This window comes from Lingula anatina, chromosome 3 (genome assembly GCF_051362555.1).
Source record: "Lingula anatina isolate TDL-2025a chromosome 3, LinAna3.0, whole genome shotgun sequence".
In the NCBI taxonomy this organism is placed as follows: Eukaryota; Metazoa; Brachiopoda; class Lingulata; order Lingulida; family Lingulidae; genus Lingula; species Lingula anatina.
Genome location: NC_141769.1, coordinates 280,849 through 402,744, shown reverse-complemented (window position 1 = coordinate 402,744; position 121,896 = coordinate 280,849). Strand labels below are relative to the sequence as shown.

The 121,896-nt window shown below is 37.4% G+C and overlaps 2 protein-coding genes and 4 long non-coding RNA genes across 6 annotated transcripts; 3 read left to right on the top strand and 3 right to left on the bottom strand.

Annotated features, from left to right (window-relative positions):
- Nucleotides 1–888: 888 nt before the first annotated feature.
- Nucleotides 889–2,809, bottom strand: LOC106163888 (uncharacterized). Its single transcript, XR_015333637.1, has 3 exons — nt 2,524–2,809; nt 1,867–1,987; nt 889–1,578 (listed from the first exon to the last, which is right to left on the bottom strand). It is a non-coding gene; the product is annotated as an uncharacterized LOC106163888 (long non-coding RNA).
- A 4,564-nt stretch (nt 2,810–7,373) lies between these two features.
- On the top strand, nt 7,374–14,106 carry LOC147762757 (uncharacterized). The gene is made up of 2 exons (XR_015333480.1): nt 7,374–9,768; nt 10,170–14,106. It is a non-coding gene; the product is annotated as an uncharacterized LOC147762757 (long non-coding RNA).
- LOC147762756 (uncharacterized) lies at nt 11,649–17,397 on the bottom strand. Its single transcript, XR_015333479.1, has 3 exons — nt 17,138–17,397; nt 12,790–12,882; nt 11,649–12,391 (listed from the first exon to the last, which is right to left on the bottom strand). It is a non-coding gene; the product is annotated as an uncharacterized LOC147762756 (long non-coding RNA).
- A 6,443-nt stretch (nt 17,398–23,840) lies between these two features.
- Nucleotides 23,841–109,861, top strand: LOC106169121 (guanylate-binding protein 6-like). Its single transcript, XM_087007682.1, has 14 exons — nt 23,841–23,942; nt 24,542–24,633; nt 25,276–25,384; nt 33,720–34,029; nt 34,362–34,498; nt 35,480–35,600; nt 95,664–95,844; nt 99,778–100,030; nt 100,177–100,331; nt 104,249–104,322; nt 104,800–104,939; nt 106,870–107,174; nt 107,463–107,645; nt 109,763–109,861. The coding sequence occupies exons 2-14, from the start codon at nt 24,550–24,552 to the stop codon at nt 109,859–109,861; spliced, it is 2,151 nt and encodes a 716-aa protein (XP_086863808.1). The 5' UTR covers nt 23,841–23,942; nt 24,542–24,549.
- Nucleotides 56,543–74,284, top strand: LOC147762755 (uncharacterized). Its single transcript, XR_015333635.1, has 2 exons — nt 56,543–56,640; nt 73,828–74,284. It is a non-coding gene; the product is annotated as an uncharacterized LOC147762755 (long non-coding RNA).
- Nucleotides 109,862–109,902: 41 nt separating the features above from the next.
- Nucleotides 109,903–114,667, bottom strand: LOC147762754 (uncharacterized). The gene is made up of 2 exons (XM_087010010.1): nt 114,083–114,667; nt 109,903–110,714 (listed from the first exon to the last, which is right to left on the bottom strand). The coding sequence occupies exons 1-2, from the start codon at nt 114,555–114,557 to the stop codon at nt 110,458–110,460; spliced, it is 732 nt and encodes a 243-aa protein (XP_086866136.1). The 5' UTR covers nt 114,558–114,667; the 3' UTR covers nt 109,903–110,457.
- Between the last annotated feature and the right edge of the window lie 7,229 nt (nt 114,668–121,896).

Below are 121,896 nucleotides of genomic sequence, written 5' to 3'. Positions count from 1 at the left end.
AGTCAGCAGAATGTACCTTTTGTCATTTGTCAAAAGAAACACTGAAACACTTATTTTGGGACTGTGTCCATGTGCAAAATATTTGGACATGTTTGATCAGAAGTTTGAAAAAACATTGCGGACTCACGATAGAAAGAAAACTAGACTATTTTGTACTGGGTACTCTGAATAAGCAATTGCCCGGTATATATCTTGTCATCCTTCTAATGAAAAAATATATTACTCTCTGTAGGTCAAAATTGGAAATCCCAAACTGGAAAAGCATAAAAACATTTATAAAATCATATAGAGATATAGACATGCATTCCAACTATTTACGGACTGAGAAAAAAAGATTAGAAATCACAGAGAAATGGGAAAACGTGAAGCTAATTTTCGAAAATTAAAACATGTGAGGTTTCCCATTCTGTCCATTAAAAATGTAATTTATATTAAGTCTACACTTTGTTTCTCTTTTCTTCACACTAGTATTTTTATATATCCATATATTTATTTTATTACGGCTAAAAAAAAAAGAAGCCTTGTATCTTAGACTTATTAGCCTATTGTCTACCTTTCTGTAAATAGTGGTTGTAAAAAGTAATAGTATACTACATTTTTATTTTTTATACTTTGACAGAAATGGCAAAGTCACAATGATAATACTATGTAGTTGCTCCAAATGTGAGAGGCATGTGTGCGTGTATGGGAGTGAGAGGTTTAGTCAATTATCCTAGTTATCATTTAGTGTATTTTTGGTATATTCTGGAAATAAAAAAAAAATAATAATAATAAAAAGATCATCCCCGGCTGAAAATTCTTGAATATAAATTTGTAATTAAATACATATAAAAGTAAAATGCATAAAAAAAAAAAAAAAAAAAAAAAAAAAAAACTTCAGTATACGAGTATGTTTCAATTTTTTTATTTCCTTAGAATCTTCAGTGGCCAGGTCATTTACCTGCTGGATATGACAATCAGAAAACTAAATCAATTTAAGTTCAAAATTGGGCCGTCTTCCCAGATTGCCACCCTGCCACCCAGTGGTTGATAGATTCCTTGAATAAATGATCATCAAAACTTGGCCCTTATAAAACTGCTGTCAAAATTTTGTTAACTTAAGCATAATATTCCCCAAACGACCTCCAGTCAGATTCAATTCTTTTGAGAGCAATGTATCCTCTCTCCACCTGAGAAGTGGACAGGCTGAACAAGGCAATTTCAATTAGCATTATTGTATGTATTCTAATCTTTGTCTGTTCTCCTAGCCTTGAAACAAATCAGTACACATGTCTTTACTTTTATTCACTATAAACATGCCACCTATGTGCTCTTTAAAGGCAGGCCACTCTCAATGGAAGTCTTTTGGGTCAAAGCCCATCCTGTTTAATACTTGAAGAAAGTATTGTTCCAGAAATTGTCTACTATGAGAAAGGTTTCTAGGGTAAACAATATCCAGGACTCTACAAAACACCATCTCTTGTTCAGTCACACCTGCATCAACAGCACCATCACACAAAATCGTATGGAAATATATTTTTCCTGGTCTTGACTAGAACACCTCTTCCCTTATTGTCAGCTGATATGAAATTCTGGAATCTGTTAAAAATAAATATAATATAATATACGTGTATGTAGAAACAAGACATTTATACATAGCAGATAAAAACTGAAAATTAATGAAAATCCATAGATTAAAAAAAATAAAACTAACCTCATTGTCAGTCTCACACCAGTTGTTTATCAAAGTAATTTCTTACTATACTATATAGTATTAATAATTCCTTGGTCCTACTAGTAATAGGCTAGTTATAAAAATAATGAAGTATTGGCTTATATATATATATATATATATATATATATATATATATATATATATATATATACTTAATTATTTTCTGCTTTGTCTAACTGGTATCTTTTCATCATTTCATGCCATCAAGTCCATTCTCATGCGATAGGTACTGCGTTAGGCAGGGATAGGTATGCTGTCAACATTTCACTAAAACTGAAAAAGCACAATGCATAGGTCATAAATTTAAAGTGCGCATATATTGGTCATAAAGTGTGGCTCTGCCTTGACAAACGATTTTTTTTTAACTTGTTAAATTTGAAGATTTTTTTTAATACCAACAATTTAAGATAAATTGAGTAAAATTGTTTAAAAAATCAGAATATTTAAACTTATAATGTAAAACAACTTTGAAACCTGTCCAAGAAAGACCTTTAGTACACCTGTAATGCCGATTGCGCAATGTGCTAGTTAACAGGTGTGTATAGACACACACACCCTATTTCGAAAAGGTCTAGATACCAACTCCATAAAGGAAATAGAGCGGATAAAGGTACGCTAGTAGGCCTACACATTTTATGTAAACAAAGTACAACTATAACTTTGCAACAAAATATAACATTTCACTGGTACTGAACGTCAACAAGTGCATCTAAACTATGCGAAGGGAGGTTACTCCAAAATCATTTCTATACATTTCGGCGCTTTTATGAAACTTTGTGAATGCAAAAAAAAAAAAAAAAAGGACTCACCTTTTAGTTTGCAAACCCAAAGCTACGTAACTTGAAAGGCAAACGGCAGATTTTTCCATTCTAAAAAAATGTTATGGTCGATCTGCAGCACCTATGTCGTTTTTTCACGTATTATTTTCCATAACAACTCTCACTATGACAGTGACACGTTGTATACTATGAATATACACTTGAAAAAGCTGAACATTCAATTTTTTAACCGAAATGAAAGATTTACGGAGAAAAACGCTCTCGAGACACTTGCTCCGTGCAACGTGACAGTCCCAGTTTCGACTGACCTACATAGTTCGCACTAAATAGGGATTTCACAAAAAAAAGGACGGTTGTACAAATTTTTTATCCTTTTTGGCTCAATTCCAGCATATATAGTTCCATAAGTCGTTATAATATCAATAAAGTAAGTTTGTCCATTTTTTTTTTCTACAATCATTTCATTTTAGGGTACAAAATTACACGATCTGCTTGAGAAAAATGCGTGTGCTAATTTTAGACAACTGATAGGCCTACAAGGCTTTCGTCGAACTGAAATGTTCATTTTACATTGTGCGTTTGCATCAAGTTCTAAATTTTATTTTTTGAAAGCTTCAAGCGGAATAATGAGTTATTCACAGAGATTCATGGATTTATATAACAACTAAGGATTTTTGAAAACATGGCACGAAACACACGTCGCGGACTATTTTGTGCAAGCGCGTAGGTGTTTTTGTAATTATCACCGCTTACGCATTGATATGTAAGATCTGCGGACACACTGCGGCCCTGGCTTTTCCAGGAAGAACCAAAAAAAGAAAGTTGAAACAGTTTCCATATAAGGATATACAACTGGTGTCAAAATCAATGACTCAGGCTTACCCCACTTACTCTTGCAGAAGATAGAGGCCACAACACAAGGAGAACAAGATCAAGAGAAGTTTAAATTCCCCTGCCTTCAATACGGTAAGTAAAAAAAAAGAATGTTGTTTACCAAACAGCCTGTACCAAAATGGACATATATATAAGCACAAAATATGATCAAAATATTCCTAGATATCGTTAAGCATGCAAGCAGGAACATTTACAATATAGTATGAATATAAGAAATCTAATATATTTCTTGGAAGTTTTCAGCCTTAAGCAGCACCCATAGTTAGGTTGCTACATCATTTCTCCTTACTTTATTCTTACAACCTCAAATCATATCTGTGTTAATTACCGCAAGTTTTGGCTTGATAAAAAAGAAAAATAGAGATTCATGAAAGGTATTTAATACCAACAGATGATCCCAGATTGCTATTATTCTGAATCATGAAAAGGGCGATGCTATTCCATTCCATATGCTGACTTATCTGAATAACTAATGTGGTCAGTGTTTGTGAAGATGAAAATACATTTGTTTGCAAGTTTTGAGCAGAAGAATTGGATACTTGTGAATGAAAACTGATTAAGTTCTGACTTCAGTTCATTCCATTACAGGACTATTTTTACTTCTCTTACTATTGTTGCTGTGGAAGTAGTAAAGCAAATTGTTTTCGACCTACTTTTAGGGTATAGCAATGTTATTTCAAAAGGGGATCGGGGAGAAAGTTCTAGAATATCGTGAATTCCCTCAGTTGTTTAGATGTAAATGAGGTAAGCTGTTATTTTTAGTTACCATAGGTAGAAACCAGCGTGTCACATGTCTTGTCAGTTTGAAAGCCGCGTGGGTTACTTGAAGGGTAAACAAACATAGGTTGCTTAGCATTAACAATTTGTTAGACAGTGCGTGTATTGGGTTATAAGGAACATAGAACTCCTTTTTGTACACGGTTGGCTTTATTTTCAGTTTATTCAAAATTGCTCATAGCAGATATCGATAGCCGATAGCCGGTCACTAAAATAAAAAATAAAAATACAATATAATATATTCAAAAGTATAATATAAAACAATGATTCTTATAAATTAAAACAAACCTCTCGTAAATTGCATTATCTTGTGTATATTCTAATAGATTCTGCCTTTCATGAAAACGTCGTAGTCTACGTTGCCGTCTGGCGGTACGGATAGCAAGAAAAGTAGCCGCCATATTGGATACAAAGACAAATGACAGACAACGGTAACTAAGCAACCTTTTTATTTCACTTATTACGCATGCGTACGATGAAACTCTAGAGTTAGCGACTGGTCTGACCAGTCGTTAAATATCCGAGGTAACAACGAGCCAATAACGAGCGAGAGAACTGGCGATTGCTTCGTGAAACGGCACTCATAACTAGCGATAGGCTAACCACCGATCGCTAACTAACTACTGCTTTGTGAAACCGGCCCCAAGGCAACAGAAAAGTTAACGTATTTTAACGTTCTTATTTCTAAATCAAAACGGAATGATGTAGCTTATGAATTTCTCTGTCACTGAAATGCTCCTTTTGTGTTTATTTATGTCATCATTCCATCATGACTGCAGCTGAGAACTCCTCATTTGCCCAATTATACCATTCACGTATTGTTGGCCAGTGACGCAACGGAGCGTTACTCGGGCGTAGTTACGACGATCAGTTTTTGTCTTGGTGCAACGGGCGTAATCAGGGAGAGTAAACCTGGCGCACGGACGCCAGGCGTCGAGGTTTACGACAGTCGTAGCCGAGTAAATTTACGCCCTGTTGGTGCAACCGGGCACTGGTCAAAAAGTCTCATGGTTAGTAAGGGTGAAGAAATTTCTTGAGAATTTAGCATCCCTTCTAATACGAACATAGATTTGATGGCTTTTGGATTGATGTATTCCATTGTTTATTTTAAAGATCCTGTGTTTTTAAAAATTATTTGTAAGTATGAGAACTACTTAACTGTTTCTTTAGGTCTGTTATTTATGGTAAAAGGAGGTGGGCCAAATTTTTCAAGATTTGCACAAACTTTTTGCTTTGCAAAATCGCGCTCATGAATTAAGAAAGAAGCATTTTGCGTTTTACAAAATTTTGGACTGTAAATTTTGGCATTGTGAAAATAGAAATGTATATTTTTATTAAAAGAAAATTGAAAATATAATTTTTTTTACAGAAAGTGGATTTTTTGTATTTTAGAATTGTTACATGTATTATTTCTTACTAACTTAAAAATGTTATGATTTTTTTCAAACAAAAAGCTTTTTTGTCAAATGATTTTGACAAGCAGAATTTTTGTAAAGCAGAATTGTGAGTATATATAAGGATGTTTTAAGTGTTGCATGAGTGACATTTTATTGCTAGAGAGCTATTGAAATGCTATTTTATTCATTTATTTGGAAAGTAAAATAAACACCACAGCAACTTTAACGAATACTTTATCTAAAGACACTAGATATCTAAGGGTTCAGTGGACACTCTGTCTTCTAAATGCAATACTTTATTTTTTGGCCACTGAGGATCTAATAGTTATATATCAATCAATAATTAGATCAGTCCTAGAATATGCATGCCCTGTGTGGGGGTCTGGTCTTACAGCCGAACAATGCGAATGCTTAGAATCTGTTCAAAGGAGAGCTCTTAGAATTATTTACCCATTTTATACTTACAAGGATGCCCTACAGGCTAGTAATCTCACCTCTCTGAGGGAGAGAAGATAAGTTTTATTTAAGAACTATTTTACAAAAATCAAGGATTTTAATAAGTTACACCATCTGTTTAAAGAAAACAATCCAAGAAATCACAGGGTAAGCAACAAAATTTTAATGCCAAGAGTGAAAACGGTTTTAAATAATCCTTTATAATGCACAGTCTTTTAAATTTCTTGTAAAATACTGCTCCAAATTGTCTTATAAGTCTTGTTTTAAAGCTTTGGTCTTTTAGATTATAATATTTAGTTACTTTTAAATACCTTATGATTTTATTTATGATACATTGTAAAACTTCAACCTCTGGGTTGCAATTATGGCAAATAAATTATTATTATTATTATTATTATAAATAACCAAAAGCGTCTTTTTTTGGATATAACAGTGCATGGTGTTATCTAACAGACAAAAATTTAAGACCAACAGTTCATCCCAGATTGCTGTTATTATTAGTCCTGAAAAGGTGGTGCTATTCTTTTTCAAAAATACATCCATTGCCAAGTTTTGAGCTGAAGTTTTGTTTACCTGTACATGTGAATGAAAACATCTCTTATTGAGTTCTGACTTCAGTTCATTCAATTAGAGAAAGTTCTCGAATTTTTTGGTTACTTTTTTGTGACCTTCCTCAGTTGTTAAGATGTAAATTAGCTGAGTTGTTTTTTAGTTACCCTGGGTAGAAACACGCGCGTTGGATGTTTTATCAGTTTGAAAGCCGCGTGGATTACGTAAAGGGTAGACAAACATAGGTTGCTTGGCATGAACAATTTGTTAGGCAGTACGTTTTTCTAATATAATACTTGAATATGATTATTTCAAAGGAATGAAATCGAAGAGACAAAGCCTACAGAACTGTTTTGTATAAGGCAGATTTTTTTAAAAATTACTTGTTTCTCAAATAATTTTTATTTTTGTCAGAGGTGGGAGAGGGGAAAATTAAAAATATTTTTCAAAAAATAGACTTTTGGTCACTCAATTTCAAAATTGCATTTGGTAAATACTGGTTTTAACATAGTATAACAATTATTGGATAAAAACAGCAATTCGTTTTTAATGTTTTATTTGTCTAAATGAATGTCAATTCTACGAATCATTCTTGTAAATTACAAAACAATAAAAAACACAGTTTGCCTTTCTATGCACTCATGATGGCAGTGCACAAAACAGTTTTTTTTTGTCAATCTTGATGCAATATTATGTCGGATTTTTAATGATTAAGTAGAAAATCATCACCAAATTTAAATTATCTACTTCATGTAACATGGCCATCCAAAAAAAATATGGTTTCATGCCCATGTGAGTTCTAAGTCCCACAAAGAAAACACCAATACATGTATGAGAAAAATGAACCTTTCACAAAAACAACATAACTTCCATAAAAAAATCCAATCAGGCTATATTTCAGACCTTTGAATCTTTCAGTAAGTTTGAAAATAATCTTGTTAAATGGTCTTCCTTAAATGGTCACTATGGCACCTGTACTAAGCTAACCAGTCTCTCTCTGCTTATGGGCTTCTATACCATAGCTCCTCTGTCAGTGTCTCTGCTTTGCGTTTTTCAAGATTTTTGGCCTGTACAGCCCGAAAACCAACATTGAAGACTTCCACTACTTGCGAGATGGAATTATACATTGGCTGCCTTGCATTACTTTGGGATTCACTGAAAAAATAATTATTTCAGAAATGTTAACTGAGTTGGATGTGTGCCTTCTGTTAGCTGCAAAAGACAGCAAACATTTGCTTAGCTAGATTGTTGAAAATACGAAAACCAGCAAGGGTAATATGGCCTGTTATGGAACTGTGGTCTTAATTTTTATTGAATCTAAATGGCAGCAACAACTTAACTTATTCATTAGAAAAGGTTCGTTAACAAAATAAATAATGATAAAATTGAATGCCAGGTCACAGGTCCACAGCCAAGGAGTTTTGAACGATTTGAACGAACCATCCTTTTTATCAGGAAAAGGACTGCTCTGGGTCAAAATTGATCTAGGTGCAAGAAGGTTTTATGGTAAATGGTCCACTTTTTCAGAAAAAGGAACAGTAGTAAGGAACCAACGCGACGGTTACCATCGGCGTGTGGACTAATGTGTGGATTGTTTGTTTGTTTGTTTGTGTGTCTGTTTGTTTGTCTGTCTGTCTGTCTGTCTGTTTGTTTGTTTATCTGTTTGTTTTTCTGTCTGTTTTTTATTTTTTGTTTTTGAGGGAGGGGTAACTATGGCTAACAATGCTTTTTTAAAGTCGTATTTATTTTTCATGTGTATTTAAATTTTATGACATAATTTTCTTTGTTTTTGAAAATCTCGTCTGTTTTGATTTTCAGTCTCGTCTCATCTTATTGGTAAAACTGCGCTGGCACTGAAGTTTGCTTCAATAAGCGTGTATACAAACAGTTACGCTTAGACACGCAGTGGACACAGTCCATATTTGATCTCTCAAGTGCTCTTGTACTCAAACAGGCGTATCAAATATGTCTAATGGTGTACACACCAAACAGTTAAGCGCACATGCGGGCTTCCTGTACAGTAAATTTTGGGCAACTACAACTTACAATAGAGCGTGTCAACAGTGAAGCTCACTGAGTTCTGTCTTCCGTATAACTTACAATAGCTTTTGATTGGACAAAGAGCGGTCAGCTAACATGCTGCTTATTTAGCAATAATGAATGGCGATATTTGTTTGTTGACAAGGTAGTTTTACTTACTGAAGGGCTTACAAGCACATATCCATCATCAGAATATATGCTACGCATTTAGACTGTGGGTTATATTTTATAAATAGCAATATTCAGGAGGTAGAAGAAAAATTAATCAACTTGTACAACAGATTATTAACTATTTTTTCTGAACTGGTATCTTGATAGGAATAGCATACCGGCGACGGAGGTTAACCACGGGTATTGCTTTCTGTTTTGAAAGAAATGTAAAAGCACCTTGTATACTGGATCATTCTCGATATGGTTATTATTGTAAATAATAAGGTCAAGGGATTTGTTCCCATATTTGTAATTTTCCGATTCACTATAATCCGTCTCTGTAGCCGACTCGTTGGAAGTTTCACCGCTTTCCAACTCGCTGTCCTTTGACTCTGTGTTTGACATTTCGGTTTGCTCCGATTCTCCACTATTTGCCAATTCTATGCTGTCAGACACATCAGAATCGGTATAGTTTTCGGTATGGCTGCTAGGCATAGATCGATCTTTATAAGATAACGGAGATTCTTCATATTCTGAATCCGACACATACCGTTGTAATAAGGGAGTCCCTATTCCTGTCTGTTTAGGCCTGGCCTAAAATTATGTCTTTTGGGAAACAGCGTTTTTTAAATACGCGTTTGCTTTTGCATGGGTTCTCTTGGTGTTTTACCAAAAAAAAAAAAAAAAAAAAAAAAATTCTTTTAGGCCCTGCCATGGGACGGCCAACCCCACTAGTAATGGTGGGAGGTCGTTTCGGTGAACCTACAGCCCTATATACGACTTGCATTATTCGAAAGGTGCGATATGCGCATGACCGGAATTGTGCACTGCAGGGGTCAAAATAATACCGGAAGCGTTGTTGACAGCGATAGGAACACATGATGGAAGCATAAGACATGCCGACAGGCGATATTAAACAAGCCATTTGAGGCGACAACGATGCCGGAGTTGAAAAGTTGGTTAAAATGTAGGATGCTCACACATCAGGCAAAAAAGAAGAGCTGATAAAAAGGTATGCTACACGATATTTTCTTAAATACAAGACCAAATACAAAACCCTAATGTGGTCATTATGTAATTATGTTCACCTGAGTCTTTTATTGGGGAGATAAATTTGTCACCTGGTTCAAGCAGTTATCTGATACAATCTCTGAGGTGGGCTAGTGCACTGTACAGGTAATTAGTACAAGCTCACTGTCAATATCAGTGCATCTGTCATTTGTTTCTTCTTCATTATCTTTCTGTTGTGTATCCAGGTAGATTTCGGTTAAAAAAATATGACTAGTCATGTCAATTTTCTGTTTTGTCATCAGTCTAATATGTATGTATGTAAATAAATCACTGTTATAGATGTGTTGATGATGACTTTAATAATTATTTTCATGACTATTAAATTTTTTACTTGTTTTATAGGTGAAAACTGTACAGTGATGATAGAGAGAGAAACAAAATATTGGATCCAGATGGCAGAGAAAATTAGAAGTAGACCTACCAGATTGAAGTTTGAATCAAGACAGTGGAGAATGGACCAAGTCCTTGAAGGGAATGCCCAAACCGTTTTTTTTTTAATATTTGCCTATTAATAAAACCAATTCAATATTTCGTTTCACATTTTTATTTTGCATAATAAAACCAATGATGTTGCCTTGGAAATATCTTTCCAAGGTACCTTACGATATTTCTGATTCATGTTTTAAAATGCAATGTTTTAAACATTTTTAGATATGTTCAAGTGCATTGTGATAATAAAAATGAGATATTTGGTAAAAGTGTTCTCTTTTTTGTTATTTGCATAAGTAATATACCATTCAATACCCCTTCACAGTCAGGTTTAAACCTGGTTTTAGTTTTACTCAGGTCTAAGCAATGTCGATAACAATACTCTAAAACCAAAGTAAAACTAAAACCAGCTTTAACCTTGCTGTGAAATCAAACCAAGGAGTTATAACAGAAGGAGATTACACGCAAGCCTTTCTATTGTCCGATGTCTGTTACGGTGGGCGGAGCTAGCTACGGGGGGCCTCCGGTCTCAAGGTTTCGTCCGCGTCGCTCTCCTCAGCTTGGAGATAAATTTCATATGCGTTATTTCGCGTTAGAATTCGAGATCAGTAATGTCAAAGCGCCGCTGTATGCTGACGATTTTTTTCACAGGTAATTATTTGGACGATGTGCTGGAAGGGAACGATATCATAGAAAGCGATTATAAGGTGGTGACTGAGGATGGTCGCCATGAGCTTTTTTTAGTCGGTGATAGATGGCTTTTTATGGCACAACCCGGTGAAAAATCACCAAGGAGAAGTCAAAAGAAAACGTCCCAACTGTGGTTTGTGAAAATGACGTTCAAGTGAACGTCTGTCCTCACTGCCAAAGGACATAATATTAATACATTAACGTTTGGACCCTCCTGCCCTTGGGTCCCATAAACATATACATTGTGACAGTGCCTACGCTTTGTGTCTGGTTTTAAATTTCTTAAAGTATTTTTTCTCTCACTCGGTATAATTTTAATATTATAATGCATTTAATTAAAATTTTAATCCAAGCTTGAGGCAATGCCACGACACGTCAGTTTACTGAATACTCGTTATAAATTTCTTTATCTTGGAAATTTCCCTTTTTTTCAGGATTATTTGACACGTACTAACACTGTTCATATTTGTCGGTAAACAAGTGCACAGTGCTATACATTAAGAATAATTTTTATTCATTCATAAATATATTTATGTACAAAATATATCAGAAATTTTATTATTCACTGAGCTCTTTAAAGTGAAACAAATAAAGATGAGAATATTGAATTTCAAACTATTATTTACTATATTAACTTAAAATATCTTTTAAGTCAACTCTATACTCAAGCACTCTATACTCTATACCCATGAAAGTAGCACCTGTGAGTAAAACCATTTTATTATATCAATAGAAGAACAAAAACAAAAATTTTACACATAAGCAGTAATAAATGAAGTCATAAGAATGATTAAGTTGCTACAGTTTTCCAGTTTTATGCAGTCTATGATGGCATTTTTTTCAACCGTGCAAATAGAAATAATTATATTCTTTTTTATCTGACTTGCTGATACCAGTCTGTGCCAGATACTATTCCACTTACAGGCCAGCAAGGTCTGAGAATCTAATGGGCCGAATGAAAAAAAAATCCTAGAAAATAAAGTGGTTAATTCTTACAAATAGGATAAAAAACATGGGATTTTCAAAAGGTTATTATAGATCAAGACAACACTTAGTAAGAACATTTATAAAATGTAACAGCTGAAAAAATTAACTGGTAAGTAAGCAGTTAGTGACTGCTTTAAAGAAATTTCACTGAAACAGAAATTTCACTGGCAATCAGGTAGACTGTTATACCATGGCACTCAACAATTTATATATAGGTTTTGAAATTTTTTTCCACGTAACAGTAACATAAAATTTATGTCCACTTTTGCAATGTATAGAGTCAGTTAGGTGACTGAAAATATTTTAAAATGTCATAAAGGAGCACTATTAATTTAATGCAATCTCTGTTGCCCAGTCTTATCCAGTTTCTTCTCCAAAAAGGACAACTCAAGTGAGAATTTCTTCAGGGCCTTTTCTTCTGCCTTGCTAATGCCATGCCACTCAGAAAAGAGAGAAACCTGTAGGTTAGAAAAAAAAACAAAAAAAAAAAAACATAATAATAGCATTATGAACTACTAGTATCCATGTAGACATTATGGAATTACGCAGTGAAGTTTAATATGTCTTCATAAACCACATAAATGAACAATTTACAACTAAATTTATATAGAACATCAAGATTCATGATCACAAGCTAATAACCCCAAGAAATTGAAAGAAATTGTACTTATTAGAAGAAATTATTTAAATCCGCCCTGCTTCCTACTCTTCTGACAGGACAAAAAGGGGATTTCAGAGAGGCTGGTTGCTAAAAGGAAAATGCCCAAGGTTGTTGTATTTTGAAAAAAAATTAAAAAGGGTACTGTTGTTAGTGAATGTTTAATGCATCTTAGGCATTATGACAAAAGTAACTTACCCCAGACACACTGACCTCCTTTTTTCATTGACATATTTTAATTTTTTCCAGCCTGACCATAATTCATATATTCAATGCAGCCTTCTCCCATATCTATAATAGAAAAAAAACTTGAGTAGTGTTAAAGGTACATACGAACCGAGCATCGGTGGAGCGTGGATTCCCAGTAACACACGTACATGTAAACCACTTCTACTAGATTCTTAAATGACTCAAATAAATTCGACATGCCAAGGGATAAACTGAATAGATCACTCGATCAGCCATAAAAGACCTTTAGACTGCTCCTTTCTTTAAATTTTTGGTTGTAAATTTAACCTACTTTCGTGACCTACTTTCCTGCCCCATTGACATACAGCTTAGAATGCCAGCAGAAAAATCCCTTCAAACATCATTTTCAGGTAAAATTAAACAATGCCTTTTGGTAATTCTCTTAGTTATACTACTTGAAACTATATGCTGGCATTGGTTGGTTTTTGTGACAAAAAATGACTTTGTATGCATCTTTAAGATATGCATGTCAAATTCATTATCAATTTTGAGAGAATTTCTGTTTCAACACTACAAGATGAAATATTTAATTTCAAGTAATGAATAAACCTTAATAGAGTTCTATTCTTTTGTAACCACCAAGGCAAAGCTTCTTTCTTAAAATGAACTGAAACATCCAAGCTTGCCACCTAACATGCCAAAGTAGTGAAGTATAATTTAAGTAGAGAAGCAAGTACCCCTTAATTATAGAGGTGTCTAACACAATAAGGTGTGTCTTACACACCTTGACTCAAAGAGAGATGTGTAGTGAGATAACAGGTAAAGTAATTGGTGGAGCCTAGGTGAACTTAAAACCTTAAGACTTTAAATTAAGAAGCACCAGGATTCATGTGTGTTCTTTTTTCAAAGGTTTAATATGAATTAAAACATATATATGTAAAAAGAAGACTAAATAAGTTAAAAATAACTATACCAAAGACACTGTGAAGTCAAACTTCCTGTTAGACCGCCATGATGGAAAATGCTGGGTGGAGGCAAAATTTTCCAGTCAAAAAAACTGAGCACTTTACTTTAACAACAAAGTTTCCACTCCAAAGCCACCCACCATGGTGAGAAGAAAAATGATGACCAACTGTCATGATAAGTCTTTTTAGATTTAAACATGAAAAAGGTAAAGGCCAAAAGTACAAAAAGCGGTAAGGCTTTTGGCCGTAACAAGCGTAACACTTTTTGATCGGAACTCATGAAAATTGTCAATTGTCGTATCCAAACTAGACCACGTGTAAAATCGCAAAAAAAAAAAAAAAAAAAAAAAAAAAAAAACAATACTGCTCAAGCAAGTGTGTTGCACACATAACAATTAGTTAAATTTTATGACTGTCATGTGACACAAGTTTCAACAAGGCAGCAAAGCTGTCAAATGTACAGACAAAAACCAGAAAATAAAAACGCAGGAAATAGGATACTGTCAATTCTGATGAACTAATGTATTATGCTTACTGTAACTGCATAGCCAACATCAAATTCTTATTCTGCAAAACATTGGGTTAGGATGAAAGTAAAATGTGTATCAAGCATTAGACTAAGTTCCCATACCTAGATCAATCTAACAGGATCAATCCAACTCCAAGGGCTTTCTCACTAAATTGCTTTCAGTTCGAGAGTCTTAGGATTCTGGCATGCCAGTTTCAGTAGGCGTGACAGACAACTAAGCCACTTACATTGATTGCAATTTAGCGAGAATTCCCATGGAGATAGATCGATCCACAGTTAGCGTGATAGGGTCTGGAAATAGTCCCTAAGGTGTCAGGCTGATAAGAGTTAAACTTTGGAAATGCCAGAATGAGGTACAGTGAAAATTACACACAAAAAAAAATTGCTTAAACTCATTAATATATATATATATATAACAATTATTATTATTTTTTTTTTGGCTGTATGTCTATCCTAAGAATCATTCTTGTAACTTAACAAAATACAGAAAATGTTACAAAGTAAGAGTACAGGGCTCCTGGCAGATGGGAGTGATAAGTCACAACCTGAAAATGCCAGCATAGCACTCTATAAACCTGCATTGCCTCCAAAACAGAAAACAATCACACTGGTTTTCAAACACAAGCTGCGCACTTCTGTCTTATGAAACTTTTCAGTAAGTTTCAGTATCGTAAGTACCATGGTTTTCCCTTAATTGCTATCCTGGCAGCAGTGTCCAAAATAGGGTTTTCTTCAACTTTCATGCAATAAAACATAATACTTAACAGCATAATGACCATCAAATTTTTTATAAAAAAATGTGATTTGGGAAGGTCTTCAAGGCCATGGAAGTTCAGAGTCACACTTTCAAAATGCCAAAATGTAAACGAGATAACTGTACTGAAATGATTTTCTTTCCATTTTCAACACCTTTTTTAAAACAAAATGATCAATAAACTGTCATTTTTAAATGTTCAACTAGGAAAATTGTTGACATAGGAAAAATATCAATAGAACAAATTTCAATGTCCAATTTGCTCCATTTGCAGATGCTGAACATAGTGAATGATTAAATCTGACAAACTGCAATGATGAGTTCCTTTCCATTTATGATACTTTATTACACAATGCACAATATTATAACAGGTTTACCGTCATTTTTATATAATCAACAAACAATATTGTTAAGAAGCAGAAAATGTCAAAGCAACACTTTTACATATCTTATTAGTTCCATAATGAGACTGTTAACATGCCTAAGAATTAAATCTGAAGAAATAACAATTATATACAAAAATACAGAAAATGCACAGCACTTCTGGTGGATGGGAGTAAAAAAATCACATCTTGAAGATGCTAGTGTTTGAAAAATAATTTTTAATTTTTTTTAAATAAAACGTAAAAAAAAATTCCAATAAAGCTGCTATTCAAACTTTTAATCTAGCTGTATTAACTTGATATTAATAACCCCACCAAGTTTGAGAAAAATAAAGCACTGTTATTCATCTATAGCACGTTGGCATAACACATTCTTTTTGTTGTAAATTTATTTGCAATGTTAAACACCATTTATCTGCACAATTATCACCAAATCCTAATTTTGTGACACAGTTAAGAGAGCTAAACCTATGGGACTTTACAGGGAAATCTCAAGGAGTGTTTTATGTAATCTCATTTAATGGCCAATTGAAAATTAATGAGTAGGCAAGTGACTTTATAGACCTTAATTTAATTTGTGATCACCCAAGGGACAATTTTATAGACTGCCATCCATACAGTACCATCATATGGCACAAAGGTGTTGCATACATGCTGAAAAAAGTGAAAAAACAGCATAACTTCCCTAAAAATGACCCGATCATGCTGATTTTCAAACTTGACCTGCGTATTATGAATATTCATCAGTTCTGTAAGTTTGAAACCAAAAGGTAAAATGGTTTTCCACTTATCATGTTATCGGTGCTGCATATATGCTGAAAAAAGTGAAAAACAGCATAACTACCCTAAAAATGACCCGATAATGCTGATTTTCGAACTTGACCTGCGTAATATGAATATTCATTAGTTCTGCAAGTTTCAAGCCAAAAGGTAAAATGATTTTTCACTTATCATGTTATCAGTGTTGCATATATGGTGAAAAAAGTGAAAAACAGCATAACTTCCCTAAAAATGACCCGATCATGCTGATTTTCGAACTTGACCTGCGTATTATGAATATTCATCAGTTCTGTAAGTTTCAAGCCAAAAGGTAAAATGGTTTTCCACTTATCATGTTATCGGTGCTGCATATATGCTGAAAAAAGTGAAAAAACAGCATAAATTCCCTATAAGTGACCCGATCATGCTGATTTTCGAACTTGACCTGCGTATTACGAATATTCATCAGTTCTGTAAGTTTCAAGCCAAAAGAAAAAACAGTTTTCCACTTATCGTGTTATCGGTAAAAGTGCACGGCGACGACGGCGACGGCGACGGCGACGACAGACGCAGATGATGGCTATATGTACAGACACATCTGTGTCTGTACATAAAAAGTAGGAGAAAAATGTCTTTTGGAGTAATTTTTTTTCGAAATATTAACAAGATGGCGGCTTAAGCATCTGCTTGTTATTAGGCTACTGAAAGTGCACCTAAGTTTTATTCTTTACTATTGCCACAAATTACTTAACAATTGCAACTGTATAAAGACCAAACTTTCTCCATCTGATACTATATTTATAGGCACTTGTTATGAGTGGGAAATATTTTTCGTGCAATATTTATTCTCCACACACCACCTCGCGAGATCAACGTGTAGCTGGACACTTACACAGTGAGACCCTACGACTTAAAAGTTGCAATTTATCTTCATATTTCGTGTAGTTATGCATTTAAAAGCACTTACCTGTTTTTTGAAAACCTTGTCCAACGTAATATCATATAAATTCTGTATTTCTCTCATTTTTTAGAAACTTGGGACTCCGTTTCTGTTTCTGTCCTCAAAAATCAACAGACGAAGGCACAGATACTAACAAACGAGATTTAAACGAGAGTAACAATTAAGCGTAACAGAGATAGGCATCCATTGTTCTCTGGGTTCTATTCATTCCGACCAATGAGAGACCGTAATACGGGCTCCGCCCCCACGCGTGTAATCTCCTTCTGTTATAACTCCTTGATCAAACCAAAGTTTCACATGACAGTTTTCATGCCATTTTTTTATACTGAGGTAATGTCAGGGTATAAAAAGTCATGAAAAATTTTAATTCCTCGTAGGTTTCAAGACCGATGTAAAATTTAACCATTTCAGGTTTGTTGTGCATAGACTTTATGCTGAAAGTGTGTTTGTCAACTTCCTCATGTGCTTTGGACAATTGTTCCAGCATTTTATGTACTTTTTCTCTGTCACACTATTTCTTTATGCATCTTTTTTTTTTTTTTTTTTTTTTTTTTGCTCGTTGTAATTCCACTCTTGTTTCCGAAAGTTCAGTTTCTAAAGATCGGATTTTCTGTTCCATACTGAAAACAATATGTTGTTTTTCCTTAACTGTCGTTAAAAGAGCATCTGAGCCTGCATCTGATACAATGCAGTAGGCATCGTGGTCTGTATTTGAGAAGCCATTTTCGTCCTCGCTGTTCAACTTCTCACTTGCCGCCAGGTTCACTAAAATTTGTCTCAGAGTTTTCAACAGTTAAATATCTAATAAATTTTTTCGGGGCTTACAAATCTTCGATTTCTTGAGTGAAAATATAGTTGGTCTCCCACCCAAATACGATTTATTCCCTCCTTCAAAATGAGCAGTACACACACGGTGATGCTTGGCGGGCTCGAACTTACTAAATTTGCCTTCATTTCCAATATTGTCAATCCATATACCTCTCTTTTTTGGGTCCTTGAGAAAAGCATAAAATGAAAAATTTCGATCTCGCTCCGTATTGTTGAAACAAACAGGCAAAAAACACATAGAACCGCCGAGAGGCATTTTATTTCTGTGTACAGAAATGGCGGCAACGCAAGATGGGTCCCACTTTACCCACAATGCATTGCGCTCAATATCGAAAACGAGACGAATAATGCAAGTCGTATATATGGCGGAGGGAGTGTTGAGTGTTGTGTAGGAGTGGTCGTCATATACACTGTTTCAGCCATCATAGGGTTATGGTACTGTCCTTCTTGTGTTTTTTTTTGTCGTTTCCAGTATGACTGTTTCTCGAGGGACAATTCATAATTCAAATCAACCTTTTTCCACAACTTGCGTTGGTCTGCTTCTATTTTATTTGTTATTTTGGTAAACGGTTGCTTCTTATGTTTCTCCTCTTGTAAATACTTTGCAGTCTCTGATTGGTACTCACCATCGTTGTTTTCCTCGAGAAATATACCACAGTCATCTGGAGTGTATTGCTTTAGATCGATGAAGAGGCAGCAATGAGGAGGCGAGGTTGCCTGTTTAAAAACTCGGAGGAATTATTTTACCTCACGGGGATACCTCACGGGGATACATCTGCTGGGCAAGTGTTCTGACCTACAATGTGTCCCTGGGTTTTTTAAAGAGGACAAGATAATGGCAGTTCAAGGAGATGGTTCTCGCTTCCTTCTGTCTGGGAAAAAGGTTTGCGATGATGTGACACTTTGGTAATTAGGTTGCGTATTCTGCTATCAACCACTGCCTTGGCAAATAGATCGTCAAAACTATGACATTGTTCACTTTAGGATCAAAGAAATCGTCATCTTGGATATTGGAAAGAATGCATTGGTGAAACGTAACAAAACCCTTTGAGTGCATTCCCAGAGATTTAGATCGATCCATCCTGATCGACCTAACTCCCTGGGGGTTCATGCTAAATTGCAGTCAGACGAGCGCGCACGACAGATAATTACCCCCTCATAGCTTTTAGTAGGCGGGACAGACGCTTAAGCCGGCTAAGCTGACAGTAATCTAGTGAGACTCCCCACAGGGATAGATGGATCTAAAATCTGTGGGAATGGGGTTTTTGACTCGACCAGCATGACTTCGTATAAATGTTGCCACATATCGTAACACCAACTTATTTTAGGTGTAGGCGGTGAAATCATTGATTGTGCGTGTGCAATCAATCGTTTCACGAAAACCGATTTCCCACTACCCGTCGGACCAGTCACCATGGCAGTAAATAGGGATATGAGTGGTCCAAACACACTACCCGCCTGCAGATAAAGCTGAGCTTTCGCCTGGTGGGCACTCATTACGTGTCTATCCAAGTTGACCTTTCTGGAGAAGGTTTTTGCACACTTTGGACACTTGAGCATCTTTTCAATGAATAAGAAGTGAGGGTGAGGAGTAAGCTATTTATATATGAAAAGAGTTTATATACACCCTCCCTCCTCCTCCTCCTCCCTAACTTCTCCTCCTTCTCCTCCCAAACTCCTCCTCCTCCCTAATTTCTCCTTCTTCTCCTAATTATCCTCCCTTACTCCTCCTCCTCCTCCCTAACTCCTCTCCCTACATTTCATCTACTGTGAATCAGAAGTGTTGGAACGCCCGCTTTACTGTTTGGTGTGTAAACCATTTAGACATAGAAACCTTTGATACGACTGCTTGAGTACAAGGGCATTTGAGCGATCAAATACGGACTGTGTCTTAGCTGAACTGTTTTTATACGCGCTTATCGACTCAACCCAATAACACACTGAAACAAACTTCAGTACAAGCGCACTATAACCTATAGGATGAGACGCGACTGAAAATCAAAACAGACAAGATAAGATAAACAAACAAATGCAAACAGACAGACAAACAAACAAACAGACAAACAAACAAACAATTCATACGTCAATCCACACGCCGATGTTAACCGTCGCGTTGATTCCTTACTCACTCTTTTGAAATTGCTGGCTACGGGCCTGGTTTACCTTAATATCTATATAAGCATTAAAAACTTGGTAGAAAACTGAACTATGAATTCATGTTGACAGGCTCATTATCCAAAGCAAATGATAATTAACAGCTATTACCTGGCTTAAATTAATAAAAAAATATCAAAGACACATTGCTTCAGTATAGAAACATCTGCTGTTGTGAGCGAGCAATTAGCAAACAGCATACGTTTTTGTGAAAGTGCAAAAAAGGACATTTATTTATCAGCATGTCAGTGCCTAAAAATATTCATACTATGACACTCTAGACTGATAAAACGAAAAAAATACTCACATCATTTCTGGAGACTTTCAGAAGTACATTAAAACATGTATTAAAACATCCAATGCGTTCTGTTTTTGGATGCTCTCGGATAATTTAGTTGAGCCTGCCTCTTTTGGTGTCCATTGCCAACTGTTATCTGATTGTACTTAATGTCAATATCTACCACTGTAGTGACCGGCATTCTTACATTCAGTTCAGAACCTATTTTTGCACCTGACGCTACTGGCTTCCTGTTGAAACCTTCCACATGTGACAAGTGTTGCAGTAGATATTTTCATTTCTGACAGTAAGCAGTCAATAAAATTGCCAAAAAAGTCTGTAACAGTGGTCTGAGAGACATTTTTGTATATATCTTTGGTCCTTCTTTCACTATAACACTGAGCCACACGACAGTAGTCATATTCATGCTTAAGTAAACTTTTTCTTGCCATGTTGCATTAATTTGACACATGCAGTGTAAAATATCAGCGAAGCACTTATTGGCTTAAAAACCGGAAGCTGGGGGAAATGAACCAATCGTTTACTTTGTCTTAAATACCCTTCGTTTTGAACTTGAAGGCGGTCATGTGACGCGGGAGTCCCATGAAACGTGTAAGGTTTCTTGTTTCCTATCGAACAGTACGGCCAGTTGGACGTCGGTGAAAAAAATAAAATATTTTTGTTTTCAATTTTATATTTTACTATTTTAGCCATTTTGAGGTCGGCGGAGCTTGAGAAACAAGTTATTTTAAAAACTGCCTAATCCCCAGAAAAATTGTCAGAAAATTTCACCTTGCCCACAATCTTGATGAAATGGTGAGCAGGGTTTTCTGCTGCTGACTGAAAATATATTGTTATTCCATGATAGTTTCAAGTTTCTGATACAATATTTTAATCATGAATTACAAATAGTTTATTTTACTGTCAGTGGGGTGTATTTCACCCCTTTTATGATATCCAAGAGATAATCATAATGTTTACTAGTTATACATGTAGAAAAATAAATAAAACAAAATAACACTGATGATGAATTTCCAAAGTGACTAAAACGTTTCCACAGCTGGACGTTTGTAAGGTTAGACAATGACCTTATTTGCTCAGGTGGGAGCGATATACTAATTTGTACTGATAACAGTCTGACTTTTCCAAGTAGAACCAAAAACAGTTTAAACAGTTTTCAATATATGGATATCCAATAGGTGTTATAATCAACAGTTCAGGCTCACCCCACTTACTCTAGCAGAAGATAGAGACCACGACAGAAAGAGAACAAAAGAAGTTTAAATATCCCTGTCCTCGATTCAATAAATAAAGATAAAAAAATTACATGTACCGAAAAACAAACTTTTTTTTATAAAAAAAACCTGCAACAAAATGGATATATTTTAAGCACAAACATTATATGAGCAGCAAAATGTTTCCAGATATTGTTAATCAAGAAGGCTCATTTACTATCTGTTGTAAAGCAAATCACTTGCACTTTCAGTAGTTGCAGATAACAATTAAAACGGAATCAAAAGAGTAAAAGGATAGAGAGTTATTGAGTGTAAGTTAAGTTTCAAAAAGAGTCAACAAGTGTAGAACATGTTTTTAGTATCAGAAAAAGTTGGAAAAGGTCAAAGTCAGTAACAGTACTGTGATTGGTTAATTCCATAACACATTTTAATTTTGATCATCTATTTATCACATGATAACTGAGTTTTGGATAAGGTCCAAGCATGAGTAATCCAAATAATATTTTAGATATCTTTAGTTGAAAACAAGTCTCTTAGGGATTACCTAATAAGGAAATGTTGCATGGTGACTTGCAACATGCGAATGGAAAATATGCAATCACGCAAAGACAATGGAAAAGAAAACAAGTAAATGCGTGATCACAACGGAAAAATTGAGTATAGTGAGTAGGTGAATAAATGTTCGAAAGCTCCAAACCGCTGTCGTCATTCCTCACTATAACATTTCTATATCCGATATTTCTCTTGGAAGTTTTCAGCCATAAGGAGCACCCATGGTTAGGTTAATATATCATTCCTTCTTACTTTATTCTCACAACCCCAAATCTTATCTGTGTTACCACAAGTGTTGGTATGATAAAAATGAAAAGAAAAAGGTTCACGAAAGAGATTTAAAAACCAATATATCATCCCAGATTGCTATTATTACGAATCCTAAAAATGTTGATGCTATTCCATTCCATTCGCTGACTTTTCTGAATCACTTATATGGTCAAAGTTTGCAAAGATGAAAATAAATGTGTTTGCATTCAGTTATAGGACCATTTTACTACTTATTGTGTTTTGGGGTCTAGTCTTTTTCTTAGAAGTTATTTAATTACTCTATATAGGACTACCTTCCGGACTATTCTTCCCCTAGACCCCATGTCCCAGGAAAGACAATGCACTGATTTGAATTATCCATGTGATGCAATTATATATTTCTTTAATATTTTACAGAAAATAAAAAAGAAGACAGACAATAAAATGTACCGAAGGAGACCAGAATCGATCAGAAATGTGCTGGAAGTGTGATGTCATGTAATGTCAATTGGTGTACTCGAAGATGAGTGGTCATTTTTAGCTGGAGGTGAACGGGAGTAAAGACGTGGAGAAAAGGCAGTTTTTCTAACAACGCGGTAAGATAACAATTTTGCTTTATGTATTTGGGGCAGATAATGATTGTAGAAATAATAGGAGCATGTTATGAAAACGTGTCACGGATTTTAAGGGTGATAAGTCAAGTTAGCTGTAAAATACCATTTAAATGCCTTATGGTTTTTAGCTCAGATAAGAGGCTGTCAGAACGTCACCTTTGTTTTGTCATTTGTCACTGATTATTGCCTGCCCCGGTGTAAAAGGTAAATTAGTGTGATCATATGTGTGGAACATCATGTCAGATGGACATATAAACATCTAAAAATTGTCACAATATTAAAAAAAAAAAAAGATACATCTTTGCACAGCAGTCGTTGATCGGTACGGTTCAGTTGTCAGTTGCGAAATACCCCAGTACATCTTGGTTTTCACAAAATCCTACAAAGACTCTAAAGCATCGCCATTATTGCAGCACATACCATAAACACCTAAAATATTTAGATATGGGCATCACAGATTGCACACATGCAAAAATCCCACATGACAATGATTAATAGCCTCCCGGGTATTCTTTTCCCTTGTCGCTCTTTGCCGCGCTGGCGGTTGATGCAGTATATTTCAAAATAAATCGACTGCAAATTAAGCACGATTTTTCACCCTTAAGTTTTGTGACACGTTTTCATATCATGCTCCTATTATTTCTACAAGTATTCTCTGCCCCAAATGCATAAAGATAAAATGTTATCTTACCGTGTTGTTTGAATAACTGCTTTTTTCTCTAAGCCCACGTCTTCATTCCCATTCACCTCCAGCTAAAAATGACCACTCAGCTAAATACGTCAAGTACATCACTACACGTCACTTCCGGCACAATTCTGATCAATTCTGGTCTCCTCCGGTACCCCTTATTAAAAATATAAGATTCAACAAGCTCAGTAACACGCTTAAACAGACCTGAGAGGTAATGTTCTAAATCATTATTAGCTAGTGATGCAAATTGTGCAAATGTTGCCATCACATGCAATTTTTTCTCCAAACGAATAAATTTTTTTCATTAAGAGGTTGGTTTTATCACAGAACATTAAAATGTTTAGCTAAATGTTCCCGCGCACAGCTGAGATTTAATGTCCATGATAAGCCACTACGAGTGTTTGCACATCAGGTTTTTGGTACATGACCATAAATGAGTATAGAAATAAGCAATTGCAGTATATATTTATTTAACATAAATGATTCAGGAAATAAGAGAGGTAGTAAAAGGAGGGGGAGTGCTGATTAGCAACAGCTCAACACTTTGGGTCAAAAAGGGATACACTATTCAAGATCTTACATTAAAATTCAGAAGAATGATACATTGGGTTGTCAACTTCATAGAAAGAAAATACAGCCACTAAGAAGGAACAGTATAAGTTCAAATTAAATATACCCTGCTTCATTAAATGCACAAAACGTTTTCTCCTCCTCCAATAATTGAATGTCGGCTATCGATTCACAGAATAGAAGGAGAAAAAAGTTTTGGAGCGAAGACAGATGGATTAAAATAATTTCAATATCTTCTAGTATCTACCATGGAGTCCCCAACCGAGAGTGCAAACACCGAGAGAGAATCTTCCGTAGCCTCTCTTGTCGAGAGATTTGAAATGCAGAAAGAGGTAAGAAAAATACTATATACAACCTGATTTTATAAAATTCACATCACATCACATCAGAAGCGAAGAATTTATTTCTCTCAGCTGACAAAATAATAATAATAATAATAATAATAATAATAATAATAATAATAATAATGAGTATAAGGATATTATATATTACAATCATAAGAATTACTTCATTATGATCGCAATCCATTAGGTTGTATTAAAACGTCCGACGTAGTCAATGTAATGAATGTTGAAAAAAAAAATAACGCCTATCTGCTGGCGTATATTTATATCTTGACGAAGCACTACTAGTTGATTCATGTGGCCGATATAAATACGGGACAACTAAACGTGATGTTTGGGCTGTTAATTGAGGTTGCTTGGCAATGCGTTGTAACTGACTGTGACGCCTGTTCATGTACAATGATGTGGTTCATCTACATCCTGTGCCTAGTGAGATTTGAAAGTGTTATGGGATGTTTTAAAGTTTATCTGTGTACTGTCAACAATTAACATTATTACACATTTACATGTAGCACACTGCCATATGTGTGGGAACGTGACGAAGACAATCACAGGGGAAACAGTCAAGACACCTTCCATACAATGTTGAAAGTGGAGTAATTTTCTATATAATAGCTGTTTGGTTTACAGAAAAGTTCCCAGGATGTCCCTTCCCGAAATACAGGCCATGGCACTGGACGAAGGCCAGAAAGATCTTCCCAGAGACCAACACAGAATGTACTTCCCCAAGGACGCACAGGTAGTATGCCGCGGGTCGGGGTCCATAAAGATCCATTTTCAGGATCCGTACCTTTTTTGGCCCACATGTGTTGCAACACAGACTTTTAAGACGTAAAAGTTAAGAAGACAATATTGTCACAATTACAAGAGAGTAATAGAGACTGAAAAGTCGCCATTTGTCTTTTTCAAGAAATATCTCGAGCAGTGAAAGCCAGAATATTATGCGCACCTAAATGCAAAACCAAGTTATCTTCTGACTATACATATATGGGTTTCAATATGTAGTGTATATATTATTGATAACAGCACATACGTTACAGAAAACAGAACACTAACCTTATGAAATTAATGAGAATGAAAGCAAGGCGGCAAGTGGCTCATCGTATCTTATGGCATATTGTCTCACTTCTCTTGCTTTAAATCTTCTAACCACCTAAAATAGTCTTTTAAAACTTCTACCTATCAAACATTGCTATCAAATAACCGCCATCTAAACAACATACATGTATGGATAACCCTTGGTCATGTTTACAAGAGCCTCCCACAGGTTGAAAAAAAGATACCACGTGCCTACCCACTTCACGCTATGTCCAAAGTAAAAGAGCAATGATATTACAAAGACAATTACAATATTTGTATTAGTCTAGTTGCTACTCCCATATACCCGATAGACGAACCATGTAATGTTCTTACATGTAATAGGCAACCTTTATTGTCAGAGAAGCAAAGTTAGCTTGTTTTCTACTTCCAAGAAACTTTGCATTTTTATGTACAGACACAGCTTGAGTTGAGTATAACCATCATTTATGTCTACCGTCGTTGCAGCCGTTGTTGTGCACTTTTATTAAAACCATAGCAGTCAAATGGTTGCGATTATACAAATATATGGGTCTAAGCAGAAATTGAAAAAAACTCTCTCATGCGTTTTTATCAAAATAAAAGCCGGTTGTGTTCAATACACTTTACATACAAACATAGCTTATAAAATACAAGCTGAAGAAAATTGGTTTAATTTGAAAATTTAAACATTTATTTCGTCGAGTGTTATCGTCTTATCATCAAATTTCAGGTGAAGTTTTTTAAAGTTTTTAAAGTCATATCTATAATTCTATTTTTAAATTACCCACAAAAGCGCAGTTAAAATGTAAACAACAACTGTAAGAATATTATCAACGTATGTGACAAGTGTATGTAATGAGTGAGTAGAAGCTAATGGACATTGACCGAGACGAGATGCGTGCAAGTTGAGACGAGCGCAAATATGATAAAGGATTATTTAATACTGAATTTTCTATTGAAAACGACATATTTAGTTTTGACCATATCACAGTCACGCGGTTTATCTCTCAAGGCCAGGTGCCAAAGGTGTAGTAGTTGAGGGTGGTTTACAGTGATGTTGTAAAGCAAATGACTTACACATTCACTGATTGCAGATAATAATTAAAAGGAATCACGCGAGTAAAAGGACAGGGAATAATTGCGTGTAAGGTAAGTTTCTTTAAGAGTCAACAAGTGTAGACCGTTTTAAATCTCAGAAAAAATATGGAAAAGGTCAAAGTCAGTAACAATTTGTGTGATTGGTTAATTTCATAATATTTTTTAATTTCGATCAACTGTTTTGAACATGATAACTGAGTTTTGGATATGATTCAAGAATGAGTAATTCAGATAATATTTTAGAGAGATTACTTTATAAGGAAATGTTGCATGGTGGCTTTCAACATGAGAATTGAAAATCTTTTGTAATCAGACAATGAAAACAAAACAAGTAAATGCATTATCAGTACGCAGAAAAAGAGTTTAAATACTTGTGAAATTGTATGGAAAGGCAGTGGGTGAATATATGTAAGAAAGCTCAAGATTGTCGTTATCTTCACTAAAACAGTGATCTCTGCTTCAGTGTAAGATGCAGTGTAATAATATTTTCATTATCTTATTACGGCATAACAGGATGATCCAAAACTTTCACTTTGACATGATATCCTATGAATATGTTAGGACTGAGTTATTAAGAGAAACATGAGCATAGTCCAGAATTTTTAAGAGAATGCGTGCCTTATTGGATGGCTAGTGAAGTTGCTTGAGGGTAGGTGTGATTTCATTAGCTGTCCCCAGGTGTTTTGGTAAGAACCCTATCTGAAAATATTTGAATGTGATATATATAGTAATAATAATTATGTTTCCGTTGTACGACGTTTTAAAACGTTGGAATTGTTTTAATCCCCATCCTGTGAATAGAAGGGGGCGGACAAACAATAGAGAGCCGTCTAAATCCCTTCAAAATTCGAACGCAAAAAACACAATAGTTTAGGCGTAATTTTGTTGTGGCGAAAGGATAATAGCTATATATAAGAGGCTTGAACCCATGCTACATCGTGCCACTAAACTATCTCCCGTAGCGAACTGTCCATTTGTTCACTAGTTTGGCATTTGCAGCTGATTATCTTTTTAGTGTTGCTAAAAAGCTGCTAGTTAAATTTGTTATGAGGTATTTTATTCAATATGAATTTTCCGTAGTTAAAATTGAACTAAGTATTGTTTGTTTGATTAACATACATGAGCGTCAGTATCAACCTCAAAAAATTATTGCATTTTTTTATAAATGAATAATTTATTTACAAACTTACTAGTTCAAGTATTTATAAAACATGAACGATAATGAATGATGAATAAGGAAACAAAACAGCGAATAGCATCTTCAAAAAGGAACAATACACAGGTACATGGCAAATATATTACCTATGCTATATTTATAGTATAATATTTAGATTAAATGAGGTGCATTGACAGAGGCGCAAGGATATTCCAACTCCAATGTGCAGCAGGTGGACCGATGACATTGTAATCACACAATACATGAGAGTACGGCCAATGTACGGTGTAAATCATCAGTTAAAGAGGTAGGGGGTCTTACAATAGCTCCCTATCTATTGTTAAACGTGACTGTTATTTTCTATCGAACAAGCTTCAACCATGCCCATACAATTACTGTGTCTCCGGCTGCCGTGCAGAAACGCCATGTCGAACATGTTTTAGATCACTCAAGTAAGAATACAAACATGCGATACCTGGGGGGGGGGGGGGGGGGGGGGGGGGGGGGGGGGGGGGGGGGGGGGGGGGGGGGGGGGGGGGGGGGGGGGGGGGGCAATCAAGTAGTCAACTGATCTATTAATTGTAATTGCACAGTGCATATAAAAAGACTTTTGTCCCAACTCAGTAGTTTGGTATAGGATGCTTGGAAAAAAGCTTCTATTCAACTCGCTTAGACCTAGGGCGTGATGCAACTATCACCCGAGGAAACACCTTCACTGAACCCTCTACCTGAAGTCCCCCTAGCTGAAACAAAAATGCCCCTTGAACCTGTCTATTTGTTAATCGTCAAATGATTTGTGATTTAAATGAACGTCTTTGATCGAAAGCTTTTAAGTGACAATAACCGAACCTTGTGCCGATTATTTATTTAAGCGTAAGTTTATTCAACATAATTCGTTTTGTGAACAATACTTGCCTAGATTGTGCTTGGGTTGATCATCGTCACTCTTTGGCTACTCTCACTGTAATGCGTGCGATCTCAACGCCTTGTATGATCCACCTGAAAGAAAAAGAGTGAACATGAGGCAAACTAACACGTTTATATATAGGCGAAGGGGATATACTTCAATATTGATTACAAACAATATCAACAGCGATTCAAGACCGTTGCCTGTCTTTCACACATTTACACGAACACACGAAGGTCGCGAACAAGCAAAGGGCTGACCCGAAGTTAGCTTTCTAAACTAAATTCCTTCTGATTGTATATTGTAATTACTCCACTTGCTCGCCTCCATTGTCTTGTAAAAGTGACAAAGATTATGTTGTTTTCACACTCGAGTTGATACATGTAGAACTAAATTGCCTTGTTGCATAATGTCTTTATCAATGTTATAATCAGTGTGAAGAGGGTGTCTTGTCTCACTTAAAAAGGCTGTTGACTTTCAATCTGGTTTTTGCTTCACTTATGCTAACCCACTTTGTACAAATATGGTTTCATTAAATCGACAAAATTATGAAACTTATGAAAATTGTAAATCAAACGTTTTGATACGATTGAAATAAATGGACAAGAAGCACGTAAAGCTTTGTAAAGTCCCTATTGTCACTCATCATAGATACTGAATTTTGAATGAAAAAATACCCTCCACTTATTGTTTTGTGCTTAAACCTTTCATAACTTGAACCAAGGTATGATACGGTTTAAATGGCCGCTACCTCAGTTTACGAGAGTAAAATATAAGTCAGCACATACAACATTGGTCAAAAAGGTTGTCCCACCCCCATTTCCATGTACTTATATTTACAAAAGATCACCTTACAGCTGTAAATTGTTAGACATAGCACTTTTTATTACGGATACCGTGTCTAACATGATTAATGGTTTAAAATAATACAAAATAGTGGTGAAAATATGCACATTTTATACCATTTAGGAAAATTTATACGAGGTACCCCGTCATCTTGGTGCAAAACAGTCTACCGTTTTTTTTCAACGCGAGTACCTTTAATTAATGTATTGTATTTCTCATTCTACCCATTTCATTTGACATCTCTGTTTCCTTCCCTTCTCCTTTCCCTTGTTAGAATGAGGTTAAATAATATTTAAGCACCCAAACTGCATCACCAATCTTCAGAAAAGAATAAGTGAATGAACCATTGGGCTGGTCCACACCGTCCGACACAGCAGAATGAATCAAATAACAGCTTTCACATATTCAACGGCAGTGAGCTATATAGTGTCACTACAAATATAATCGATTATTTAAAACAAATTATGAAAGGGAAGCGTACACAACAGCACCTATACCAAAACATGAAATGCAATATTTGGCAAAATTTAGAACAGGGGCACATGACTTAGAAATCCAAAGAGGCAGATACCGAAAACCAAAATCAATACCCCCTGAAGAAAAGACCTGGGGCCGGTGTGAAAGGAATGCATGTCCCCCAGGAACGGAGGTCCTCCGGACCTCCGTTCCTGGAAAACATGTCCTATGGACGTGCGTTCCCTAGGATGTACTGTCCTACCCGGACCTAGATTCCCAGCTTTATTTATACGCAGGTAGGACATGTATTCCTGTCGGACATAGTTTCCTTTCACATATACACAGAAACGCATGTCCTACATAATTAATGTCCGCACAATAATTATAAACACGGCGCCATAAGTATCGGTAATTTTCGGTCGGCTTGCAGCAGCTTCCACACAGGCTCATCAGTAAGACGGCTGGATGAATTACCAACAGCGTAGAGAAACGTAAGTGAGTTCGAATCCAAAGCAGCGATGTTATTCTATATGCAAATGTTATCCTAATTTACTCTCCATTTAAACGCACTACATGTTGTTATACTATTTGGATTTTTTTATGAGACGAGATTTTTAACTGTTTGATATAAATATCATCATTTTTAATTTATAACGTTGTGCTATTTTAGAATTCCTTTAGTAACTCGAGGGTGATTATACAAGGCCGTGGGTGAATTTTATTGGATAATTGTACGCAAAAGAGCATATACTTTCTAATTTCACCGAAAAACACAAAGAATTAAAATGGGAAGTTCGGGATCCATATGCAAGGAAAAATTGCGCTCAAAAGAATTTTAATACTAATAGTAAAAATGCACGTATAAACAATAACAGACACATTCAATTTATTTATCATACACTTATACACGTTTCATTTACAGTCTCAAACTGCATATCATGTCTCTCTAACTACAAATATTCCCAATGAAAATCAAGGCACTAAGTATAAAATAATTAACTTTCACCCGAACGATATGTATATCAGTACCTGAACAGCTCGAACGTCATCGAGAAGTGTTCAACACGCACTTGTGAGTATATCACGAGAGGGTGGCTGTGTATTATTTCACACACTCGTATTTTACCGAAAAACACCCCGTAAAACGTAAAATGTAATGTGATGCGTCTAAGGACAAACAAATATTAGTTAGAAATGGGCACGAGCCAAAATCCAAAGCTGTGTACCCCAGACATACAGTTGTATTTTTTCATATTAATCGGAAATAATATATATATCAATTTGTAGTCATTTTTTTCGTTTACGTAAAATATCTTATGTTAGCCGAATAAAGTGTGTATAGAGGTACATGTATACAAATAATTCTAATAAGCGTAATAACATTCTTAAACATCGCGTTTAAAACTTCTAAAATTAACACATCATTCATATGAAAATGTCGGAAGACATCTATTACTAGTCTAGCTGGGAAAATACGTCCGACTAGGACATCGATACCTGTCTGCAGGACTTAGAATACTAAGTAATGGATGTCCACTGGACGTTAAATCCCAGGAAATTATGTCCTAGTACATGCGTTCCTAGGAATGGAAGAGCCAGGACATGCATTCCCAGGACTTAGTGTCTGCAGGACATTAATGCCTAGGAATACATGTCCCACGGACATGCATTACGGCGGACATCCAGTCCCTTCACACCGGTTTCACAAAGCAGTAGTTAGTTAGCGATCGGTAGTTAGCCTCTCGCTAGTTATAGTGCCGTTTCACGAAACAATCGCTAGTTCTCTCGCTCGTTATTGTCTCGTTGTTACCTTGGATATTTAACGACTGGTCAGACCAGTCGCTAACTTTAGAGTTTCATCGTACGCATGCGTAATGAGTGAAATAGAAAGGTTGCTTAGTTACCGTTGTCTGTCGTTTGTCTTTGTATCCAATATGGCGACGACCTTTTTTTGCTATCCGTACCGCCAGACGGCAACGTAGACTACGACGTTTTCATGAAAGGCAGAATCTATTAGAATATACACGCGATGATGCAATTTACGAGAGGTTGCACCTAGCTGTGACAAAAAGAGCGGCTAAAAGGTGGTGGAGATCCTTTACGACGACCTCAAAGCAGACGTTCTTATGCATTTCCAGCCGCCGGAAATTGGAGAGTTAGTGCTTTCGCGACACTTTTACGCAAGAGTTCCACTTCCGGTAGACTGTTTCGAGACTACGGTGAGTAACGAGAGAACTAACGACCGAACTTGACGACTGAACTTAGCGATGAGTTAACTACTGCTTCGTGAAACACCCCTCGTTTGCTCGTTAGCGAGATAGTTCAGTAGTTAGTTGTTCTAACTAACTACTGCTTCGTGAAACCGGCCCCTGCAAGTTATGCTCAGATGAAGTGGAAAATGAAAAACACTTTCTTTTAAAATGCCCCTTACTCACCAAACACAGGGAGATCCTAAAACCAGATCCTACACAAACCCCAGAGGTTCAGTTCAAATGCATAATGCAGTCAAACGATTTACATGTTATAAAGAATTTGGCCCACTATATCACAATGTGTAATAAGGAAAGAAAAGATATTCTCAACCAACCACCACCTAGTCAACCAAAGTAACTGAGCGTATACTGCAATTGTAAAATCTGATCACAGTTATTGTATAAACAACATTGTAATTTACTATTGTAATTTTAGCTATATTATTATATAATGTATACTGTTAGGTCATAGTCATTGTAAAAATGTACTTGAACCGCAATAAATAATAATATTAAATAATAATAATCCGCTGCACGGGCGAAGCTGTTGAACAAAAGGATAGTGCGCTACAGGAGACTGTTTGTTTACATAAGAACTCTAAAGGGGAGTGCCTACCCAGGCGACCAGGGAATTAGGCTAGTCACTATTTGCCGTCAAAATCGTTTAGCGACCCTATCATTATCACACTCCCTCTATTGTATTTTCTGACGTTATAATCGCATCTATTCTTCTTATGGTTGACGGAATAAATGCACACATACATAATATTAGGACGGTATATCCGTAAGAAATGATAAAAATTAAAAATAATTCAATGGCTTCAGCTGTACTCAGTCAAATGTACTTAGTCTGGTTTCGTTGTCATGCGAGTCTGAAGGAAACAAAACAGGATTGAGTCATAACATCTTTGATTACATGCTCAGAGGACAGGATTTCCTTACAACTTGTTGTTTTATGAAAAGCAGTGCGCGTTTCAGGTCTTTACATCCGAATGTTTGAACGATTTGCACAGCAACCTATCAAATTTGTGACAAAGAGCAATTTTTGTTTTTCTCTAGTGTGTGTGTCGTAAATGATCCCTGATATGACAAACACGGCAATACTTTTCTGAGAGCTTTCTTTTCCATTATGTACAGCTGCAAAACACACTGGTATGTCTGTGTCCCAGATTAAAGCAATGTTTTAGTGTCATTTTCGGCTAAGAATTGAAAAAAGCTTAAAACACATGTAGCAATGTTTGGATGTTTGGAAACACATACACACACACACACATATATCGTATCCTCATTTTATTTACAGACACAAGCTGTGGAAACATGGCTTCAGATGACAGATCGCTGACGGTCCCTCATAGACGACAGGGCTACGAGATATTGCCCATCTCCCAAAGAGATCTAGCGAAAAAGCAAACCTCTGTGCCTCTGATTTTGCCGAACGACTGTCGGTATGATCCGTCTTCAGGCAAGGTCGTTAAGCAGAAAAATGTGAAAAGAACCCACCTGGTCCTGGGTGAAGAAGCACTAGAGTTGCTGCAAGATGTAACAGACCCGGTCAGTGTAGTGGGGATTTGTGGAACAGCACGGAGCGGGAAGTCTTACGTTTTATCAAGGTATATGAAGGATATGACCAATTTAATATGATTTAATGTCTGATTGGTTGATAGCAGAAGTCATTTTGACTACAGAAAAAATGAGCCACAACTGAATGAAAGCTACATGTTAAATACAACCAATTCGCAAGAATCAAAATGATTCAACCTTTAGGTGTTTTCATAATGACTACTGCTTTTTCAAGATAAATCACACATTAAGATTATTTTAGGGATGTTTTATTATGCCTGCTGCTTTTTCAAGTTAAGAGCATTAGATATCATACCTGTATATCCTGATGTCCTTATGCTGCCTTTATATTATTGATTAAACGAGTTTTTCCACTTTACAGGATGGTTGGAGCCCATGAAGCGTTCGAGCTTGGAAATGAAATGAACCCTAAGACGTTCGGTATTTGGATGGGAACAAAAGTCTTGAGAAATAGAAAGAAAGGATTCACCACCATCTTGATAGATAGCGAGGGGACGGGTGAGTATATATATATATATATATATATATATATATATATATATATATATATATATATATATATATATATATACTGTATGTCTCATGCGTGTCAATCATAGAGGGACGCAACGTAAGCTCTACAAGAATAAAGACACTAATTGAAAGTGGTTCATACAGTATGTATCGTTACAAGTTTACAGAAGACATAGTTGAGGGATTTCTCAGGCCAAACACAATGGTCAACATTTCACATTTTATGTCTGAATATTTCAACCCAGTTTTTCATATAGCTGTATGTACTGCTTTGCTAGTGAATGCTACTCTGCCTTTACCCTGTATTAAAGTGCCCCAGAGTAATATTTTTTCTCGCTAAGCTTCCTTTTTCCTCTAGTCATACATTTTAAGGAAACGAAAAATGAATTTTATTAAACTGTATCAGGCAATTTCATGTAGATCACTGCAAGCAATGTCACCTCTCAACTTGACGCGTGATACAAAACAGATTGAATTATACGCAACATAAGGCCATCGTAAAAACGAAAACCAGGGCTTCGTAACTCGAAAGCATCATTTTTAGGCTATCATATGGGGCTAGTAAACCCCGAGTTATGGAATAGAGACGCTTGCGCTCGGTCGCAATTCGCAATGATTTCGAGTTACGGAGCCCTGGCCATTCCATATATAGTGAATGCCAGGAATGCACTGTCAACTCTAAACGTCTGACCAGTCAGTTAGACACAAATTATTTTTAGTGCAGGTGATTGGTGTAAAAAGTGCCCAGAATGTGGAAAAAACATTAAACTTACTATTCGTTGGACTATGTTGTTCATTTTCAAGGGTACTGCCAAGGCGTTGTTTAGCAACCGTTGCTATGGAAGCGAATAACCTTAGTAACTAGCTAATTGGACCTTTCTTGTCCATTTAAAAAGATTTAAAAATGCTTGTAACAAGGCTGCATGTTTATTCACTTTTCATTCTGTTTCTTTCCTTGACTTTCAGATGCATGTGATGCCGAAGCTGCCAATGATGTTGGTATACTGGTGATGACAGTGCTGCTTACATCACAGCTGATTTATAACAGCGTCAAGGTGCCAAAGAAAAAGGATCTAGAAGAACTCAAGTAGGTCTCTGTAAAAAGCTTAAATAATTAAAATATTAAAATAACTATTTTTAATTGAATATACTGTATAGTTCATCATTGAGCAAGCATCATTTAACCGTTTTCCGAGTGTTTCCCTTTTCGTCCAATTACACGTCATAATGTTGCACTTTTTTATCAGAATTGTAGCCGTCGTTTACTTGGCATATTATGACCAAACTTGCTTCATAGTACATATATACAGAGTAGTGAAATATTGACGGGTGAAGCCCATTGTCTTAACCTTTCAATGTAATTGTATAGTGAGGACTGTGACAATTATGTGCAGTGAGCGTTCAAAAAGGAAATGGACCTTACACCTCTTTGCTCCCTTATGAAATTGCATATGACGCCTCCAAAAGACCAGAACTAAGACCTAGCGGGCAGCTCAAAATAACAGCTTACGCCTCTTTTATCCACTGTGACACTGTATATGACGCCTTCAAAAAGTCTCTGAAACTTGACCTAGTGGGCAGCTCAGACTTCGCCTTATCTTGCGTCTCTTTTTACGCCACAATCCTCACTATGCAATTACATTGACATTTTAAGAAAAGGAGCTTCTTACGTCCATATTCCACTACTATACAGGTCAAGTTCAAATATTGTTGGACTATTTGCTTGTTGTAATGTCGTATTTTGTCAATTAGTCATTTTTCCCACATTGGCAATTTACAAGGTGAGAAGGAACTACTTTAGGACAGAAACCGTGTGATAGATACATTTTCTGAATATTCATAGTAAGGACAACAAAATGGTGCGTACAACGATCTCCTTTTGTTTATAGACATTCAATCTAGCTCCCCACAATTCACCATTTTTTTGTTTGTTTGCTGAGTACTAATATGGCACTAATTATTTTATGAAATTTTTCTGTAATAATGGGATCATAAAAGCATAACGAAAGTTTTACATCAAAAGGACGACACTGGATTGAAGACCATACACCTATGCCTATTTTTGTGATAACATCTTGTTCAGGGATAAAATTTCGCCCAAAACCGATTGCAAAATAGAAAGGAGTTACATTGATGTTTAAAACTTTGAGTTACCTGTGCTTATATGTACATAGCAACGACAAATACAGTATAAACATTGATAAACATTGGCGACTCCGATTTGATTTTCAAGGGGAGTTTTGTTATTTTAAATCAGCACAAAGATAGATGCATTTTGGAATAATCAGATGCAGGAAATAGTTTACAGATAGGAGGGTTTGTTATCTTTATTCGCGTCCTCAAAGGACCAGCCTGAGCGTCTACTTCCATGATGTTTTTCCACCGGCATGAACTGGTTTCAATTAGGTCACAGCGCGAGAGTCTCTCGATAACCAAAAGTCAAGATGTTATGAAGCATAACAAGAACATAATAAGATTGTCCCCGGCTTGTTCGGTGTTGGAAGACCTGTGAACGGTTGCCACTCAGGGCATGTATTATATGGGACGAACGTCACCTGCCATGTCTGTCAACGTCCAAGTACATCACAAGCCTTAGTATGAAATCACTTTCAGCTTGTGTTAAATAATTATCATAAATGGTGATGCCTTATTTCTTTCGAGTAGCAGTTTTTTAAAAATTATTTTGATTGTTTTTTTTAAATATGACACACTTGTACAGCTTTTATAAAATATATAGTAAAAAAAATATTATTATGTATTTAGAACCCTTACTGATGTCACTGGTAAAATTCGTGCGAGGGAAAATGAGGAGGTGACTGAAGACATGGGGGCACTTCGCAGGGTGTTTCCAAACTTTATGTGGCTTTTACGAGACGTCCATTTGAAGTTTATAGACCCTGACACCGAAGAAGAAATGACACCCACTGCCTACATAAAGAAAGTGGTGAGTTTATAGACTTCTAATGGCGAGTGCCCATCCCCTTTATTTAAGATTTCATATCTTAGTCAGAAAAAGAGAAAATTCATAATTTATAATATCATGTTTGAAACAAATGGGTTATATCTGACCGCTTAGAGCCAGATGTGGCCATTTAACCGCCACTCCTAAAACGGTCATTTTTTAAAAAATTTACGTGCTAGCGACTACTATTAATTTTCATCAAAAACATGCCTCAGTATTTGTGCCTCCCGAATTTCAAATTGAACAAGGTTAGACATCAGTTTCCAAAGGATTTAAGGGCTTCGTTGTAAATTGCTGGTTTTCATCTATCGCTTCTGCACAGAGACAAAACGCCTTTAAAATCCCGGTTTAATTTTATAGGTATTAAACATATATTAAGCCGACCCTCGACCCCCTTGACTTGGGGCTCGGTGTCCGCTGAAGGCTCCCTCAAAAATTGGTGTTGGTACAGTTTAGACGTGTGATATAACTACTCAAAATCTAACTTCAAGAAGGGCGTTATTTTTTTATGAAACCGTAGGGGTAATCAGGACCCCCTCGACCCCCCTAAATTCACCACTGTATGACGTGGTTCTATACTGGGTGAGTTGCTGAATCAATTAGGGGTACGATATGACCATATGAACAGCCTTGATAAAGACATTTAAGTGAAGAGAAAGGAAATATTATTGGCGGCGCAGACTTTATGGTTAATGACCAGTGATAAGTTGTTGTCAAAACGATCAATCATTATAAACTGTACCGTTTTTTCAATGGAAAAGGTAATTTGCTCGGACCCACGAGTTGCTGCACCCGTTCTTATGGCTTCCCAATTCAGAGGCCAATTCCACATCTTTTTTACTTAATGATAAATAGATATACTGTATATTATAGGTCTGATTACGATGTGGAAAACAATGCGAATCAAACTTTCATTTCATATCGTACACTGTTTTCCCCAAGCATATATTTATATTTTTGAAGCCCATACATTTCTATGGGAAATGGCAACCAGCTTGGATTTTCTCAACTTACCGAAGGATACACAATTTTTGCCAACATATACATATTATAAGAGTATTGAAGAAATGGGTAACGCTGAAAAGCAATTAAAATTTGACAATGGACACTTTTTCTCCGTGGTTGTACCCATAATAACTATGGCCATCTTGGATTTTTTCATATTTCCCATGCTAGGATTCCTAAGGACTTTTAGTACAGGGTACGTCATTTTGGGGACTTCATTTAAAAGCAATGGTGAACAAAAAAAGTTGTAATTACTTAACACTCAAACCACAGATTGCCTGGACTAAATCATTAAAAACCGTTCAAATGTATAAAAGCCCGTGTGTTTTCCATTTAAACATGTGCGGCGATGCGAATTTGGAGAAAAAAAAACATATTTGGGAAATAATTCTGTCGAGAAGAATTTTTGTCTGCTGAACGCAATTGACAGGTGCTATGACAGAGGCGTATCCATGACTATTTAAAGGGAGTCCATTTTTTTAAGGAATGAAAAACCTCGGAAAAGAAGACGACCTTTGACCCCCTCAGTGTGGGATTCGGTGCCCGCCAAAGGGCCCCGAAAAGTTTTGGTGTTTGGAGGGAAAACAATGCCACTTACTCCAGTATATTGAAAATTTGCCAGATTTGATGCACATATACACCTTCAAAACAGATCTCATCTTTTTTTTCATAAAAATAAAGAGCAACAGGTTTTTAAAGGAGGGAATGAAAGTTGAAAATACTTCTCAGAGAATTCACACTTCTTGTTCTCGTTGAATAATGTGGATTTAGTTTTCAATTAGCAACGTGTATTAACAATGCATGTCCAAGTATGGAGTGAAATTGCGTGCGAGGTTTCTGTAGGACTGCTGGTGGTATATGTTATAAATATCATGCTTGTTTTTAGTTTGTTAAACGCTGTCCAATTCTAGATGATTTATTTGCAAAATTATTTTTTTCATTTAAACATTTACTCTTTCGTATATGCATGTTTTTTGTCATCAGGTTTTCAGGAAGGCCTCACAGGAAGAAACTGACCAAGAGAAAATAGGGAGACTCATACTGATGGCTTTTCAAAGAGTGGAAGCATTTCCCCTTCCTAGCCCAGGAGATGAAGATCTTTTGGAAGATATTGCAGCAAATGCTAATGCTATCAAACCTAAATTCAATGAGAAAATGAATGAGTTTATAGAACACATCCTGTCTCGTCTTGAATGCAAGCGAGGGATTACTGTGGGTTCAAGGATAACAGGTATATTGTTTCCTGAGCTAATATTTTGGTAAATTTTTTGGGAATGAAAGATGAACATTTAATTTCATCTACTTGTGGACTGCAAATTGGTCTCAACCATATGAAATTGGTCTCAACATTAGAAAGTCACCCTTTTATCACCCCTTTATCACCATTTCTAGGGGATCAGCTTGCCACGATGCTACAGCACTATGTGGAAGCTGTGAATGATCCAGGCACCATACCTGTCATAAAGAGTGCCTGGGATGCTAGTGTGGAGTTAAGATGCAAGAAAATACTGGAAGACATGGTGGCGAAGTACAACACGGAAATGAAGGTACGTGAAATATATTCTGTATGTTTAGTTTACACAATCAAAGGTATCAATAAAGAAGATACAAGTACATGTATGGTGTTCGAAATTTGGCCGCTGTCGGCCACATTTATTGAAAGGTCCTGTAATAAAAAAAAATCAAACATGAAACATACATATGATAATAGTATATATGCACCAAACTCTCAGTATTTCGAATGGGGTTTTGATTACGCAGTTGTTACGTAACAAGACGCAACCCTATTGTTTTAAAATTGAAACATAAAAACACATAATGTTATTGTTTTTGGATCAATAAGCATCCCAATTACGTAAGTGTGACGCAGCAACACGTATTGTTTTAGAATTTGTTGGTGTTTTAAGATCAATTAGTGGGTTACTTTATTATGACGTAACAACACTTTATCATATTGTTTTATAGTCGAAACAATGGCACATCATCCTATTGTTTTAGGATCAATCATCATCGCAATAAAACAATAGGGTTACATCTTTTTTTACGTCACAATTGCGCAATCAAACCCCCCGTCAACACACCCTTCGAAATATTAAGAGTTTAGTGCACATTTACATGTAATAATGACATTTTGAGGACGACACTTTCCCCTAGTTTTTTTTTTTTTTTTTAACTAATAAACCTTCGAAAATGCCATTTTACATGAACAACCAGACTAACGAGAAAAGTTGCAAAAATGTGTAAGTTACAACCATTTAAAAATACCTGAACGCCTACGGAGAGAGAAAATTTATGACGCCTATGCAATGCAAGAAGTCCCAGTTTGGCCTAATGATGAACGCGAAAGCCAAACTGTATTTAGTGAAAAATCAGAAAAAAGACCAACTGTCTTAAGTGAAAAATAAGAAGTCTTTACAATAAAGGCAAATGTACTCATGATTCCAATGTATGCGTTCTAATCCTCTAGATTATTCAAAGAAAGTAAATAACTAGAAACTATATTTCAATGATCTGTCGTCTTCATTAATCGATTATTCATTTATATATAATTAGGATTATAGAGTTGAGGTCGGTATTTTCAAATCAGTATTAGGCTGTAAGGCGTGAAAGAGTTTCCGTGCACACTGTATTTATTTATCTCTCGACACTGGATAAAACTTTTTTTGTACTGATACCAAAAGGTGACAATAATGACCCCCACCAAAAAGATAAATAAATAAGTAAGTAAAAAGTCAACGAATCGGTGCTCTAGAATTTAAATTCATATCCAAAAAATAAACATTTACTGTCTTCTTCATTAAATAAACCATTCCCTATATTTAGTGACATTTGACAATGAAGACCTGTATTTAAAAGTGACGACATACGATCTAAAATTTGAAATAAATCTAATAATCAAGAAATTATAGAATGGATTTAAAAATAAGAAGTCACATAAAAATGACAATAAAGTGCCATTGAATTCCTCTTCTACATTGCATAATTGAAAATTGGTTGATTTTTTTCGTTATTTAAGTTATTTTAGCTTCTGTTCTTAGCACAACCCTCCCTTCTTTATTCTTATTATAATAACAGTTTCAAACCATGGGACTTGTGTTATAATGAAAGAGTTTCATTGTTATCCAGTAGAGTAAAGGAGCATTCACATCGAGAAGAGCCGAGGTCTAATAAGGCCGCGACCTAAATATGGCGGGCCTACATGAAAGGGAAACTGCTTAATCCTGTAATGGTCTCTCCGCCTCTCACGCGGCTCCCCACGCGTTGTCCCTCGACCAGTCGAACTGAGCCGATATTTAAATAGTGTGCCCCTGCACGGACGACGCGCGGGGAGGAGTGTGAGAGGCGGAGAGACCATTAATGGATTAAGCAGTATTCCTTTCGTGTATAGGTCCGCCATATTTAGATCTCGGCCTTATTAGACTTCGTGTCTTCTTAAAAGTACATACGAACCGAGCATAGGTGGAGCATGGATTCACAGTATCTCATGTAAACCACTTCTACTAGATTCTTATATGACTCAAATAAATTTGACATGCCAAGGGATAAACTGAATATATCACTCGATCAGCCATAAAAGACCTTTAGACTGCTCCTTTCTTTAAATTTTTGGTTGTAAATTTAACCTTCTTTCGTGACCTACTTTCCTGCCCCATTGACATACAGCTTAGAATGCCTGCAGAAAAATTTGTCCAAACATCATTTTCCGCTAAAATTAAACAATGCCTTTTGGTAATTCTCTTAGTTATACAACTTGAAACTATATGCTGGCATTTGGTTGGTTTTTGTGACAAAAAATTGACTTTGTATGCATCTTTAATGTGAATGCTCCCGAAGAGTCAGTAATCTACACCAATTTTCGCTTACGTGGTAAAAATTCAACGACTTACCGTGGTACAGAGTGACTGTGACCAGGAATATGGTATTGAATTTATCCACAAAAGTGAATGTTTCCATTTTCGAAAATTATATAGACTTACTTATTTACTGTTAGCAATAGTGGAGAAACAGACACAAATGTACATGTATTTTGCAAATTAATGCAATACTGAAGGGAAGGTACATTATTTTAAACTATGACATCTGGATTGATTTAAGGTTATAAGAGTTTTATTACCCGTAACCATATTATTGTTTTAGAAAGCAATCAAGGAAGTCTGCCTCAGAGGGTCCGAGATGGATCCCATGGAAGAAAGTGATGGTCCAGAAAAGTAAGATATGATTTTTGCAAAATAAGTAAATGTAGTATAGCATGTTTTTCATAGTTAATTATTTTTATGACGTCCTTGAGAAAACGTTATCAACAAGGTAGCAAAGGTGCTTAATGTATAGACCAAAAGCAGAATTAAAATATAATGATTTGATGTAAATGTTGATGAATTGTGTTGTAATTATATATTATGCTGAACAGCATAATCACCACCAATTTTATAACATGGTAAAAGTATAATGGAAAGTTAGACTAGCAAAGGTAAGTAGCCGCATAGTCCCTCACCTGATAAGGGTAAATGCTTCTAGAAAAGCACTTTCGTTAAAAGATTCATAGGGCCGGACATTTTTCAATGTGAATGCAGATACTCAGTAAAACTATTGCCACAAGATGTTTTTAACCACGAAAGGTGCGCCAACTTTGAGTAAATAGCGCTTAAACTTCGTTACGATCGTCGAAATGGATTTTCTTGCCGTTCGACCCTTTACACCAATCAAATCAGCGGAAACACGGTCACGTGATCACTTGACCTACATCTGACAGATGTAAACAATGGATTTCCACGCGAAGCTTGTCGATTTAATAGAGGATTCCCATCCATTGTTTCAATAAAAAAATACGTCGTGGATTTTCTAAAAAAAAGATGTTTATAATAAGAGAAAGGTTAGAGAAGTTAGCCATATACGTGTATTTACGTAATTTGCTAAATGATGACAGAAATTCACGGCAAAATCATATGGTGTTCAGCCCGTGTGTACTGTATCACCTTTAATACAATCTCATGTCACACACTACACTACGGTATGTAATGATCGTGCAGTTATCTGCATTGTTAGATTGAAGGCAGATACATTCTCAGGTGTGTTAAAGTGTATTAAGCTAGATCGGTCGTTACATGTTCCAACGTTCGAATTTTTTTGTTTGTTTGTTTGAAGAGACACCCAAATACGTTAAAAATTTGCAGATAATTTGGGGGTCACCGACCAAATAAGAGAACTACGCCCAAATATGTCACACCCTGCATATCGCACTAGTCCCCATTCAAATCAATGGGAAAATGGGTGTTTTTTCATTTAAGCATTATTTTTATGATTTCCTAACGTTCGAATTTGTTAAAAACATTTTTATTTAAAGAGGCATGCAAGTACATTTTAATTTTGCAAAAAAAAAAAAAAAAAAAAAAAAAATTGGGGGTCACCAACCAAAAAAGAGAACTACGCCAAGTGAATTACACCCTGCGTGACGCATTAGTCCCCATTCAAATCAATGGGAAAATGGGCGTTTTTTCAGTAAAAAGTTATTTTTATGATTCTAAGTTTGAATTTTTTTATTTTTGGTTTGTGTGGAGAGACATCCAAGTACAATTAAAACTTTCATTATGTTTAACAGTTGAAGTGAGTATACTAGCTACATGTATTTTTAGATTTGTCATACTGATGCGAAGGTGTAAGCCATTAACTTTACAACAGATTTATTGGAGAGGGAAATATGTCATGCATGTGAAAACAGTTTATTGCCGTTATTATTTATTTATGTAATGAATATAATGAATGTGACTTTTTGGCTCCCCCCCCCCCAAAAAAAAAAAAAAAAATGGAAATCAGCACACAGAAAAATCTCATTAATGTTGCATGTACCAGCACCACCCAAAAAGTCAAAAATCCACCAATAGCTTAAAAAATCTCAACAACACTGCCCTTCAAGAAATCGACGGAAAGACATGTTTTTTTTTCGCCGTTTTGCCCGTCATGCTTATCGTAAACACTGTGTTGTCAAGTAAAATGAAGCGTCTGATACAAAGTTTCAAACGCGGCATTCACGTGCTTGCTTGCGATGCGTTCAGTACACTTTGTTTACACTGACAAGTCGAGGTCAGAAATGCACAATATTTTCTGTATAATATTACGCAGTTTCAATTTTGATTAGTGAATTTTCTTCAAGCTGTATGGTCATTTTTTCGAACATTTGTAGAAGCTACGAAATATTTCTCATCGGAAAATCACCCCAGCAGCTTTCCAAGTAGGCCTACAAGTGAGTGGCGTCACGATGCACTTCCGGTTATCGTCGAGCGTTCTACCTCAAAATATACGCAACCGCTTTGATTGAAATTTACAAGACTTATTCTTTACATGATATAGAACCTACGTGCATAATTTGTGAGCTTTAGCTGTCATACTTTTTCTACAGTGCCCATTCAAATTTGAAAAAGAGCCATTTTCCGTCGATTTCTTGAAGGGCAAGTCTATGAACGTTCTACAGTTGTCATATGGAATCAAAGTCGGGGAATGTTGTCGAAAATCTATATCGAACGTACCGAGTTAAAGAGTTATAATGTTTGTTTATCTTACAAATAATTGTTTTATTTCCTTAAATTAATAAACAGACTGAAATGTCGTTAGAAACGATTGACGATGCGCTGAAATTGCGCAAATCGTCAAATTACGTAACGACCGATCTACCTTAAATCACTCAATAATTAGATGACTTTATATTTCATATTGGAAAATATATAATGTAATGTAAGCGTGCCGCCATTATTTTGATTGACAGCTCTGGAGAGGGCCCTAGCCTAGTGATGCCCCGTAGGGTGTCAAGGATATGTAGAAGGAAGCGCTAACAAAGGCGATTACGTTTAACCGCAATTAAGAGGTGTGAAGTTGCATTTGAACGTTTCAATGGCTCTTCCTCAGCAATCGAGTAATTTTACCTGAGAGATTCCTTCTTTGCTATCGGCAAAGTGATCACATAAAACTGTGTCGAGAGCAAGTGTCCGTCACTTGTGTTAATACGAGTTTTTTGACGGGTAACGCTGCAGGATTATTTTGCACGACACTTGGCAATCGTCAGATCAACGGAAAAATCCAGTGATTACTTCATAGCGGTATTTCTCAAAATGCCAGCTAAGATAAAGGGGAGACGCTCAGCTGCACAAGAATCAGCGATAAAAGTGGCTGAGAGAAGGCTTTTGAATAAATATTTTATTTTTACACACATGACACTTAGACCCTATTTGCTTTTTACCTGCTAGTCTTGACTATTCTCGGGGTCTTTTTGTGATTTTCATTTTTGGATACATTTTGAACTCTTTCTTCCCGCTTGATCAGTGATTTTGAAATAGTTTTTCTCCAAACATCGCAAAATGCAAAGCCGCTAACATGCGTTTTTATTTTTATTGTTTTAATCATGCTGTCAACCCTTGCTTGGATTTCTCTCGTTTGGCCATTCACATCACAATTTTTCGCGTGTCTCTCAAGCTCCATGATATCATATCTTGGAGAATAAAATTTTATTTTGTCAACATTAGATTTACCTTTTGCAAACAGCGACCAACAATCATTTCCGGTTTCGTAACGTGTCGCAGATACGCTCGCCGATATATATTGCAAAAATTAGCTAGGCTAAAAGTATCATTTTTAGCGTTTTTTTTTTTTTTTATTTATCGATTTTTCTTTCATTTGTCAATTAATTTAGACGATTGGATTAACTCTTTTGCCCATTTATTAGGTATTCAGAAATCAGTCATCCGTCTGAACAAATAGGACCGGTTTTCCCCAACCGCCACGCATAGGCCCTACTCTCTTTCAAAATTTTCTTTCTTTCCTCAGGAAATGGACTTTTAACACGAACTTTTCTCTTCCCCATAGTGTACTAGCTAGACTTCTTCGCTGCTAAGCTGATGTAAGACTTATGACCTATTACCGCACACGTAATCGGCTTATAACTCATTAACTGTGCTCCGACCCCCTCATTGCAACGGCCCTTAGTAACAGAGGCGTGGCGTAGTTGTCAGCCTGACTGGGGCGGGTGCCGGTTGAAAAACTCATCAAAAGACACATTTTGCGATGTAAATTCATAAAAATTATTACATCCAACGTTAGATACTTTTTTGATTAATATAAACACACAAAAACCTCAAAAACATGATTTTAAGCGTATTTAACCCTATCACCGGCCTTAAAAACAATTTGCATTATGTTGATTTACCGTCTTTAGCAGGACTGCCTTGTTTCTCAGCTTTCTCATACTTGTGTTCTGTCTGAGATAACGCTACTTGTTCATAATCATCCTGAAGCAAGAAAAGTCGGTGGCATCGTGGGCTCCAAGTTGTCAAAGTTGTCTAAATCTGCACGAACCGACTGCACAGCAGCGGCTTCTAGTTACCGCCAAATTAGAGCCATTGTTTAGCTGCGTTTTGAAAAATTTCCCAGCGAACACGTGATATGCCAGTCTCTGAGCAATCTTCTGCTACGTGCATACAACAAGAACGATGTGAAGTAGACAAAGATTCCGTCTTTCTCTCAAGAATCTCCGTCAAGAGTCGTTCATGCTGCTTTGTTTACATTGCAAGGCTGGTGGGAAGGTTAGGTGACCCCATTTCCTTTGTTTTGATTAGTTTAAAGGGTCGAACGGCAGGGCACTTCAATTTGATATTTCGACAAAGTACAATCGCGATTATCTATTAGTTGGCGCATCTTTCGTGGGTAAATACATCTTTTGGGAATTTTATAATTGATTATCTTCGCGCACAGTGAAAACTGTCTGGTCCCTATGATTATTTTAACGAAATGAAACGATAGACCACCGTTGGTGAGGAACTATCATGGACGTTCAATGTAACACTTTATCCTTGAAAATGCCAATATGTAAACAACTGGCTCTTCACACAAGTATTAGAAAATTGCAGTGACTTCCACAAAAAAGAATCAACCAGGCTGGTTTTCCAACTGTATTTAAGTCCTATTTATCTTGTCCGAAAGTTTAATTATTCAGTGCAGGTGACATAGAATAACAGAGATCTTCAGGCTCACGAGGTCTAGTTACAGATACTTTATGTAGGCATCATATACATTATAATCTCATCTCTATTATCGGACCTTTATAAGGGAATTTTAATGACAATTATTTTATAATATAAAACTTGAAAACTTAAAAAAACCCAAGCATTATTTTTTAGTGACCCCTTGACACGATGCTTCCTAGTAAGCCAGGTGGGTCTGATTTACAGCTCTTGCTATGTTTGTTGACATTATAATTTCATCCCTATTGTCGGACCGAACCCGAACTTTACGGCACAGTACACTTTTTAAATGCAATTTTTTTGTCTTAGGAAGCTTCTATTTTTAGCCACCAATGCAATTTTTTAGTCTTAATAAGCTGTTATTTTTAGCCACCGACTGGGTCTAATTTACAGTTCTTGCCATCTCCAGAAATGCACTGCATGGCGTCACGCCTAGCCCACTGCGCATGCGTACATTTTTAATGAGTTGCTAGATTGCCATAGGAGATGAATGGGTTCGCGATTCGTGGGTAATTCGTGAGAATTGACAAAGTAACGGCCTGGTGCCGATAGTGCTGTGCTATGCTTCAAGCAACTCCTGACCAAATATCGCTAGGGTTTTTTTTTAAATTCTGTTGTACACACGGCCTACCCTCAGCAAAACGCAAATATTTTCAGTAATAGTGATTTTAGACGGTAAATTCATTCAGAAACAAAGGCAAATTAATCCGTTGCCGATAGCACCAGCAGATAGCAGCAACATACAGAGTCTGATGAAAAACTTTCATGGCAATTGAAGATTTTTTACCACTGTACAATGGAGTCCAAAAAGAGCACTTGGCACAAATGTAAAACTGCCCAGTGCAAGGCCAAGAATTCAATCAGTATTTTCAATCATATTATCAGATTCTACATAAATTGACTGACCATATCACTACTCAGTATTTAACTAATCTCTTAATCCAAAATTCCTATCATCATTTAATAATGATGCAAAATTCTTCTTTCAGATTGCTATTTATTAAAATTTTTAATGCTGCAACTGTTCCATAATAATCTTTAAATTTGTTAATTACAATAGTCTCACCTGACTGTATTTTTTTAAGTTTTCAAGTTTTATATTATAAAATAATCCTCATTAAAATTCCCTTACAAAGGTCCGACAATAGAGATGAAATAATAATGTATATGATGCATCCAAAATGTCTCTGTAAATAGACCTCGAGGGCAGCTCAGCTTACACCTCATCTTGCACCTTTTTTACGCTTCAGTCTTCACTATGTAAAAAAAGACATTGCCGCAACCATGTTTGCAGGTCATAAACCTCCTAATATACTACTAAAGAAGTGATATGATTGAAACAAAGCAGTAAATGTAAACATTTCTTTGTTTTCAGAACAACAGGAACAAGCTTAATGAGTATCCACGATACTGTGATGGACAATGTTCGCAACGAGTTGACCAAGCAGATCGGGTTCTTAGGATGTGATGGAGAAAATAAAGATCATTTACTTCTTATCTTTGATTTTAATAAAAGAATAGGTGAGCAAGAAAATATTTAATTTGACCATGTAATATCTCAAGCTTAGCATGTTTTAACTTATACGATTGATTCAAATGATAAAAACAAAAATTCAGAACGGTTAACCATCTCTTTGGAAATGACCAGTCTCCAATGCCTTTTCCATGCAATTTGCAGATATTTGAAGTGACTTCTACAGAACGAAAAATTCAAGCATTAACGATGATCTGGCCGTTCTGAATGACGCTACCCCGTCATCATCAGATCCTCCATTTTTCAAAATTGCTCCTATAGTCAATGACAACCTTGAAACCTCCGTTGAAGGAGTCACAAAGATCATCCAGAAGTCTAAGGAGACACCATGTCCCCTTAACCCTCTACCTAGTGGTGTTCTAGCCATGGTTACTCCAACTATTAAACCTCTTATCACTCAAATAGTCAACTCCTGTTTTGATCATGGGGCTTTTCCAAAGCATTTCAAGTCAGCAATTATTAAGCCCATTCTGAAGAAGCCTAACCTAGATCCTGACGTGCCACAAAACTGTAGGACTGTGTCAAATATATATATATATTTTTCATTCAAATGTTGTGGACATTCGACCATCTTAAGTCTAACAATCTTCTTGAGAAAATGCAATCGGCATATAAACCCACCTTAACACCAGGTGTGTGCTTCTCAAATAAAAATGGGTTGATAAACATTCAGCAATGTTAATGGTTTTACTCGATTCGTATGCCCCTTTTGATACTGTACATCATGAGCTAGTACCTTCCTTTCTAGAAAAAAAAACATTGGAATACAGGGCACATCTGTCTCAAAAAACGCAGATGTTTTCCCATCACTGTCGGAACTTTTATTTGGCGTCCCTCAAGGGAGTGTGTTGGGTCCTTTGAAATGAAGTATTTGTATATACTCTTCCTCTAGGAGAAATCATGCATTGATTTCCATTTGTATGCTGATGATATAATTTTAGATTTGTTTTCATTTACCTTCAATTTCCATTTCAGACAGTAGTTTTCAAGTTTGTTGAGCAGGGTCTGTGCCCCTTTTGTTTGTGAGAGTAAGACCAGATCGTCTGCGTATGAAATGTGGCTTAGACCATCAACTCTTGTTGAGTTAGCATTTATGTGAAGTTCACTTTCCATGTCGTCATGAAAATGTTTAATAACACTGGACTAAGGTTATCACCTTGCCGTATACCAATTTTGGACAAAAATGGTTCATTGAAGCCAGTGTGAACCGATACACATAGTCTGGTATTATTGTGAATGTACTTTATGAGTTTGTATATCTTGCCTCTGATACCTTGTCTCAGGAGTCTTATAAACATACCTTTATGCCAGACTGTATCTAAGGCCAAATCCAAGATGGCCTCCCAAAATACGGTTTCTAATTAAAACTTCAAGTATATAGTCTTTTAAGCAGTCCACTAATCCAAGATATCCAGCAGAGTGGTGAATTCATCAAAAACTATAAGCATGGCATTTGGCACAGTTGTATAAAACGGGATTCCAAGCACTTCTGGATGCATGGGTATGTCTAAAAATTCCAATATATGGTCCTCAAATCCTATATGGCTGCCACAAATACCCGTTCAAATTAAAACTTCAAGTATATAATCCTATAATAGCTTCAGATAACATTTTATGGTTAGACAAAACTATGGTATAAGAATCATACACCCCAAGCTTTTTTATATTTGCCTCTTTGAGGCTAAGTTATTTTGGTGTTTCTCTCACATTTTATGGATTTTGCACGATACTTTTTTTTTTTGAAAGGGGGAGTCGCCCATGAGTGCCATTTAAGTAGATCGCTAACTGGGAATTGATCTTAATGAGAATCCAGAGCAAAAGGCCAAATAACTTATGTTGGTTTAGCAAAAAGAAGGACTGTTTTTAGTACATAATAAATGCATCATGCTTGATGTTTTTTACAAACTCTGTAGAATAGCTCCTGCACAAGTAAGAATATGCTGATTATACAGGTAGTTGCAAAGCCCACATCCCTATTAACGATTGATTACAATTCAATACATGTGGCCCGCTGACTTTTGGAGACCATTTTGGAATTTTAAAACCTAAATAGGCAGATACTGATACTGCCTAGATACTATGGTATTTTCTTACCATTAAATGATATTTTTATAAAGGACTATACAAAGTGCTCGATGAATTCACCATACTACTGCATATTTTGAGTAAGTAGACTGCTTATTTTACTTTTGGAGGCCATTTTGGATTTATCTACACCTATAGAAGCGGATTTTGATAATTTATTCATAGCATGGTATTTTTCAACTATAAAATGATATTTAAACTATTATACTGTAGGACTATATATTGGAGGTTTTAATTTAAAAGAGTGTTTGTGGCGGCCATATTGGATTTGGCGGCCATATTGGGATTTTCAGACATGCACATATATCCAAAATGGCTTAGAATTCCGTTATCTACAACTGTGCCAAATTTCATGCTTGTAGGTAAAAATGCACAATTCACTCTTGGACTAAATGAGGAAGAAACAAGTAAATCCAACATTTTATCGGGCAGAGAGACCTGTAATTTCAGTAGGGGAGCCAAACTCCAAAAGCCTCCAAAATGGGTAGTAAAACATTTATGATATGAAATGTTCAAACATATCGTTGGAGAGCTTGATACCTGAGGTTTATGAATCTGCTTATTTGACAAATGGGCTCAATTGTGAAACTTAAAAGTGCCCAAAAATCCAAGGTGACCGCCAAGAATGCTGAAGTGTAGATTACTTTTACCGTGTGTATATTGTGGAAATATGTGTTACTTGTTCATCTGTAGCAATAATTTGTCAATTGGATTCAAAATGACCACTTCATCCAAGATGGCGGACAATATTTCATTAATTTTTGCAATTAAGTCATGTTTTCTTCAATCTAGCATTTCTTTCTATTAAGATAAAAACAGACTGTCCTCACATGAAACTTTCCTATAATATTTCAAACATTTCTTTTCTCTGTATGCACTATGGACACTTTTTATTAAGAAAAAAATCCAATATGGCCGCCACACACCCCTCAGCATTTTGAGTCAGAAGCAAAATGTATGTCTTATTGAAAGCTGAAATACCTTATTAAATGCAGTATATTTTATTCTTATTTTACAATATGCAGGTATAGGATGATTTCACATGTAAATCTGAGATGGTGTCTTAATCCAAGATAGTGGCTAAGAATTTACCAATTTTTGCAGTTAAGTCATGTTTTGTTTAAACAAGAATTACTTTCAATCACGATAGAAGCAACACATCATGAAATTTACATTCTGTACAATTTGACCTGTATTTTTCTGTCTGTGTACAGTAAAAACCTTTATGACTAGAGAAAAATCCAATATGGCCACCATGCACATATGACCATTTTAGCCCAAGGGCGCATACAGCATGTGGCGTATTTAAAAGATCAAACATCTTCTTAATATCTTTAAAATTTCCTTTACAATTTATGGGTAAAGGATAAATTATTTATTTTTAAGGGTAAAGTTGAGACCATATCTTTATCTAATATGGCTTCTTTATCCAAGATGACTGCCATTATTTTACCAATTATTGCAATTGAGGCACATGTTCTATAATCTAAAAATTATTTCAATCACGGAAAAATCAATATTTCAAGAAATATAGTTTCCCTTAAATATTTCCTGCATTTTTAATATCTGTAAAGAATATGATTAAGCCTTTTTCATTAGAGAAAAATCCAATGTGGCTGCCACATACCCCTTACCATTACAAACCAATGGTACCATGTGTACTTTATTGATAGTTGAAATATCTTTTTTAATGAAGTATATTTTTATTTGGCAGTGATATAGATTTTAAAGATGACATCCAACACTTGTCATTTCTTGATGGCATGTACGTGTAGTGAACCTTAACATACATATAAAATGAATTTCCTAAACTTAAATAATTTTAGTACGCTTAATTCAAGCGTGAGTGTGAAATAGGATATTACAATTTTGACTAACTTAGTGGATAACGCAATGTAAAGATTTGACGGTTCCAGTCAGATTTACATAAGGTCACGCAAAGAAAACCCAAGTCCACAGAATGACCAGTTAAACGATTTATTCGTTGATGCTCAGTATCTACATTTCTAAGTTAAGTCTCCAACTTCTGGAAACCATAATTTTTGATCTTCATATCGGAAACGACAGGCATGTATATTACTATGATGTTGGCATGGAACATTACTTTTGATTTAACTATTAATATTCAGTTGGGCTTATTTAGATGATGTGGACCTTTAAAACTTCACTTCAGAGGTAAAACAGGATTACATACAGATTTCAAAGTATGTGGTAATTATCCTTCACATGATATGTGTAAAATTATGAACCTTTTTTTCAATATAAAGCACCTATCTAATGAAGGAATAATTAAGTGAATTGCATTTTTTTCTTACATGAAATTTTTGGATCACAAATTTCCAAAAAAAAAAAAAACAGGCCTATGTTAAATTTTCATTACATCTCCTGTGTTTTACATTTTTGCTGTCCATCCATCATTCCTGACAAGCTCACTTACTATAACATGTTTCTACAACTCTGGATGCTGTCCTGATAGTTATCTTTTGCATTTAGGCTTGTAGAAGCTGCTGGCCATACAAAACTTACCATGTTGTTGGCAGTTTTGTAGTTCTCTATAATCCTGCATTTGTGGGGCATGCACTTTTCGACTATGAAAACGAGTTGCTATATTAGATGTGCACCTGAATATGTAGTGAAATTACAGTGCATTTAAAACTGTTAAAGGTCATGGAATAACAACCAAGGACAAACTGTGGTCATGTGTGTAGCCACCTCTTAACATTATGAATACTCCACGATCTATCTGCCTTGGAAGGATGCAATATGTTTCATAGGTTTCACCAGCTCAAATCGGCATGGTAGATACAGGGACAAGATCCACGTGTCCAAATTATGCATCTTGAGTACCTAATGTTACAGTTCCTTCAGTTCATTGCCCATAGATGAAAAATCTGTTTATGCTTGGTGATCAGATTTTGTTTTCCCAAAGGAGAGCGGAAACTGGGGAACCGACGCGTCTTAGATTCCCCATGAGGAAACCTGGCGTTACACTTGATTGGAAACTTGGAGCATTTAGTACTTCGGTGTTTCAGTAAGCATATTGGTAAAAAGGTCATAGGTATATTCCTCAGAACCTAGCATGCACGTAGGTCACTGCAGGTTGAATAAAATAGGAAGGTTCCTTCCAATTCACACATTGATCTTTGTCTTATATGAAGCCTTTATGTTCCACATTATGCCGTCGTCTATTTGAATCTCAAGTGATGCTAGCAAAGTTTTAACATTAAAAAGGGAGGAAAAAGGATGTTTGAAACATGTGTTTAGTATACATTGCGGCTTCTCTTTTGTGGCACTTTGGGTAAAATGCAGTACATCCGGTAAAATGGACGTTTTAACAGATGGCCCAAACTTTTTGACTTTTTAATCAATTCGGCAAAAATGATGTTTCTTTGAAATCAATTATTTAATCTTGGTACCGTATTTTATTCAAAATGTATTTTCATTTATACACAATTAACGTAGAACTCTCACCCCAATAATAATAGGTTTAGATATACATGTTGCAACTGGAATGGCGAATGTTAATGCTTAATATTTGTATTTGATATGTTGGTATATTTTGGTCTATATTAGGTGAATAAGTTGTTAATTGGCATTTGGGAACAAGCAAAGTGCAGGTATGGTAAGGCATGGGAGCACACTTCAAAGCTATCCGTTTGTTGGTCAGCTCTCCCAAATGTCCCGTTTATGCTAATGACCGTATTTCTCCCGCAGTAAAGAGGGAAAACCAAGATCAAGAGAATAGCACTGTCGTCGGTGGGGAACTGCATCAATACCTCGAGGAGAATCGTGAAAGGTCTCGTCGTTACTGTGAGAAAGTGTTCAAGAAACTCCTGGATGAATTAAAAAAACGCCTGAGCCCAATACCAGATGACTACACAGAGAAAACCTTGGAAGAAGACCTAGAAAAACTTAAGAAGGCTTACCAGCAGCAGGCTATAGGGCCCAGGAAGTTGGACGTGCTACAAGAGAGGTGGGATTCATCTGATATGCCTGGATTCTTTCAAATGTGCAAGGTATTTACTTGTTAAATTTGAAATGTTATAGACATTGGGCAGTATGTGTAGAAGCGATTAACACTTAGAGTGCTATGTTTTTTAAATTTGTGTGATATTGATGAGACGAGGCTTTATGATGATAAGAAAATTTTATGAAACTTCTACGTTCAGGTCTACAATGCAAATTATGATGTTTATAATTAAGGTTACACCATTTTGAGAACTACTTCATCATGTACAGACACATCGCCTCAACCATAATGTACTGTCAGAGAAAACACCATACTTGAAAATATTTGACCTATCGTTTTCATAATTACAATAGACTGCGTTGACTTGAAAAATGTACCGTACCTAAAGTGAGAACAATTAAATCATAAAAGACATTCATACCATGGCCACCTGAAATAAAAAAAAAAAAAAGATGACTTTTAGTGTCTTTTGAATTAATATAAATATCAATATATCTTAAAATATCCTAGTACCTAATTTTTGATTTATCTTAACATTTTATCACTTTCAGTCATATTCTCTAGTCGATTTAACCAATTGTTATTGTACAATCCAACTGTTATAATAGCAAATAAACATCATCATTTTATTATTATTATTATTATTATTATTATTATTATTATAAATTCGTGTTACTATGGTGAAAATTCGGTGTTAATTTGGCTGTGTGAATATTGTTTTAAATTGCATAAAATTAAAAAAAAACATTTTGATATATAATAAATTTCAGCTTATTTTTGTACATTTGACATTTGTTGATTTGTTATCAGTAACTTTCACCAGTCCATTTATTTTATAGACAATCAAAGGATTTCAAACGGATGTGGCTGAAGCTAAGAGAAAACTGGATGCCTTTAAAATGGAGGATGAGAAAAGGCAGCGCCATCGGCAAAACAATCGTGAGGAAGCTGCGAGGCAAAAGACAGAGGATACAAAAGCATCCAAGGACACGGAAAACAATTATGAAGAGGCTATCAAAAAGGTTAGTGCTTAAGGAAATCTCTACGATCCTATTATGTCATTTTGTAAAGTAAAATTACCAATAAAATAATGACTTTTAAATGTTATGTGCGGAGTTGAAATATATGAATGATAAAATGTCTGTGACAAAGATATCTCAACGTATTCGAATAGCGATGTTATCTCGCAATTTACTTTGCATATGCAAGAATAATCATTTTCAAACAGGTTTTCGTGCAAACATGGAGGCAAGCTCTGGTTGCTAGTCATGATAATTTCTAGCACAGCATGGAAGTTTGTAAAAGAGTGAGTCATTAGCTACCTCTGGAAAAAAAAGATGAAACAGAAACTCATGGGAAGCCATGGGATCTTGTATTTAGATAAGTTGTAATATCTGTAATATTTGCCTTACGCTGATGGAATGTTCCAAATTCTTAGTGCATTTAATCTCTCAACTATGTCAATTTTAGCTGCATTCACGTCATGAAGAGGACAAGGCAAATCTCAATATGAAACTGAAAGATCTACAGAATGCTAATCAACAGGTTTACATCCAGGGGATGCAGGTTTGTTTTAAAGGCAAAGGATGTGCATTGGACCTTTCTGTAGCAAAAAAGCGAAATGTTCCTAGCAAATTTAGCTCTTTTACCTTCATTGCCATACAAAATTCGGAAATTGAAATCAGTCAGCTTGTTTTTTTTTAAGTTTTAAGAATTTTCTATTTTGACCACGACGTGTAAAATTCATCCATCCTTTTTATTACAATCTATTTGTCTAGAAACATTAAACATGGAACTATTTTGAAATATATGGTAATAAACCGAAATTGTCGAAATCTCATATCCTGAATAGGGCGATTAGAATATTGGTTTACGAAGGTATAATGCTCATTACATGCCTTAATAATTTATCTTGGATAATAAAAGTTTGAAAATGTTTTTAAACCTAAGGTCAAGCTATATTGACGAAAAATGTGAAGTTATCTGAATGCTTCATAAGTGGTATTTTTTGAATGAGTGATTGTTTCTGTCACCAATATTATTATATTCTTCATGTTGACTAGGCTATAACTATTTTCGTTTCATTGCCTTAAAAGAATATGGGGCCAGACATCCTTAACTGTGCACGAAGGGTAACAGTTAAAGAATGCCAATAAAAAATTCGCACCACGAAAAAATGCACCAACGTAAATATAATTATTTATTTATTTATTACTAAAACCACCTTAAAAGATGAGTAAAAAATGTGTAAAATAATACAATAAAAACAGTAATTAAAACGATTTTAAGAGCAGTCCCGCCAACACATATTCTTTTGAGAGTCTGTTCTGATAGCTGGGGCTGTTTACCAAAAATCTCAGCGTATCAACCAGTCCTGCCGGTGCATGCAGGTCCGGGCCAGCATTCCGGATTCCCGACCCACTCAGACATAAGATCGGGTTCGTACCGTAAGAAACAATCCTCTGGAGCAACGACCCCTGCACTATAGAACGATTAAGCATAAAATAAGACAGCTGATGAGTTAAAAGTGTAAGATACGGTGTGTCAATGCTCATTACCCTGCGGTATAGTGATTCCACATTTCTAGATATAGTGTAACTAATTTTCGGGACATGTAAGGCTTCTAGGAGAGCAGAGGTATGAGATCGCGAAGATAAACCCATGAATCTTGTGACCTGTTTGTTTTGTAATGTATCCAGGGGCCAATTCCATAAAACCATTCTAAGCCCTAGTTGGTTGCTAAACTTCATTCTATCTCTAGTTACCTACTAACTCTATTCCATAAAACCATTCTAAGCCTAGTATAGTTCTAAGTTTCATGCTAAAGTTAGAGTAGGTCTGGGTCTCTTCTAAATCACTAGTATCATTCTAATTCATTTCTACCCACACCTCCGAGGTGTAAGGATGGCCAGGAGAATTTTAGAAATAGTGGAACTCCGCAGAGCAATGCTGCGGGAACGAGTGTTTCGGGATAGAAGGAATCCGTTGGACATTTTTGATGACGTGGAACTTGTAAAAAGATACCGATTTTCCAGAGAAGGCATTTTGCTGATAACTGACATTGTCAAAAATGACATTACTCATCCAACCAGGAGAAATCATGCCTTAATAACCATGCCAGCAGGTAATGATAGCCCTGCAATACTATGCAACAGGCACATTCCAATATGTTGTTGGGGACCCTTTGCAAGTGTCCCAGCAAACCGCTTGGCGTGCAATTCATCATGTATCAAATGCTCTTGCAGCAAGGATTGGGGATTATGTGGAATTTCCAAATGCACAAAATATGGCCAACATCAAAGATGGGTTCTATAGGAGAAACATACACTTCCCAGGTGTGATAGGTTGTGTTGATGGAACTCACATTTGGATTAACACCCCTCACTGTTACGAAGCTGACTATGTGAACAGAAAAGGATATCATTCAATCAATGTGCAAGTTATCTGTGACCACAAAATAGATAATAAATAAATAACACAATAAAGAGATTTTCTTGTGTTGAATAATTGGGCTTTTGTTGTCTCTTCCCTGAAGTTGCCATTTTGTCCCCTTTCTGTATAGGGCTTTTATAGAATACATGGTAATGCCTTGACCAGTACTTCCCTCAGCCTGCTGCAATCAGCTCAACTTTCACTGTCACTGCCTTTTGTTTGGCGTAACTGACCCTGTGGTTTTGTGGTTTTCCTATGAATACACCATTCTAGCCAAATCTTAGCAAGCAACTAGTTAGAATGATTCTTAGTTTGGTTTTATGGAATAGAAATTAGTTGATTGCTAACAAGTATACAACTAGAGATTTAGAATCATTCTAAGGCCTAGTATCATGCTAAGTTAGAATGCTTTTATGGAATTGGCCCCAGGGCCGGCTTTCACGAAACGTTTCGCAGTTTGCGCATTCGCTATGGTTTGCGCAATTGCGCTAATTTTTTTAGCGTAGCTTTCTCGAAACCTTTCGCAATTTTTTCCGCTGTTAGCGCACGATGTCGTGCCCGGGAGTAAATATTGTAATCTCGAAACACTGCTCTTCGGGCCGCGGAGGCAAGAAATATGACAACAAATGCTCGTGCTCTGGATGTATAGAACGCCGTTTGTAGGCCTACAAAAATGATGAAAGTATCATTTTGATAAGATCTTTTTTTGGGGGGGAGGTGCTAACATTATTTTGAGAACGTCCCTTTCAACATTTGAGAGAAAAGTATTTTTTACAAAGTCGTTTCATCATTTTGCTTGTCGAGTCTTATCGTTTTGATACCGACATACTCTGTATAGAAACCAACATAAAATATATAAAAAATATTTCAAAAATACATAAAAAGTAAAGGAGTCTTATTAAACATAAAAATTAGTGATGGTTGACGTTCCCAGAGATTAGATCGATCCAACTAAATCGACCTAACCCCCTGGGGGTTCACGCTAAATAGCTGTCAGCCGAGCGGGCACAAAAGTTATTTACCCCCTTACAGCTTGTAGTAGGCGGGACGGACATTTAAGCCGGATTATCTGACAGTAATCTAGTGAGACTCCCCACGGGGATAGATCGATCTAAAATCTATGGGAATGCACCCCAAATTCACCTGGGGCTCGCCAATGGCCGTCCCGCAACCGCCTGATATGAGAGTCTCCATAGAGGAGAATAATCGGCCCACCTTGCTTTCCAGACATGGTTAGAGTGATGGATACACTTGCACTTGCTTTTATTCGGACACTTGGGTTGCAAACATTATAAATAACCCATTATCTTTGATCTTATGAACACCTGTCCCCATCTTTTCATTTAAATACTGATATTGTTATTACTAATATCTTTCTTTCATCAAGATAACACTGCCATATAAGAGCACTGCTACTGTATTTAATCAAATTCCAACACTACATTTGGATCTATAAATAACATAAGTGATGCTAGAGTTATTAAATAAAACATCTTACGAAATTTCTGGTTATATTTTGGCTAATAAACAACATTTCAACAAGGTATTTACTCCCGTCCCAAAGTTTTCTCATATTAGAAAATTAACCAAGTTTTGACAGAAAAGTAACACCGACTAATGCTATTGGTATGCATAGTCGGGCGTGAATTGTCAATAAACAATTGTTTTATCATTTTTACATCTGATTTTTCTGTATGCTTATGGCCGTCCTTCATTCAATTATTCTAAAAACGGAGTAGGGTAAAACCATGGATTTTTATAGACAAAAATGACTGATAGTTATATAAACTTTATTTATTGAAATAACCGCATTCAGTGCAGAGTCCGTTCTCCGCACGCTCGACTGTACCGTTGAAGGCTTGTTGAATCTAAAGGCAACCTGGCTATATTGATGTTTTCTGTATACTTATGAACATTCTTTTTCCTTTTTTTCATTTTGGAAGACTAGTATACAATAGTAAACATCGTTTTACGTGGTTTTCAATGCAATAAATGAGACAATCGAGTCTGGTTCACCGTCTTGAAAACGTCTACAGACCCGCGTTCATTACGTTTTTTTTTTCCAATAAAGCACCATCGTTACATTTCTAACTATTATCTGATTTTACACTTCTTTCAACGCTTGTGGACGGTATTTATAGCTTGTGGACTGTTGTGTGGACGGTAATATTAGTCCTTGTGGACGGTAGTGGTCGGTTGTAGACAGTAATTAGGTACACCGGGTACATGTAAATTCGCCTATTTTCGTTTAGAACGACAAGAAAAGCTACGCGAACGCCAAAGTACGCTTGCGAAAAGTCTAAGCGACAGGGTCCGACCTGTACCAAATATCTTGCGCAAATAGCGCATTATTTTGCGCAAAATTACATTGCGAAACGTTCGTGAAAGGGTCTGTTCGCAAAAAGGGACTTTGCGCAATTGCGCAAACTGCGAAACGTTTCGTGAAAGCCGGTCCAGGTCTTTTATATTTTTACGAGACATACAGATGGAGTTAGTTCCATAGGTTATAACGGGGGACACCAGTGCACCCCATATATACGATTTGGGTTTTGTGTCCAGACCCTTATAGCACACCCCATGCGACATTGCTCCATAATACGCCTTGGTTGCAGAACAAATTCTAGCAGCCGTGTGGTCATCCGCCGTGCAGTTGCTAATAAAGGTCATACCCAGAATATTTAAAGAGTCCGTCGTTTCCATAGGATATCGACCTAAGAACCACGAAGGGGGTGTTTTTAATAATACTTTTCCTACCGTCATACATTTTGATTTTTTGAGACTAAATTTCATTCTCCAGCGCAGGGAGAAGTCATAACAGATATTAATCAGCTCTTGAAGTCCAGTCACAGTTGTAGAAAAAATTGTTAAGTCATCAGCATAGGTAATATTATTGTATAAGTTAAAACATTAAAACACCAGCTTTTGTAGAGGATAATTCCTTAAGCAGCTCGTCAATAAAAATGTTAAAAAGGATCGGGGATAAAATACTACCCTGCCTTGTTCCCCGGGTAATTTTAAAATTAGCACTATATGAGCCTCCCCACCTTACTGAAGCACTTAAACACTTATACAATTTATACAATTTATACAATTTATAAAGATATAACCAATGTGAATCGGGGAGGACATCAAACAGTTTATAGAATAGCCCGTTGTGCCAGTTCATATCGAAGCATTTTTCGGCGTCGAGGCTGCACATATACAAAGACGAGTCACCGTCTTTCACAGTGCACATAATATCATTTAAGAAGCTGCAAGCGACATCCGTTCCTCTTCTTTCCTTAAACCCAAACTCAGTGCCAGCAGTGGTATAGGCCACACTGGGGAGGATTATGGACTCGATAAGTTTCGAGTATGTAGTGCTGATAGTGATTGGCCGGTAGTTCTCCGGATGGTTTGGGTTTAGACCAGGCTTTTTGAGTATGAGGATTAACACCCCCTCCGCAAAGGTGACTGGGACGATATTGTAACGAAGAATAGCAGTGAAAATACAAGCGAAAAGATCGCATAACACGTCGCTTTTAGCAAAGGCAATATGTTCGGCAGTTACACCATCGATGCCTGGAGAACAATTTCTTTTCAGGCGACTTATGCTTTCCATAACTTGTTGAGTAGTGACTGTTATTTTAGTTTGAGAACCAAGTAACGATTTGTAGCGCGTCTCAACAGCTGAGGAAATATGAGCTTGCTCCGAGGTCAGGTCCTCACTGTCCGTCATAATCCCTTTATAAAATTTGGCAAATTGAGTAGCAGTTAAGTTTGGCTTTACAGAGTTCCTTCTCCTAAGCTTTTTCCACATCCTATTTTTATTCCTGGTATAAAATAGATTATTCATTTCATTAATTTCAGAATTAATTGTGTTTTGGGAATACGAACGACAGAAGTTTCTGAACAAACGTTTAGCGTTTTTATAGCAGTCATAAATTATGCCTTTCCGAGGGCGGCCATTTGACGTCCAGATATGCCACCAGAGCTTTTTCTTTTCTCGCCATTGACTCAGGTGTGGGCACCACCAATGCTTGAATGAAGATTTATTTTGTACTGAGCATCCAGCCTCTCTAGCTGCTTCATAGAAAATGTTGCTTAGGCCGGTCAGTGCACCGTTGATCTCGTTTTCTATTTCATCAGGCTGTAGCGATTCAAACGCCTGCAACTTTACCGGCAACTTTACTAGTTTTTCATTTACTATCTTACAATATGCTGCATTATTAGAGCCATTGTTCCAGTTGAGGGTATGGTGTTGGAACGCACCGGTCTCGGGGGTTGTGAATCCATTAGTTATCATGTTAATACACAGACGGAGGGGTAAGTGGTCAGATAAATTCCCCTGATCAGGGCCTATAATTTTACATGAGGTCACGTCTTCCATGCCTGACGCTGATACTAGAATGTGGTCTATCCATGAGTAAACATCTCTCGGGGTACAAAAGTATGTGTAATTAACCGCCTGGGTGAAAAACAAGTCCGCAGGTGTGAGACAATTTTCCTGGATGAAGTCATGTAATATACGACTGTGGTCATTAAAGCGTTTGTCCTTGTACCACCGCGGGCACATGACCTTATCTGAGGGCAACTGGGCATTAAAGTCGCCACAGAGCACAGTGGGCGCAAATGATGCATATTTTTCTATTAGAGAATGAAGGCAGGCGATAGTATCTATATACTCCTCTGTTCTAGACCCATTACCGCGTTCAAAGTATGGCATATAGACTGATGCCACTACAAGAACTATATTGCCGGTGGAATCAAAAACTCCAATAGCACAGATTCTGTTACTATCAACTACCAACTCACTTATCGTAGCGTTCGACATCTGTCTCGCGATTATAGATACGCCACCAAAGGGTCGGCCAGAGTAAGGAAAGTCTAGCTCTACCATTGCACTTTTCCCATAAGTTTTAAATGTACCTGGATTTATGTGTAAAATCTCGGGGAGGATAGCGATTTCATGTGGCCTTAGCCAAGTTTCAGATAGGCATAGTATGTCACAATATTTTAACCTATCTTGTAAGTAATCAACTGAGCTCTTCAGGCCCTTACAGTTAAAACTCTCGACAATATCTGTTGTAAATTTTGTGACCCAACATTACTTTTAATAGAAATAGTTTCTCTCATATCGTGAGGATTGCTGCCTTCCGTGAGATTCGTACCTATGTGATCTCTAATTATATTTGTCGTAATCCCTTCCGTTGCCGTAGTATCGGTGCGTCGTCTCCCGCTCGTCGGACCGTCTCCTGCTGTCCTCTCTATAATAGCGGTGGTAGGTGTCGGTTGAATTATGTTGCCCGTTGGAGTAGTGGCTTCGTGAGACGCGGTAGTCACCCCCATGCCTCCCGGGCCTGACGTTTGGGTGCTTACGGTTATCCCTTCGTGTGTGGGTGGGGGTTTTCGTTGCATTTTTGTTACGAAAGGGCTGGATTTTTATATTATCATTCCAGTTGTCGGTGTTCAAAACAAGCTTTTTATACACTGCTGGTATCTTAATGACGAAAGATTTTTTACCGTACTTCTCAGACAGCAGTCTGCAGGAAACCCCGTCTATCCCCATGCTTGAGACATGGGCTACCATATCATCAACATCGTTTTCAGGGGACACATTACCAACAAAAATATCTACATTGTTACTCGAGGATTGAACACCGACCACTGGTTTTATAGCAGCCTTGTGCGCACGGGCTGTGCTTGCATCGGCAGAGGTGACGGGTTTGATGTGGGGAGTCTGTTCATCACCTACAACTTTGAGATTGCTGGAATCTTGGTTACCCCCTGGGATATTTGCATCAGCATGTGTAGAAATTTTTTCAATCAAACCTTGATATTGATGATGAAAACTAAAATCAGCCAACACATTATCGGGGTCGTCGCAATCCTCCGCTGAATCATCCTCGCGATCATCATCAGTATTTTCTTCTCTGTTGTGTTCTGAGTATGTTACGCTTACGAGATTATCGTTCTGGGACTTGTTGTCGCAGTGTTCCTGTGGAATTAATCCTGAAGCGTCCAGTCTACACTTGAGGGCGTCAACCTCGACGCGAAGAGCTGCATTTTCCTCACTGAGCTTTTGGGACAGCTTTTTCAGATTTTTAATATCTGCATCATACTCAGATCTGATCGTACTAATTAGGCCAATTAATTCGGCTAAATTGGCAATGTCATTCTCAGACGCGCTGTGACGAGCTATGTTATTTGCCTGGTCTTTGGGGCGGAATACTTTATCAAGGTCTTTCGTTTCCCTTTTGTTACAGATGCTATATCCGAGATGAAAAATATCAGGGATAATGGTGTTTTTGGATTGTCGATTAACCGGTTTGCGGTCTTTTAAATGAGGAAACGTGTTTGGCTCACTTCACATAAGTTATGATGCAGGGCTGTCAGTATGTCCATTTGAATTCCTGACAAGAAAGTTTGTTATTTCGTCCTGCGAGCTAAGATAGATTCTATCCAGTGAAGCTAAAAATATATCCACTAATTGCCCTTTCTCAACTCCATTTAAGTCTGAAAGACAATCTGCAGCAGTGAATTTGGTATTTGAGAATCTTTTGCGCTCACAGTCCTTACACAACATAAGGTCACCCTGACACAGGGAAACTTCTTTGCCATGACGCCTATCAGGGCAATCACCCTCCGGCGTACCGTCGCACTTCATAATTGCAGTTAGTTACAGTTATGACGAGAGCGCTGCAAAGTGAAATAGTTGTCTATGAATGCAAATGTAAGCGTCACTGATGTGTCAGTCTCAGACACCAATTTTTTTTGCACCAAGTTCCCTTTCCAGCAAAACCAAATCCAAATCCAATAACGATCCAGGATGAGCCCGATTGACTTAAAAATATGCTGTACAAATTCTGATTACCTTTGATAAGTCAAAGTATGTAAATTCCAAGATTTTGTCACTGTCCACTAAATTCTGTTGCAGCTGTGTGACCTTCACCTTTTTAACTTAATAGTGCTTGTATTTTATCTAAATATCAAATTGAATGACCCAGACGTTCTACCCTTGAAACTAATCAAAGCAAGGAAAAGGGGGTCACGTGACTTTCTCCCCAGGTCTCGCAATGTAAAAAAATCAGCATGGTTGACTCTAATGGAGATTCTGAGAAGAGGACATGGTATTTCCGTCCACTTCACACCTTTATTGTTGTATGCATGTAGTAGAAGGTTGCTGTGGGTTTCACGTTTGGGGCGTAACTTAGTGGTGTAACTTTGTTCAGCTTTTGTGTGAACTTAATTTTAAACATGTTGGGGAGAATATTGTTCCAATATTGCACTAAGTTGAATTGTATAGAGTCTACCCTGAAAGAGAAAAATAAGGAAAAAACACTATATTGGCCCTATTTTTTTGGTGGGGGAGATCACATTGTATGTCCACCCGAGAGTTATTTCTACTGTCAGTCCATGTTGGATTATTTACACATTTTGAATTTCTTTTTTAAAATTTCATTAGAACAGATCACAATAAAATGTCATATTTATTTATTTAACACAAGTCTTAACACGTTCAGTCAGTGATAATAAGTGTATTGATATGTTTCTGAAGCAGATTCCACAATCATAATTCAATAAAATTGAGAAATTTTTCAACTAATAAATGTGAAATGTCTCATAAATATTTGGAAAAATACTTTGGTATCAAAGTGTCCTATGAACTTGCACAGAGGATCAGACTGATTATGTACAATCCAATTACTACATGTTGGGTCAGTACTTTGTATTATGCCCATCCTTGCATGAAGTTTGCACTCGTAAACTTGCAATGGTTAATTGGAAGAAATATAACATGGCATTGTGTTGGTTACTTTAATTAAAATCTGTTTGAAATCTCTTTGAACATTGTTTTTAAACTAACCAGACTGCAACAACTTCCTGATAACAGCTATGGATTTCAACCTCAAATATAAGAAAAAGACGATTTTCTGAGGCATGCCCATACCCCCTCCCCCAATAAAAAGTTGATTTGAAGGAGAAGTTGCCGTCTTCCTCTAGTTCATGATCACAGCAAGCCCAGTGATCTACAAGGATATTGTAGCGGTTTTTGAGTCTAAAGGTAGCGTGCTAATAAAAGTTCAATCCCAAGAAACAGAGTTCTTTTTGTCAATAAACAGTTTTATTTAAATCCAACGAAGTTTGTAAGGAGGCAATAAAAAGTTCAATGTGTCCAGATATAATTTAAATGATACTGATGAAGAATTTAATATAAATGCATAATCCAGGGTGCTACTAGGTAAAGTCAATAATCCTAGGAGGTGTAGACATCGGTTGACATCGTACTGGTACTGGTACTGGCTGGCTTCACTTCGGAATTATTCCTGCCGACGGTAACCTAGGGTCCCGTAGCTACGCTGACCCTGTCGGGATAATCTGACTGAGATACCCCTTAACGTTGGTGCCCCCAGCCAACGTATCGCTTGTCCTAATCGACCTCCTGCCTAAGGTCTGCCTACTCTACACGGGAGATATTTCCCTCGTCGTTGGTGCCCCAGCCAACGTAACTCAGGCCTTCGTTGCTACGCAAAGCCTGTCGGGAGAATCTGACGGAGATTTTCCCTGTCGTTGGTACTCCTGCCAACGTATCACTCTTCCTAACTAACCAACAATCAACCGCCCCAGTGAACCTGCCAGAGAAAGTAGAAACTTTCTCAATCGGAGCCTCGAGCGTAGCCTTGTCCCATCAGATTCGACCAACCGCCCCAGTGAACCTGCCAGAGGGAGTAGAAACTCCCTCAATCGGTACCTCGAACGAGTAGTATCCTCTGTGTCTCTTCCGTGGTATCTTCACCCAGCGTGAGTTGGGCTCTGTGTCAGGAGATAATTTTATCGTTCTCACCTATGAAAGGGGAAGGGGTATAGGTAAGCTCGTGAAGACGTTAGCAGCAGCAGAATGTTACTTCTGTACCGCAAGGTCGTCCTCCTCATGTTGTATAACTCGCCAGAATTATTGGCCACAGTGCTGACGAGGGTAATGGTTCCAGTCACATGAATCAATAAATTGTTACAAACGCCCAAATATTTACCGGACGCTCCCATGGGGGTCTTTATGGCCCATAATGATAGGAATTACTTTGATAACGATTGTTAAAAATTTGTTTCATTACAATATATATATTTTTTATTTTTCTATGCTGTGAATCTTAGCTTGTGAATTAAGCTAATGAACAAAGACTGAATGTGGGCTGATAACAAGTGTGAAGATATTTCACACCTGTTGCAGTTTTGTGAACCCAAAGTTACCTTGTACAAGGCCTAAAGCTTGAAATTTCCATTAGGTGAAATAGCAGTAACATATAAACATGTTATATGAATAAGAATTGTTTTTACCCTTTTTAACATAATTCTTTAGCTATACAGTACATCCTTGAATTATGTGGATTGAAGTCAGTTATTGTGCAAAATGAAAATTACACTCTTGAATATATATAAAATGCTATCTATCAGCAATAAGTTCATAAGTGTGTTCAAAAGAAATGTATCTGTTCATCGTCACCTGAATGAGTGTGCCTGGGATTCTGTACATGTTTGGGGTGCCATTTGCAGCAATGGCATTTGCCCATTGGTTCCTCTGGATGAAAACCCTAACGCTGCCAGATACAGAGACATTCTCCAGCAGAACCTCGAGCCGTTCGCAAGTAGGATATACAGAGACAATTTTAGATTGCAACATGACAATGCAACTCAACACACAACCTGCTTAATTGCAGACTTTATACAACAAAACAACATTCAGCTGATGCAACAGGCAGCAAGAAGCCCAGATGCAAACCCAATTGAGCACATGTAGGACGAACTTGGTCGTGCTATTCAGAGGAGAAACCCTCCCCCTGCAAATCTAGATGAACTGCGAGATGCCCTTCAATATGAATGGACCAGAATTCCTCTCTAAAGAGTTGCGACTCTAGTTCACAGCATGTCACGCCGTTTGGCAGCCATTATCCAAGCTCGGGGTGGGCATACCCGCTATTGAGATTAATAATGAACTCTGAAGATGTTTCTTGACAATTTCCCCTAATTTCATATTAATTGTCAATCACAGTATAAATTTATGTTTAACTTTTCACTTGGTTCTGTTATGTAAAAAAAAAGTACTCTTTTTGGGGCATGAGAAAAAAAAACCTAAATAAATTAACGCTTTTTTCACATTTGCATTGGTTGTTTCTCCTTGACTTAACCAATCCTCCAGCTTCACATATTTAACTATATAAACAGTATTAATTTGGTACTATCAATAATAATGAAAGAAACAGGGCGATATGCATCTCAAAATTTCCGTGTACCAACCATTTTGGGCAAGAGTGTATAACATCATTTTCAAAAATACCATAATATTCAGGATCAAATCGTTCTTGCATTTACAGCAGGAGTAGATGCTGAATGAGTAGATCGCGCCCGCACGAAAACGAAGTAGATACTCCAGCGCAGTAGACTACTGCAATCATACTACAAACATGCTTCAAATCTGCTTCGATGTGGGAGCTAATTAGCATATTTGAAACATGCTTCTATCATGCTGCTAATCTACTGCATTAATGCTCCTCCTCTGTACAACCCTATGTAATTTTTGAAGTAGAATTGCAGTAGGCTATACTGCATTTCTACTGCAAATATGCTCCACGCCACTACTGCGTTAATGCTTCTTTGCTACTTCGATACTACTGCATTTTCTTGCGGGGAGCGTCTGTACAATTTTTCCTATGCCCACATGACAGCTAAAACTTAATGAAGAATTGTACATATACATGTAGCTGCTATGTTTTCTTCTTGTATGATACGGTCATTTGAATTGACAGGGAAATTAATTTATCTAATGTCCATCAATAATGTGCTTTAACAGCGAACACTTTACCGCAATCTGTATAATATGAGCTGCCCATCATCATCAGCATGATGCAAGTGATCAACTGAATTGAAAAGGTGAAGTAAGGAATCACAAAAATATTGGCACTCCGTTTGTACAGCCATTCTCTGGATATCATTGTTACTGCTGTCTTGGTGCCGTGGAAATATAGACATATTTGAAAATTTAAAACTACAGACTTGACATTTAATATGGAACATTTTTTTTTCCAAATCAATTTCCATCAGTTTTTTCTATTTTGCTGATTGGTAACTGAAAATAATGATTGAAATCGTGCTTTAATAACTTAATAAGTTACACCCTCCAAAAAGGACACTGATCTCAGTATCTAATCACAGTAACGGTTGCTGTTACCCCTGACCTCTTCTGGTTGCTACCAGAGCTCTCAAGCGGCAAGGCACTCCTTGAGATAGGTTTTTAGAGTTCAATCTGGAATAACATTTCAGGCAACGGTCAAAATCTGTCCAATTCGGTCAGGTTTTTTTGTAGGACACGTAGGCTGTTGATTCGGCGAGTAACGGCCTACCCACATATTGTCTACCTGTATGTGGTTCAAATATGGCGATTTTGAAGACGAAGGCAGCTGCTTATTCCCTTGGTTCTGTAAGTTATCGGCCATTAAAAGTGCCCTGTGTCGGCAATCTCACCGTGCAACCTAAATTTGTTACAAAAATGCCCCCTATCAAACGATAACCAAGTGGTTCCCAGATTATTGCTTTATTTGATCTGGTTCAGGTTTTCGTTGATGACTACCATTGGTGTATTGGCACCAATGTCATATCCACTCCAAATACTGACGCTTTTAATGACCTTGCAGCAGCACAACAGAACTGGTAATCCGTTAATTGGTAGCGACACACCTGCCTACACACTTCTCCATTCTCATATTTTATATGAGATCGGAGTTGTTTTTTTTTTTTTTTTTTTTTTTTTTTTTTTTTTTTTTTTTGAAAAAAGAGTGCATTTTTACCTGGGCATACCTTCGAAACTGAAATAGTCCACATTAAATGTCAAGTCTGTACATATTTTGGGTAATACTGGTATAGGTATTTTAATAATTAAAATTATGCCATTAAAAGACATTGTTTTGTTTTTTCCCTTTTAAAAGAATAATCCTTAAACAGGTATCAAGACACCCCCCACCCCCACCCTTGGACAGTTCCCCGGTTGGACAACTCAGCAACTCCCCAATAGGACAAGTGTGCATGTGAGTTTTCAATACATCCAGATTATACAGGTCATATAACTTAACAACCGTTCTGCAATTTGTCTAGTTTTACAAGTGATTATCCGTCCTACTTGTTTGTCATTATCTTAGCAAGATATGCAAATAAATGGTATGTTGGGATTTAAGGAGACAGAGGTTTAAACAGGGCTGGGTTTCTGGTCTTCAGAATTGATGAAATATTTTTTATCTTTCCCAAGGGACCATTCCCACAGATATTTGGATTGATCTATCTCCCTAAAGAAGTCTCACTAAATTGCTATCCAACTAACCGGCTTAAACGTCTGTCACGCCTAGTAAAGCTGCTAGGGGGTAATAATCGTTCCCCTAGCTGATTCGGTAGGCGTGACAGACATTGAGGAGTTGTTGGTCTTGTCCAATTCTGTTGACAACCAAGATGTTAGCTTCATGAGCATTATATGAGTTACGCAGTATTCGACGGTAGAAGCACATGTCTGCAGCCTCTGTGTTTTTAGTTATTGCAGCCGAGAGAGTATATGCCTCTCTACCATACAAAAGAATGCCCAAAATACAAAAGAATAGATCATACAAATTAGAGTCTAATTTTAGCGTCATTGATATTCTCAATTTGTCTTCTGATCTCCTTTTCACATATTCTGTCCAATGTCAATATTGACCCGAGGTAACTGAAAGAATGGACTTGTTCAATAGGGATTTCATTGCATATTAGGTCACATGTTGTAGGTTGTATTTATTTGGAGATCACCATGCATACTGAAGGTCTTCTCGTAGTTAATCTCCGGTTCTTCTTTCAAAGGGACATCCCAAACAAGATCTTGGGGTCGCGGTGGCGTCTGCGTATCTGGTATTGTTGACGTGGGTTCCACTGTTCAGTGCATTATCTTCTTTGCCCTCAAGTTGTTGAAATACGTGCTCACTATAAAGGAAAAAAAAAAAAAACAGGGCTCAACACACCTATAATGTGTTTCATAATCATTCACTATGTAATGTTTGAAGTAGAATGAAAGAATTATTGTCAGGACTGAATTAATTAATGTTTGGTTTGATCATAAAGTAGCATTGACAGATATGTTGATTCTCGTTTTCGTATAATTTAGCCAAATAATGTTTTATTGTAATTTGTCTTGACCGCAGGTATATCTTTTTTTACTTTATATGTATTTATATTTGATTCGTTGAAGGTCTTTATCAGTTAAAAGACTTGTTCTTTTGCAGCCATTTATTTGCCCTTTTAATTATGTTTTTGATGCATTTTTTTTTTTAATTAAAGTAAATTGCGGAATTATAATAAATTGTCGCAATTTGCACAGATGTTTACATAGGCCCCATTCAGATCGATAAGAGCCGAGTGCTAGCTAGGCCGCGACCTAAATAAGGAAGACCGCCTAATCCTGTAATGGTCTATCCTCCTCTCACATGCCTCCCTACGCGTCGTAGCAACCAGGCTAATTTACTTTCTCGGCCTGAATAATGCATTTCAGCAAAAAAAAAAATATATATATATATATATATTTACAGGAAAAACACTGCAACTCGACTTAGACTTGCATAAATATATGGATGTAGACCAAAGGAAGCTATGGGGCAGAATCCAAAGCCTTGATAACATCGTCCCATCCCATTTACTTCCCAACCCACCCCCTCCTACCAGCACCAAATGATTTATTCACAGTTTGTGTTAATCTTAAAATGATGATAATTCTAATTACTTCTCAATGCTGCACATTTCCCAGGCCTTCCTAATGTTCTACATTCGAAAAAAGACATTTTTATTTCACCACCACACATACTTAGGGTGGACACTTATGTATGCAGTTAAGGCCGATTTTATCCCGTAGCAAGTAATACAGTGGCGTTTTACAAAAGCCTCTTAAGAAAATCATTCAAGCAAATGGCTCAACCCCCCCCCCCCCCCCCCCCCCCCCGACACAAATGTTCAAGCACTGTCTTTGCCATCTACTGCTGTAGGATTCCCGTCCACAGCTATATAACGATCAAACTGTCAAACACCTCATCCTCCCTGACACAAGTGGTCAAGCATTAGGCCACACTTTGTAAATTTTATGGATGACATCCTGCGCGCGCACCGATTTTCGCCCGTTCTCCAAAGAAAAAAAAGCCCCCCCCCCCAGCCCCCAACAAAGTCGGTTGTGGCAAATGTCGTTATTGAATTTGCCAGGAAATCAGCTTTCTGCGCATGCGTATTATCGCCTCGTGGAAATGTGGCCGCTTTGCCGTCAAATTCATCTCTAGGATTACTTTCAAATAACACAAAAATAAAAGTCATAAAGAGAACGGGCGCCATCGTTTTGGATTGGTATGCCATTGATATTTGGCATGGAGATATCACCTTTTTACAATTGTGCGAAAGGCTGGCGGCGGCCGAAAAATTTCTGTGACATTCTGTACAAAGCAGCACATTAATACCAGGTTTTCTGTAGCGAAAAAAGGGACGACAAGGGCGTCGAGGTATTCGGTGGGCTGAAGGTCGGACAGGCCACCTGACAGTTTGGCTGCTTCGTGTGAGTTGTAGTAGACAAAATGGCATCGTCCGAATTGACCTTTAATAGATTTGGCAGTATTAAGCATATCTTTGCATCATTTTTTAAACATTTCTGTGAAGTGTTCAAAATGCTTTAATATTCTGAGAATACAAATAAAGACACACTGTTTGATTGATATTTGTTTTAATTGATTGCTATACCAACTGAATTCATGAAATAACCTTAAATAGATTTGGTAATATGAAGTATATCTATTCATGACTTTTTTACATTTCTACGAAGTATTCACAATGCTTTAATATTTTTAGAGCATGGATAAAGAAATATTGTTAGTTTGATACGTGTTACTGTGGTAAAATTTGTGTTTCCAGCTGTGTACTGACAGCATTCCTTTACTTAAGCAGTATTTTTTTTGACTGTTTTTTTTTTCGCCCTCGCGCACCGATTTTGGGGTACCCAGAGGATGTCATCCATAAAAATAAAAAAAAAGTGTGGCCTTATGAAGTATGATATCATCTGAGAACTTTAGCATAGAGGGAAATTTAATCCGCCATGTTTTTCGATTAATTTTCCCCCATTTCCGGTGGACTTGCAGCTTGCTAATGCAAAGCGACTAAATGACCAACTGTAAGAATCTTCGTGCACAGTGAGAAGTGTCTGGCCATATGTTTTGTTTTAGGAAAGAGCTTTTCTAGACACAATTTCCCCTATCAGGTAATAGCCTAGACTGTGTGGATTGTTTTAAGTCTATTTTAATGCAGGATGCCCAAAAGAGGGCTGAAGAACAGACAATGACTGAAGCACAGAAGTTGGCACATGAACGGGAAATGCTTGAGAAGACCATGGCAGCAGAACGCGCAAGCATACAAATAGAGCGCGCAGCCATGAGAGCCGAACAAGCGGAGGAGCATGTACGAAAACTAAAAAATCGTGGATGGCTAAGTAGATTATTTAATTGGGATTCATAAAAAACATGATTTTAAGAGAGATCGCCATTAGCAATGATGTTTACAGGTATGCTAATCAAGTATGTTTTAATGTCATTTATCCAACGTCGTTAGTTGTCCATACATATTTATTTTTTGGAACACTAATATGAGGACTTTACTGAACACTATTTGGATCACTAACATGATAACTAAAATGTGATCAATTTCTCTCCATACCCCTCATGGCATTTATAGAAGCATGGCGTAAGTTATTCGTGGAATTAGACACCATTAAAGGGATAATAACTCTTCGTATGATATCTATATTTCACAATAAAAACATTGTGAACAACTCATAGAAATATAACATATTCTGTTTTACCACAAAAACGGCAGTTATAGCTATTATTCAGATATCTGAGCTTGTCTTCAGATCACGTGACCTCCATTGATGGCTGTACTCAGTTATAATCTCTTAAGAGATTTTAACAAAAAACCAAACTGTTTAGAAAAAAACCAGGGACTAACTTTGAATGTAAAAATGGATTCATTAACCATTGGTAAGTATGGAAAAATTGTTGTTTACTCCAGGAAAATTCATTTTTTGGCCAAAACAAAGAGTTATTATCCCTTTAAGCTGGATGTTTGGAGATGTGCAGGGAGATAACATATTGTAACCGTGGTTTGTTACTAATTTTGTGGTGAACAGTGTTTCAAGTGAACACAGCAGCCAGCATGGAGTTTCAAATAGTCTTTATTCCCCATACACGTTCTACAGCCTGGCGCACAGGCAGCAGGAACAGTCATGGCAATCTCCCGGAGTCTCTCCCTCTCTGCTTGACAGGCCGTTGATATGGAATCGTGCTGATTCCTGCGTCCACTAAATCAGTTAGCAAGTTGGGCAATTAAAGGTCAAATAGTACAAATGATACAATGATAAATGGTCTTATATGGATATTATTTGATAAGCTTCGAGGGATAATATGGTTAAAATGTGACTGACGTAGTTACGTATATAACTAGACACGTTGTTGAAGTGGAAAATGATGCGCATGACGTCATGTACATGTAAATATAATTATCTGGGACGCTAGATTCAGTTTTATTATTACTTGTAATTGCTTTGCTGTTATTGGGCATATTATCATATTATTAGCATGGTTATACACACATAATATTGTTATTATAACCTTCTGCATGAATAATACCATGGCAAATTAAAACTGCCTGATATACATAACTGTATTGAATTGTGAAGATAACTGCTAAGACAGTTGTTTTTCTTGACATGCTTTTCTGCGTCATTTGCATCGGATGTATCCGTAAACGTAGGACATTACACATTCGTGGATATACAGGAAACTCTGTGCCAACGTACACGAATAATGCCCCTATTTCACACAGACCACGAGTCCCACGAATGGCCATGACTTGACAAATTTCAGGATTCGTGGTTGAATCGTAATCAGTTCGTTAAGTTCTCAACAGATTCGTATATAATCGTAGTCAGTTCTTGATCAATCGGGAATTCTTGGCAAAAGTTTTGATCTGTTCAAAATTTTGGCCACTAACTCCCGATTCCAAAAAATCGTAGTGAATTTCTGGACAATATATGTGCGATTCCAGCTGAATCCCACGAATATCCGTAACACTATCGCACCTGTATCGTAACTGAATCGTAGAGCGTGTCGAATTAGACCAGGAAATTGGCAAAATCTCAAGGATCCTCACGAATCCTGAAATTTGTCAATTCCTGGCGATTCGTGGGATTCGTGGTCTGTGTGAAATAGGGGCATAAGACATCCATTCTACAATGAACTGCATGTGACAAGCGTTATTCACTGTCTGGAAAGAATAATTTGACATATGAAGTGAGCCTTCGTGCTATAATTTAAAATGAAGGATGCAATGGAAACTATTAACTTGTGTGAAAATGAACTCAAATTTAATAATTTCAAACTTGAGTCTTGATATTGCAAGAGGTAATTAAGCATCATGTAATGAATATTACATACACGACGTAATTTTGTATAGCTATATTTAGCTTATAGATCTTTTGATTATTGGTAAGCGATATTTAATCAGACGGTTAACGATTAGTACAGACTTGACATTAAATATGGAATATTTCAGTTTTAAAGGTATACCTTGGTAAAAATGCGTACTTTTTTTTCAAAAAGCTCAGATCTCACATAAGATATCTGACTGGAGAAGTATGAAGTCAGGTGGGAACCACGTGACAATCATTTGATAGAGGGCACCTTAGGTTGCACCATGAGTTTGCCGGTTCACACAGAGCACTTTTAATAGCAGATAACTTACAGAACCAAGGGAATGAGCACTTACCTTGGTCATCAAAGTCGCCATATTTGAACCACATAGACAATATGTGGGTAGGTCATTACTCGCCGAATCAACAACCTGCATGTCCTACAACAAAACTGAACCAATTGGACAGGTTTTAACCGTTGCCTGGAATTTTATTCCAGATTAAACTCTAAAAACCTATCCTAAGGAATGCTTTGCCGCTTGAAAGCTCTGGTAGCAGCAAGATGAGGTCCGGCGTAACAGCAACCATTGCTATGACTAGACACTGACATGAGGGACCTTGTTGGCGTGCGAACTCTTTTAAAGACGATAATTTGGAAAATATGGAGATCCAAAATATCGCTTTCAATGGTTGTCGCTAAAAATAGTCAATGTATTTTTTGTTTGCTTCACTGGCGAATTCAGTTAATGAACTGATGTCACAATGACATCGAACAGATTATCAAAAGTTTTTAAAACACGATTTTAACCCTTATTTTCATTTATCAGTCAGCAAAATAGGAAAAAAAACTGATGAATTATGATTTGGATAAAATATTCCATATTAAATGTCAAGTCTGTATATGAACAGTATATTTAACTTTTGTAAGTACGATGACATAAAACTGAATATATATATATATATACATCAAGGGAGATTTCCAATTTTTTGTGACTTGAATTTGATATAAACAATTGTTTCTCTTAGATTCATCAAAAAAGGAGTGCTACTGCATGGGTAAATATGAAGGTAAACAGGTACTTTGTCATCAACGATGCTCTGGTCGCAACGTTGTGGTGAATGCTGTTTACAGGAAACGTACAAAAATGCGTCAAAGCCATAATGCGAAAGTAATAGATTAAAATATCAGCACGGGGGGAAAACGAACAAAAACTATCTGTGCTCTTGGGCCACACATTAAAAGGTGTATATGCCAATAAGAATGTATCCTTAAAGTATTTTCCAAAAAGTTACCAATCTATCTCCCTTTGAGTTATATTTTGGGTTTTATGTCTATTGTGTTTCTGTTTTATCGTTTATAAAAAGAATCTATTTACTTATCTATATTTTTGTATGACTTTCTGATAAAAATGAAGTGTTTAAGAAGGGTTATTTAAAGTTATATTTTAATTTCAAATGTGCCAAGTGACAGGCATATCGTCCCCGGGAGATAATGTAGTGTAAGTAACTGACAGCCACTAGTGAATAAGGAGGGGGAAGTGTTTTACAACCTAACTGAATTGATTGATATCAGCTCGTCTCCCGTAATGTAAACAGGTAGAGCGATGTAAGAGGTTTAAGGGAGAGGACGAAAATGTAGATAAGGTACTTGGAAAGTGGCAATAAAGAATATGAAGCAACATGAAAGTTGTTTACTTCTTACCTACTTACGTAATCGGTGAGGTAAAATCAATAAATCGCGACAGGTATATTGATTTGGTTTGATAAGAGCCTGACTTTTCCAAGAAGAACCAAAAACAGTTTCAACAGTTGTCCATATACCGTTATCCAACTTGTGTCTTAATCAATGACTCAGGCCAACCCCAGTTACTCTTGCAGAAGATAGAGGCTGCAACAGAAGGAGAACAAGGGAAGTTTAAATTTCCCTGCCTTCAATTTGGTAAGTAAAAAAAAAAAAAAATTATATATAACGGAAAGAATATTTTTTACAAAACAACTTGCACCGCAATTAATATATTTTAAGCACAAAACTATATCAGCAAAATATCCCCAGATATCGTTAAGCAATCAGGCACATTTACAATACTGTATAGGATAAATATAAGAAATCTGATATTTTTCTTGGAAGTGTTACGCCTTAAGCAGCACCCATAGTTAGTTTGCTATACCATTCCTTCCTACTTTTTTATTACAACCCCAAATCATATCTGTGTTACCACAAGTTTTGGCTTGATAAAAAAAAGAGATTAATGAAAGAGATCTAAGAGCAACAGATGCTTCCAGATTGCTATTATTCTGAATTATGACAAGGGTGATGTTATTCCATTCCATATGCTGACTTATCTGAATAACTAATGTGATCAGTGCTTGCAAAGATGAAAATACATCTGTTTGCAAGTTTGGAGCTGAAGTATTGTGTACCTGTGAATGAAAACTTAAATTAGATCTGACTTCAGTACATTCAATAAAAGAACCATTTTGCTTCAATTAAGTCCCCGTCGGAATCAGCAGGAATCAAGCAGAACCAGCTGGAATTACTAAATTTAAAAATTCGTGCTACATTCAGGAAGAAATTTCAAATTGACCTAAATTCTTGTAAGAATACCGTTGGAATACTCAGAATGTGCTTGAATCCGCCTTGAATAATTCGTGCACATTTCGGCTGTATTAGCTCTCAAATGCAGCTCGAATGTAGTTGGAAAACTAGGAATATCAACAAAGCTGTCAGAATGCAGTCAGAATATTTAAAATACACTTTGAATGCCGTACGAGTGTAGTTCCATTGCTGGCTGAAATAGGATCAAGATGCATTCGAGTTGCATTCTGGGTCATTCTAGCAGGATTTGAAGTGTTTTGTCATTTCGGTTCTCCTTCGAATGTTATCAGAATGTTTCGAATGCTGTCGGAATGCGGTGAGAATATTTAGAATGCAGTCATAGTGCAGTTAGAATACTATTCAAATGCCATTCGATAATTTTCCACTTAGAATGCACTTCGAAAGTTTTTAACATGAGCAAAACATTCGGGCCGGTCACAAGAATAGGTAAAAATATTTGGAATGCACTCAGAATTTTTAGAATGCTCTTTGAATATCCAGGAATGCACAATGAAAAGTCTCTCCGACGGCATTTTTGCTCATTCCGCCTATAGTGTGAAGGGGGTATTACTGTCATTGTGTAGTGGGAGTAGTAAAGTAAGTCGTTTTCGACCTACTTTTTAGGAGATCTTAATGTAAGGCCACACTTTTTTAATATTTATGGATGGCATCCTCTGGTAACCCCGAATTCGGTGCGAGAGGGTGAAAAAAAAAAAACAGTCAAAAAAAAAAAAAAAAAAAAAAAAAAAAAAGATACTGCTTAGGTAAAGGAATGCTGGAAACACAAATTTACAACAGTAGCACGTATCAAACTAACAATATGTCTTTATCCATGCTCTCAAAATGTTAAAGCATTGTGAATACTTCGTATAAAGGTAAAAAAAGTCATGAATAGATAAGCTGCAAATTACCAAATCTATTTAAGGTTATTTCATGCATTTTGTTGGTATAGCAATCAATAAAACTAACATATCAAACAAACGGCGTGCTTTTATTTGTACTCTCAGAATATTAAATCACTATGAACACTTCACAGAAATGTTGAAAAAATGATGAAAGATATGCTTAATACTACCAAATCTATTTATGGTCATTTCCATCCATGCCATTTTGTCTACTTCGACTCACACAAAGCAGCCAAACTGTCGGGAGGCCTGTCCGACCTTCAACCCACCAAATACCTCCACGCTCTTGTCTTCCCTTTTTTGCTACAAAAAAAAAAAAAAAAAAAAAAAAAAAACTGATGCCAGTATGTTGTAGTGCCAGACGCATGGTAGAACGGACGGATAGCTCAGGTGGTAGAGCACTCGCCCTGTTAGTGAAATGTTCGAGCCCTGGTCTGGCAGGTGACTTTTACACTCTCCCAAAAATGCGCTACAATGTGCTGCTTTGGACAGAATGTTCCGGTGATAATCGCTGGCCACCGCCAGCCTTTCATTTAATTGTTAAAAGGTGATGTCTCCATGCCCAATATCAGGGGCATACAAATCCAAAACTCCGACCCCTGTTCTCTTTTTGACTTTATTGTAGTGTAATTTGAAAGTAATCTTAGAGATGCATTTCACGGCAAAGAGGACATATTTCCACGTGGTGATAATACGCATGCGCAGAAAGCTCATCTTCCAGCAAATTCAATAACGACGTTTGTGACAACCGACTTCGTTGGGGGTGTTTTTTTTTTCTTTTCTTTTTTTTTTCAGAACGGACAAAATCAGTGAGTGCACAGGATGTCATCCATAAAAAAGTGTGGCTTATATCAATGTAACCTCAAAAGAGAATTGGACAGATAGTTCTAGAATATTCGATTGACCTTCCTCAGTTGTTTAGATGTAAATAAGGTAAACTGTTATTTTCAGTTACCCTAGGTAGAAACACGCGTGCCGCATTTCTTATCAGTTTGAAAGTCATAACAATATGAAACTGAATGCCAAAAAAAAAGTATGACCCTAAATTTCACCCCAAGTTCTACACCAGATCTTCCACCAGTAGTTGTAAATGACACGCCAATCTATGATGTTACAGAGTTCAAACTTCTGGGCATCCATATTATCAATGACTTAAAATGGGGTATTCATGTGGATCAAACCTGAACCTGGCAAATATGTGTACTTTACATAAAAGACGGGAAGATCTGTGCAAAACTTTCTTTTACAAAATAACTGAACCCTCTGACAAACTGAATAACATTTAAGCAATCCAATCATCTTGTAAGATCAAACAATAGATACAAAGTGCCAAAATTTAAGACCGATAGATTCCGATGCTCTTTTATTTATTTTTTTTATTTTATTTTTTTTCTATTTTTTATTTTTTTATTGCAAATCTCAAATAAGTACAGATTTCAGCAAAAAATATAAAATTTATAAATAACTAAATAAAAATCACACTCACTCTCTCACTCACTCACTCACAAAGAGACACTCAGTCATTTGCAATATATATATATATATATAGTTACTGTGTCATTTGATATATATGTCAACAACGATATATTGATAACCTAATAGTAAAATACTTAATAATACTTAATAAATAATATGATCTAATACAGATAAAAACAAATATGTGTTTTACTATCAAATATCGGCAGGGGAACATACGCAGATAGAAGATATCATTCCAGGAAGAGAGGCTGCAGCTTTTTCCATTTTTCATTAAATTTATCTATTGTCATGTTTCTCAGACTTATATTTCTCTCTGCGATGTAGGCCTGTCTCCATTCTATTTTAATATTTTCTATGTTCGGGGTAATGTTTTTCATTTTAAATTTATATATAATAAATTTTGTTATGATCAGCAAACTGTTGAGCGCATTGCATTTCAAATTTGGAATTCCTAGAATTATATCAGATGCTGTTAATTGTAATACAAGTCCAGTCTTTAAATGGATCCAGTCTCGTATTTTTGCCCAAAGGGGAGCAATTACTTTGCACTCAATAAATAAGTGTTGAAGAGTTTCAGGGTGTTCGTTACAGAAGGAGCAGGTCTCTGTGTCTTTTATCCCAATTTTTCGTAAAAAATTATTTGTAGCTAAAATTCTTTTTGATACTCTAAATTGAAACCAGCGCAGTTTAGTATCTAAAGTACATTGGAAAGGAATGTTATTCAAGATTTTCCACTCTTCAGCTGTGAGAGGTTCTTTAGAAAGGAGTTCCCATTTTGACATTGCATTAGTCTTTTTCATTTCGTTTGAGTTCAAAATATTGTAAAAAGGTTTCCCCCCTTTTGTAAATTTTAATAGCCATTGAAGTTGGGTTGAAATTATAGGGAGCTCAATTTTTTCATGTAAATTGTCTTTATTCATTTGTTTTTGAAATTTTTTTACTGCGCATGCTCTTTGCCGATGCTCTTTTATTCATATGCACTTTTAAATTTCCAATAGTATAATTATGTCTTTTATCCTTCAGTAAGTACAGTAATTTTAAAGTTCAAGTAGCAGTCTTTTAACTCAGTTTCATTCAAGCAAATAACATTTTATTATCACGTTCTTAATATTCTATATACAACTTCAACCCACTGGGTTGCAATCTTGAAAAATATTATTATTTTTATTTTTTAAAATAAGGTCCAGCTTTATAAGTATGTTTAATTTTTTCCATATGTTCTGAGTTTGTTGTTTTCTCAATTCTTCCCAAAAATTTGACTTTTTTCTTATTTTTCTTATTTCTTCCTTCAGATTTTGGCGGTTGTGGATTTTAGTTTGATGCGTGTTGTTATTCGGGTGGTATAATTTCCAACATACCGTAAAATGCGTAGTGGCCCGAATCCAGTCATTTCCCTTTTCTGTTTGGTTCATGTTTTAAGCTTATTTGACTAATCTGTGAGTTGGAAGGTTGTCCACACCAAACTGACAATGTCCAAATACAGTGGACTGCGCCCAGCCCTTGTTGCTGGAAATTTTTGTCAAACCTAGTGTCGCTTTACACATTTTTAAAAAATATATTTTTGAATGGCATTTTATTTAATTTGTGTAGTGTCATTTTTTGTCTATAGGCAATTATCACTTACTTGACAAGAGACCACCCTTTGCTACTCACACAATGGCCCTCTGCTTGATTGCTATATTCACTGCCGCTGCATATTTGACGATTGGACTGAATTTGTGAGGGGAGATAATTGCTTTACCACTTCATTTGATTCCAGGCCAATTATAGACTTAAGCACTGGACTTTCATTTCGTATTTATTCTTAAAATCAAATTAAGACTCCTTAATTAATCTTTAAGATCGTGTCAGTCCAGTTTTGGTCTTAAATTGCACTTTTAGACCAAATCACAGATATACCTGGATACACATGATTTAGCAACTAGATGATATACCTGGATACACATGATTTAGCAACTAGATGATAGATGAATTAGATGACTACTGGAAGTCTTGGAAGAAGAAACCTTGGCCAAACTGGAAATCTGAGGCTCAGGATAGGAAACATTGGAAAAAGCATGCTGAGGCCTTTGCCCAACAGTGGACGACTATAGGCTCTAAATGATGATGATGAAGACATGATTTAGCAAACGCAGGTCACATAACTAAGTTACAAATATTTTGTATTTCATCATTGATATAAGTGCAATTATATATATACAATTACTCAAATTGAACTATCAAAAATTATTAATATAGCAAGTGAGTATATATCACATTATTGACACTTATTGATATGAACAGCCGTTAATATCCTCATGATTTTAGGAAAAAGCATAGCGTAGAAATAGGATTTAACATAAGAGTGACTCAGTACATTCCTATTTTGAGGAATTTAGCTAAAACAAACTGTAGGTAAATGAGACCCAATGTCTAATATTTATTGCAACAAAGACAATTTAACAAGCTTAGAAATCTACCGTACTTGGATTAAGAATGTGTACATTTACCCCGCGGACCATTTGAAGATTACACTGCGATTAATGCGGTGGAAAATACAATAGAGAGAGTGTATAATGATAGGTCGCTAAACGATTGTTGACGGCATATAGTAACTAGCCTAATCCCCTGGTCGCCTGGGTAGCCACGCCCCCTTAGAGTACTTATGTAAACAAACGGTCTCCCGTAGCGAACTATCCTTTTGTTCAACAGCTTCGCGCGTGCAGCTGATTATGTATGTAGTGACACTATAGCTAACTGCATATAAATTTGTGCTAGCTGTTATTTGATTCATTCTGCTGTGTCGGATGTTGTGGATCAGCCCACTGGTTCGTCGACTTATGTTTTTCTGAAGTTTGGTGGTGCAGATTTTGAGTGCTTAATTATTTACCCTCCTTCTAACAAGAGAAAGGGGAAGGAAGATAAAAAGAGAGAGTGTCAAATGAAACGGGTAATGAGTAATACATTACATTAAATAAAGGGACTCGCGGTGGAAGAAACGATAGACTGTTTTGCATCAAGGTACATGTATGCCATTATAATCCGACATGGCCCATAACATGATCCATAACATTACTCATTGTTGTATGCCTTATATTTGTGCCGACTTATATTTTACTCTCGTTCATTTCGTGAAACTATTTCCTTGAATAAAGTTTTGCCTGTATAAATTAACTTTGTGACATGAAGTAATTAATAAAACGTGCCTGTTGAAAAGGGGGCTTTTCGTAACTAATAAAGGTTCACTATTCAGAAAAATATCGTCGCCGTTCGTCGCCGCTACCTTCAGGAAAGCGTACCCTCCGCGTGGATCACCGGCATTTTTGATTATCTGACAAATTAGCGCAATTTACGTTTTAGCTAATAATTCTGAATTTACTAATATTTTGGACTAAATTCGATGTCAGATTCATAGCAATGACGGAGAGCCGCCAGAGTAACTGTTTAATTTTCTAAACTAATCAAACTAGAACGCGTGGAGATAAAATGTGTCGCTAGATCTTGTAAACACTCAGTGAAATGCACCTAGTGACTATATTCAATGTGCCGTCACTTAATTGCTTTCTCGATTTCATTAATTGACGATAGTAATTGCAGATAACAAGGAAGAGGAAATGCTGAAGACAAAACAACGTCGGGTCTTTGTGTGACTTTCTCCCTAAACACTTTTTATGTTGCTGTCAAAGAAAAAGGAGTCTAGATAGCGATTATTTAAACCACTGCTGCTGCTTTTGCAGGTAGACTTCCTCGTTTATCATTTAAATGCTCCCCTCCCCCAGCAGACCCAACTTGATGCATGTACGTCTTGGTAGCTATAGTACAGATCTTGCTTCAAGTAATGAAAGGTTTAAGCACAAAACGATAAATTGAGGCTATTTTTTCATTCAAGACAAAATAAAGTATCTATGGTGTGTGACAATAGGGACTTTACAAAGCTTAATTTGTCCTTAAATATATATTCCAGTAGCATAGGCGAGCGATGTAATTGTAACCTCAACTTGAGGTATCCTCGATGAAAGCGAAGTACAAAATTAACTTTTTTAAATATCGATTACAACATGCTGTACAATGATGTTGAGACTAAAGGGTTTAATGGACTTCTTTGCCTTAAAAGCAATTCATTTCAATATTAAAAGAAACAGTTTTTTCGGGGAGCGCGGGTAGACAGTTTACGTCAGGTGATTCGTTAAAGTCGAGGAGTGTTTCACTACCAAATGTGTAAATCATATATGTCATAAAACACTATAAGAAAGTTTTTTGTTACGATCTGCAACATTTGTTCATTTATATAGCAGGGCGAAGTTAAAGCCAGAGGTAAATAGAACCTAATACCGTAATCCTCCTCGTCCATTTATTTAAATCGTATCAAAACGTTTGATACACAATGTTCATTAAATTCATAATTTTGGCGATTTATTAAAACCATATTGGTACATAAAAGTTTAAGATTAGCATAAGTTAAGCAACAACCAGTATGAAGAACAACACCCTTTTTAAATGAGGCAAGACACCCTCTTCACACTGATTATAACCTTGAGAAAGACATAATGCAACTTAAGGCAAAGGAGTTATGCAAAGTTCTTTCAACTCGTGTGTGAATACAACACTTTCTTTGTCACTTTTACAAGACAATGGAGGCGAGCAAGTAGAGTAATTACAATATACAATAAAAAGGACATTAGTATAGAAAGCTTACTTCGGGTCAGCCCTTTGCTTGTTCGAATGAAAGAGATAGATATCGCGTCGCGACTCCCTTTATTAAACCTTCGTGTGATTGTGTAAAAGTGTGAAAGACAGACAACGGCCTTTAGTCGCTGTTGATATTGTTCGCGATTAATATTGAAGTTTAACTCCTTCGCCTGCATGTAAACGTGTTACTTTTCCTCATGTTCACTATATTTCTTTTAGGTGGTTAAGACAATGGGATGAGATCGATAAAAGTAAAGGTTAATCTAAACAATATTAGATGCGATTTTTGTGAAATGACTTATTAAGTGATGTGCATGTACCAAGCATGTATAAATTCTTGAATTTCTAATTTGTTAAATCTTTCATACACGGCCTCATATATGTATTACTCTCAGGCCTTCGATATTATTGTGTTACACGGGACTCCTGGAAACCTGAAGCACAGGTCTATGGAGTGTTGTTATCCTTCATGCAGTTTTATGGCTGGGATGAACACTGCGAAGTAGAAACAGGCTTTACTTAGATTTACATGATGCACGACAGTTTAAACAAAACCAGTCTGCAAGGCTGGCTTTGATTTTGCGTTAACCTTACACTGGGTTTAAAAGAACAAATATAAATATGTTCAATGGATTAAATGCCGGCTTCGTTATATTTTAACTAAATGCGTTCATTTGCACAGTTACACAGATAATATTTTTAAGTTGTCTGTCGTTCAGCACGCATTATAGGCGAGTAGCTAAATAGTGACGGTGATCAATCCAAGCTCAATCTTGGCAAGTATCGTTTACAAAATAGATCATGTTGAAGAAACTTAATTACGCTTTAATATATAATCAACACACGGTTCGGTTATTGTCACTTGAAAGCTTTCGATCAAAGACGTTCAATGAAATCACAAATCATTTGACGATTAAAAAATGGACATGTTCAAGGGGCAGTTTTTGTTTCAGCTAAAGGGACTTCAGGTACAGGTAGAGGGTTCAGTTACGTGTTTCATCGGATGATAGCATCACGCCCTAGGTCTAAGCGAGTTGAATAGAAGCTTTTTATCCAAACATCCTATTCCTAACTACTGAGTTAGGACAAAGGTCTAGTAACATGCACTGTGCAATTACTATTAAAGGATCAGATGCATACTTGATTGTTTTTCCTCTGGTGTGGCACGTATGCATCCTTTCTTGAGTGATCTAAAACAAGTCGCTAGTGTACCATGTTTCTCACTGTAGCAAAATATGTTCGACATAGTGTTTCTGAACGGCAGCCGGAGACACAGTAATTGTATAGGCATGCTTTAAGCTTGTTCGAGAGATAATAACAGTCGGGTTTAACAATAGATAGCGAGCTATAGTAAGACCCCCTCCTCTTTAACTGATGATTTACACTTTTAATTGACCGTACTTTCGTATATTGTATGATCATACAGCCAGACTTCCCCCTGTTGCACGTTGTAGTTGGATTGTCATTGCGCCTATGTCAATGCACCTCATTTAATTTCAATATTATAATATAAGCATAATATAAGTAATATGTTATTTCCTTATTCCTCTTTCATTATCATTCATGTTTTATAAATACTTGAACGCTTGAATGCAGATATTTCAAATTAAAACGTAAGTACATAAATGAATTATACATTTATAAATTAATGCAATAGGAATTTTTTGAGACAGATTGATGCTGACGCTCTTGCATTTCAACCAAACAAACAATAATTAGTTCAATTTTTGACTGCGGAAATTTCATATAGGATGAAATAACTGATAACAAATTTAACTAGCAGTTTGTTAGCAACACTAAAAACCAGCTGTGCGTGCCAAACTAGTGAACAAAAGGACAGTTCGCTTCGCGTGGCACGCCTTAGCATGGGTTTAGCCTCTTCAAGCTATAATCCTATCGCCGCAACAAACAATAGGGACCTTCTGGCTGATGTATCCTGCTGTTGATTACACCTAGTTACAGCGTATTGTCACGCTCGCGCTGGGCCACAGAAACCGGCGTCATGGGGTTCACTCGTATTAAGTATTGTGTTATTCCACCTAAGCTATTGTGTTTGTGCGTTCGAATTTTGAAGGGATTTATACGGCCCTCCATTGTTTGTCCGCCCCCTTCTATTCACAAGATAGGGATTAAAACATTTCGAACGATGTTACACCGGTGTACAACGGAAACAAAATTATTCCGACCACTGTAATATGTAAAGGGGAGCCTATTACCTTTGTCCTGCCTAGGTTTATATATATATATATATATATATATATATATATATATATATATATATATATATATATATATATATATATATATATAAAATTGAATAAAAGAAACCCTTCTCTTTACTGGATTGCATTCTGTCACACAAATCACTGTTATTATTCCTTCATTGGTACTACCGGTATATTTGTATTGCTATATCATTACTATTTATGTACGTATTCACTTATTGATATAATTATACATTTACTTATATCTTAAAGGAAAGGGAACAGTTCATAACAGTCCTGATTATGTCCATCACATTTTAGCTTGATCTGTAAAAAGCTATCCTACTTATTTTAGCTCAGCCATTGTTTAGCTTTCACAGCTGTGTCAAGTGATTTGTGAAGAGCAGATGTAGTGCAGATTCTGTCAATTCCACACAGTAAATAAGTAACCATTTGATGAAGCGGGATATCATTTACGTAGTTGCTATAATCCAGGATCCTAGGCATATGTATATATTAATACACCTATTGAGTCTGGGATGTTTTTAGAATTGTTCAATTTGCTGGCACTATTTATTGCATGTGTTTAGATAAAATTGTCAATGAATATGATAATAATTGCATAGAACAATAAAATCGTTCTGTTACTGGTTACTAGTATGAGCTTGTAAAATCACATTTTATTTTCTTTTAACATTTCTGTATTCAATTCTTATCCTTTTAGGCATAGTACGTGCCACAAATAAAAAGATGTAAAAGTTTCACCAAAATCTCTTAAATGCTTGGGTATGTTTCAGATGAAGAATTCGGCCTGATACTAGATACAAGCTAATTGAAGGAAAAAAGGCGTCACTAGATCATGGGCTGTGCACCCTCAAAATCTGGAGAATTACATATCCTTTCCCAGTATACAGGAAGTGGCACTGAGCGAATTCCAGGAAGATCCTCATGGCCAGTGAGGAGGCAGAGCCCCCAAATACCAATACATAATGTAGTTCCCCAAGGACGCACAGGTAGTATGTCGCGGGTTGGGATCCATAAAGATCCATCTTAATGCTCCGTACCTTTTACTGTTCCACATTTGTTGTATCAAATACTTTTAAGACGTATAAATTAAGAAGGGAATATTGTATTTTTATACAAGAGAGAGATAGAGACTGAAAAGTTGTCATTTGTCTTTTACGGAAGATTTTTTCAAGAAATATGTGACAGCCAGAATATTATGCGCACTCATATGCAAAACCAAGTTATCTTCTGACCATACATATATGGGTTTCAATGTGTACTGTATATCTTATTGATAACAGCACATACGTTACAGAAAAAACAGAACATTAACCTTACGAAATTAATGAGATTGAACAGTATGGCAGCATGTGACCCAACTTATCTAATATGGCAAATTGTCTCGCTTCTCACATTTAAGTTTTCTAACCACCAAAAACAGTCTTTTAAAACTTCTACCTATCAAACATTGCTATCAAATTACCGCCATCTTAACAATATATGGATAACCCCTGGTCATATTTACAAGAGCAGGTTGAAAAAAAGATACCACGTGTCGTATGCACGGCATGCTTAGTCCAATGTAAGACAAGTAGAGACGAGTGCATATTTACACAGTCATACACACACACATACACACACACACACACACACATATAAGTGTCATCGTATCCTCATTTCATTTACAGAAACCAGCTGTGGAAACATGGCAACAGATGACAGAACGCTTCCGGCTCCTCATAGATCCCACGGCTACGAGATATTGCCCAATTCCCAAAGAGATCTAGCAAAAAGGCAAACCTCTTTGCATCTGATTTTGCCGAACGACTTTAAGTATGATCCATCTTCAGGCAAGGTTGTTAAGCAGGAAGGTGAGAAAAGAACCCACCTGGCCCTAGTGGCATAATGTCCCATTTCTCACGTTTAAAGTCTTCTAACCACCAAAAACAGTCTTTTAAACCTTCTACCTATCAAATATTGTTTTCAAATTACCGCCATCTTAACAACATATGGATAACCCCGAGTGATGTTTACAAGAGCAGGTTGAAAAAAGATACCACGTGTCGTATACACAACATGCTTAGTCCAATGTAAGAACTCGAGGCGAGTGCATATTTACACAGTCACACACACACACACACACACACACACACACATGAGTGTCATCGTACCCTCATTTCTTTTACAGAAACCAGCTGTGGAAACATGGCAACAGATGACAGAACGCTTCCGGCTCCTCATAGATCGCAGGGCTACGAGATATTGCCCATCTCCCAAAGAGATCTGGCAACAAGGCAGACCTCTGTGCCTCTGATTTTGCCGAACGACTTTCAGTATGATTCGTCTTCAGGCAAGGTTGTTAAGCAGGAAGGTGAAAAAAGAACCAAACTGGTCCTGGTGGAAGAAGCTCTGATGCTGCTGCGGGACGTAACAGATCCGGTCAGCGTACTGGGGATTTGTGGACCAGCACGGAGCGGAAAATCTTACGTTTTATCAAGGTATGTGTACTATATGACCAATTTAATGTGATTTGAAGTTTAATCGGTTGATAGCAGAAGTCATTTTGAGTACAGAAAAACAGAACCACAACTCCGTGAAAGCTTCGTATAAAATACAACTAATTCGCCAAAGTTAAAATAATTCGACCTTTTAGGTGTTTTCCCAATGAAAACTGCTATTATAAGATATATCACAAATTAAGAGCATAAAATATATTTTGTGTCCTGCTGTCCTTATGAGAAGAAGTTGTTGATTTTGTCCTACTGGTTACGCGAAGTAAAAACTACACAACTTTCATATCCCTTCATATTCTTTATTGTCACTTCCTAACTACCATATCTACAATTCGTTCGTCTCTTTGCAACCTCTTACATCGATCTTTCTCGTTTACATTACATTCTGAATTTTAAAAGTACAACGAGGTCATGTCAATCAAGTTACCTTACAAAACACTCCCTCCTTCTTATCCATTCGTGGCTGTCAATTATTAACATTACACTTACGTTGCTTTTGTTGATTAAATGCTTTTTTTCTTTTTTCTTTCTTTCTTTTTTTTTTCTTTCTTTTTTTCTTTTTTTTATTTCTCTTTTTTTTTTACTACAGGATGATTGGAGCCCATGATGCGTTTGAGCTTGGAAATGAAATGAATCCTCAGACGTTCGGTATTTGGATGGGAACAAAGGTTCTGAGAAACAGAGAGAAAGGATTTGTCACTATCTTGATAGACAGCGAGGGAACAGGTGAGTACATACTGACATCTGTGTCTCTCATGTGAGTCAATCATGGAGGGACGCAACGTACGCGCTACTTGAATATGGATACTATTTGAATGTGGTCCATATGTATCGTCACAAGTCAGACACGATTTCTCAGGGATTTCTCAGGCCAAACACAATGGTCAACATTTCACATATTTTATGGCTGAATATCTCAACCCCAATTTGTCATATATGTACAGCTCTGCTTGTGAATGCCTTTACCCTGTATTAAAGTGCTCTACAGTAATGTTTTATCTCGAAAAGTTTCCTATTTTTTTCTTTTCAGACAAAATCATGTCACTTACCAAATTTACGCATGATATAAAACAAATTAAATTATATGCAATATGAGGCCATGGTCAAAAACACATAAAAACCAGGCCGTTCCATTTAAAGTTAACGCCAGGAAGGCACTGTATGCTCTAAACGGCTGCCCAGTCATTTAGACATAAAATTATTCATTTTGTTCCTCATACATTCATAGTTTGACCGTTCGAACAAAATACCACCTTTGCAACTCCAAAGATTACAGAACAGGCCCGTAGCCGGGGAGGGGGGGGGGGGGGGTTCGGGGGGTTCGAAAGAACCGCCTTTTTTGGTGGGTAAAATTTGATCTAGGTTCATGAAGTCTTTATAGGAAAAGGCCCACTTTTTCAGAAAAAGAACCCCCCTTTTTAAATTGCTGGCTACGGGCCTGCAGTACATCATTATTGTGCCCTCTATTAGTGCAGTAGCAGATTTAGAATTTTGACTAGCTAAATCATAGTTTTAGACCGCACCAAATGGCACTGTTCGCCCTATTTTCGGAGCCCTTGAGCGTGACAAGAACCCCAAACCAATGGGGCAGGGAGGGGTCGGTTTCGCATCCATGGACCCCCCCCACCTTTAATCCCGGATCCGCGCCTGTAGTAATTGTATTGGAATAAGTGGTTGATCAAGAAATATTGAGGTAACGTATTTATACGCCTTAAAAGACTTGAATACCTATATCAATCTTTTAGTTCTGGAATCTGTAAGTATACAATCCCGAATCTGGAGTAGTTTTACGCCAGTCTAAAGCTAGTCTTAAATTACGCCTGTAATATACAGGACGTAGTTAAGACTTATCATGTTTTGTCTTGCTGTAACGGGTGTAAACTGGGAGAGTATAAACCTGGCGCCCGGACGCCAAACGTTGCGGTTTACGACAGTCGTACAGTGTATCTTAGCATATTTACTCCACTTGGTGCAACCGGGGCCTGGTGACTAAAAGTAATATAAAAAAGAAGAAACCATAGCTCTTGACTAGTTTTTACATTTGAATAGCCTGCCCGTGGTAGGTAACATCATAACAGTTTGAGATCAGTATAAAGGTACATGTGAACCGTGCATCGGTGGAGTGTGGATTTCAGTAACACATAGAAACCACTTCTACTAGTGTATTGTACGACTCAAATAAAGTCGACATGCCAGGTAATAAACAGAATAAGTCATTCGATCAGCCATAAAAGAGCTTTAGACTGCTCCTTTCTTTAAATTTTTGGTCAGAAATTTAACCTACTGTACTTATGTGACCTACTTTTCCACCCAATGCATATTCAGCATAGAAAGCTAGCAGAAAAATTCGTTCAAATATCATTTTTCGAGTAATATTTAACAATGTATTTAAGCAATTCTCTTAGTTATACTTTATGCTGGCATTTGGATGGTTTTGTGGCAAAAAAAAATTGACTTCGTATGCATCTTTAAATAATACCGGTAGGGTACCGAGTACACTCTCTCCACATAATACACGTCTTTGTCCCCATATTCATTAATTACAATACGAGCATTAGTGGCGTTAAAGCAACGTGGCTGTTTTATCTTTTACAACCTCGAGAATTGCCTGAATGGACGTGAAAAGTGTCAAAATCGATATCATCTCTGTCTTGCTCAATATTGATCCAGTCTACAGTTTTTCTATTGCTTACAGTAACAGTTTTACAAAGCCTCTTCTAAAATGGCAATCCATTTTGACCCACTGTAGCATTGGTTCAGTACTGTTGACTACGATGCATACGGGTAGTCCCACATTTGCTACATGGGCGTTAAGTTTTTGGGGTTTCTCGAATTTGAAGGAAGTTGCTGTCGAGGATAAGGGGTTACACGTGAGGGACTCGGTGGATATCCACTTGTTATTTGCCACTCTGCCGAAACCTGTGAATATCATAATAATTGCTGTAGAGGTATTCAGTATCGGTCAACTTGATAATCTAATCCACTATTATAATACCTTTCCATTCGATTTCTTTTCTTGACTTTCAGGTGCTTTTGATGCCGATTCTACCAATGATGTTGGTATTCTGGTGATGACAGTGCTGCTTACATCACAGCTGATTTATAACACCAAGAATGTACCACAGAAAAAGGATCTAGACGAACTCAAGTAAGCCTCCGTAAAAATAAATAACTATTTTTCATTGAGCATATAGTATAATCATCATTATGTTAGTTCTGCCTCACGTGAAAACGTAACCTACTACTTGAAGTGTTGCTGCTGAAGTGCCTACTGCGCGTGCGCTGCTATATCTCATGGAATCTCGCGGTTGAAGGTGATTGTAGGATAATTCATCATTGAACATGCATCATATAAACGCTTTCCGAATGTTTCCCTTTCATTTAATTAAGTGCAAAATATAGCTTGCTGCTTTAACATTAAATTTACACCACTTCTCGTAAACATTATGGGATTCCAGCATTTTGCACATTTTGTCAGAAATGTATCTATCGTTCACTTGGCATGTTATGCCCAAACTTGCTGAATTACTTCATGGTACAAAGATAGGTTCGAATAGCAGCTTTGTTGGACTATTTTGTCAAATAGTCATTTTCCCACGTTGGCAAATTACAAGGTGAGACCGAATTTCTTTAGGCCGGACACCGTGTGCTAGTTACATTTTCTGGATATTCATAGCAAAGCCGAAAAAAGTTTTTTGTTTCTCCACAGGATTTTTATTTTATTTTATTTTGTTTTTAATTAAGCTGTACACGATTTTTCTTTTTTTAATAGTCATTAAATCCACACACCCACAATTCAGCATTGCACCTATGATCTGGGTGCTAGCTGCTGCAAGAAAAGATGCACAAACGCAAACGTCTCATGGCGTAGGTGAAAATTCTAATATTTATTCAATAAAAAATGTTTGTTCAGTTTTAAGTGTTTCTGCTTGCTGAACACTTATATGTCACTAATGCTTTTGTATAATGAAATTCTATAATTAGGGGTCAATTAACCCACAAAAATGATAATAATAACAGCACGGGATTGAAGGTCAACTATACCAATTTTTGTGACGAAGTCTTGTTCAGGGATGTTTTACACCCTAAACTGATGCAATCTCACCTCAAAATAAAAAAGTGCTAAACTGACAATAAATGGTTTTAGTTTCTTATGCTTATACTTGAACATAACAACGAGAAATCCAGTATAAACACGATGTTTTATTTTTTTAAAGATGTTTGTTGTTTTAAATTAGCACAAAGGTAGATGCATTATTGAATAACCATTTTCTTATTTTCGGTACCTTTACCCCAACAGTACCCTGAAATAATTTACAGCTAGGAAGGTTTGTTATCTTTATTCTCGTCTTCAAAGGACCAGCCTGAGCTTCTACGTCCATGATGTTATTTCCAACCAGCATGAACTGGTTTCAACTAGGTCACAGCACCAGAGTATCCAGATATCCAAAAGTCAAGAAAGTTCAAGCATGAGATACCCCCCGTACTTGAAAAAACATCGCTTATGCGGGGATTTTGATTAATTGTTTTTTTTTTTTTCAAAATTGTTAGACAATCATTATTATATCCCTGCATCACTGAGTGTGGGGTTTAAAAATAGATTGCCGATTTCCAAGTACAGGCTACGGTTGGTCGGAGTATTGGGGTAAGTATTTGGGACGAATGTCTCCTGTACAACCTAATGACAAACGGAGTACGGTTCGGTTTTCCTACCATTCCTGTCACACCGGTGTAACGTGACAGAGAGTCCCCCGTGATAGAGAGTTATGTGTACAGATAAGCCTAGGACTCACTTAGGTCAGGCTAACCCTAACCATTACAACTAAGTGTAGGGTGGACCTTCTGTTACAGTTTCGTTACACTGGTGGCAAAACATTTGTATTGTTATTTTTATTCACCCACTTTCTAACCAAAACGCCATACAGCACAACAGCTTCTACGTCTCAGTTTATAGCCTATAATGGCTTTTTCTCCTCACCGGTATATGCCACTTCTATATCCTCCCCCCTCCCAATTTAGTGGAACAGATACGTTTCCCTCCCCTAACAAGAACAGCTCGTTTGGTGCTGAAAGACCAGTGAACGATTGTCACTCAGGTCGTATAGTATATGGAACGAATGTCACCTGTCACGTCTGTCAACGTCCGGGTACACTTATTTTCACCTTGTGTTAAATAATTATCATAAATGGTGATGCCTTATCTCTTTTGAGGAGTACATTTAGTTTTTAAAATTTCGGGCGTTTTTAAGTAGGACCTACTTGTACAAATTTGTAAAAAAAAATGAAAAATGATTATTTTGGTTTTAGAGCCCTTACTGATGTCACTGGTAAAATTCGGGCGAAGGAAAATGAGGAGGTGACTGAAGACATGGGGGCACTGCGCAGGGTGTTTCCAAACTTTACTTGGCTTTTACGAGACGTCTATTTGAAGTTTAGTCACCCTGTTACCGGAGACGAAATGTCACCCACTGACTACGTGAAGGAAGTGGTGAGTTCACTGACCTTTTAAGGCGATCCCCCATCCACTTAATTTTAGATTTTATATCCAGGTCAGAAAAAAGTGAAAGTTAATAATTTGTAATGTCATATATGAAACACATGGGTAATAACGGCTATCTTGACGCTAGATGTCGCTGTTGCACCGCCACTCCTAAAGCGGCCATTCTTAATATTAAAACCTTTGAGACTATTTGTAATTTTCATCATAAACATGCCTCAGTATTGGTGCATCCTGTATGTCAAATTAGACAAGGTGGGCATCAGTTTCCCAAGGATTTAAGGGCTTTGTTTGGAGTTGGGGCTTTTCCTCAATTGCGTCTGCACAAAGATTTAGAATCACTGCCTATTTTTGGTAGTGGTGATAAAATGAATAAACACTGTGTAAAAGTTAAAAAGATGTACTAAAAACCCTGTTGATAATGGTCCTTATTCATGTGAATTTGCCCAAGTTGCCAAAATCCCAATAGTATGCAGGGGCGTATCTTGGATTATTTGAAGGGGTCCGGTTTTAATTTTTTAATGTTTTTAAAGGAATGACAAGGCGTAACCAGGCATACGCACGGATGCACTGTGCGTACAATTTTCTTGGCCAACCATGATATTACGGAGTTAGTTATATCTGTGACACCAATATAAGGACTTTTAACTGAAGAGAAAGGAAATAAAATTGTCGACGCAGATGTAAACTTTCTAAAGTATACCGTATTATTATACAAAAGGTAATTTGCTAGGTCCCACGAGCGCCCTCATTCGTTCTCGTCTAGTGACATCCCGATTCAGGGGCCAGGTCGTTGTCGTGATGGACTGACGTGCCTCATCCGGGACTCGAACCCGTGACTTTGCGTTACCAAGTTTGATGACGCCTCGGATGTCTCATTTGCATCCATGCACTCTACCGACTGCTCCGTGACTGACCCGCCCACCCTCCGTACGTGCGAGTTTCCTCTTATAGTAATCAATCGCAATTTTAAAAAAAATAATTCTGGCAAAAACATTGACACTGTAGCTGCTGTGACTCGAACCGGCGTCCCTGTGTCTGCTGAATGCGAAGACAGCAGAGTTACCACGCAGCCACAACAGCTCCGTTGACACGCAGTCATCGGATGGAAACTTTCAACCTCGTCACGGAGAGCGCCAGATTGGGTGTACATGTGTAGACCTGCTGTCGCAATCGATAATCCGGGTGCCGCATTTCAGCCAACGCAACCCCAGTCCTCGACATGAACGGTTAAGTTCGTGATTTACACGAAGTCGTGTTTGACAACCCGACTCGGAGCTCGGAGTTTGTTCTACACTAAGATTGATTTGGGCTTTACCCATGTTATTAAAGAGTACAGGGGGATCAGAGGCGGTGAACAACAGGCGGGTTTTACTTTTAGCGAGACCATAAGAGGAGAGAATAAAAAAAAATACAAAACATTCAAGTGTTTAATTACTGGTGCGATTGCAGCCATGGGAATTTTGAGTAAAACATATTTGGCAAATAATTCCGCCGAGGAGATATCGTTTTTCTACCGAACACGCTGAACAGGTGGTATGACGTGCTGTTATACGGCCGGCCGGAAAAGCTACAGAATCAAAACAAGTTGGATCGTATTCATTGATAGGCCTGCTCTGTACGTTCCTAGTGAGATGACTTCGGATGCTTTTATTTTCATTTGGTTTTGCATTGAGATAACGTTTGGTTTCACTTTGACGTTTTAGAGCACGCTGACGTCCACAGCCGTTCACACCTCGGCGGCTTTAGTATTGAGTAGCCTTTACTCTTTCCAATGTCGACTGCGGACTTGCCCCGGGTACCGTATGAACATATGAACAGTCTTGAGAACCAAGGGCCCAAGACTGGAAAGGAGGGGCATAATAAGACAAAACGTGTGCCTGATAAAAGGAGTAGAGGTGACGCGACTTTTGTAAAAAATCAAAAGTTTTCTCTCTGCTAATCCCACCAAAAAGATATCAGATTTTGATGAAATGTAAGCCATACGGAGTTAGTTATATCTGTGACACCAATATAAGGACTTTTAACTGAAGAGAAAGGAAATAAAATTGTCGACGCAGATGTAAACTTTCTAAAGTATACCGCAAAAGGTAATTTGCTAGGTCCCACGAGCGCCCTCATTCGTTCTAGTCTAGTGACATCCCGATTCAGGGGCCAGGTCGTTGTCGTGATGGACTGACGTGCCTCATCCGGGACTCTAACCCGTGACTTTGCGTTACCAAGTTTGATGACGCTTTGGATGTCTCATTTGCATCCATGCACTCTACCGACTGCTCCGTGACTGACCCGCCCACCCTCCGTACGTGCGAGTTTCCTCTTATAGTAATCAATCGCAATTTTTAAAAAATTATTTCTGGCAAAAACATTGACACTGTAGCTGCTGTGACTCGAACCGGCGTCCCAGTGTCTGCTGGCTGGCAAGACAGCAGAGTTACCACGCAGCCACGACAGCTCCGTTGACACGATGTTATCGGATGGAAACTTTCAACCTCGTCACGGAAAGCGCCAGATTGGGTGTACGTGTGTATACCTGCTGTCGCAATCGATAATCCGGGTGCCGCATTTCAGCCCACGCAACCCCAGTCCCCGACATGAACGGTTAAGTTCGTGATGTACACACCATATTTTTTCGTGCATTAGACGTTTTGGAAGTATCGTTCAGCTAGTCAAAATTTTAATTTCAAGAAGGGGCCATTGGTGTGATTTTTTTCAGAAATCGAAAGGGAGGGTCATTCTCATCTCTTCAGCGGGAGATCAATCGCAAACCGAGGGTATCGAGAAAGCAATTTTCATATTCGTTCAAGGGACTTCGTTCGCGGTATGTTGTCAGCCGGAGACCGCTGCCGACCCGAACGAGAGACGAGAAGGCAACTTTCATGTTCATTCTGGGATGTTTCTTTTGCAAAAGCGCGTCGGCGAGAGATCGTTATCGATTCTTTTTACCACCATTCCCCTTGAAATTTATTCTTTATTTTTTTAAATTTAATTTCACACACATCCCCCTCCCCCCGGTCACGGCACTTGGAAAAGTAGGACGCCCTGAAATTTCCGAGGAAATTCCGGATGGCAATTTTGGACGGCCTGTACCCCAGCACTGGAAAAAGTGTTGGTTCTTGGAGAAATTATACACTGTAACTTAATTATATCGTGGGAATATTTTAACTTTAAGAGATAATTTTATTTTATAACTGGTGAAAAGTAAGCTATGATATTTGGTACATATAATTTAAACTGTCCTTCATCTGCTGTGCATTGTAAGTCTACATTTAGCTGTACCTGGGAATTATGAAAATCTGTGCGTACAATTTTAAAATGTCTGGTTACGCCCCTATTGGATACCAAGCAGACCCTCGGCGTGGGGTTTGGTGTCCGCTGAAGGACCCCGCAAATTAGTGTTTCTTTTAGTGTAAGAGGGTAATAGTGATTATGCTGTTTCAAAGCATTATGTAATATTGCATCAGGATTGGTCAAAACATTATTTGGTGCATTCTTGTCAGATTTGCTGCCTTGTTTTCTGTATGGTGTCTGTATATTGGTCAGCTTTAATTTGCTGTCTAGTTTTAGGAGTTTGTTTCATATTGAGATGTAGTTTGGCTTTTTACCTATGGCATTATAGAGCACAATGGGATCAGTGGCGGTCCACACCGGGACGGTTTTAGTTCAAGCAAGCCCCTTAAAAGAGGGATTCATTAAAAACATTCAGACGGTGCGTTTTCCATTCAAGCAATTGCGACGATGTGAATTTGGAGAAAGACATATTTGGCAAATAGTTCTTCCGAGAAGATAACATTTTTGTCTTCTGAACGCAGTTGGTAAGTGATATATCAGGGCCGGCTGGTGCAGCCACGTCACGTGCTAAAAATATCATTAGTTCTTTTCTCGTTCGTATCTTCACATTTATTTTAACATGTTTTTTGTCATCAGGTTTTCAGGAGGGAGTCACAGGAAAAGAAAGAAACAGACCAAGAGAAGACAGGGAGACTCATACTGATGGCTTTTGAAAGGGTGGAAGCATTTGCTCTCCCTAGCCCAGGCGATGAAGATCTGTTGACAGATATTGCAGCAAATGCTGGTGCTATCAAACCTAAATTCAATAAGAAAATGGAAGAGTTTATAGAAGGCATCCTGTCTGGTCTTGAATGCAAGCGAGGGATGACTGTGGGCTCCAAGATAACAGGTATATTGTTTCATGGGCTCTTTTAGGCATTTTCTTTTGGAATGACAGATGAACATTTATTACCATCTACCTATAGACTGCAAATTGGTCTCAACCATATGAAATTGATCTCAACATTAAAGTCATCCCTTCTACACCATTTTAAGGGGATCAGCTTGCCACCATGTTGCAGCAATATGTTAAAGCTGTCAATGATCCAGACACCATACCTGCCATAAAGAGTGCCTGGGATGCTAGTGTAGAGTTAAGGTGCACGAAGATACTGGAAGACATGGTGTCAAAGTACAACACTGAAATGACGGTACGTGAAATATGTTCGTGTTAGGACAATATAATAATAATAATGATAATAATAATAATATTTTATAGTCTAAAATGCAACGTTTGTTCAATAGACTTGACAAATTTATAAAATTTAAGGAAATAAAATTACTTGTGGTAATAAGATGGATAGAAGGAAAATGGAAATAAAAATAATGTGAAAGGTTTAAAATAGATATATAAAATTGATAAGAGGTGAATATTCAAACTGTTAACTAAGAGCAATCATTCGTAAAATGTATTCTTACAAAAATAAAAAAAAACAATATTGCTTTAAAAAGTAGGCTTTTTAAAATGACCAGGGTCTACAATTTGTCTAAGATTGACGGGTAAATTATTCCATTCTCTAGGTGCTGCAATTTTTAATAGCTTTGTCACCGAATAACACAAATCTTGCCTTAAAAGCCTTAAAAAGAAGTTGATCACATGATTTAAGGTTTCGAGATGGTTTATAATGTGAACATTTAAATGGGAGGGGACAAGTTTATAAGATACTGCATGTGCAAAATTTAAAAGTTTAAATAAAATGCGTGCTCGCACAGGGAGCCAGTGCAACATAATTACAACAGGGGTGATGTGGTTGTCTTTTGGAGTGCGGGTCAGTAAGCGAGCAGATATACTCTGTACACGCTGTAGCTGTTTAATTTGTTCCTCCGAAGATCCATATAAAAGGAAGTTACAGCAGTCAAGTCTTGATGTAACCAGGGTATGTATAACTGTTGCTGTAGTACAATCACTTAAATGTTTTCGTAAGGAACTAATGCTTCCAATAGTGAACATGCATGGATACGTTAGAAAATGTCCTGTCCATGGACAGTGTACTATCAAAATAGACTTCCAGATTTTTGACGTGGGATTAGACAAAATGCTAAGACTGCGGGTAATGTTCTTATTGTGTGATTGAGATATTACTTTTTCTCGTCATTGATCTTCAGTTTGTTTCTTATCATCCACCCCCTTAGGTCAGAAATATACTTGGTTATTTATAGCACAACAAATTCAGCTCAAAATTGGATCAAGCATTATTAAGCCAACAACCTATGCAAAAAATCTTGGTGTATTCTTAGATGGATCGCTTTGTATGAACAAAGATATTGCCAGTGTATGCAGGTCAGCAGTTTTTAACATTAGGAACATAAGTGCAATTCGCAATCAGTTGTCTGACTCTGCTGCAGCCACAGTCATAAATTGTTTAGTTACATCTCGATTAGATTACTGCAACTCCATTTTATACGGTTGTCCAAAGAAACAAATTGCCAGACTGCAGCGCATTCAAAATATTTCGGCCAGATTATTAACTCGGACACCCACAAGCATACACATCTCCCCAGTTTTAAAAAGTTTACACTGGCTACCTCTACAAGCCAGAATTTTATTCAAATTTTTAGTTTTTACTCACGATGCTTTTTATGGATTGGCACCAATCTACATCAATGAATTAGTTAGTCACTATGTTCCAATGCGAAATCTGCGGTCTGTAGACCAATTGCTACTCAACCCAGTAAAAATGCGATTAAAAACCTACGGTGACATATCTTTTAAAGCTGCAGGTCCAAAGGAATGGAATCTATTACCGCTGGAAATCCGAGCAATTCAGTCTACCAAACATTTTAAAAAAGAACTCAAAACATACCTTTTTAGGAAATATTTTGATTAACTCTTAATTGGTTTTATAAATCTTGTATTAATTGCATTTAATTGTATGGAATAATGGCTGTTTTACCTAGGTTTTATTTATGATATTTTATGTAGTATTATTTATGATATTTTATGTAAAGTCTACTGAACATTTTAAATGGATTTTAGACTTAAAATAAATTTATTATTATTATTTTAGAAACTGTTTCAGGGTCTCTTATATTGCGGGATGTGTAAAGCTGAGTGTCATCAGCATATATGTAATTAGCAATCTCATGAAAACGAAGGATTGCCCCAAGCGGTAAAATATCATTACAGAATATGAGTGGTCCTGTTTGCTTCCATATTTTGCGCGGACTAACGAACAAAGTCGAGAGCACGCTGGGAATTCGTCGCACGTGCGTCACCCCAACGCAAGGAGTATGAAAGGCGTGCTCATGGCGCACGATCGTGTCTCGCCAATGCACGTCGATTGAGCAACGTGTGCGACAATTTCCAAAAGTTTCAAATTTTGTTCAATCCAGCTTCTAATATGCCTCAAAAAGGCAAGAGAAAGAAGCTTAGAGAGCAGAAAAGTAGGGGGGGGGGAGAAGAAAAAGAGAGAGAACAGGAGGCAAAACTGACGTACGCCGTTCATTCTCTTTGCGTGCCACGTACGCAGACCGGGGCCCCGTATCTCGAAAGCTTCGCTGTGTTGTGCACGTGCGCAAGCGTCTCGATTCCATAACTCGCCCATACTCGTCCCATATAATACATTGTAGCTTCTATTTGACATAGCGATTCGCAATACGCGATGCTTTCGAGATACGGGGCCCGGATGGCCTTGCGGTTAGGTGTCTGCCTCCGGAGCGGGAGGACGTGGGTTCAACCCCGTCCGGTGACATACCAGTTCTTTATAAATGGTACCCGCCGTCTCCCCTCTTGACACTCAGCATTAAGGAGTTTAAGCAGGGGTTTTGTACGTTTGCTAAGCGCCTAATACGGCAACCGGGCTGTATCCTCCCCTGTGAGGCGAGAGCGACAACCTTTAGCTTGCAACAAGGCCAAAATGACCAGGCTCCCTTTGACTTAAATAAATTTGATTTGATATATATATATATATATATATATATATATAGAGAGAGAGAGAGAGAGAGAGAGAGAGAGAGAAAGAGAGAGAGAGACCGAACAAAGTTAACCTGTCATCTCCATGTTAATTGTTATAATAGTCTTCTGTTGTATTTTGATCTGTTTGCGCCCCTGATGAGGCCTCCGGGCCGAAACGGCTGCAGGGCCTTATATCAATTAACATGAAGATAACAGATTAACTTTGTTCGTTTTCTTGTCTTTCTATATCAGCTCCCCATGGTCCGTCACCATGGGTAGAGCACTCTTCCAAAGTGAATCCATTATATTCTCCGTGATGTGTGTGTGTGTGTGTGTGTGTAACTTCAACCTTCGTGGTTGCCTTATATCAATAAAGATTATTATTACAGGTATCAAAACAAACTCAAGAACTGAGAACAATTTCCACGGCCATCGCACTTTGCAATTAGCGTCCTTGCTTGAAAGAATATCTCCCTTGGACCCTGCGGCTCTACCTCCTCTACCTCTACCAAATCCACGGCCTCCACTGCACCAAAAATTTGTAGGGAACGTACGATCCTAAAATCCCTGCGTCCGGTTGTGACCGAGGCTTTATACCTAAACTATGTACGAACAAGTGGACCTACAAGTTTTTTTTTACTTTTGCCTTAACAAATTGTCAAATTCTTCCGACAAACAAATCGCAGAGGGGTAATTCAATTTTTAAAAATAAATTATGGCGTTTACTTCACTCTAAAGTATGAGAATACGTTAAGGGCCAATAAAACCCTACTCACCCCTTTAAATTCATTGACGAAACCATAGCTTCTCAAATGTCATACCTATCTCTTGGAATTAAATAAGATTATTTTCAGGATGTACCAAAAACAGTCATGAAATCAACGGTTATAGTGAATGAAACATCATATTTCTATAATCTTGACTTTGCTACTTAATGGTCATCAAAATATTATGGCGTATTTTTTTTTTTTTTTTTTTTTTTTGAGACGTTGAAATATAGGAGTGCCAAAAACTGATTCTAAAATATTATAAAAATTACTTCTTATTATCACTATTACTCACCGATGATATCTGGACTTTCTGAGTCAATTTTTTACAATTGAAAAATGGTGTAATGAAATACCTCTAAAAGCTGAACATATTATAACTATATAACCATATTGCTGTATTTAGGAAGCGATCAACAAAGCCTGCCTCGGAGAATCGGAGATGCTTCCTATAGAAGAAAGAGATGATGATCCTAAAAAGTAAGATTTAAGAAGCTATATAAACCCGATTAAATCAGAATGTAAAAGTAGATGCTGTTAAAAAGAACATTCAAGTACAGTCTTAATATATAATAATTTTAAAAATTGTTATGAAGAATTCAGTAAATGTATGTGGTGACACGAAAACAGCCTATGCAATTCTAAAAAAAGATGTGACATATTGTATGTACCCAACTAGTCAAGCACTCCGAGAGCGCAGACCTCCGCCAAGGCAGCGATTTTTGATTATTATTGATTATTAATTGATTATTGACCCGGATCACCACCAAAAACTAATCATGTCACTTCCGACAGTTCCTGAAAAGTTCATCAAAATTGGACCATAACTTTTTGAGTTATGTTGATGGCAAACAAACAAACAAACGAACAGACAAACAGGAAAGAAAACATAACCTCCTTGGCGGAGGTAATAACTAGAAGAATACAATATTGATATGAAATGTTTCGTCTTTTCAGAGCAAGCTTAATGAGAACCCACGATGCTGTTATGGACAATGTTTGCAACGAGTTAAAGAGGCAAATTGAGTTCTTCGGAGCTGATGGAGACAGACAAGATTCCAACGACGAACTTTTCTTTGTTTTGAAAGCAAGGATAGGTGAGGAAAACGAATATGTTAGCATAGAATATCTTATATAAATTGCTTATTCACAATACTTCAAACACACGGAACCCCTATTTAAGTATTCAAGGATATTCAAGATTTGCCAGTAATAGCCGGTCTGATGACATGAGATGACGATGAGATTTGCCCCGGAGTTGCTCCAGGGCAATTCCGTGTACCCGCCCTGTTGAAAATAGGTCGTAGAGTTAGAATTGTTATTTTACATTTAGTTCTTACAACATAAGAAAACTAAAGAAAATTAAATTAATGACGTATTGATTTAGTTGAAGAAACATTTTAGCATGTCAGTAGTATGAAAAAATACGTTGTTAGGCCCTTTTTAAAATTGTTATAATTCTATTTTTACAAGGTTTAACACAGATTTTATTTCACAAAATATATTTTCAACCATTTTCTATCAACACATACCAAAATCATATGGATACAACCTGCCAAAAGATGTGTGCATTCAACGAAGGGGAGGGGTTTAAGTATGCGGGAAACATGCCTTAGTAGAATGAATCGTGACAGTGCCATTTTGATAAATTTGTATTGGTTATTAAAGCTCTTTCCTTAACCCATCATATGGATTACCTAAAATAATTTGATGTATAGGATTTTTTAAAAGAATATTTAAAATTATAGCTTTTCAAGAGCTAAAAATGCTATATTTTGTCAACATGTTAGCAGTATCTCCCCAAAAAATATTTTGATTTGCTGGTATTATTAAAAGAATAAATGCTATAGGATAAAGAATAAATAAATTTCTATTTATCTATAATAAAAGTTGATAAAAGGCCCATCTCAACTTATCAACATTTTTGTAAACATGCCAAAATGTAGGAGAGAACAATCTACCAGTACCCAGTATCATTCAGTCTCTCTCCCTTTCTCTCTCTCTTTTTGAAAACGACCAGTGTTGAAAAAGGTAAGCTCTCTACCATCTCTAAAATTTTTAATTGACGATTGCAATCACTTCCTTTAATCATATTAAAATAGTACCCTCTGACCAATGGGTGCGGTAGTCTGTTACAAAAGTGTTGAAAAGCACACTGTGATTTTGTACGTATTTTAAGGGGGGGGGGGGGTTTGAGATTTCAAAGGGCAATAAAATAGTGCTAGGAAAGTAATTGGCGATTCAATAGTAGAGGGTGAAAGCGAGGAGCTAAAAGCCCTTTTTTCGTATAGCTCATAGCCCACTAGGACAAGCCATTGTTTTGAAAACAAAGCTACACCTCGTCCTGTCTACCGACAAAAGGGTTCAACGTACAAATAGACAACTGTTATCCTTAATTACCACTTACTCAAATGAGGAAGTGTGATCAAAATCAGGATGGTTAAATGCAAACCAGATCCAGACACCGCAATGGCCAGCTCTATGCCTAGATCACAACCTGATGAATGTGTGAGATATCGTCTGAAATGGATAACTTGAAACAAAAATTGTTTCATGATATCTTTGCAATGTATGTGGATCACTCTGTAAACGTAACAGCTTTTTGGCTTCACGCCCAGACGCGTCAAGTGCGTCCTCCAATCCAGAGACAAAATACTAAAACTTAGCTTTGATTCGTTACGATAACTATCTTATTCATTGGTTGTACTGTCAGTGATTTTTTGGTAAAAAATCATTTTAGAAGATGGATTAAGAGCATTGGTTTGTGGCATGATTTTCTTCATCACATAACGCACTGTATTAGGGTTGGCCCGTTTTCCTAAGGGGAGTACTATACCAATAAAACGCGGTAGGTTGAAATATAATTTCTTTTTCAAGTATATTTTTAAAAAAACTTTGAAAGCTGCTATAAACTATATGTATGTTAGTAATGCTTTGGCAATTATTGTTGTCAACTATTGGTCTACTTTCAAAATTTCCAATTTATGTAAATACCTTTGAAAAAAAGTCCACTGTTTTTCCCCATAGTTCAGAGGCAAACAAACGAAAATCAAGAATATGATGATATTACCGGTGGGGAACTGCAACGTTACCTGCAGGAGAATCGTGACAGGTCTCGTCGTTACTGTGAGAAGGTATTCAAGGAACTCCTGGATGGATTGAAACAACGCCTGAGCCCAATACCCGATGGCTACACAGGGGAAAAACTGAAATCAGACTTAGACCGACTAAAGGAGTCTTACCTGCAGCAGGCTATAGGGCCCATGAAGTTGACCATGCTGCAAGAGAGGTGGGAATCATCCGATATGACTGGATTCTTCGAAATGTGCAAGGTATGTTACTCCTGGAACGCCATGGGCACTGGGTAGCATTGGTTTTATGGTAGCTTACCTAAGTTTTTTTGGTGCTTTTGAAAAGGCTTTTAGCGATGAGTAGAGACGTGATCACTGAACAGCTCCAAGTTGATTATATTTAATGAAATTATGAAATTCTGTTTTACACTGTAACTTATGTAAAGCTTGGACATAATAACGTTATTATGTCCAAGTGTTAAGCAAAGTATTAATTATGCAAAGCAAACCTTTATTTACCAGTTATTTGCCAATCCCATTGTCTTACAGGAAATCCGTAGATTAAAAATGGAAGAGGTTGAAGCAAAGAGACAGCGAGACATCTTGGAATTGAAAGAAAAGGAAAACCAACGCAAACTTCAAGAAGCACAAGAGGAACATGAGAGGGAAATGAAGGAACAGGCAAAGGCAATGGAAAGAGTAATAGAAATAAACCAGGAAAATATTGAAAAGGTAAGGAAGCTTGAAAAGAGTATTCTAGTCACCAGTGCTATCCTAAAATGTCAACTTGTTAACTTAAGGGCATATGCACTGAAATATAGGGTGGTTTGTTTTAAAGCACAGAATAATACTGATATAATCAAAGCAATGATCCAGGCGCTATATGTTATTGGTTTACTGAATACTGGTATATACCATAAGGGAATATGTTGATTTAAAGTATCGATACCAAATATAAATTGCATTTTAAACTATATTCGCGCCTATGGAAGTCTACAGATAGTTCAGTTGGACCTAGTTTAACTAAATCTGTCAATGCACCATACAAATTCATTTTGGGTTACGCTGGGTATTGGTAGCCAAATGAAAGCTTGAACTTCCTTGCTCGAATTTACCAACCGCACGCAAATAACGCTGTTCTCGCTAGCTTTGAGGATTTTCTTTGCAATGAGCATCCACGTCGCATGGACATCTTTCTGTTTATGCAGTAACGGTAATGTGCCATGAATTTCGTACAAAATAAATTAATTAAAATAAAAGAAAATGGCTTTTGTCGAAATTCATGAAATGGGAAATGCTCAGAAATTTCAGATGTTCCAATTTTATGAAATTCTTTTTTTTTTTTTTAATTTTATTATTAAACATATACAAACATAATACAGCACATTACAAAGAAGACAAACATACAAGAACATGAAAATACATCACAGAATCAGAAAACACATTACATTACAAATACAAAAAGATACACTACATCCGTACAGTTTTATAACTTAATACATACACTTTTATGAGTGCACAGTCACTGGAATATTATTTTAATATTGTAGAACGTACAATACAATATACAAAATTCTACAGTACATTACAGAGTACATTACAAACTGAAAAATACGTAACAAAACAAGGTGATACTGTGCACCAGTATGAGAACTAGAGATGTAATAGATTGTGTGTCTTAATATAATGTAGTGTATATGCACATTCATACACACATCTTTCACTTACAACCTCACACATCCGAAGGCGCACGCACACTGTGCACACTGTAGTGCACACAAATACTTATAATACAGATGCTCAGTCACTGAAATACTGACCTTATTTTGAGCAAGAAATAAAAATGCATATTATTTTATGAAATTCTGTTATTTTTGACGGAAGGTGTCGCTAGGCCTTACGTTATCTTTTCCCGACGCTCTCTGTGTCAGTTACCACACTATATAAAAGGTGAGTGTCCATAAATGCGACCCAAAGGATACATGTAGTTTAAAACCAGAACCACTATCGGGCTTAAAAGTTTATTAAACTACATAAAAGTTTACATAAAATTACATAACTACAGTAAACGTTAACTACTTCAACAAAGTACATCAGCCCGTATGTTAATGAGTTGCAACCCTTAGATACAGGTAGCAATATTACTAATTGCAGCTGTTCAAAATTCCCATTTACTAAGCGTAAATGTTAAAAAAAAAAAACTAAGTGAACATCATGTACGCAAAATGTGTAATGCCAATGTAAGAGGCGCCTTCCGCCCATATGAGGGACGGGAGGGTGGGAAAATCTTCTACGCTAATGCTTAAGCCGCTTTTAATTGAAGCAAAATGGGCTCGAGCGCCCTTACACGCTGCTGTCCAGCTTTAACGGCTGCCAGGCTCTAACTGCCAATTATTTTGAATGCGCCACGTGAGCTGGCTGACCAATCCCGAGCCCGCAGCCTAGGCGTCCCTCTAGTGGTGGTTTTAAATACCATTCCCAAAGGGAAAGGGTATATAAAACCAGAACCACTATCGGGCTTAAAAGTTTATTAAACTACATAAAAGTTTACATAAAATTACATAACTACAGTAAACGTTAACTACTTCAACAAAGTACATCAACCCGTATGTTAATGAGTTGTAACCCTTAGATACAGGTAGCAATATTACTAATTGCAGCTGTTCAAAATTCCCAACCCAGAGTATGAGTAGGTGAGTGAAAATGAAAATAGACGTAATTGAACTTAAAAACTGCCATCCAGACATATAACAGTGGGCCTCGTCTTTGGGGGCAGTCACAGGTTGTTAATTTCCAGTCCACTACTTTAAGTTTTTCATAATTTAACTACAAGTTCAAACTTTCTGCAGCGCTCCCACCATTACATCGTATTTCATATCCGCCGAGGGTTTGATGTATTGGAATACCGCGTCACTAGACCAGTCTCCCATGGCCTTCACCATCGCTAAAGGAGTACCGATAGAAAAAACCACGTAGCTCCTCCCCTGCGGAGACTGTGAGTATTGTACGTCGCGGTGGAAAGTCCGATCCCTCGAAGTGACCGTGCACGTTTTTGACGAAAGCCTGCCGATGTGAGGAGAGTGGTCTCTCCGTTGTAAGAAGTGGCAAGGAGCGGCGCAGATTCCGGGACGTCCATGGACATCCTCAGAAAATTTGTCAGCGCTGTTGTGGGGCATAAAGGGCTGCCGTGACGAAAGGGGAGTGTAACGATATGGGTTCTCTGGCCGTACTGATTGTTTTTCAATTTGGTTACTCTTAGGGTGCATCCACGTTTTGTAAATGTCAAGCCGCGGCGACATATAGATAGGCCGCTATCTGTCTGAGACCGGGCCGTAATATTGGTAACTCTGAGCATTCCAAAGAAAGCGATCAGACAAGCTGCCTACGTCTGTGCTTGTTCTAAATCGTTCAGGTTGAGGAATGATCGTAGGTTTGAAAGCTGTGGTGGTAGGATGGGTGCTTTCTGGGAGCCCGGATCCCCTTTGTGTCTCTTAATACCACCCAGGGTCGTCTTCAGCTCCCACGAACACAGAGGGTTAGGAAGTCAGAAATCCGTGTGGATGATCCGGACGATGTTTAGGTACTGCCGAAGAGATGAGAAAGCGCACGATCGTGCCCGGTAAGCGGCGTATCTGCAGATGTTGGTGGGGGATATAGGAATCGGTTTACAGTTAATTTCCTCACAAAACTTGATATAAGCTCTTAGATGTGATCTATAAGTTGATTTAGTAGAGGCCGAGAAAAGTTGAGCTCTCCAGAAGTTCACTTCATTATCTAGTTGTTGTCTCAGTCTATCGGAGCCTGGGATAAAGAAAAGAAAAAGAGGAATTAGTCATATGGTCTTGCAGAAAATACACTGGCGGCTGCCTGTGTAAGCTTAAATACCAGTGATGGACTAATTCGAGAAAAAGAGAGCAATATTCTGGCTCATGCATTCGTGACACGGAATCGGTCATTTTATTTTCTTCCCCGGCTATATGGATCGCATAAATTGAAAAGTCATATTTCAGCGCTAGGGGAGATAATTCCTTAAGAAGGTTGTTGCAGGCGGTGTTTGGCGAAGCCCCTTTGTTTAAAATGTTCATTGCCACTTCACTATCAGTGTAAACAATGACGCGTTGTGCCTTCCACAGCGGGGACCACCTGTACGTAGCCAGGACGATGGATGCTAATTCCTTGACATTGATGTGTTCACCCCCTAACTAGTGAGGAGCGTCCTGTATCCAGTTAGTGTAAAACCAATCTCCGCAGTAGAACGCTCCACCTGCTGTGATGCTGGAGTCGGTATACACCTGTTGAATCGGTCGCGCGTCCCATATGAGTTTTGTATTGTTTCCCGTGATGAGCCACTTGCTCCACCAAAGGAGGTCTTTACGTAATGGGTTTAGCTTGCACTTATGACTGGCTCTTATCAGTGAAGCTATGGAGTTAAATATATTTCGTGTGTTCTACCCCATGGGGTGACGTTCGATGCCCAGACTAACTTCCCGGCCAGGGATTCAAGCTGACGTCTGCTGGCGCGCACGCGGCTTTGAAATGTTTGGATCAAGCGGAGTAAGTCGCGAACTTTTTGTTCCTCTAAAGAGAGTACACCTTCAGCAGTATCTATGACGATGCCTAGAAACGTTAGGCGAGTCGTTGGGTCACAGACTTTTTTCCAGTTGATGCCAAAACCCAGGAGTCTTAAAAGATTGATTAATGTGCTATAAGCCTGCTTGCATCGTTCAAATGTCTCTCCTATAACCAAAAAGTCATCTAAATAAACTACGACGTGGAAGCCTCGTTTCTCCATCATCCGCTTTACCGCTTGTGTTAACCGGTGAAAATTTTCGGGGCTTTTGCGGGCCCCGAATGGGAGTCTCGTGTCCACTAAAGTCCTTGGCTCAGTTGAACCAGCAAAGTTCCATTTAAGCCCAGTAAGGGTTAACTGGGAAGGGTGTAACGCGACAGTTCTATATGCTGAGTGGAGGTCAACTTTGCTGAGAAAATATCCTGGTTTAATCTTATCCAGTGCCGACCGTATAGTCTCGTATCGAAATGTTTGTTTTGTTGCGTAATCGTTTACTGCTGCCCCTTCAGGTCTGCTGTAATCATGAATAATAATAATAATAATAATTTATTCAGCTTTGAATGTTACAATTTAACATTGTTTGCTGTCTAGACTACTACAGAAACTACCATATTATGCTTACATAAAAGAGAGTGCTACTTCACTGTGCTCTTAACTGTATATAATGTGATATTGCTTTCAGTGACTTATGGTCTCGAGGGTTAAGATGGATGGATAGTTTCTGATCACTGCCTGCTAATTCATAATTTTGTCTCACTGTATTTGGGAGGGAACTGAGCATATTTTGTCGCTCTCTTTGGTATTTACTACAAATGAGGAAGAAATGTTTTTCGTCCTCTATTTCCGTTTTACAGCTTGTGCACATTCTCTCTTCCAGGGGGATTTTCATGTGCCTGCCTTTCTCTATCGCCAGCTCATGGTCACTAATTCTCATTTTAGCAATGTATTTTTTGTCTGAGCTTGTGGCTTTTATTTTTAAGTAATTTTCGAGATCGTATGAGTTTTTTACTTTTCGATAAGTACGCAGTTTATTGTTGTCCTCCTTGCTCAAGTCTTCCCAAAAGAGTCCTTCAATTTTTAGATTAATTTGTTTTTCTATGTGTGGTGTTTCATCCCAATTTTGAATTCCCCAATTTTGTCTAAATGACGCCACTGTTTTAGTCCAATTATCTATTTTCAAAATTTTTTCTTCGTTAAATGTTTGTTTCAGTATTCTTGTATTCGGGAGATTTTTAAGTCTGATGTAATATTTTTGCATAGATTTAATTATATCTGTAAGGATTGGGTATCTACCCAATTCTGCTCTGCAGGCATTATTACTGGCAGTTTTTCTCACTCCTAAAACCCATTTGCACATTTTTAATTGAATTTGCTCGAATGGCATGTTATTGATTTTATTTAGGCCCAGTGATTTTTGTTTAAGAATTTCTTGTCCCCATACCTCGCTACCATATAGCAAAATTGGTTTTACGGTTCTATCAAATAGCTTCATTTGTAATAGTGGGGAAGATATGTTTTGGGAGGATAAAGTGCTTTTTAGTGCAAACATGGCCTTCGATGCTTTTTGTTTTAGGTTGTGCATTGCTTTATTGAGATTACCTGTATTAGTGAAGGAATGTGAGTGAATTAGTGAATTAGTGAATAAGAAGGATGCCGCCGTCAGGTTTTGGCACTGCGGAAATTGCACTAATTATCGTAGGCTGGAGTTCTAGTTCAATATAGTGACCCTCCTCTATTTCTGTTTTTATTTGAGTCTCAACTTTATGCTTGAAAGCTTCGCAAGTAGCGGATCTACTGTTTTCTACTTCAGTTCTCGTGATGCGATCCAGATCTAAATCGTCGACTATTCGGAAGCCCTCCCGAATACCATTAATTATAAAATCATGGTCTGTATCTCCTTGTAGTTCCTTTTCCCATTTTTGAGTGTTTTTGTGCAGCGGAGATTCTTTTGCGGCGTGCGTTTGTCAATGCGAAGGATTTCTTGCTGTGGGACTGGTCCCTTGCTGCTTGTGCGTGTATTCCCCATGAGTAGTACTGGAACAGGCTACACACACGTGAACATAACGGCAGTTCGGGAAAGAGCAGCCCTGGCGACCGTTAAATTTCATACAAATGGGTCTACCCGTCGCTGTGTCCAATTTTGTTTGTTTCCCTCTGGTTGTTGGTTGGGTTGAATTCGGTTTTTACAACACCTGCATGAGAAAGGCGCTGTCGGTTCCCCATGGAAATCCCATCTCGCTCTGAGATTTCCTATACTCTGCGTCGAAGCGTAAGACTGATTGCCAATTAAAAGATTGACCCATGCATGCCACTTTTGTCACGTAGCTGGTGTAGTCCATGACTGTTTTAATGTCCGCGCCGTCGTCGGCCACCATTTCCCTTAATATTTTCATCGACGCTTCTGTGTATTGCAGTGGGGAAATGCGCTTCAGGGGAAGTTTTCTGTCGGAGAGGGTAAGTTGTAAATCGCCAATACGGACTGGTGTGTCACTTTTCGCTTCAAATTTGTCTGCAAACATTACATAGCTACGTATGTCGCAATGCTTGTTAAGTTTTCTTTGTCTATTAGGAGTTGAAAAAGGATCAAAAATCCCCTTACCGTCGTGCTCTCTCTGATGAACTATGTTTGGTTGATTCCCATTCCCGTTCCCAATGTCTAGTAGTTGGCATAACCTGGTGTAATCGAGGTCCCCGGTGTTTCCTGTTTCAGTTTGCGCGCTGGGGGCCGCCATATTAGGGGTCCCGGATGTCCCTGGCAAGATGGCTGGGGCCTCGTCTTGGGTTTTCTTGTCTCCAGTTTCGGGAGTAGAGGTTGCAGCAGACACACTGTTAGACGTAGCTGGACTCTGGTTGTTCTGTGGCTGAGCACTATGTTCTTGTTGTAGGGTAAGCACCGCATCTTGGAGAAGGAGGATCTGAGCCAGCGGTAGAGATTTACTGAAATGTCTTTGAATGAGTGGCTCTGTGAGTTTCTTGCAACTCCTGAGTGAGAAGAATCCTGCATCCTTTAAGATTTCTACCGTGTCTTCCGAGAGCTCGTTAGCCTCCACCCAAGACTGGAATTCTTCAGCCATTGTCAGGGAGAAAAGAACAAAAAAATCTTCTACGCTTATGCTTAAGCCGCTTTTAATTGAAGCAAAATGGGCTCGAGCGCCCTTACACGCTGCTGTACAGCTTTAACGGCTGCCAGGCTCTAACTGCCAATTATTTTGAATGCGCCACGTGAGCTGGCTGACCAATCCCGAGCCCGCAGCCTAGGCTTCCCTCTAGTGGTGGTTTTAAATACCATTCCCAAAGGGAAAGGGTATTTCACCCGATCAATGCATGTGTACGGCCCAAGGTGTTAGGTGACAATGTGTTCTGTTGGCCAGGGACGCAAAACAGCATCGTAGTGTCGTTTTTCAAAAGCTTTACTGACAGCCAGAAACTAATTGTCGTTGTCCGAAAACGATCCAAGGGCTCAGAACGGGAGTGGGCGGACGAGAGATGGCCGGCGATTAGCGTTTACCCCGATCACTTTACCTTTACCCTGAAAGCCTGTGTAACAGTAACCCAAGTCTCCCAAGTCCGTCTCTCCTGTCCTGTTAATGGTTTTCCGTAGGACTACCATTACTTGGAAATAGTAGTCCTACTGGGTCTTGGGTTCCTGGCTCATAATTATAGTAAGTAGGATTTGTATTACCGGCGGACTTTTATTCCTGTTACACCTATGACAGTAATGGAAGTCCGGCCATTTGAAAGTACTATCCTTATTCAGTAAGACGGTTAAATGATAGGCTTATATGAAAATCCTTCTGATGTGCCATATACATGACAAAAATGGACTGTTTGGAAATTCAGCTCGTCTGTGTAGTGGTTAGCGTGCAAGCTCGTAAGATAAGTATTCATGAATCGGCCTGAGACCTACCTTTGACAGCCCCCCTTTCCCCCGCCCGTTTTACTTGTTGTAGCAAAATGTGTATTGGTGTTTTTAATGCCTTACATGTGTTCGAAGTTCCGTGATCATTACACTTACAACTTTTTTTTTTAAGCATCAAAGCGCCCAAATAGTAAAGAAATATTACAGAACATTATATATTGCATTTTCAAGGACCTGCAGTACTTGGAAACTATCGTCCTGCGGACTTTGAATCTTACTTAGTAATGAATGCCCTATGACTTCCATTCAATGCATGCACTAGGAATTGCATTCCTAGGACTTAGTGTCCGGGCGGACACTAGGACGTGCACTCTTGCCACACCGGGCTCAGTGTTACCGTCTCTTCCTTCCCTCCTCTGAAACCCAGACGTCAGCCGATCGGTGTCTATGGCGCACATGTAGTCTTCATCGGCGGTTAATGTCTACCGCGACCAGGTTGGTTGCCTTCACCGTTGAAGACGGGCGGAGCTTTACGTGCGTGTGCAGCGTCTCCTCGACGTACGCATGTAGGTGTCTACGACGCATGCATACGTAACCTTCACTGCAGACGCCGGACTGGGCATAACGGTCTCTCTGCGCCGTGCACGGAAGCCACTACGACCGCATATCGTTATGTACAATGCAGAGGTAGCCTTCACCGCGGAAGTGAAATTGTGTATTACGGTCATTTTCCGCCGGTCGTTGTCTACGAACAAATATACGAGGTTGGGGGTGGGGGTGGGGGGGGGGGGGGGTGGAGGTTTACGGCCCCTGGGTGCAGGGCACGATATAAACGGTTGCGTTTTGCAACCACGCTTTTTGGCATTTAAACCGTCTCTAAACAAACATGCGAATGGTAAGTAGTCTAGACGAAACTGAAAAAGCAATTTTCATATTTGTTAGCGATTCGAACAAGAAGGGGAGGCACTTTTCATATTCTTCAAGAGACTTGAATCTTGTCAATGGGTGATTGTAAGCGATCTGAGCGCGACGATAAGGCAAGTTTCATAGCCGTTCAAGGGACTTTGTTGCCGGATTCGTCAGCAGGAGATCGTCAGCAATATAAGCAAGCATACAGGACAATTTTCATTTCGTCAGCGGGAGATGGATAGCGTTCCGAGCGAGACGACAAGGCAATTTCCATATTTGTTCAAGGAACTTCGTTAGCAGAAGATCGTCGGCGGGAGATCGTGAACGATCCGAACAACACAATAAAGCAATTATGACTATCTTTATTGCGGCTCTAAGTTGTTTCTCTTGTTCTCTTATTGAAATCCCTACTGTTGACGATGCTATTGGGCGCCTCAGCAAAACTACCGATCGTTATTTCACACCGAGTATCCTGATAAAAAAACGATAGCGCGACAGTGCAGTCCTTAATTGATTCTCCTGTTATGTAAATGAAACTCCCGTTATGGCGATGACGATGTTGTCTCGCGTCCTAAGCCAACTGTACCAATCGTTATCTTGCACCTTTGGCCGAACACGTAGTACTCAGGTAAAGGTATGATAAGGTAACATTGCCGACTGTTAGATTTTTATGAACCGAAAATAGCCCGATGGCCAATTTTAAAACTGTACGTAATTCGTGAAAATCAAGATCGCAAACAATTGACCACTGGTAGTTGGTCATGAAAGACTCCAGACGGATTTTAAGATCTTTCGAAATTTAGGGGCCGTTCGAAATTCACGGCACAACAAGGTAACATCCTTCACCAAGCTGTGCATTTTTATGATTGACTTGTCACTGTACTGGTAGTGGTTTGCCGTTTTTTCTGTCCGTTGCTTTTCTAGAGATCACCACCTACCTCCGTAGATGATCTTCCGTTTGCGTTGTATTCAAAAGTAGACATTGTCCATGACTTGCATCCCTTAGCAAGGGGCCTAAGCAGTTCTACCAGCTTGGCAAGTCGGTGTGGCAGGGGTGCACGTCATAGCAACGCATGTCCGCTCGTCACTAAGTACTGAGAATGCAACTCCAACCTACTATAATTATGAGCCAGTAACCTACCTGTAAGTTCCGGGGGGGGTTACTGTTACACCGGTCATAATACAATCAAACACAATAGGAAATTAAAAGAGCCAATAAAGGGTTCCGGAGGAGACGGATTGTGCCGGAGGTGACGTGTAGTGGTGTAAGACGTGAACCTGAATGGTCATTAAATTTTCAGCTGGGGGTGAATAGGAATTAAGACGTGGGTAGAGAAAAAAGCAGTTATTTTAACAACACGTTAAGACAACACTTTATCTTTATGCATTTGTGCAAAGAATACTTGTAGAAACAATGAGCATGATATGAAAACGTGTCACGGAACTTTAAGGTGAAAAACCGTGCTTAATTTGCACTCAAATTTATTTTGAAATATATGCTGCATCAACCGCAAAGAGCGTCAAGGGAAAAGAATTCCCGGGAGGCTATTAGTCGTTATCATGTGGGCTTTTTGCATGTATGCAATCTGTTGTGTCCATATCTAAGTATTTTTGGGGGTTTTTGAAATGTGATGCAATTATATACCCTGAGTGTCAGAGCAACGTAAAAGCTAGCTTGCTAAATATACCTTGTGGTGGAGTCGCTTTTACTAGCATTGAAGACCAGCGGCCATGTTAGGTTTCCGTCAATCAAATAGAACTGCTCCGCAGTTAATCTGCAGTTGAATGTCATCAGACCAAAATAAATCGTAAAACAAATTTAATTCTGCTTTATTTAATTTTATTTACTGTATTTAAGATGTAAAGTGAAAAAATAAATAATATTCTTCGGAAAGAAAAGATATATCCAATGTTTTTGTATTTTTTGCTTATCAAAGAACATTTAGTCCTGAGATATACACGTGCACAATACATGTGCTTGCCGTGTGCCAAATTTGACAGCTACACTGTATGCCCGATGCCACTATAAGGGCTGCGCAATGGCTACACGAAAATAAGTTTTTACAGCAGAATGTTGCTTGTATTGTGGCACTGACCTTCGACTGCAAGATATTTTCAATTCAAACTTCTAACTCCACTTTAATTGCTTCTTGTCTCGCCTGCACGAGACTTCAGCGCAAGGCGGGAAAGGCAGCTCCAGGCGGCCAAACCTGTGACGTACGAAACTTATGACTTCCAAATATGGATCCAGGCGGACACAGCTGTGACGTGTGACTTCCAAATATGGAAGCGCCCCAGGCAGAATTTTGAATAAGAACGCCCCCGAGCTGCCGCTGTTCGCTAGAGCCTGGTATTGCTACTATGGGTTATATATGAAATCAAGATCGAGCTGGCAATACCGGAATCTAGAACCTAGGGTACAATTATAACGATGTTTGAAGAATCTTTGAAGGAGCTTGTGAAGTAGTTCGCAACTGACAACTGAACCGTACCGATCCACGACTCCTGTGTAAAGATGTATCTTTTAAAGATATTGTGACAATTTTTAGATGTTAATATGTCCAACTGGCATGAGAATAGCCTCCCGTTGTCACGTGTACGGTCCGTTCTGCGTGAACCATCCGTCCTGACCGATTGTACACGCAGCAGACGCGTGTATGAGCCGTTCCGTGAATGATCCCTTGTTATTCACCAGTACTGTTTGTTATATTCGGCTAGTTCATTTCTACCTCATTTTTGCATTTACTATGATGGGGATATTTCTAAGTAAAATTCATGTGTAAATTGATAATTTTGATAGAAAATCAGCGTCAAATTACATTTCGACGTATGGATGAACCTACCATGGACGGGCTGTTGGCCTACTGTTTTTGTATTGATTTTACTAGGCAAGTGTGTTGATATGGCCACTTGAAGGAAATCGCACTTGAGGTGAACATCTATAAGATATGAATACTTCTAAAGATTATGTTTGAATTTGCAGTATGTTCTCAACAGCGTATGTTAATTTAAGGCTAAGAATGTATTGATGTCTCGATAGAGACGGACTGTACACGCCGGAAGTCTCTCAGATGTGCCTGTGCTTTGTGCGCATGAGCAGAACGGGTGGTTCACGCTACGAGCGGTACAGTAATTATTTTCCCTTGACGCTCTTTGTCGCGCTGGCGGTCGATGCAGCATATATTTCAAAACAAATTGACTGCAAATTAAGCACAATTTTGCACATTCAAGTTCCGTGTCACGTTTTCATACACTGCATCATACATCTACTATTTCTACAAGTATTATCTGCTTAAATGCGTGAAGAAAAAATGTTATCTTACCATGTTGTTGGAAAACTGCTTTTTTCTCCGAGTTCATGTCTTTACCTCCATTCACCTCCAGCTAAAAATAACCACTCAGCCTCGCATCTTACACCACTAGACGTCACATGACATCACACTTCCGGCACAATTCAGGTCTCCTCCAGTACCCTTTATTGTTGTTGCCAAGTCTTCGAGAATACATGGGGTAGGTTTTGCTAGCAAAAAGCGATCGATCAAAATTTTTGCGTGCGGTCGCAAATGGTAATTCTTCCGAGTAAGCAAGCCTAGTTAATGCATGCATGGAAGCTCTCAATGTTTTTTAATCCTAAATGTACCTCTCATCCCCTCAACTTGCACACTCTTGTTAAGCCAACCAGGGGCCGTTTCACGAAGCAGATGTTAGTCAGCGATCGGATGTTATGACTGCCGTTTCACGAAGCTATCGCTCGTTATTGTGTCGTTGTTACCATGGATATTTAACGACTGGTCAGACCAGTCGCGAACTCTAGAGTTTGATCGTACGCATGCGTAATGAATATAGAAAGGTAGCATATAGTTACCAATTGTCTGTCGTTTGTCTTTGAATACAATTTGGCGGGTGCCTTCTTTGCTGTCCGTACCGCCAGACGGCAACGTAGACTACGACGTTTTCATCAGAGGCAGAATCTATTAGATTTCAATTCAATTTCAATTCCAATTTATTTCTGTACTGGTACATAGATTGTCATGACCTTGTACAATATGATATACTAATTACGATACAATACAATACAGTTAGTGCATTACCATCTTTATATAATGGACATACGTATCAGTAAAATTACTCATAAAATATTCTATCTAAGCAATGCGATAAACCTTGGTGTGATTTTAAATTTACCATAAACATACTATAAACATGCTACAAAAAAATAATATGTTTAAACTTAAAACCAAGGTTACATAGCTGTTTAAAGCCAGTTTGATGACATGGATAATTACGACTAATGACAATTACATAAGACAGATAAGTAAATAAGTTACACAGATATAAATATTATAGATATAAATGTTCAGTCCCACTGCCGAGTCACTTCTCACAACAGTGGGACTAGACACTGACATTTTAAGGGATATGCTAAGAGTTACCAAGCAGAGCAACTACTTCACTTCTTTTCTTGAATGATTTGATTATAAAGTTGGAGAGGGACACTAGAGTATATCTTTTTTGGCACTGTTAAATACATGGCATAAATGACTGTCTGGTGACCTGGGATCAGCTTTTAGGATTGAGGTTTTACTTAAAAAGGTGACTCGGTCTGTTTTGTACATTGGGCATTGGAATATAAAATGGTATTCATCTTCAATTACCCCTTGGGTGCACAGGCGACAGATTCTGTCGCACCTTTCAGTTTTTGGCCTGGTCTGCCGCCCAGTTTCGATGTGGTGTTTATGGTCACTAAGACGTAGTTTAGCAAGGGTTGACAAGGTGTCATAATTTGTTATTTTATCAACATAAGTTGCCCTTTCACACTTTTGGTTAAGTATACGGAAGAGAGACAATTTACTGTTGGCTTGAAGTTTGCTATTGCACATTTGGGTAAAGTGGTCGGTTTGTCTTTGTTTGAAAATTGTGGTGAAGTTTTTTGGAGGTGACTGGCTAAGCCACACATCTCCAAGGCCAAATGTGAAAAGGATTTTTCGGATACCCTCAGACCATGACATACAAGCTATCCTGAGTGTGTGGACTGCGGGTGGGACATAAGGTGTCAGCAACTTGTAACTATTTATCTCTTGTATGTATGCTTGTTTCATTAGTGTAGCATCTGACATTTGAATAATTTTACACCATAGTTGGACAGATGCAAACTGTATTTTGGTATAGAGGGGAAGGCGGCCAAGTGTATACACCATAGTTTGATACGTTTTGATGGAGGCCAAGGATTTGTTTGCAAAATTTCAAGTGCAACTTTTCTGTAGGGCAGTTATCCGTTGACACAGAGTAGCCCCATATCTCTGAGCAATATGTAAGGATTGGGGAAATGAGGGTATCAAATAATTTCTCTTTTAAGGATATGTTAACATTACTCTGAAGTGAAAGAGACTTGGACAGATTGAAGAATGCCTTTGTAGCACGTTGTAGGAGATTACTTTGGGCTTCTGTAAAGCTTCCTGATCGATTTAGAAGGAGACCTAGATACATGTATTTGTTGACCTCTTGGATTGGTTTTCCATAAAGAAAAAATTTTTCACTGTGAGCTTTTGATTTTGAGTTGAAAATAACTATTTTAGTTTTGGTGACATTTACAGTCAGTCTCCACTTGTTACAGAAATTTTCTACAATTTCCAAACTTTGCCTTA

Bases quoted from the DNA above. Each gene is read 5' to 3' on its own strand.
- LOC106169121 (XM_087007682.1), top strand. From the start codon at position 24,550: ATGGAGTCCCCAACCGAGAGTGCAAACACCGAGAGAGAATCTTCCGTA. The intron at 95,845-99,777 runs GTGAGTTCACTG...TTTTGTCATCAG, and splicing joins CTGACTACGTGAAGGAAGTG to GTTTTCAGGAGGGAGTCACA. The intron at 100,031-100,176 runs GTATATTGTTTC...CACCATTTTAAG, and splicing joins TGTGGGCTCCAAGATAACAG to GGGATCAGCTTGCCACCATG.
- LOC147762754 (XM_087010010.1), bottom strand. From the start codon at position 114,557: ATGGCTGAAGAATTCCAGTCTTGGGTGGAGGCTAACGAGCTCTCGGAA. The intron at 110,715-114,082 runs GTAAGGGGATTT...TCTTTATCCCAG, and splicing joins TCATCAGAGAGAGCACGACG to GCTCCGATAGACTGAGACAA.